Consider the following 132,785-nt stretch of genomic DNA (forward strand, 5'->3'; position numbering starts at 1 on the left):
TGCAACTTTAAATAAATATAGAACTGCATTTGATGCCTCCTTGGAAAAGTCCTAGCTTCACCCCAGGTATTAGAAAATTTCAGGCCAAATAGTAAAATAGTTTCCTGAAAGTGTACGAAATAAAAACAGCATTTAACTTACCCTGACTCCTATACCAGCCCAGAACCTGTTCCAGGGTAGAAGTAGAATCTATCATGAAAACTGCACCAAGAAATACATTCATGGAAATACTTAACACTGAACGCCCTTGAAGGGACAAACCGAGCAAGAAATGCAGTAACAGCCCTCAGCTTGGGGGCTGGGGGGCCAGTATCCTTGTGACCTCTTACTGCTAGCCTACCTAACCATGTGGGTTCCACATGGAGATGGGCAGGTCTGCTGTCTGAAAGTAGCTGTTACAGGTGGGGCTGCTGTCTGTCCCACCATCCACTTAACAGGCAGCATCTGACTCCCCGAGCAGCAGCAGCAGCAGCAGCAGCAGCAGCAGCAGCAGCAGCAAGCACAGGTGCAGAGCTCGGGCCCAGAGGGGCATCTTCTCAGGCATGAGGGGGCCCCCGGGCCATGTCTGTCTCAAGTCCGCTCCCCCAAAGGCAGGCAGGCCCCTGGGCTGCTCCAGTCCGGGCAGGCGATCAGTATTTATGGCCGGAAGGGCTGTTATCTAGGTTTCACCCTGAGCTGAGAAGGGGAATCAAGGCCAGAGGCTCACCCCGGGGCGTCCTCAGCGCCTCCTCGCAGTCGCTGTCACCGCACAGGCCCCGGACGCCAGCGGGGAGCAGAGCGCGGCCCGCAAAGCGGAGCATGCGCCGCGGCCGGCCCCCTCACGGCCCTCCCTGCCCCCAGGCCGCCCCGGCCCTCCAGGCCCCGCCCCATGGCCCCGCCCCTGCCCCGCCCACATCCTGGCCCCGCCCCCGCGCGGGGACCTGCGGCGCCCGGCATCCGAGGCCCTGCGTGATGACGCACATGCGCCGGAGCCGTCGGGACGCAGGCGGGATTTAGAGCGTGAGTTTCCGTGTGTGTCTCGCCCGGTCCCTCGTTTTGCTGCTGCGCGCGGCCGCCGCGATCCCGGGAGGGCGTCTCCCGGGGCCGCTGCCCGGCCGCCCGCCGTCGGCGCCTTCCCCGCGGCGGCCGGCGCTCCCGGAAGGGCGTGCGCGGGGCGCCGGGGCCGGCGGGGAGCCCCGGGGCGAGGCGGCGTCGCGGCGCTTCCAGAGGCCCCGGCGCGCCTCGCCCCGCGTCTCTGAGTCGAGGCCGCCGCCCCCGCGCCCCCGCCCCCCCGCCCCCCCGCGCCCCCCGCCCCCCCGCGCCCCCCGCCCCCGCCGCCCCCCCGCCCCCCCGCGCCCCCCGCCCCCGCCGCCCCCCCGCGCCCCCGCCCCCGACGGGGCTTCTCTTAATGGGGCTCCGGAAATCCGCCGGGAGGTAGCCCCTTTCCAGGGCAGACTTCAGCCTCTCCCTGAACATCACAGGCTTGTGTCCCCAAACCCAGGGTAGACTCTGCCGCAGGCCCCGGGCTGCCAGCAGAGGGATTCCTGCGCAGTCATCGCTGAGCCCTCACCATGCTGTGGTCTCTGCAGTGCACTCGGTGGCAGCTGGACCTGGCCGCTGGTTCAAAAATTTTTGAAATTATCCCTTAATAGTCTGTCTGGTTTCTCACATTTTTATCGCGTTGTTTGCTGGTTCTGACTAAAGTGTCATATTTAAAGTTAAAATCTAAATAAGGTTGAGAGTTCATGGCATAGGGACAAGACCAGCTATTATGAAGTCACAAAATGGACTGTGAGTGCAGGTGAAACCTTTGCTACCTGCAAAGGGGACTGAAAGGTTGCTTCAACGCAACAGTGCGGAAAAACGTCAACACCAAGTCACGCAGACACATCTCCAAGATGAGATGTTATTAAGTAACTTTAGAACTGCATAAAACAAGTACATAGATTGTGCTGGAAGGAGTTTTCTTGGGGTTAGATGTTGTAGGGCACAAATAGTCTGAGCTTTCTGCTGCTTAGGGGCCTGCAGGGTAAATGGATTAATCAGGCTTTTTTTTTTTAAATATATTTATTTATACAAGCACTGGGTACAGTCAGAAGTGTGGGAGGGTGAGAGAATTCACCAGAGCCAGAGCAGAGAACAGAACAGGCAGACTGACGAAGTACACTGCTGAGGGGAGCAGCGGGTGCGGCAGGAGAGATCTGCACGTGTAGTCAGGCTTTTTAAGACACTGGCCTTTGTGCCTATCACCTGTGGCCTTGATCTTGCAGAAGGTGCCTGGGAGGGTGGGCGTGGAGCACGCGTGCCTGATTGTGGACACCTGGAGTATGGATGTGGCATGCGTAAGTGTGCACACCTGAGCCTATAGGCGGGAATAAAAGCAGCAGCAATAGCAGTAATGAGCAGACAAGCGGCGTGACTGCAGCAGAGGTGAGACCACAAGATGATGCGAGAACGCCAGAGGCCAGAGAAAGTGCAAAAGATTTGTGGGGGGCTGGGAGGGCCAGTTGCCTCCAGAGCTTCTGGGCCCTCCAGCTGCCTTGCCTGTGTGCTTGCTCAAGGCAGGCAGGGGTGCTGGGGGTGGGAGGGACGCTGGCAGGCCTCCCAGCCCCTGGAGAATTTTCACTCTGAGCTCTCTGGCATTCTCTCGTGGTCTTGTTCTACTGCTGGCATCCCTGTGACGCTGCCCTTAAGAGCCCAGTCTCTCAGCTCAGGTGTATTCACTTACGTATGTCCACACCCCACTCCAGGTGCCCACCATTAGGCATGCATTCAGGGCCACAGGGATCCATCATCAATCCTAATGGCTGGAGAGCAGAACAGCCTGACAATCATTTACCCTACAGTGGGTAACCCACCACCTTTGAGAAGTTTTATGGAACTGTGACTTGCAAGCAAGTCCTCCCACATGTCAACCAGCTCCATAGAAGCAACGAAGGCCTCACACTTCTTCTCCATGCCTTCATTTTCTGCTTTACCTAGTGCCCTTTTGTGAGGCAACCATTCCAGAGCAGGCAGCTTCATTGTTGATTTGGGCAAATGCAAAGAGAATCTTGGTGCCCTCTATAGATGTGACAGGCCTTTAATACTGAAGCAGTGGACCAGGTCCAGGCAGAGCTGCAAGTGGGGAGAATGGCATGAGGGAGGCAGGCAGTAGCCGAAAGCTGCTCAGCCCCTGGGATCTCCTCACTCTGTCCAGTCTTGTAATGGTCTTCACCAGGCATCCGTACTTCCAGGTACTCACACTCCATTCCCACACTTCTTGGCCTGGGTGTCTACAACCACAAGTGTGCATGCTCTCTCTGTGCCTGTACCCCAACTTTTTTGCTCTATCACGATATCACATGTGGGCAGTGATACCAGGGAGGAAAGCAAAGCCTCAGGTGCTGGCAGCAGGACACTGAAAAAGAACTGAGCTACTCCATTTTCCCTACATCTTCACCTGCTGTTGTCTCAGGTGGATGCTTAGCCGGGTGCACTTACAACTTTCCCCTTCCCTTTTCAGGGGCCCAGTGTGGGGAGAGAAAGGAATATTGAGGATTTGACGTGGCTGCCTGAGGCCTAGACTCATTCCATCAGGTCAGAGCCACCCTGTGGGCCTTGAGAGACCCTTGGCAGCTGCTTGAGCACTGGCTGCTGTAGAGGCCCGGCCACGCCTCTGGATACTGCGGGTGAGTGAGTCTTCATAGTGGATAGCAGTGGTTTTGTTAGTGCTAAGTGAACACTGTCCCATCAAGCAACGTTCATTTTTCAAAGGCCTTGCACTTCTCTAGCAGTTTTAGGCCAGGTGGCCTTGCTGTGACTCCTGCCTCTGCTGCGTGCTGATGGTGTGCAGCGATTAGTTAACATCCTCGCGGCCTTCGTCTCCCCTGTGAAGTACAGACGTCGCGGTGTGTGGCTGCCTGGGAACACTGAGTTAAACCAAGTGCAAACCGTCCACCTGCGGCAGGCCCGGCAGCTGTCTAAACGCGGCCCTTTGGACACAGGAACGGTCGTTATCTCCTCACATCCAACTTTGATTTCCTCATAATATTTTTATAAATGAGGCACTTTTGTTATTACCTAACCCACTGCTTTTCTTTATAAACGATCACAGATGTTGAACTGAAGCGTCAAATCTTTTGTGTTACTCTGGAGGAACAAAGCAAATGCTCAGAGGCGGTTAAACCTCCACCCCCGGTAGAAATACACCAGCTTCAGCTTTACCACCACAACGTTGCACTTCATGCGTGGTGTTGGTTGTTTACTGGAAGGTCAAGTCAGGGGGTGACTAATGTTTATCTTCAGTTGGGGGAGGGGGCAGTCAGCTATGGAAGCGGACACTGTCACAGTGCTTGAGACCCGCTGAGGCTGTGTAGTGAAATGAGGGGGTGCTTCCTCGGAAATGGGAGTTTCCAATGTGGATGCTTAATGGTAACACAACGCAAGGTTTTGTATTCCATTTTTAAAAAAGTGATAAAATTCATTTTTGTATCTGTGGTACATGTAAACATATGAGCATTAAAATACTTGAAAGCCATCTTCCTTAGTCATCATTTTGTTTTCTTGACAACAGAACCTAGAGGTGGGGATAAATAATCTCCACATTCTGAAGTTAGATCTGTGCTGTTACACTATGTCCTCGCTCGGTGTCCTCTAGAATTTTGGAAACTGTGACCTTAAATGACATACAACAAAACCAGTTTCTCCAAAAATATCCTTTCAGGGTGGGCTTATTGAGGTTTCTTTTTACTCATTCACATTAACAACATGATGTTGACTGAAACGACCTTAGTCAAGCCTGCTGTATGTGTGAAAAATTCTCTTAAGCTGTTAACAAGATAAAAATGCTTTTAAGAGAGATTCTTTTATGCTGCTAAGCCTTGGCCCTCAGCTCTTCTAGCAGGCAGCCCTCTTTAGCAGAATCTGACCTCTGAAGTTGAAGGGCAAATGCTACTGCTGTGCTCATCTTGAACCCCTTGCTGAGGCACCCCAAGGTATGTCCCTGGAATCTAGGAACTGGGACCTGGTTGTGACACTCTCTCTGGTCTGGGTGTGAAGCTCCAATTCCTTAGGAGAGAAGCTAAACTAAAAAGTCTTGGGTTAGGCATTCTGGTGAGTGGGATTCTCAAACTTGTTCTGAAGTCAGCGTTCAGGGTTTACAACAATGTCAAACATCAGCGTAGCTTCTCATGCGGGGTATGTGGTGAGTAATTATGAAAATAAATCCAGTCTTTAATTTGACCCATATTTTATTAAAGTAGGGAGGCATCTATGCGCATTTTTTGAGAAACCTAAGTTTTTTGATTTTAATTCCTGTGAACTCTGACAGCTGCGTCACTGTTAAAACTAATATTTTATCTGGCCGTTGTTTAGCATTACAAATGATTCAAGGAAAAAGAAACAAGGCGTTCGTGGAAATAAATTACAGGTGTTTGCCCTCTGTTTTCTGTTGTGTGAAAGCAGCTCGTTTGCATTTATATGGTAAAGGGTTTTTCTTAAAGAGTTAATTTTTAGTTAATAGTGAACTTTCATGAGAAAAATAATTTCACATGCTAAGTATTTGTTAGATGGTTATTAATGGTGGTGCTAGTAATATCACATTGTCTTTTTCACACATCGAAGAGGGTTTCCTGGTGGCAGCTGGGGCGCAGGGGAGGGGGCCACTTTCAATCAGCCAGCTGCTCTGCACACCATCGGGGATGGTGATATTTCAAAGCCCATGGATAATTTGGGTTGTATTCAGAAAAGAAAATGTATCACATTTCTGGGAAGCCCGAGCTAGTGTGCACGGGCCCCTGGGATCTCACACTAGCCAGCTCCAGCGTGTGCATTCAGGTCTGCATGTTGCTGTTATTTACCATCTAGTTTCTTGGACATTGTTACATGCACATCATAATTATAAAGCAATAAAGTCGAGTCCATGGGGGGAAACACTCATTACTTTATGGAGAGGAAGAGAATGGAAAGCAAACTTTGGGGGTGTGCTACGTGCTTTCACATAATGTGCTACTTCATCTATTCTTCACAATGGCTGGAGGAAATAAGTGGAATTTTTTTCATTTGTGGATAAAGAAACAGACGCTCGGCAGGACTGATTATATGGTTTGCCCGAGGCCACCTATGAGGGAGCCACGGCATCCACAGTTGACCCCAGATCTGGCTTCAGCGCCAGGAGTGTTGTCATTATACCAACAGCTGTTTTTCCATGGTGTTAACTTGCTTAATGCATTTTTAATCCAAAGTCACAATATCAGGATAATTAGAAATGAAATTTATATACATATTACAATGACTTGGGCTTGATATAAATAATATATAGGCATGTGTGTATGTATGTTGGCAGCTATTTCTAATTTTGGATTTTTTTTCCTTGAGGAAAGTCTCTTGGGCAGCACTGTGAAAGAAATTTGGCTACATTTTTTTATGTTACAAATATTAGCAATTTGCCACTGTGTGTGTTGTAATGAATCTGTGGTGATTCAGAGTTGGAACAAATGCGGGAATTCATATGTTCAGCTGCAGGTAGTCCCTGCCTTCATACCGGAGTGTTTCCAGAGTTCCTCTTTTCTCAAGCCACCTTAACCTCACGTTAATAAGGGGCCATTTAGTTTTTTAAATTTCCAGCCTGTAGCTGTTACACCCACCAACTGATGACTTAAAGCACAGCCTTTTCGTGAAATGGTTTATAGCTTTTCACTATCTGGTATTTCCTCTTCCTCCGCACTGCCCACAGGATAATTCCTGCCCCAGTATTTTTTTTTGTTGTTGTTGTTCTCTCTCTTCCTACTATACAAGACATCCTACACAAAAGTTTAAAACTTTTATTTATTTTTTAAGGATCTGTTTATACATACAAGAGCTAGGGTGCAGGCTAGAGATGGAGGGGTGAGAGGATTCACCAGAGACAGAGTCGGGAGCAGAACAGGCGGAGCTACTGAAATACACTGCTGAGGGGAGCAGGGAGCAAGACAGGAGAGGTCTGCTGTGCCATGTGGGTCAGCTCCCTGGCCGGGGATCAAACTCGTGCTGCAGTGGTTACAGATTGCACCACAGTGCTGCGTCTTAACCCCTTGTGCCACCAGGGAGGCCCCTAAAACTGTTTTTTTTTAAATTTTTATTTAATGAAGTTTCCATTGTTTTACATCCTTTTTTTTTTAAAGATTTATTTTTTATTTTATTTATTTACTTATTTATTTATACAAGCACTGGGTATAGTCAGAAGCGCGGGAGGGTCAGAGAATTCACCAGAGCCAGAGGGGAGAGCAGAGCAGGCAGACTGATGAAGTACACTGCTGAGGGGAGCAGCGGGCCGCAGGAGAGGTCTGTGCGCCATGTGGTACCCTCCTCCGGTGGTCGAGAGCAGCTGGGGATCGAACCGGCGGTGCAGAGGCTGCAGGCAGCTTCGCAACCCAGCGCTCAACCGCTGTGCCACCGGGGAGGCCCTGTTAGGTGTACTATTTAAAACACCTGCCCTGTATAGCTAGACGACTGATCTTAGACCTTCATCCGTTTGTGGTAATAGTCTTCATCTTGTGTCAGGGTTTATGTGCTAAGTACGACATTTTGCTGATTCTTTGTGGAAGCTGCCCTCACCTGCTCTCCCTGAGCCTGCACACTTCTTCAGGACTAGATTTCTCAGCAGATTTTTGAGAAATGGTTATATACCCTCCATGTTTTGATTTTCCTGTGGGCTAAAGGGTTGTACTCAGTAGACCTTGGTAATACTTGATAGTACTTGTAAACAGGATCTGCTTGCCATCCCTTGGCAAATGATCCAGTGTTCTGGGGAAGGTCCTTTGACTACAAACAACAAAAACAAAGTTAAATTCTCCAGATAAGTTTTTCAAGAACAAGAAACTTATTGGAGGTGTATGTATGAACTCAGAATTGACAGAAAACCAAACTACCAGGGCAGCTGGTAGGCAAAATCTTTTGAGATTTGGATAGGCTTGGTACATCTGGAACATTCTTTAAGTTAATGCTCTGAGTGTCAGCTTCAAAAGTTGTTGGGCTTTAGTGTCTCTGCACAAGTGTTAGGTTCCAGGGTCACAGTCACCCTTGGATCAGTGTAGGAAAAACCCTCTTGATGCTAGACCCCCCCAGGACCACTTCCCTGGGGCTAGGAGGCAGATTCCTGTTCCTGAAAGGAGGAGGTATTGATGCTGGGCAGGCAAAAAACCCTGAGCTGTGACTACCACCTAGTTAGCAGTGGGCATCCTGTGTGCTTTGTGCGGACATAAACAACCTCTCTGAAGTCTGGCTTACCTTTCCCCTCTCAGCTGGTTCTCGTGTCCAGAGATTTTCAGCTATATAAATAATTCACTCATAGTTCTTGCACAGATGAAATGGGATGGCTATTGCTTTTTCACTGACTTTAGGTAGACAAAGAAATCTTACGTTGAGCAAATGTGAGAATAGAGTTCCTTGGATCTCTAAAAGGCAGTGGCCTTGGCTGCCAGGATTTCTGCTCCTGGAACCTCCTGCTTTACGGACCCACGACGTCTGAAGGGCTGTCAGCTGAGGAACTTTAATGAGACCTCATTACCCTAGAACTTGTAGTCTGCGAGAGAAGGAACTGACTGATGACTGATTCTGGAAATAATAAGTGGTGATGGATCAGAATTGGAGGTGGCACTAATTCACCTCGCTGCAGAGCAAAAGTCAGGATTATATACAAAATCCAGTCATTTAATTTTTCATGTGTAAAGATAATATAATCATTTCTGTTATGACTGTACCGTTTTAAAAAGGAGGGAAAAATACACGTTTTGCCATTTGACATGTTGAGATATTTTTTTATCCTAAAGTGGAGGCTCATTAATTTTTCAAATTATCAGATAATTTTGACAGAAACTCTAGTTTGAGATTTTACTGTAAAACTTATTTTCATTAACAATCACTTCTACTTTCACATGCCTTCCACATCCCCCTTTATATTTTAAGAAAATATAATTAAATCACATGGTGCTGTTTTAAAAGGTAGAGTTATAGAAAATCCAGAAAAAGGAGAATTGTTGCTAAGTTATAAAAACACTTTTAAGCAATTTTAAAATTTTGATCTTAGGACCTTATTTTATTTGTTTATATGCATTGAGAGCACTACTGTTTCCCAATTTTATTTCCAAAGCCAAAAACACCTGCTTTATCTCCTTTTATAGGTGGAAACTGGTAGGTTACTGGCTTTCTAAGGTCATATGGCTGGTGGGTGTATCCTGGGTATCTCACCAAGACTGGCCTGTACCCCTTAATATTGCTAATCTTTTGTCTCATTTTGACAAAAAGCCTTGGGACATTTCTTTTCCCAGAGTCTGTTTACCCCCAGCTGCCTGACAACTTCTTTATGTTCGGAAACTGTTGAGATGTGTCTCATCAGCCACCACCTAGTGCTCCCGTAGCGCCGCGCTGAGCCCTGGCAAGCCTTTTGTCCTGTATGTCTCCACGCAGCCTGACAGCCTTTCATGTTGAATGCGGCAAGATTGCTTTTCAATGAACAAAGCTGAGTGTTACTTTCTAGGTGAAAAATAATTAAATGCTTTTAAAGATGTATTTGATGAACAGGAAGCTGGTCTGTGTAAATTAATTCTAACTGTAATGATGTCATAGCCTTGTCTTTTGTTATTAACCAGGTAATTGACCAGAAGTTTGGAAGCTTATTGTAACCGACAGTCAGTGGTTTGACCTTGCGTGCTGTCTGGAAGTGAACCACGCACGGCGCATGTAAATGCCCTTCGTTCAGCGAGCTGCCTGTGTCATCACAGCATCTGATCTTGGGTTCCCATTTTCATCCTTCTCTTCTTTCTGAAATGGGCATTCATTGGCCGCACTGAATGTTCCACTGATCATGCTCTTCACAAAAGCATCTGGCCACACAGGAATGCTGTGTGTCTCCTTCAGGAACCACAGTCAGATGAACTTTTGCACATTTAGAACATCTAGCCAAGTAAATGCCCCAAATTACCTGTGTCTGGTTTCTGAGTTCCATGTGAAGGAAGGGAGTGACTTTTGGTAGAGAGGTAAGTCTGGGGAGGCTCGGGAGGCACAGCTTGAGAGAGAATCTGCCCCAACTTACTCTAATTGGTCCGAGAAAGTTCAGAGCTTGTGGCCTTTTAAACGCCTGGGTGATGAGAGCGTCTGTCTGGTGACTTCAGGAAAAGACTGGGTACGTAGGAGAAAAAGGTCGAGGGGAAGTGGTAGAAGAGTGTCACTGCCCAGCGGTTTTCGGCTACAGGCTCTCGTCTCTCCCACACACTCTCCATCCTGAAAAACACAAAATGGCATGACAAAACCCCCAGAGTTGATGGGGTACATGGTGCTAGCAGCAAAACCCTCAAACTCTGGCAGTCATGCATTTAAAAGAAATGAGGAACCTAATGCAATGGCAGCATGGTTTCCCCCTTGTGAAATGGTTGAGAAATGCACATATAATACGAGAAGTACGGTATTAGCATCCTGAACTTTGTTGGTGGGGGTGCAGCCTGGCAGAAGAGGGGTATTGGAATTGGGTGGCACAGTGGTAGAACATTAGGGTGGATGGGGTGGCAGGCTGTCACTGCAGGAGCGGCTGGGTGTAGCTCACCACATGCTCTGTGAGCTGAGGTAGCTGCAGACATGTGAGGCGGGCAGACGTGTACATTAGTGAGTTTCTGTGCATCTTGCTTCAGTGGGCACCGTTTTTTGCATTCACCTGATGCTTCCTAAGCTGATGAAATTGTGCATAATCAAATTTGAAATTTGGTGTATGCTCAAATTATTCCCTGATAGACTAATCACATTTCAACAAATTTGCTTGTTTCAAAATAAGCGCCATTGCAGATCTGGCCGGGGTGATGCTTTCCTGCAGCCCCTTCTTCCTTTCACCCACAAGCTATCTTTCAAAGCTCAGACAGGTGAGGAACCTCCTGTAAGGTGTTCGCTGACTTGGTTTGACCTAACATTTTCTAGGTGAGCACATATTTGCACCTTATTTGCCCACTTCCAACACATGTTGTTTTAGCTCATGTAAGACTTAAGTCTGTAGTAAGGGGGGCTGGGAGGACAACCAAATAAATGGCTGAGTAACTCCCAGCAGAGGAAGACACGCCCATTTATTAGGAGAAACTAAGCTGTTTTTTAACTTTTGATGGGATTTTGCCAAGGAACAGTACATCTGAATGGTGCTTCATAGCCACCAGAGGATGATTCCTCTGCGGTGTTCCCAAGGGCAGACCCTGGCAAGGCCTTTAGCGTTATCAAGAGGCTTTTTGGCAAAAATCTTATCTTCAAAGGGAAAGTGATATGATGTGACCATGCGGCTCGTGGAGATTTGGGCAAAATATGGGGTTAAAAGTAGGGATAGTGATCTTTCATACCAGTACTTGGTAAGCAGTTGCAAAGGTAAGTTTTTGCCCCTCTGTGGCTTCCATCCCTGATTATATCTGACTTTGCAGGATAGGGCTAGGGAAGACAGGCTGCCAGTTTGGGCACACTTCACAAGTCCACCTCCGGCACACACCCCTCCCCAAGTGCCTGGCCCTCCAGGGATAAATGAGAGAAGGCAATGATGCTTTTGTTTCTTGCCATCTCTATTTGTATAGCATGTATTCCAAACAGAAAATGACATATGGATGATGGTTACTTGTTTGTTTTTCACTTATTTTAAAAACTGATGTTTACTTTTGATTTCTTTTTTTTACCCATGACTGTGACAACAGTTGCCAAAAGAGCTTGGGTATTTGCACATTACTTTGTACTACTCTCCATATAGATCTACAATTGACGTGTACATAAGATAATTACATCTGATAGAGTGTAAGTTTTATGCCTGAGATTTTCTATGTTTGAAATATTTTCAAAATTCATCTATGCTGTGGTATGTTGAGCAAAGTCACCAACTTCCCTCTCAGGAAAACTATATGCTGAAATTATGTCCTTCCTAATTGTTTGGGTGGTTAAAGTGTCATATCTCTTATTAATAGACAGTGTTTCAGCACTGATATGTAAAGAGCTTAGAAGTCGCCACCCCTGTCCTCAACAAGAAAAAACCCAAACAAATGGGAAAATCAGCAGTTTTTCTTAGTATCATCAGAGGATTGAGATTACTGGGCAAATCACCACCCTGAAATATGGAATACTGAGACTCAGGCCCATACTGAGACTCACAACCCAGACCACATAGGGAGACGGCCTTGTAAATTGGATGGGCAGAAGACAAATTAGCAGGAGAAAAACACAGGAGTTGATTGGCACGAGCATGGCATCTACCTGAGGGAGTACCCACAAGCGAGCAGCTCCATGGGTGGGTAGAACTGGGACTTATACTGACTTAATGAACAACAATTTTTTCAGAGAAGTGACGAGCAAAGGAAGAGGGCAGCAATGAGTAGGCAGGCAAATGTAGCCAGGGGCAATGGCTGATGAGAAAGGGCTTTTTATTAACCTTTGTTAAGGGCTTCCTCTGGGGTGGGTGGAAGAGATGGGAGCAGGAACACCTTTGCAACTTATATCTTACTTTTAGGCAATTAGAGGGAGGCAGAGAACTTTTCTTGTATCTGCTGCTTCTCAGATATTTTGCCTTGTCTTCAACTCAAAATAGTCCTTATGCCAGATGGCATATTTTGGGGCTGTATATTCTGCTACTGTCCATTCAGTTTGCCTGGATCTGAAACCACTGAAAACAGTAATTAGTGAGGACACTTAAATGGTAGTTTTTGGTTTTTTTTTTTTTTTATATTCCCCATACAATTACAACTCCCTTATTTTGACCCCAAGCCCTCCTTTCCCTGCCCCCCACCCGCCATAGAGTGTCTCTGGTTCATAATTGTTTGTCGATTTTGATATTTTCTTTCTTATAGTTTTTCTTTTTCCTGGTCCCTTATTTAAGTTTTCTAGATTCCTGCTATGAGTGAGACCATCCGGTATTTTTCTTTTTCTTTCTGGCTTATTTCGCTGAGCATGATCCCTTCCAGCGCCATCCATGTTGCTGCAAATTGCATGTGTTTATCTTTTTTGATTGCTGAGTAATATTCCATGGTGTATATGTGCCACATCTTCTTGCTCCAGTCATCTATTTTTGGGCATTTGGGTTGTTTCCAAAGCTTAGCTATTGTAAACAGTGCTGCTATAAACATAGGGGTGCAGGTGCTCTTTGGAATTGATGTTTCTGTGTCCTTTGGGTAAATACCTAGGAGTGGAATTGCTGGATCCTATGGAAGCTCTATGTTTAGTAGGTCCAGAAATCTCCACACAGCTCTCCATCGTGGTTGGACCAGTTTGCACTCCCACTAACAGTGCAGAAGAGTTCCTTTTTCTCCACAACCTCGCCAACATTTGTTGTTGCTAGTTTTTTTAATATGTGCCGTTCTCCCTGGTGTAAGATGGTACCTCATTGTAGTTTTGATTTGCATTTCCCTGATTACAAGTGATGTTGAACATTTTTTCATATGCCTGTTGGCCATTAAATGGTAGTTTTGATGAATTGCTGAAGTCTGAGTGTAGACTGTCTAAAGAGGTGAAAGATCACTTTTTCTGCAGACAAGTGTGACTCTACTGCATTTTAAGAACAAAGACTCAGGGGGAAGATAATCTTGGTTAAAAAATCCCTCCTCATCTATAAAATGGGGAAGTAATAATACCTGTGTTAGGAATTTCAGAGGATTGAAAAATAGCACATGTAAAGTTTGACAGCAAGGATAAACTAGTGATGTATATGGGTGCATTTTTGTGTGATTTTAGCAAGTGATTTGACTTTTCTTTTTGACCTGTATTTTAGAAAGACTATAAATTCATGGCAAATGGATATTTCTGTTGAAGTCATTCACACATAGCTGAGATTTAAGGATGTTTACTGAATGCCTTTATAGTTCTAAGCACTCTAATGTTTTAAGTCCTTTAACCTTACAAGAATTCTAGTATCAGGTGGCTATATTACTACTAATCCATTTTATAAAGTGCGAAACTAAGGCAGTTTGGTAGAGATGGTAGAAGGCCTCTGGTGACACCCTGTTGGCCGCGGCGGGCTGTCTGTACAGAAAGCACCATGGCAGATGAGTGATGGCTGACGTGGTCAGGGAGCCCATCACTAAGACTTCACAGGAGCTGGGCTGGTTGGTTCAGGAGTTGAATGAGAAAGAGGGGGCAGGAAGGAGTGCCAGCAGCTGTGCCCCCAGGTCCCTTTCTGAAGCCCTGTGCCCCAGTGCATTCTCACAGACTTCCGACCGGTGCTTTCTCTGTGCCCTGATGCCGGCTAAGGCAAGCCACAGGTGACAGGAGTTAAGAAGCCCCAACCCTATGGGGGGCTAACATCCTGGCATGGCTGTACCAGCTCCCAGAGTTCCCAGTGAGGTTGCGTTGCAGTCACCCTTAGTGAGGACTTGTAATGCCCACGTGTGGCTGCCTTGCCCACCCCAGCTTGCTGCCCCACCACCTATCACAGCATCTGCGCCTCCCATGTCAATGACTTGTAGAGACCCTCGTGTCTGTGTCTGCTTCTGGGAGGAGCCCAGACCATAGTCATCATGCATAATAATGTCAGCAACATATAACTGAATCTGTCAAAGAGTGTGCTAGTTGAATCCTATACCATCCCATTTTTCAGTGGGGAAACTGATTGAGTTTGCTCAAGATAACTAATGTGACTGATAAATAGACTGAGGGGTCTGATTCAGGTCAACCGCTTGGTGCTGAGCAGAGACCTGGAGGCAGTCGGGATCATATTGGGAAACTAGGCTGTGAAGATGAAGAGAAACAAGGTTAAGTACTTGTGGTTTTACGATTAATGGCTGGGGCTTCACGGGAGCCTTTTAGCCTCCTATTCTTCTATTACAAAGCTGCATAAAGGGTTTCTTTCTTTTAGCAGCTGCTTGGGTTGGATTGATGAAATCAGAGTGTCCCCACCTAATCTGGACTTTTGCACTTTGGTGTTTTTCCCAGAGTTAGGTTAAGAGGGGAAAGAGGTCTGGCCGCCCTTCTGAGTTGGCACTCTGCTTGGCGTGCATGTTTCTGAGTGGGGGCCATGGTGGGAATCTTTATGCTCCCCCCTTTCCTGATATTCCCACCCTTGGGAAATCAAGGCGAGGTGACATAAGAACCCTGTGCCCAGTATGAATTTCTGAATTCCTGCTCTGATCCCAGTGGGCATTGAAAACCTCCTAGTAAACGGGCAGCCGTAAAGAACAAAAGGATCTGCATGCATGAGGACTCCCATTCACAGACTTTTCTGGTGGCCGTGACAAAAGGAAAGCTGGAGCAGTTGTTTCTCTATATCCACATGCTTAGTGGCCCGCTGCAGGTAAAATCATTGCTGCCTCTGAGCATGTGCAGGGGGTGACCCACGCAGCTTCCCACCTCCCTGGAAGCTAGGAGCAGAGGTGCCCCTGCCCCTGCCTCTCCCTGGGTCTGGTAACTCTGCCTGCCTGTGGTAGAGCCCGTGTTGCTGACTGATCGCATTGGTGACCTTGTTCAAGTGGGCGCTTCTGCCCAGAGAGAAGTTGCACTGCCTTCTTCCGCTAGCCAGAGCAGTAGATTTCTTTCTCTCTGTACGTCTCTATGTCTCTGTCTCCATCCATGTCTCTGTCACTGTGTATGGGGAGAACATCTCAGTCTTAAGCCCACACAAGCTTTCTGACCTCCCTGTGTCGTAAAGCACCTCGAGATCCAACCAAGCACAAAGGAACGGCCCATTCAAGAAGTTGATGAGCTTGGACATTGGGGACCCCACAGCTGGGAGAAGAGCCAGGCCGAGCAGAACCCGTCAGCTGGCGGACACAGAGGAGGAAGCGCTGTCTCACCAGGGAATAGTCTCTCCGGTTTGTTTTAATCCTTTTCGTGCTTTTTATGTCAAGTTTTCAAGTTGCCGGGAACCCCCAGCATATTGCTTACCTTCACCAAGTCCTGCACTTTTTCCTTTTGTGCTGACAAAATCCCTAGTCCCTTGGAGTGAATTAATCATGAATCTTCCTGTCCCATATTCTGTGCAATTAAACTGATGTTATACAAGCACATGCACCCTCTCGTTGCTGAAACTAGTTTGAGTGTTTCCTGAACCTGCAGTTCTTTCCCTGGATCTTTTGCTCTTGCCTGAAACCAGCTCCTTGTTCTTCTGGATTTTTTTTCTTTTCACCCTTAACATCTAGTCATCAGTGTAGTAGAAAATCTGGTTTTTATTATTTTTTTGTGGTTGTGTTTGTTGTCGGCTTTTGTTTGCTTGTTTTGTCTTTTTTTTCTTAGGCTTTCTCACCTCGGTGGCAGGACCAGGGTGGAAGCTGAAGTCTTCTGTTTAACCTGCTTATTCCCTCTGGGTTCACTTGAACCTTTCCATGGCACTCTGAATCGATCTTATCACTGTCTAAATATTGTTAGACTCCCTGGGGTAGAACTAATTGATTATCAAGTCCTGACCTGACAGTTTCCTTTGGTGAGTCCCTGTTGCCTCTGCGGCATTTCTCTGTGGCTCCATTTGAAACCACTTTTCCATGTTGAAAAGTTGAACTTCTCTTTTTGCCTCAGTGAATATTATTTATACAAAATAAATTTTATTAAAATGTCTGCATGCAACAGCTACAGAAATTCTGGTGAATCAAGAATGGACTTAGAAATCTAGACGGAAGTGGGTGCAGGGGCGGATGCTGCCTTGGAAGCTGTTTGCATAGCACACACACTGGTTTTCATTCAATTATATTGATTTGGGATATTTGGGTAGATGCGTCATGAAGTCTCTGTTCCTTCCTCATGGACACTCTATTTCTGGGTCACACGGGTCATCCATTTTCCCCCAGCCTTGCTGACTGAACCTTCTGCTCCCAGCTGCTTTGCTGTTCATCCCAGAATTTCCTCACATTAATTTGTTTTCTAGGAATCTTACCTTAAGATGCCCATTTACTTCTTTGTAAGTCTTCAAAATGTATTTCCCCCATTTCTAAATTAGACGTACTTCAGTGGGTCTCTATTGCCAGGAGAATATATAACTTAAATGCATTGCTCTACCCTAACTCTTTCGGTAAAATCTTACTTTTCATAAAAGGAAGCTCTTTTCCCAAGTGTTAAGTATTGAATTCTTCAAATTTTTACTCACTGTCCCCTTTACTTGTTACTTAAATTTGTTCTAATCTTACATTGTGTAGTAGAGATTGAATTAAAAATGAAAGATTGTTCTAGTCCCTTTTCGTACTCTAAACTATTTTCTCGCACTCCAGTTTACTCTCCAAGAAGCATTTTTGTGAAAGAAAAGCTGCTGGTGCCTTGTTGAGGTGTTGCTAGTCTGTGAGTTAAAGCACATTGACTCAAGCAGAATATTTCCTGGCCTGACTCTAGATCACAGCTTAGAATTCAGAAAGTTTTATTTAGCCACTTGCGGACAGTCGTGGCTTTGTTAGGTGCTGAAGAAGTGCAGCCTTGGCTTTCTTGAGATGCTGGCAGGCAGGACTGCCAGACTCTGCTCCAAGGTGGGAGACACAGAATGTGAAGGGCTATGCGGGTAGGCAGCCCTGTCTGGAGAATTGGGTTTGAGTCCCAATAGTCCATCTTATGAGCGTAGCCATCTTGGTGTCTTTATATGAGAAAACTGGAATTTTTGTCTCTCAGTTTCGTGTCAACTTGTGTTTGGAGTGGTCAGACTTAAACTACAAGCTATGGGATCTGTGTGATGTTCACTTTGCTGACCTCTGGTGGTGAGAGCGCCCTGCGTGCCTACCCGATGGCCATACTTATTAAGCACCTTGGACAGAGAATGGGCTGGCATTTGAGCACCCCCAGGAAGTCGCAAGGGCAATTCTTCTGAGCTACTCCTCATTTGGAAGCTCTATAGGACATACTTCAGAATGCATGCCAGGACACTTAGGTGCCAGGTACACCAGCTTATAGATGCCATGGAACTAGTTATATATTCACAGAGTGATGAGATTTAAATGAAATAAAATGATATATAACTACTATGTAAGCTATGAATAATTACATAAATATTTGGGGGGGAGGTATATAAATAGTTTGAGACCTTGAATTCTAGGCTGAAATTAATGATCAGATGATGATAAAGGTTCCATGTCAGTTAATATTTATGTAATTGTTTATGATCAACACATTATTCTAAGCATTTTACATATACAACTCATTGAGAACTCTGAGGCAGGTCTTATTAAGTGTCATTTTATAAATGTAAGAATAGATTGAGTGCTTGCCAGTAGTAATAAAGTAACAAGCAGTTGAGTCAGGATTTGAACCCAGGCCATTTGACTTCAGAGTCCATCCTATTTGTGATGCTGTTCAGTCTGATGGTGATGGGATATAAGAAGCCATGATGGGCTGGGGACAGGGGTAACATGATAAAATAGGATTTTAGCCAGTATAGTCTTTGCATACGTGAGTTGAAGGAAGAGTACAGGTGACAAGGGCCTGATCTTTGGTAGGGGTCTGTCACCACATAACATCCATCCTCATTAATGGGTGTTTGCTTATCTGGATTTTATTCTCTCACTTGAATTGTGTTAGTGGTTGTAACCCTGTCACCCAGGAGGTCAGGCATTCTGCCATCTACATGGGTAGGGTGACATTGATTCTTAGGTTGTTATGAAAGACAATTGGACATTCTCCCACCAAGCTAGGGAAGTTTGGTATTTGTTTTCATTTGGGGAGATGGTATAGAAGAAAAAAATGCAAGAGGCACTCTGAGGTTTGGTATCTTAAAATCAGGAAGAGTTAGCCAGTTGGCATTGGGGAGGTGGTCTAGTAGGTAGTGTAGTGCCGGGTGAGACAATATTTTAGGTGGCTGTAATGATGAAGTGCATGAGATTGGAACGCCATTGTGTAAATGGGGTCTCAGTAGCCTTCATAAGGGGAAAATACACTCATGTCCCAGGTTCTTCTGGAACAGAGTCCAGGTTGTAGGTATTTCCATAAACAGATACTGGAATGTAATTACTGAGAGTGTCACAATGTTCATAAAGACTAGATTCCCATTACCTCCTTAGTATAATTTGATTCCAGTATTCATTTTTTATTCATGAAGTAGGTTTTCCTTTATTTGATTGTCTTCATTTCTTTGTATCGCTCTGCTTTTAGTGTGAAAAAAACCAGAGAGCCCTACTCTGATTCTTTTATGATTTTAACATTAGTATGGCTCATGAAGCCGTTGAGCAGATTTAGATGGCCGGAAAAATTTGTCATTTATGTGCAAGTTGTCATTAAGCGATCATGGTTTTCTGGTGAAGATGCCACACTGCACCCCCAGGACTCAGGTGGATGATACATCCTGCTAAAGTTGGACAGTGTAATGATGTGGAGCCATCCCATCTGCTGTTACATTGAAATTTACGTCTTAAAGCCCAACTTACATGCTATTCAGACAGTGTGTATTGCACCTCACAGCCATGTATTGCACATTGTGCCCTAAGCTCTTTGTGAAGCATCCAACGATTTGAAAAAAACGAAACAACATACTTTGCAGGCATTCTTTGTGAGTTAATAAATTCTTGTTTGTCACCTAAATGCAAATACATATTGTACTATACCATTTTCTTATTTCCAAAAGTACCTTGAATATCTGCACTTTGTAATTGGATTCTCTTGGGAACCAAGGATGCTAATGCTTTAGGAAAAATAAAATTAGGCTATTTCCATGGCATTTTGGCTTTGTTTGAAACAATAAAGCATACCAGTCTTGTCTCTTTTAAAAGACCATGTACAGTGGACTGTGTTGGTCTAAGCCACGCCTCTGTTGTTTGAAGAAGTGCATTCACACTCACTCTCAAGACATCCCTTCCTGGTGGGTGGGAGTGCTAAGATCCTGGTTGTGTAGCAAGGACGACTTCTTAGAGGCTTCATCTTTCTTTCTGAAACTTTCTTTTTTACCTGAGCTTATTAAACTGTTTCTTGTGGGGCCTGTGTGTGTGCGCGCGCGCGTGTGCGCACGCGCGTGCCTTTGTGTACCTGTATCTGCAAGCATGCAGGTTTTTATTATATTGTAAACAATGAAATTTTAAGCATCTGGTTAACATCTTTCATCCCTGGGGAGAAGCAAGTCAGTACCGCTTCACACCCACTTGGATAGTCATAATATAGAAGATGGATCAAAGTGAGTGTTGTTAAAAATGTGGTGAAATTGGCACCCTTGTACATTGCTGGAGGGATTGCAAAATGGGCAGAAGTTTGGAGAACAGTTTGGCAATTCCTTAGGTTAAAATCAGAGTTACCATATAACCTAGCAGCTCTACTCCTAGGTATGTGGGCCTTGGAGAAATGAAAACGTGTTCCTAAAAATATCCTACAGGAATGTTCACGCAGAGTTATGTGTTACAGCCCCAAAGTGGAAACAGCCCAGATGTCCGTCAACTGACGTGTGGCTCAACACAGTCTAGTACATCTGACAGTGACACATACTTCAGCCATCAAAAGGAACCAAATAGCAATACTGGTTACCACATGGATGGACCTGAAAAGCATGATGCCAAGTGAAAGAAGCCAGACACAAAAGGCCACATATTGTACGATTCCTTTTATGTGACGTGTTCAGTATAAGCAAATCCATGGGGAAAAGCGTATTAGTGGTTGTGAGACACTTGCGGGGGCTGTGGGGGGCATGAGGAGAGGACTGCTCGTGGGTACGGGGCTTCACTTTGGGGTAATGGAAATGTTCAGGAATTACGTGGTGGCAATGATTTCACTGCCTTGTGAATATACTAAAAGACCACTGAATTGTACAACTTTAAGAGGGTGAGTTTTATACTATTTGAATTATATTTCAATATGAAAAATAAAAGTGTAAGCACCTGGAAAGTTGACTATTAGCAAGATGCTGAACCCTAGTGGGCCTTCCACAGATACTTGTTGAATGACTTGAAGAAACCTCCATTTTCATCTAAGATCATTTCAGAGAATGTATCTAAAATGTATGGCATGGTTAAATGAAATTTACTCAAACTGAAAATAGCAGTAAATATCTCAAATATGTTACCATAAACCCTTTCTTGAGTCTCAAAGAAAACCTCACACAATTTGAAAAGATTTCAGTGAATCATTTAAAAACTCGTACTTTTAGTGAAGGCTATTTTCAGAATAACACTTGCTAATTCCCATTAAGATTCCGTAGTTTCTTTTCTTGTGAAATTATTTGGTTACATTCAGCTGCCAAATTGGGACTATATAATTTGCAACTGGTATATGTTCTTACAATTTGATGGTTTGAATTCCGCTTGAACATATCTAAACTGAAAATTGAGATCTGTGTTGCCTTGGTAAATGAAAATAATGAAATATTTTCTGCTTTGTAAGTAGAATCAAAAATCATGATTCTATTCCCTTTTTATAAAACTCTTTTCTCTCCCCCTTGAGACGCATTGGTTTCCCAAGTTATGAATTCAGTTTCTTTTGTTTGTTCTAGCCACTTAGTTTTTCTTATTACATACCTGTTTAATTTTTAATTTCTCATTAAAAGTAAATATGGCTAATTTTCCTATCAATATTTCAAGAAGTCTTCCATTTCTCTCTGTCACAACCTTAATATAGCGCTGGCTAGTGTGTATTACTACATAATTAAAATGCCATTTTTTATCAAATAGTTGTGACAAAGCAATCTATTAATATATTTTTAAATGGATCAGAGGTTTATTTGTGTAAAGTTCAGGTAAACGTTGTAACCACTGTTCCAGAACTAAAAGTGGCACGTAGGGTGGTGTGTATAGTGCTGCGGGGAAGGTCATGACAGCTGCTGGAGAACCGCTTAGAGAACTTACAGGTATTCAGACATCTTCTGTGAGTCTCGTTTATCGTATGATGTGGATACATTAAATATTGTATAATGTAGCTGCATTCAAAAACTGCTAATCTGGAGGCAGTGGGCAAAAACTAAGCCCTGTGTACGTGCTGGTCACCGTGCTGGAATCTGTGATGTTCAAAATGGGTAAATAGATTCTGTCCTCTGTCTTTTGTGCTAAAATCATGACACTCAAGTTATGGGAGTACTGGTGTGGCTGGCATACGGTACCAGGGCAGAGGTCGGTGTGACATGAGATCAGAGAGGGAGGTGCGGGCACTGGTAGTCATAGGTGCGGAGCTGAGGTGAAGAATTTGGACTTTGTTCTAAGTGCGGCGATAAACCTCATTGAAGGCCTCCTGCAGGGGACAAAACTCCATGTTATGAAAGATGACTCTGCGCAAAGGTGGACAATGGTTGGTGAGCAAAAGAGGAGAGGAGAGAGTCCAGATAGGGAGTTTGTTATCATCCACACAAGTTATGGTGGCTTAGGTTAAGGCTCTGTCCTGGAACAAGAAGAAAGTAGACTGATAGGTGCTGCTTAGAAGAATTAACATAATGTGGTGGGTGGGATTTGAGGGCGTCATGACAGTGAAGAACATGTCAAGAGTGTTTTCATGTCTCTGACTTGAATAACTGGGCATTAGCTGGGGAGTCCATGTCCTGAGTTGGGAGATGTAAAAGGAGAAGCAGAATGGAGAGCCCGATCGGGGTCCAGTTAGGGGCAGGTAGGGAATGGGGTTTTGAGGTGAGGGAGTGCAGGGTCTAGCTGCCCTTCTTTGCGCTGTGGTAACTGGGTATAAGGTAATATAAATAAATCGCTCCCAAACCAAGCACGTTATACAGCTTTCCAACTCGTAGATGAGTTGCTGTGACTTCATGCTCTGGGCTTTCTTGCAGCCCGGCGCTCTGTTAGATGGGCAGGACGAAGCACATCATTTTACGATCACCACTTGCTTGCCCTGGTTGGTTCTCTGCAGTGCTCCTAGAACCACACCTCCTTGGTCCACAAGGTCAAGCTACAGGTTTGATCTTCACCTGGGCCAGTTGGACCTTGTTGCCTTGTGACCGGCGCTGTCCCTCTCCGTGGACTGCTGAGGAGGACTCACTAGGAAGGAAACTGGGCCACGGCATTGCATGAAGTAGTGTCCGTGTGTCTTTGCTTCTTGACATTTAAAACCTCTGTTCCTACCTGCGCAGGGGCTCCGGCGGGGCTGTGGAAGGAGCCCAGGGCCCGTGGGGCACTCCCCGCGGAGGCCGTGGCTGTGTCTGCTCCAGGGTAAGTACACATTTGTTGAGGGGGACCCACATTCTTCCTTCATCTCTTGGCTTTCCGTAACCAGTGTTTTTACTTCAACAAGTAGAAATGGGCATTTAGGGTGTGGGATTATGTTTTGTTCTTTGCTGTAACTCTAGTGCCTGGCATCGGACTGGTGTGCATTTGCCATTTAATATTTACTAAGTCAATGTGTGAAAGAAACGATGACTGAATCGTCATTCTGTAAGAAGTAGAGATAATTCAGTTTCACGAAACCAAGAGATCAGGCATATAGTATTCTTGTACAACTAGGTTCCCTGAAACCTGCTGAAAAATCAAGGTTGAAAAAGGTAAATTTGGAAATCGTGTTATAAGAAAAAATATAGAAACTGTGAGAGTGGCGTTCCGGGTGTGCGCTCGCGGAGGTGACGCGCAGACAGGAGCTGGGAGGAGGCTTGGAGCCTCTGGAGCACCCCAGGGCCGCAGGAGTCTTCACGACCACCGGTGGGGACACAGAGCTGAGAGGGGAGAGGGTGTGAGAATAGAAAAGACCGGCGGACTCAAGCAGACTCGGCCCCAGTAACCTAGCCTGGCTGCACCTTGCGAAGGAAGACGGGAAATCCCACTCCATTTGTTTGTGCTCTTCAGAGCTATGATTCCAGTCAAGGGGGAGTTTTTTTTTAAGCAAAGATACAATTAGTTTTGACTTTCTGCTGTGCATGGCCTGACCTCCATCGGACACAATTTGTACTGATACTGAAGGGTGTATTTAGTGATTTCTCCTAAGTGATTACTTACTGATGAAGACCATGTTTCTTCATTGCTCCCATCACAGGTAATGATGTTTGATTACATGTGTGTGTATGTTTGTATGTAATTTTTTAGAGAGAAATCACAGAAGTAGTTGGAGAATTGAAAATTGACTTGAATGCCTGGATGAAAAAATCAACTCTTTCTCCAAAATTATTTGGGAGCTTTTCAGTTGAAATTTCATTCAAGTCTGTATGTAGTTCATGAAATTGTTGGTAATAAGCCCGTGGTGATAAGGAATCCTGGATTGTGCCGGAAATGTGTAGGTGAATGTTTGTGTGTGTACATACATATGTGTATATATGTATAATTTGGGGGGGGGTTCTTTTGGTTAGAATGTTGATGAGAACTCCTGTGCAGACATGGGGAGTAGATTTGAGCCTCATTAGGATGATACCCCTTGCAAAGGAATTTTCAGGTGTGATTACCTTCTGTTTCATTGTTTCAGCATCTACTTTGTTGCAAACTTGTGACAATAATTCTAGAAAGGAGGTGCTATCATTCCTAATTGAAACTGAAGAAATGAAGTTCAGGCAGTTTCATAATCTGGTCTTGATCACACGGTCCTTTTTTACCCCAGAGCCTGTGCACTTTCCAACGTGTTGTCTGGATGCGGTTCTTTAGGGTATTTACCTGTTTGACTGCACCAGACCCCATAGAGCTTTCCATCCTCTAGTTGAAAACTTGTGCAGCCTCCAGGCCCCTGATCTGCCTGTTTGCCCATGTCTGTACCTGCCCTCTTCCTTCCTGTTATGCTGGACAATGTTTTTCCCTCTGTGGACTTACTCTTTTTATTTATCGTTTGCGCCTTTAGTCTGTGTCTCTGTCTTCCTTTCTTTACTAGCTCCTTCCCATACGCGTGACCTAGTCTCTCACTAAAGCACATACTTTCTGTGCTGGTTAGTCATTGCTGCATAGCATACCGCTCCCAAACTTGGAGTCAAGAGCCATTTATTTAGCTCACTGTTCTGTGGTGGAGCCTAGCAAATTAGGCTGAGCTCAGCTGGGCACACTTATGCATCAGTGGTCAGCTGCTGGTCAGCTAGAAGGCTTTGCTTCTGAGGTATCAGCTGTCTAGGGGCCAGCACACTTGTCTCCCATCATTTGACAGGCTAGCTTGGACTTGTCCCCATGGCTGCTTGGCGGGTTTTAAGAGAGAACAGATGCCTGCAAATCCTCTGAAGGCTTAGTTCAGGACTTGCGGTGGACAGAATGAGGAAGGGACACGTTAGGTCACAAGGCCAGTCCAGCTTCACTGGAGAAGTGGACTCTTCTTTGTTAACAACTCCAGCTCATACTTTGAAACCATAGTTCCGTCACTACCTGAGGCAGGATCCCGGTTGTCAGGTCCTGCTCTGTTAGTGCATACAGACTTTGCATGGCAGTTGTTGGTTTACGTCTTACTAGAAAGTGAGCTTCATAAAAACTGGGGTTGCATTTCCATCTAGAATTTGGCATAGCGTAGGTATATGTAAAAACTGAAGGTATGGAAATCAGATGGAGGTTTCTCAAAATATTGATATTAAAAGTAGATCTACCATATGATAAAGAAATTACACTCCCAGGTATCTACCTGAAGAGCACAGAAACTCTCATTCAAAGGGATCTATATACTTTGCTCATTGCAGCCCCTATTTTCAATAGCTAAGTTATGAAAACGGCCTATGTACCCCAAGACAGAGGACTGGATCAGAAAAGTGGAGTACTACTCAGCGATAAAAAGGGAAGAACTCTTGCCATTTGCAGCAACATGGATGGAACTAGAGAGGATAATAATGCTAAGTGAAATAAGTCAAAAGGAAAAAAAATACTGGAATAGTCTCATTTATATGTGGAATATAGAGAAGCATGGTAAAGGGTCATTCAAAACCAACCCAATAATAAATTCTTAACATCTGACTGGAAATCTGAGATGGGATGGGGTTCAGAGAGGAAAGGGGCTTAGTGAATTGTTGGGGGCAGTGGTGGGGGGCAGGGTGTGAAAACAGATATTTGTAGAGGTTTAAACCATGACTCTCAAAGTGGATACAGCTACATCAACCTGCTTTACCTCAATGAACATAATGTGGAAAAAAAATAACTGGAAGAAAAAAAAACAGACAAAAGGTGAAGTTTTTGTGACAAAGTGTTCCCATTATCGGTATCTGGCAGAATAGAAGATAACATATTTGTATTTTAAAACTTGCTTGTTGATATTTAAAAACTTGGGAGCAAACTCTAATATATCAAAGTTGAATATTCCTTTTAAAACAATGTTCTGAGTAGAAATTATTATTAAATTCTTGCACCCTTCCTGTCTCAGTTTTTAGTTGTTTTACACATTTGTTTATACGAGAGAGAAGTCATATTTCCGTGACTTATTTGTCAGAGAAAACATACCTGATTTCTTAACTGGTTCATTGGGATTTGAGAGGAAATTTTTATTTTAGAATATAAATGAAGGGCATCAACTGCTGGCCTGGGTGTCACTCTAGAGGACACTGAAAATGACTCTTTAATGATGTCTGTCTATTGTGTAAGCTCATGTTAAGTAAGTGTCTTATCAGTGTATTCATTTTTAATGGCTAGACTTTTTTTTTAAGATTTATTCATGCATGCAAGAACCGGGGTACAGGCCAGATGTGCAGGAGGGTGAGAGAATTCATCAGAAACAGAGCGGGGAACAAAACAGGCAGACTGATCAAAATACACTGCTGAGGGGAGCAGCGGGCAAGTCAGGAGAGGTCTGCCTCGCCATGTGGGTTTCTCCCTGGCTGGCTAGGGATCGAACTCGTGCTGTAGAGGCTGCGGAGTGCTTCATAGTGTGGTGCTTAACCCTTGTGCCACCAGGGAGGCCCTAATTGATGGACTTTTATTCTGTGTTTTAGGTTCAGAACAGATTCCTGAGAACTGACCACACTTCCCATCACTGGGTTGATTTCTAACCATGCAGCGGAGATCAAGAGGAATCAATACCGGGCTTATTCTACTTCTTTCTCAAATCTTCCATGTTGGGATCAGCAATATCCCACCTGTCACCTTGACAACTCTGGCTCTCAACATCTTGTTCTTTTTGAATCCTCTGAAGCCCCTGTTAAGTTCCTGCCTTAGCGTGGAGAAATGCTACCAGCAAAAAGACTGGCAGCGTTTACTACTTTCCCCCCTTCACCATGCGGACGACTGGCATTTGTATTTCAATATGGTGTCCATGCTATGGAAAGGCATAAAGCTGGAAAGAAGACTAGGAAGTAGAAGGTTCGGCTGCATCATACCTGCCTTCTCTGTACTCACGGGGGTGGTATACCTGCTCTTGGAATTTGCTCTTGCAGAATTTATGAATGATCCTGACTTTAGAAGGAACTGTGCTGTAGGTTTCTCAGGTAAGCCGGACAGAATTTCTAAGGTGGCATTCATGAACACAGTAAGGGACATGTGGCTATTGCTATTTTATGAAACAAAGGAACTGACTTCTGAGAGGTTAAGAGCTACGGGGGCTTGGATTTTACAGAGGAGCCTTTTTAGGGTAGAAGTAGAACATAACTTTGCTATTCCTCATTATCTTGCATTATTCACTCTTGGACAGTTTGGACTAGTAGGATATGTTCGAAGGCAGTTTTATAGGTGAGGGAGTCCTGGAAATAACACTTGCCCATTTGGGTGGGACTTAGGAGCGAGCCCCTGGTGTAGTTAGGATCGGGGTTCTCTAAAATGAGTATTTGTATTACAGTATGGCTTCATTCACGACAACACACCACATCTCACCATGGCCTGCTCACCTTGCGTTAGGAGTTGTGATAGTCACTTTGCATGACTCCTGATTCATGATATTTAATCGAGACAAACAGGTCCAGAGGGAGGTGGCATTGCCTTGGTTTTGTAGATGAGGACACTGAGACCCAGAAGGGCACAGTAGCGTGGTCCTGGTTGCACACGCAACGAGGACAGAGTTGGGTGGAACCCAGCGTCCCTGGCTTTGACGTTGTGTGGTATTGCCTCTCGCTTTCTCTCCTTCCTACCTAGCTGCTGCTGTTGTGTTTTAACACATCTCGTAGGACTGAAATTGCAATAAGACCTGAAATCAGGTGTTCTGAAAATGGGAATGTGAAGCAGAATGGGCAAATCGCCCTCAATAAAATCCAACCCTGCTGTACCTTCCTTGCTGCCCTCCTGCTCCCCTCTGAGATAGATTCTCACACCTCTGGTTATCAGAGAAGAAAGGAAGTTTTTCCACAGAAGTTAGAAAAAAGAACACACCACTGGTAATTTTTTTTTTAATTGATTAAACCACATAGCGTTGATATTAACAACGTCAAACTATGGGGTTCAGTGGTGTCCTACAGCTGGCATGTACCCCATCTTCTGATTCTCTACTCAGTAGTGTGCTGGGAGTTTGCATGAGCACCCATGTTAGAACTGTCTGGGCCTGATCACCTTGACCATTGTCCTCTACCCAATGCTTGGCCGGCTCTGAAGAATCCAGTGTGTTTTCACGCAAGAAGTTGGATGTAGCGGAATACTAATTTTCACTTTGTTAGTTTTCTTTGAAAATGTTGATTCTCACTACATTTGGGATGTTGATTATTTGTATGCTCTTTATTCTCTTTTAGGAGTTTTGTTTGCTTTGAAAGTTCTCAACAACCATTACTGCCCTGGAGGCTTTGTCAACGTTATGGGCTTTCCTGTACCCAACAAATTTGCTTGCTGGGCAGAACTTGTGGCGATTCATTTCATCTCTCCAGGGTGAGTGTTTACTTTTAGAGAATACAAATGAAGAACCTGATGTTCCAAGGAGAAAGAACTGCAATAATGAGGTCACCGATTGTTCGTGCCGTGCTCTTTCTTCTTTAACTAGAAGGACAGGATCGAGCTGAATGGTTAATGACAGACGCCTGAGTTTGGATGCTGTCCAGTAGGGAGCTGTGTGATTTTTGTAAACTTGTCTTAACTGACTTTCACTTCCTTCAATTTTTAAGTAGGAATGAGAGAACCTGATACATAGGTTTGAGAATCATTATTCATCATCCTATCAATCAATTAATCAGTAATCCAGAGGCAAAGAGAAGCCACATAACTCTAAAGATTAAAAAAAATTACCCAATACATTGAGCCGATGCTTTTTAAGTCATTTTAACTGTGAATTATCTGGGTAATAGAAGTTTTTAAGCAAGAGTTTTCACTCAAAATCTCAATATGTGAATGGATCCATTCGGTACCATTTTGGGTTGAGAAGATGCATCGGGCCCTTACTCCTTCATCTGTCCCCTGTCAGATGGCAGCCCCAGGGGCACCTCTCCTGAATGCCAGGGCTCCAAGAAGCATAGTTTGACAACCGCTGATTTAGATGATCCATACTTTTACAGACGGGTGCGAGGAGCTTCAGAGGTAAGGGGCCCTTCAGGCAGCTCCTGGTAGCAAGAGACTAGCAGGATTCAGGCTTCCTGACTCCTAGTCTGGTGCTCCTGCCTGTGGCTCCTTTGCTTCCTGTCTAGAAAAAGGAAGGTGAATTTCTTCATTTAATCTGTGTAATGCAGCTGGAAGCACGTGGTTTGTTTGTTTCTATTTTACTGTGGAGCCCTGGACACTGTTTGGAGAAGGGGCGATTCTGGAAGATTCAGAGAGAAGTAAAGGGTGTGCTTTTGCTGCTCTTCCTTTCAGAATGGGGGTTTTATTTGCTTTTGGTCAATGCAGCTGATTGGGGTCTGGTATTTTATTTGAGAATATTTTCCTTGGGCTATGTGTCAGCCCAGGAAGCTTGAGTCCTTCTTTAATGCTAATTTCCTGTCCTGGGCAGCCTTTGGCAGCTGGTCTGTAAAAGGCCCTGATGTGGCCACTGAACACCACTCATTTGCAACTGTATTGTTATCTTGTGACAGTTCCGAGAAGAAAGCCTAACAAAATCTTCAAAGTTTTCTTTGAAAAAGGGTCCAGTAATGTCTGTCCCTTATCTGAACAGCCCTGTCTATACCTTGTCATTCGCAGCTCTGACTTGCTTGATGTGACTGGGTTCTCTGTGTCAAGGGGCTGCTTGTGTGTGATGCCACACCCAACATTCATATGCAAATCATTCCCTCTGGTACTTGAACTTTTATTCCTTAATGACGCCATTGAATAGCAGGGCCTTTAAATATTCCCATGCAACTGTTTCTCAAGACTCTCATCATGCATTTTATATTTTCAGCCCCCCCCCCCCCCCCCCCCCCGCCAACCCTTTTACAGACAAGGCCTGGCACTATTTCTGTGTAACATGCTTATTCTGCTTGGAGGAACCTGATATTACGAGCCTGGGAATGAATTGACGTTTCCTATCTTTCGAGCTTGAAAGAATAACACTTTTGGTCTTTAGATTTGACTGCTTTGAATGGTAAATTAGTAATATCCAAGTCTCTACTTATATGTGTGTCCAAATAAAGACCGAGCTAAAATAGGGTCCAAGAAACCCAGAAGCAAGTGCTGCTTTGAGAAGAATCTTGGAAGGATGGGAGAAACCAGAGCTCCCTGCTCTGCATTGTTCTTCTCCTGGTGGTTGTCAGTTAGAATTTTCATTGGGCAAACACTATAAACCTTTAGAACAAAGCCTGCTTTATTGTTGGGGTAACGAGTTGCCCTTGGGAGGAAAAAAAAAAATCAGCTGGAGCAAACATTTGGTGGATCTCTGTGTCTTGTGAAAGCCATGGAATTAGTCATTTCCCCCAGTTAGGAGCCGGATGGAGCGAAGCCACCCCAAACAGCCACTGGGTGAGGTCGGGCGCGGCCTCCACCTGCAGGGTGATGCTCTCCACGCCCATTGCTTGGTGTTTGTGCTTTTCAGACTCCGTACACCTAGTTGCAGTTGCTGCTTTGCTCTCAAGGTCTTTTCGTTTTCTTCATGTGGTGGAACCCTGGTAGGTGACCTGGTATGAAGAATGCTCCTGCTCCCCAGAGGCAGGGGAGGGAGGTTCGTAGCCCCTGGGGATGAGGTGCCACTGCCTCCTCACAGACCTGAGTTTTGCCCCTTCCCTCTCCCACCTCTCCCTTTACTTTTCCACACAAATTGCGATCCTCTGCAGTTTCCCACTGTGCCGTCGGCTATCTGCTCTGAAAGGGGCAGCTCAGAGAAATAGACATTTCCCAGAGTGAGAGAGCAGCTTGATGACCCTGCGGGTGGACAGTGGGCCGTGTGAGTGGACTTGGGCTCCCAAGGTTGCCCTGTGACCTCTGGCAACTCCTACTACCTCTGAGCCTCAAGTGTCTTCCCTTGTGAATTGGGAACATTACTCACCTGCTGTGTCCTTCAGTCATTGTAAGGGTTGGGGGAGGTCATCCGTCTGAAAGGGCTTTATAAAGGATAGCATCATGGACTGCTCATGTTTATGCTGAGTTAAATCCCTGGAAGTGTGCTGGGTCCTTGGAAGGAATCACCCTTGATATCTTGCTCTTCCTAAAATGAAGAAGATAAGTCAGCTGGCGTTTAATCTGTTTTCTGTGAGTTCTCCACTCTCTGCAGCCCTTGTCCCTACTTGATTTTTCCACGCCGAGTGACAGGTGGCAGTGTAAGAATCCCATGAGCTCTTCTTCAACACAAACGAAACAGGTCGTGACTCCATTTGGCCTCTAGAGGTTTTTTAATGCAATGGGGCAGTTTTGAAAACAACCGCCTCTGTGGCTTTGGCTCCTGCTTCATTGCTCATGTTTGAGGAGACTCACTACCTTGATCCAACTTAAAACTTTTTGGTTAGATTGGCCAAATAAGAGAAAAGTAGATTTTTTAAAAAATTAGTTTTCTCTTATGTGAATTGACTGTTCAGAACCTTTTGTCTCCTTTTCTTCTCTTGCACATTCATGATCCTAATATAAGATGCTAATCTGCTTTTGATTGTGTTTTGCAGATAGAGAGAAAAGTAGATTTAACATACATTTTAATTGTTCCAATTTTAAAATTATAAAATCCCCAAGTATAAAGTTGCTGGACCATTTGAAAGTAAGTTGCAAACATGATGCATCTTCAAAAAATATTTTCTTTTGCTAGCCACATTACTATTGTCATACTGACGAAAGTCAGTGATTCCCTAGTGTTTTCTAATAATTGGCCGTTGTTAAAAAATTTTCTGGTTTTCAAAACATCTTTTATAAGTCTTTGGGGGGAGAGACATTGGAATGAGGGAACATCCAGTCCAGGTTGACACATTGCATTTGATTATTGTATTTGTGTTCCCTGTTATTCTAAGTTAGCCTTTCCACCTTTTTATTTTCCCATGACATTGTAAAATAAAAGTTGTGGGAAAACTGTGAAGAGACTAGGTCTCTCGTTTGGTAGAATGTCCCATGTTCTAGATTTATCTGATTGTTACTTTGTTAGGGTCATTTTTCGTTAAAGATTTATTTTATTTATTTATGTATACAAGAACTGGGGTGCAGGCCAGAGGTGCAGGGGAGGGGAACAGTGAGAGGATTCACCAGAGACAGAGTGGGAAACAGAACAGGCAGATCCACTGAAATACACTGCCGAGGGGAGCAGCTGGGAGACAGGAGAGGTCTGCTGCGCCATGTGGGTCTGCTCCCTGGCAGGGGATCGAACTCATGCTTCTGTGGCTGAGGATAGCTTCATAGTGTTGAGACTTAACTCCTTGCACCACCAGAGAGGACCCTGTTAGGGTCCTTTAACTTAATCTTCTAGCCTCTGCATTTCTATAAACTGAAAGCTAGGCCTAAAGCTTAATTACATTCAGATTAAACCAATTGGAGGGCAAGAATACTTAAGAGGGGCCACGCCACATTCTCCAGATTACATCACATCAGGAGGGACGCAGTACTGGATTGTCCCCAGTGAGCAAGGCTGAGGTCAGTTATGTGACTGAGCAGGCTCCATCGCCAGGAGACATCCAGCCCTTGGCAGTGGGCAGGCAGTCTATGGGGAGGTATTTGGGCATCCTGTGGATGGCAGATTCTGGTAACCTTTCACCTTAACTGGTCAGTGTGTGTCAGCGGGGAGGTTGGGGGGTGGTTTGTCCTCTTGGTTATACCAGGGCAAGTTGTGAAGGGTGATCTTCCAATTCGATCACTTCCTCTACGTTTATTACAAGGGCTTAATGCAGAGTTGGGGGATTTGGACACACAGGAAGGAATTGAGGAAGATGAGTGTTTTGTCCAGGGCAGACCTCAATTTGTGATTCCTTTTAAAGAAAACAATACAAAATTGGAAACAAAGGTGACAATTGTGCATGGGAAGAGAAAGCGCTGTAATCTGCATATTTTAAAGTGCTGACAAATACTGTAATGTCACCAAATTCGTAAAAACAATGTCATATTTGGTTAACTCCCTTACAGGCCTCTGTAATATGTAATAGCATCCACAGAGTTTGCTGCATGTTTTCAAGCTCTTCTTCCTATGACAATAAATTAGCAATAACATTTCTGTAAAGAGAATAGCATATAGTACATCAACATTCCTTTTTTATTATTCAGCCTAGAAGAGCTGCTTTTGCAGCTCATGAGAGTGTTTTGAGCTAGTGTTTGATATGGGAAATCTCTACATACAAGTTGCAACTTCAAGGCTTTTCAAGTTTTCTTGCGCAGTGGCTGATACCACATGTTTTTTGAATTGATTTCAGCATCATCAATGATCTTTAGCACAAGATTTGTTTTCTTCACTAATATCAAGAGTTTGTACTGAATCCACAAGACATTTAAGTGCTTGACTAATGTCCTCATTCAGTCTTCACTGATTGGATTACCAGAAATCCAAGAGCTTATTTATCACCTTTGTTGACAATATTTGATATGGCTTGAGACATTTCTGTTGAGCATTACAATCACAGGGATCCTGATAAGGTTTTTTTCCAAGAGTCTCAGAAAAGGGACACAGATGATGCACTTTGAGTTGCAAACACTGTCACAGGAGAACTTGTGTATTATTTCTCTTTTAACTGTTATTAATGGGAACTGAATCTTCCACTTACTGTTTTACTTGCTTCTTGATTAGAAGAATTTTCCAGACACTGGGTTCTGACACCAGCACGATCACTCTCTATCACGATGTGGTCTGCCCTAGTGCACTTGGGAGTCTTTAGGACTTCTCCTGTGCCTCCTGGTGCAATTCTAGTTGAGGGCATCCAGTGGGTATTAGGAGTCTTTCTAGAAGCCATTTTTACATTGTAGTGACTAGCAATGAATCAACTATGCTCCAGAATAACTATGAACCACATAAATAATCTCCACTGAACCCAACCTAAATGTATCTTCAACTCTTCTTTACATGAATCTCAAAGTGACTGTGGCCACCTACGTGCTACCTGGCATGGACAGAGCGTGACAGGGGGAAGCTGCAGTGAACAGAGATAGCAGTTTTCACTGATTGTGGTTAGGATAGCTCCTTTTCACAGACTTTAAAAAAACATGTGGCCATGTGAACACATGACTGGGACTCTTCCCACAACTCTGAAGGACCGCTGGCAAGTGAGAGGCCTGACCCTTTATGAGCTTCTGGCAAATTCATCTGTGGGTTCTATTGCAAGAACTGTCCCAGTGATGCCTCTGGGGAAGGGAAGGGAATGAAACTGAAGAGGCCTCTAGACTGGGGGCAGATGAAGGGGACTAAGAGCAAGGCATTTTGGCTAGTTTAAAAACTGAGAGCCGTGTGAATGGGAGCTGGTATCAGAAGACAAGGTGTTGGAGTTTGTCTTACTGGACGTGGCCCAGAGCCTGTCTGTGGTAGTATGGAGTAGGAATGGGGGACAAGAAGGTCGTTGGAGGTGAGGCGGCTAAGGTGTGGATTGTTGCTCTACATGCGCAGGTTGTAGGAGGCAGAGCTGAAGATAGGTTATTCCAGAGTCTTCCGTGCCCTTCGGGAAATGGCAGCCAGCATCTGTACTAGTTTCTCATTGCTGCTGTAACAAATGACCACACAACTTGGTGGCTTAAACCAACAGAAATTTGTTCTCCCATGGTTTTGGTCTCAGGTGGGGATTTACACCTTCGGCTTTCCTGCATCTCCCGCTCGTTAGTGATAGGTCGCGAGACTACTCAGCCTCCATCACGTGAGCCAATTCCTTATACTGTGTGAACATATCAATTAAATATAAAAGATCTAAATAAACTGTGAACATGTATGTGTGTATATATAAATGTGCAATTTGTATATCCATTCTGTGGTCCTGATACAATCAGTGAAAGGACCTAGAGTTTCTACAGTTGCTTTTGACCTGAAATCTCTTGCTTTTTCTTTTTATGGATCCTGTGAGATCCTTTTATATTTTATTTCTTTTTTTCATTCTTCAATTATGAGGGACCAATAACTCATTGATTTAGAGCTTGACATCTCACATGTAAGGAGGGAGTCATCGCAGGTGATTCTGAATTACACCTTGAGTCAAAGAGAAATGTTTGTTCCCTCCTGTGTCTGTGTTTTGGGGGCCATTACTAAGTATTGACTAGAATCAATACGCTCCCCCGTCCCTCAGGGTTTTCACAATTTAGTGAAAGAGAAACATAACAACAACTAACTGAAAGAAAGCAGAAGGAAGAGATTTTAGTTCAGTAAATGCAGAGGAATAAAAAAGGAGGCTAATTGACTCTGATTGGAGAAATTAGGGGACTTCCCAGAGGAAGCGGCTATGAGCATTGAGTGTTGGGAAATAATAGGGCAGATGAGAAGGCAGACTACTCTTCGTTTGTGATGCGAACGAAAGGGGACAAAAACGAGGCATTGTGGCAAGTTTACAGAACAGGGAGAGATCTGTCCACACATGCTCACAGGTGTGGGCTGGCATTGTTCTCCGAAGGTTCCCTGAGCTGTCCCTGCAACACACATGTGATTTGTCTGTTCCAGTCCCAAGGCCCCAGGGCCCAGGCACATGTTCTAAAACGGACTGTAAGAGAGAGATCAGGGTAACCATTTAGTGCCCCAAATTCACTTGACAAAGGCACCTTTTAACATTAGCTTTGAAGCAGTCTCTGCAGAACAAGTGTCCTTCAAGGCACATTCTGTAAATATTGGTCTGGCGGGGCCCAGTGAGGCTGCAGCGTGCAGCGTGGAGGGCCTTGGATGGCTGGTCAGTGAGTTCAGGCCTTGCCATAGTCTGATAGACATGCAGCCCTGACTTCTCAGGAAGTTTAAAAGAGGACACCAGGAATATGTCAAGATATGACATTCGTTGGTAGGAGTCTGGTTAGCTGTTGATTGCGATAGATAGGTGTGTCTCATGTAAATGGCTGCTGCTTGTTAAGCTAGAGTTGAATAATTATATAAGATCAGCATCATTTTTTGCCGTCAGTGGCAGCGACTTGAATTGGCCGGATTTTGCCAGAAAGAGGACGGGCTATGATCACAGATTCCTACTCACTCATCGTGGTGTTTTGTTAGAACAAGTGTTGTGTGCTCACCAGGCTCACTGCTGCTGGGGCTGGCTCCCAGAAGGGCGCATGTCTGCCTACTCAGACACCCAAGCCAAGAATGCTAACAGCAGTTGATCAGTTATAAACAGCATTATTAATAAAGTCCTTAGAAAATTCACAAAGAGAAAGGGATTGTCTAGAGCAAAGGAGAGAAAGGCATAAAAGTTAACATGTTTCCAAATGAAAGTGTCATATTTCCTTCTAAATCTTTTCAGAGTAGAAGTATTTCCAACAGCTTAGCAGAAAATAAAACAAAACCCCGAGCAGATAAGAGGCAACACATGCTTTGGAGGCTTGCACAAGCACGCGGCCAATGTGTCCATCCAGTGATAGCCAGGCAGAATCTGGCTCTGGAAAGAAAGATCTTTTCACAAACAGGCTGGTGGGTGACTGTTCCCGGGGTGAGGGCCTTGTCTCCTCTGGGCTAGGGCAGTATATGACAACTCTTGAGGGGAGAGATGTTGCTGCCTGGGATTTTGTTTATCAAGAAGTTATGCCAATTATGTCAATTTTAGCAAAGATTGGTCAGCATGGGCATCATTTTAAAAAGGGAGACTTGGTGGGTGTGATATGATGCTGCCGAGCTGTTCAGAGAGAGAGAGAGAGAGAGAGAGAGAGAGAGAGAGAGAGAGAGAGAGAGAGAACAGACATTGATTGGTAGATTGTCCTATGTGGATATTTTCTAAAGAGTTGGTTTTCTGTTTAAATGGCATGATCATATCTTTTGTCTTGGTAGTTACGGCTCTGTTGGTTTTTCTAGTAAGCTTGGATGAAAATGTAGGTAGAGTTGGTACTCAACCTCTGTTTTACTTTGTAGAAACATGTTTCTGCATCTTGTTAAGGAGCAATTTGAATTGACACCCCCGGACTGACCAGAGCAGATTTTGGCATGTGGGGAAAATTTTCCTCCAAGGTCCTCAGATGACCATTCATGCATTTCCTCCCTCCCCCTTATAGGCCCCAGAGAGGAAAGTTCTGTGAGTCCTGTAAAAGAGTTAGTTAATTTGTCCGTCTCCCATGAGGGCTTGCAGTTCAACAGAACTCAAGGGGACGGCAGCACTTAACTGAAACAATTCCCTTGAGTTGGATTTTTTGGGATGAGAATGAGAAATTCTAAGCCAGGGAACTTTCCCTCCCACTGTAATTGGAACTCTTTGAGGGACAGAGGTGGTATAAATCATCTCTCTGGCCCTCAAGTACAAGCTGTGGAGAAAGAAGGCCCAGTCCTGGGCTGGGCAGTGACCAGGCCCATCACTGGCCACTGGAGGAAGATCTGAGCCAAACAGGAGGTATTTTGAGAAAAGACAACTTTATCTGCCTCTGAGATTTCCTCAGTTATTCCTTTTAAGAGATTCAGATCAACAGCTTCTTGAAAAAATTGCTTCAATTACATAATCAATTCAGCTGTAGTAAAAAGAAGTAGCTCAGTGAAAGTATAAGCTAACTTCTCAGCTCTTTATTGAAAGAACAACATCCCCATTGTAGAAAAATTGAAGATTTACAAATGTGTGATAAGGAAAACAGATTGGCCACTGTCTCTGACAGAGACAACAGTTAGCGTCTGCCTCACACACACCCCTCCCCTCACACACAATTATATTTTCTACTTTTTCCTTTAACTTGTAAGTACAGTTCTTCAGAAGCCTCAATTTTAATGACTGCATGATGATTCCTGTTGTGGTTCCTTCAATTTATTTTCTCATTCTCTAACTTTACATATTTAATTTTACACACTGATTTTACTGCCAAATCATTCAAGTGACAAGCGAGGCTGTCTGTCAGAGCATTGTTTGCCAGTCTTGGCTCCCAGGCCTGAATATGTCCTTGAAGCAGATTCCCAGAAGCAGAATCATGGGTAAAGATTTGGAACTGTTATCACAGCTCTTTTATGCATATCTCACCAACTTGCGTTCTGTAAGTTCTGACTTGCCAACAGCACATAAAAGTGCCACTTCTTGGCTAGTCTGAATATTAAGTTTTTTTGAAATTTGGTATGTAATAAAAATTATTCTGTGCTGTTATTTGCAGTTCTTGCATTACTGAAATGGGACAACTTTTCAATTCCTTTTTGGCACGTTGTGTTCTCTCATGTGATTTGTCTGTCTGTGTCTTCTGCCTGTTTTTAAGAAGTTGTGTTGTTTCAGTGTTAATGGTGATATGAAACACCAAGGGGTCCTTCTTACTGGGTTATAGTTACTGGGAGACCTGAACTACACAGTGTAAGTTCACGGTCTGTAAACAACAACGTAGACAATGCCTATTGCAAATTTCTTTTTTGCTGATGTTCGTGGGAAACATTTACTCAAAATTGTAGCTAAGAATTTTTACACTGAAAATAAATGAACATGATCAGTTGTTTGGAGTGGCAGGTCAAAGGCATAGGTTTTACTTCTGTATGTATTTCAAATATTTTTTTTAAATTAAATTTGCAGAAAAATTGTGAAGATATATAGTAAAGTTCCCATATGCTAACCCACAGATTGTCGCCTAGTTTTGACATCTTAACATTTACTATAATTGATAATTAATATTGAGATCATTAACTAAAGTCCATTCTGTATTGAGATTTCCTGAGTTTTTATCTAATGTCCTATTTCTGTTCCAGGACCTCATCCAGGATGCCACACAACAGTTTCCATATCTCCCCACACTCATGTCTTATCTCAGGCCGCTGTCACAATACACTGTAGGCTGAGTGGCTCAGACAACAGAAATTTATTTTCTCAGGGTTCTAGGAGCTAGAAGTCCAAGATTAAGATTTCACGATTCCAGCGTGATCACTTTTAGGGAGAACTCTCCTGGCTTGTAGGTCACTGCCTTCTCACATGGCACAGAGACAGAGAATAAGGTCCCTGGTGTCTCTTCTTAAAAGGGCAGTAATCCCATCATCAGGGTCTCACCTCCATGACCTCATCTCAACCTAATTATTCACCAAGGGCCTTTCCCAGCGCCATCCCACGGGGAGTTAAGACTTCAGCACATGAGCCCCATCCAGAGCAGCTCCTCTTGGTGGTGGCTGGTGATATCTTCCTAAGGAGTCACACAGCATTGTTCCCAACTGTCCACGCATATTCACATTTGCTTCCGCTCATTGGCCCTGGTGAGATTCAGAAACCATGTTCAGTTACCCCCATAGTATGATTCCTACTATGGGGGTACTGTCTTCCATTAATTGGGCAGCCTGGCTGTGGTTCCATTTTAAAATGTACACATCATATTCAGAGGTAGATTTAAGAAATTTCTATCCCAACTGGAATGCACCAGCTCGGAAGACTCCTGCTGTCAATAAATTAGACCTTATTTAGCGCCTGCTCTACCCAACTGGCTGGCTCAGAACAGACCAGAGCAGTAGGTAGAAATAAAGAAGCAGCTGTTTTTCCTATTGAACACTAAGTTGCCTGGAATAAGGTTCACTACCCAGGTTGAAACTAATTGGCCACCATGCTGTGATGTAATTGTGGGCGTGTGGGTAATAGCACCTGCCTAATCTGTGTTTAACTAATGGCTGGTTGCTATCAATTCTGGTGACTTAGTGGCAGGTGTAAGACTTGAGTTTACTGTAATGGATGTCTCAGGTGATGGTGACTAGAGGTTATATTAAAATAAGAACCTTTTTTACCATTTTGAGGGAGACTTGTATTCCTGGGTTAAAAGGTGGTATCAGTAAGTGCATCTTGTTTTAAAAAAATTTTAAATAAGCCCATCTTAGTAAATTGATGAGCCCTGTGTATTGTGTCTTCTAGAAAAAAAGTTTCGGTTTTTTAATCTGAAAAGTTAATTACCAAATGTAGCAATTATTTTGACTTGGTTTTTTTCTTGCTAATATTTTTTTCATTAAAAAAATAATGAACCTTATGAAGAATATTTATTTCCCTTTGGAGTATTTAGAATATGCACTTTGGCCTATGGGATTTTTTTTTTTTTTCAGGAGACACTATTGGAGATAAATGTTATACAATTAAATATTCACTCCCAACTAATAAGATGATAAATCACATCTCTGGAGATTTCTAATGTATTTATTTAATTTTTCCCATTTCGGTATAAGAAGCAGTGTTTTTAAATAGAAAGTTCTTTATATTTGCTAATTTCCCTCTCCTCTTCTGCAATATTAAGTGATTTTTAGTTAAAAGTCATGGGAGTTAAATAGGCAAGAGAACTGTTTTCCATTTACATTCAGGTTTGGTTCAAATTATGCAAAATGAAGACAGTCACTGCTATGAATTGAAATCATTAGTACATCAATTATTCTGTGATAACCAGCTGAGAACAGGCTGTAGAATGCATGGCGAAGGTTTCTTCCATTTCAAGTTGGCTTCTCATTAGCCTGTATGAGAGAGAAAATCATTCGATTCTAATTTATCTCTCTTTAAATGGACATTGTTCCCCTCTGAATTTGAGAGGAGAGCATTTTAATTTTGTAGCCATTTATAACACACAGGTCAAATAAATAACAAGTTTTATTGCTAGCAATATATATCTCTGCTATTTAAATTGCCTGGTTTCTTGATTCTGTGACACGTTTCCTAACTGCCCCCCCCATACTTTTTTCCAGATAAAATAGACCATAACTTAAAGATAACATAAAAATGAGGGGGAATAAGGGTTCTTTTCCACAACCAATTTCTTATAGATTGTATTTAGAATATTTGAAAAACATCTGAAAAATGTCGGAATATGTGAGGAAAGATTTTAGTTCTTGAGTTGGGAGAAAATTTCTAAGCATAAAGACAATGACCATAATCTCAAAAGCAAATGCAACAAAAATTTTTTTTCCAGATCCGAATATATTATCAGTCAAAAAGAGAAAAGCACAAAATAAGCAGAAGAATGAGGGTCACTTCTTTGTGATGAACAATGCTAACCCAAAGAAAAATTCCAACAGGCAAATCAGCAAAAGTCATAGACAATTTACAGAAGAAAATTAATCAGTGACTAATAGCTGTAGAATTCTAAAAATTCACTTTTAACCAACTATAAGAAAATTACAATTAACTGTTTTACTTGTTAGATTAAAAAAAATTATCACTGTTACCAAGGGCTCTGAAATGGGAGTTTATACTTTTGATGGAATTGTATATTGGTGCAAACTTTCTGCAAAGCAGTTTGATGATATGTACTCAAGCGCAGTAAAAAGTTTATACCCTTTAATGTAGTAATTACCTTTCTAGGAACCTGTCCCAATTATAAAGAACCAAAAAATGCAGAAAAAGATTGACATAGGAAAATTGGAAACCACTTAAATGTCCAATAGTAGGTAAATGATTTAATAAATCATAATGTAATGAAATATCTAGCCATTAAAATAATATTTCAGAGATTCTTTTAATGGAATTACAAAATTTTTAATATAAGGGTAAAAGTTGAATTAATAGCATTATATTTCCAGTTTTTCCAAGAGTCACAAAAAGGGGTAGAGAGAAACACATAACACTTTTATTAGTAGTTAATTCAAGGTTATGGAATTATTTATCACCTTTTACCTTTCTTTGGTCAAGTTCCCTAGAGTGAACATGCATTACTTACAGTAGAAAAATTTAGTTATTAACATAAATATATAGTAGCTTATTTTCAGAAATCTCAATTAACTTTCCCGAGTTCTGAGAGGGTAGATATGTCATCTATCTGTTGTCTGTTTCTCCTCCGTGCTTGGTATGCCATAGGAACTCAAGGGCAGGAGTCTAGAGTGGACAGTGTGGAAAGAAGTCAGATCCAAAACCTAGGTGCAGAACTAGAAGAAAGGGGAAAACTGAGCATTCAGGAGACCTGAAAAGACATCTCAGCATGAGGGGTGGGCAGCCGAAGTGCTTCCTGATGTCATCTACTTCCAGGCCCCTGTGGGTTCTGCTCACTCCATAGGAAGGCCCAGGTCCCACGAAGAGAACGTGGACTATAGCATTAGGGTACAGGCAGCTGCAGACACCTCCAGAGAGAGCCCATGTTCTTTGATCACAAGTAATAGTAACAACTAAGAATGAGTAAAAGGAAAAAACAACTCCAATAATCATAACCACTTGGAAATTTAAATAACTTCCTGATAAGAGGAAATTTCAAAAGACTTTAGAAATGAACAGTGAGGACATTTCTTATCAAACCTGTGGACTGTGGCAAACTCTTAAGAGTAATGTAGAAAGAAAATTTTAAAAGTCAATAACTTAATCCCTCAATTTAGGAAGCTAGAAAAGAAATAAGTGAAAGATTAGAAGAAAATGGGATTGGCACTGATAAAAGCTAATTTTAGTAAACTGAAAAGGAAAACATGATAGAATTAATCATTGAAGAACTGGACCTTTGGAAAGACAAAGCAAATAGGCAAACTCATGTGGCATGTTTAGTTAAGAAAATGTGAAGGAAAATTTGAAATAGTAGATATGAAAAATGAGATGTAAGTGTACATGTAGGGGAAGATCAGCTTCTAGCAGTCTATGTTTTGAGGGGGAGTAGATTTCCTGTTTTAAGAGATCACAGGTTTTTGTTTCATTAAAGCTTTGGACTAATATTCTAATATTATTAAAATCAAATTCCCTGGGCCTCCCCAGTGGCGCAGCGGTTGAGCACTGGGCTGCGAAGCTGCCCTCAGCCTCTGCAGCACCGGTTCGATCCCCGGCCAGCCAGCAAGGGTCCCACATGGCACGCAGACCTCTCCTGCCACACCCGCTGGTCCCCTTAGCAGTGTACTTCGGTCCTTCTGCCTGTTCTGCTCCTGGCTCTGGCTCTGGTGAATTCTCTCACCCTCCTGCGCTTCTGACTATACCCAGTGCTTGTATAAATAAATAAATAAATCTTTAAAAAACAACAACAACAACAAATTCCCTTTTTAATAGAAATGATAATGAAGATTTCATGATACAAATAACATTTCCTCTATCGTTTTGAAAAGGTCTTTTGTCTCTCTCTGATGAATTCCTACACAGTTGTGTCAGAAGTTGTAGAGTTTGTTGGATCCATCCCTACTCGGAGAACACTCCACTTGTAGGGTCATATTTTAGTGAACCAGTTAATTTACTTTGAGGGTGGTTTACATTCACTGTGTGATGTGTACCAAGCAATCTGGAACTGGGAGCAAAGGGTCGCATTTTCTCCTATTTCTCTCAAGTGCTTTTGTGAAGTGTGATGCCCCAGTGGGTAAAAATACTTCAGGACTTGCTAATGAAAGACAGTGTGTGCAGAATCTGCTTCTCTAGCACATATTTTTAATAGATGTTGAAAATGCTGTTGTCAAACAGTATTTTAAAAACTGTCAGGTGCGTGTGTGTTTCAAATGAGTTTTAAATAATTCAATACTACGAAGGCGGCAGAGAAATGACTTTATAAACTCACAGTGTTCTTTTGTACTGAATATACAAGAAGAGTCTATGAATTAAAAATGAACACTGTGTGATCCATCTTTTTGCTAATAACCAGTGTAGTGTTGATAGAAATTTGCTGTTATAGTGTTTTATTTTTTATTTTTTATTTTGGTGTTTTCCCAGTAGAAATTACCTTAAAGTCAGTTCAGCATAGTTGCTGCTTATAGTGAAGTAGGTTTCCGGTAGCCTTGTCCGGTTTATCCAACTGACAGTGACTCAGGACCGTCTCTTTCCCTCTGCTTCCCTCCCATGTGCTGCTGAATGGACCTAAAGTGAGATTAGTCGTGGGAGATCGTTTACTGAGAGTAGGTGTGAGGGGCCTCAGACCTTGCCCATCCAGCCAGTTCGCTGGTGAGCAGCTTTGTGGACAATTGTGAGTCCCCAGTGCAAGAGTCTTCCTGGGAGTGAGAAAGTAGGCTCAGCAGTTATCATGAGGCTTGGCCACATTCTTTTTGCCTCATAACCCAGTGATCTCATTTTTCTCCTGAGCTTCCTGGTCCAAGGTTTTTTTTTTAAAGGAGTGACACAGGAAAACTTGTTTATATGTGGAGACTAAACGGAATATATAGCACCGTGTACAATTCTTCCTTTTGCCAATGAAGAATGGTGGCTTTTTTGAGGGCAGAAAAGTTTTCTTCTTCATTATCATCACCATCATGACTGCTGTTTATTTTTATTTTCCTTATTCAGGTACTTCACACTGATAATAGTGGTCTTGGCCATATTCTGGAATTTTCAGATCTCTAGTCTGAGAATCTTAGAGTTAGGAATTAAATACTCACATGGCCTACGACTTAAGGTATATTTGCAGGACTTGGAAATGGCTGAATCGCAACCATGATTGGAGGGTTGTAGTTACTTAGATACAGGAAGGATGAAAACACCTGTTTTGGGTTGCTGTTATCACTGCTAAGGCCTGAGTTTGATCCCCAGCCAGGGAGCTAGCCACATGGCACAGCAGACTTCTCCTGTCTCGCCTGCTGCTCCCCTCAGCAGTGTATTTCAGTAGATCAGCCTGTTCGGTTCCTCGCTCTGTCTCTGGTGAATCCTCTCACTCCCCTGCCCTGCACCTCTGGTCTACACCTTAGTTCTACTAACAAAAAAAACCTTTTTGCATGTGATAATAATTTCAGATTTGCCTTAAGAAACAGAAGTTCATTTAAAATTCATAAATTCACTCCATTGTCTCCCTGAGTCCACTGTAGGCAGTTGCCATCAGGTGTCTTGAGCTGCTGATTCCACACTGTCCAATCCACATTGTTATAGAGGCGGTTCAGGTACACCCCCACTGAGTGGCTCTGCAGTTGGGCTAAAAAGACTTGTGAGAGCTGTAGTTCCCCACTTGGGTGGAGGTGGGCTTCCTGTGCTCCTTGTTATGCGAAGATCCTCATCATTTTACATGATGTAGCTCTAGGTCCCCTTTGATCTAGATTTTGTAGATTTTTGTATGTTGGTTTCATTTGAGTTTTCTTAAGGCTCAGCTCAGAATCAACGGTTGGATGGGTAACGCAATAAAAGATCTTAGAAAGTAGTAAAGGAGATTAAAACCACCAAGTAAAGCTCTTCTTTTAGTATATTTGAGGAAGGATTGCATTGGTTTTTGGAAAATTTTGTTGAGAAATGTGAATTAGAAATCAGAGTAGATGATTTCATCTTTTGGAAGTATCTTTTGTGGGTCAGTACCATTACTCTTGTGTTACATGAGCAGTTCTATGGCTGTTAGTCATAGTTTTGGAGTCCTGATATCATATTCTGCTGTGCAGATTACACATCCTAATTTTATTTTCCCACATGCGCGGAGACTGCTCAACGATGGGCAGAAGGTGTGTCCAACAGTCAGGGAGGGGAGACTGGGGATGACAGGTTTGGTGCTGAATCCTCCTTTCATCACACATTTATTGAGTGCTGCTCGAGTTTTCTCCCGGCTCTCCATTCCCTAGTCCTTGATTTTTACTCCTCTAAGTCTCAGTTACTTGTCTATAAAGTGAGGCCAGTAGGAATACCCATCTCATGGACTTATTGGGGATTGATGAAGACAACACAGGGAAAAAGCCTGAAATCAGTGTCTGACTTTTTGGAATTGCTGCCACCTTGTAGGGTAAATGAATTAATCAGGCTTTTTATGCCACTAGCCTCTGGCTGTCACATGCCAGAGTGTCGGTGTGGGGCACACGTGTCTGATGGTCACCTGGAATGCATGTGTAAATGCACAACTGAGCCTAGAGTCCAGGGATATAGGGCGGCATCACACAGAGACAGAGGACGTCTGTGAGAGGATGAGGAGCATGACTACAGAAGAGGTGAGACCACAAGAGAAAGCCAGAGAACCCAGAGAAAGAGCATAGAGATTTGAGGGGGATGGGGGTGGAGACTAGGAGGCTTCATTGCCTGCCTGCCTTCTTGCCTGCCAGCCTCTCCCTGTGTACCTAGCTCAGATGTGGGCAGTTCGGGGCCTTGAGCAGTGTCATCAGGGTTCTTTCTCATCTCCTGACTGTTTTTTCTCCTGTGTTAGTTTCTGTGTAAGTACCAACTGCTGTGAAACAGTTCTCTTCAGTGCAGTGGCTTAAAACAACAAGCATTTATTATCTCACGGTGTTTGTGGGGCAGAAGGTCGGGCACAGCTTGTCTGGCCATGATCTTCACTTGCTGACAAGACTGCAACAGAGGTGTCAGCACTGAGGTCTCATCACAAGACTTTACTGAAGAGGGATCTGCTTCCAAGGGTATGTGGGTTTCGGGAGAACTCTATTCCTTGTGGGTTGTTGGACTCAGCCCACTGAGAACTGTCAGCCACAGGCTGTCACTTATACCACTCCATGCACCTCATCACAGCCAGCAAGGACAGTTGTGCTAGCAAGGTGGAAATTGCAGCCTCAAGTCACACAACCAGGGCAGTGGCATGCTGCATTCTGTCGGCTAGAACCAAGTCACAATTTCCACTCATGCTCAGGGAGCAGGTGAAAAAACGAGCTTGTCCATCCAGCCAGGTATCTGGGATCACAGGACACTGTCGTAGAGTCTTTCCTTCATCCTCAGGAACAGCTGAGAAATGGCTTCATTCTCAGGAAAAGCTCACGCCATGTGGTGACACAGTTGACCAACAGCTTGTCTTAGGGCATCTTAAGCCTAGCAGCCTATTTCTAGAGAAATAGAGCCCCCTATCTCCTTGGCATCCATACATGTACCTGTCCCCTACAGTCAATATTTTGGTTTCATACAGTAGAAATCAACTCTGGTAAATTTAACCACAAAAGGAATTACTGGAAGACCAGGTAACTCTAGAATTGTTGAGAATAGGGTAGCACTGGGCTGAGAAAACCAGTAAGAACCAGATGGACATTTATTGCCCTTGCCTCCTCCTTCACTGGACTCTATCACTAGAATCTCAGGACACATGGTTCAAGTGTGACTGGGCTGTGCCCTCGCTGCCAGGAAGGCTTACTTTGTCCTCAGACACTCAGCCTAGCAGGTTGCATTTTATAAACGGATGCCACCGCTGGTATTTCTGTGCTCTTGTTTAACTTTCACTGTGCTTTAGGGGCATACGGACAGAACTGCTGCAGAAGCAGTGTGGGGTGTCAAAGGCACGCCCAGGTCTCTGAGTCACATGGTGGGTGGGGCATGTATACTAGGAATTTTGATTCAGACCAGATTTAGCCACAAGTAAAATTTTCTTTTTCTGAAATTATAGGCCAGCTTTATGACCCAGTTATTCTTTCCAGTCTTTGTGTTGGATCTAGGGATTTAGAGATTACTTTAACTCTTTACTGTCATCATCTTTGGGCATGTAACATTTTTGGATATGTGGGTACACTAGCTGACTTACTGGGTTTAAGTACAAAGAACTTGGGAATCTTTTGAAATAAGTTCAAGTTTCCTTGCATGAATTTGCTGTTATACTTACTCTTTTGCAGAATTAGAGTAGAATATATTAAGACCAATTTACCATGAAGGAAAACAGATGTAACTTCGATGGGGTGGCTTGTAGAGTGAGTCGTCTTGCCTACTCTCAATTTTTTATCTTACTGGAATAATATAGCAATGGTGATCTCACCACTAGGGATTGGATTTTGGCCTAAGATAAGTGGTCCTCGGTCTCAACACAGTAAAATCACCTGGCAAATCAAAGCAACAAACTCAAACAAACAAACAAAACAATATCAGAGACTCTCTCCAGAGCAGTTTTGCAGAATTCCTGGGAGTGGAGTCCAGGGAGCTATAACTTTTAAAACCTTTTTAAGAGGCTGTAATATATGGCCGGGGTGCGAACCAGTGAGTGAGAGCCACCCCGGAACAGGCTGCCCTGCATTCCTGTTACGGATTGTACACGGCCCGCAGGAAGTCATCTTCATAGCCTAGGGCTGTGACTGTCCCTGCTGTCCCTTCATCCTTGTGTGTCCCGTGGATGAGCAAGGAGGTCGCCTAAGCCAGTCCCATCCTAGCATGGAGAGACCCAGTGACAGAGCACGTGGGATGCCAGTTGCGGCCCCGCTTCTGACAGTACCTCCGAAAGCAGAGCTCACAGCCATGTTGCTTTGCTTGGTAACAGTAGCACATGTTAAATCAGGCTATACACAACCCAACTTCTCTTTCATTTTGTATTTACTTTCTGGAGGTGACATACAAACAGCCATTCATGTGGTACCCAGAAGTATTTGTGTCTAGAGTGGTAGCAGATGGCGGAGCATCGCTCACGTGCCAAGTCGCATTTACTCCACCGCGGTGCAATGTGGAAGTGATCACGACCTCTTTCAAATGTTCCAACTCCCCATGTGCGTTTCGGTTGTGGTGGGAGCCGTCCCGAGTATTGATTCAACACGGTGTCGATTTACTTGGAATCCTTGGAATCCATGCCTGGTGCAGGCTCATGAGAAGCACTTTGAAAAGAAATATTTTTGAGGCCCAATGATTAAAGGTCATCAATTCAGCAAACATTTAATAAGCATCTGCTGTATGCTAAGCCAGGGGGGTCCCATTGGGATCGGTGGCTTGGTCTCCCAGAGGATTTTTTTGGGAACTGCAGGTTGTTTTCATTATCAGAGTGATTAACGGGGGCGCTACTGTCATTGGCTGTGGTTCGTCGGGCTGTCCTGCAGCTTGTAGGACCCTCCCAGCAAGAAAGGCTCTGCCTGTCCCACCCTCCAAAAAAAAACCCATTGGAAGGCTATTTATGTAGGTGAAAAAGATTATCTGAGCCTAAAACCTAATTGTACTTTTCATAGAAACACAAAGTTTTTTTTTTTTTTTTCCGGCATGAATTTAATGCACGATGACTTTTCCAGGAAAATTTTAAATTGAATTGTAAATGTAACCTAAGGGAAAATTTTCCTTTGCTTTATTTAGAGTAAGCATTTGTTTACTCCAACACAGACTGTTGTCACCAGCGGACCCCCTGCATGTGGAGTTGGAGCCACAAGAAGCACATCTGTCTGCATCTGCCTACAGTTATTATCCCGTCCCCCCGGGGGTCGCATGCTTGGTGCCCACAGAGCCCCACCTTCCGTCCTCCGGTGGTGGGTGCTGGTGTGGGTGCCTGTGTGGGGTGTGTTATCTGTAAATTCCATTTTGAGGGAATGGAGGGGCATACAGAAAACTTGGGCATTGAGTGCAACAGGGCAGAGAGCTGCTTAATGAAGCAGCAAGGTGTCGGTGGACAAGTGAACCCACAGGGAGGTCCAGCATGCTTGGAGCAGGCAAAGGGCCCCCTGGAGCAGCCCAGTCTGCCTGTGGGGAAGCCCCGGTAGAGAAGGCTGACGAGCTGGGGCTTTGCTGGCATGGAGGGCGGAGCAAAGCCATGTCCTGCAGAGTGGATGTGCGGCCTGATGAATGGCACAGACTTGGGGTACAGTAGGACTGCAGGCTGGCAGGAAAGTGAGAAAAGGCTAGAGAGGTGGATTGGGATGCTCATATTTTCATCTAGAAACAGCAGGCACTGCCGCAGACTTGAGGCTGGGATTTGGCTCGGTGGGGGAAGATGGAGAGACAGGCTTGGCACAGTGGTGGTGAAAATGGCTGGACTAGGGCAAGACCACGACACCCCGGGAGGCCTGAGCTGCAGTGGGGAGAGCTTGAGAAGGTGCACGAGGAGCCCAAGGCGTCTGCCCCAGGCCACCTTGGCAGTCTCACCCTCGTGCCCTGACTCACCGCTTCCCTCAGTGCCCCCGGGCTGGCGGGGCAGGGGTGGTGCAGATGGTGAGGTTTTGGGCAAATGGAAAGTCCTCGACAGTGAATGCGGGAGATGAGGGGTGGCACCTCTGGGGTGTGCTGCTCATGTGCAGTGTGTGACGAGGAGGAGCGCTTGGGCTCACAGCTTAGATCTCGTGACTAGTGTCTGTGCCCCAGGCGGGGCTGGGTGAGGCGGGTGAGGGTGCCCTTCATTTCCCTTGGCTGTATCCTCACCTTCCTGTCGCTGTCCTTTAATTTGGCACGACCTTTCATTTCCTTTTGGAGGTTTCCATAACAACCTGGGTTCTAAAGACACTTAGTAATTCTGCACAGCTAATGTTTATGATTTCATCTGGAGAATCATTCCTAACTGTTCACCCCAACAACAGAAATGTTTGGACTCATCCACCTGAGAAGAAACACTGTTCTTTGCATGAGAGCCTTGCTCAGTTTCTGTTCCTGTCACTTTTGGTTTTTTTAGAAAGAATAGTTTTGTGGTTTTTTAAAATTTTATTTATTTATTTATTTATACAAGCACTGGGTACAGTCAGAAGCGTGGGAGGGTGAGAGAATTCACCAGAGCCAGAGTGGGAGCAGAACAGGCAAACTGAAGAAGTACACTGCTGAGGGGAGCAGCGGGTGGCAGGAGAGGTCTGGGCGCCATATGGGACCCTCACCGGGAGGCCGGGGATCGAACCGGCGCTGCAGAGGCTGCGGGCAGCTTCGCAGCCCAGTGCTCAACCGCTGCGCCACTGGGGAGGCCCTGTTCCTGTCACTTTTAAAAAAGATCACGAAATGACTAAAATGTTGCCATAAGAAGTTTGTAAGATAGGAAGGAGGATGTTGCCCGCACACGTTATCTGTTACTATGTGTATATATTTTATTTGAATCTTATATACGTATGTATTTGTGTGACTAATGTGTCCTTTGTATAAACATAATGGTAGAGTCATCTACAGACATCATAGGAGTAAATGAAATAAGGGAACAATATTTTGAATCATTCTTCCTTCTAACTTCCGACTTGGCATCCAATGTTTGATTGTCTTGTAGGCGTCTCTGAGCAAACACATCAAAACTGAGCTCAGACTGCCCATCTTCCCCATCTCAGCAAATGGTTTCCTCATCCATCTGTTCGCACAAGTCAGAAGCCCAGATTTCTCCCTCTCCCTCATCGCCAAGCTAAATCCATCAGCGGGTCCTTTTACCTCTGCCGCCAGAAGAGCCCCCCCCCCCCTCCGCTCCTCTCCTCCGGCCCTCATCTTCTTCTAAGCTGACCTGTCTTTCCCGTGGCACATTAGCCTCCTTTCCTGTCCTCTGCTTACACTGACCATCCAGGCCTCTCTCACATTTGTTCTTTAACGGCCGAACAGACCACGCTTAAAAATTCTGCTCTTCAGAATTCTGCAGGGGCCTCCCAGTGTCCCTGTACCACAACTTCGATCCCTTCCCATGACTTTGCCTGTCTTTCCACATTCATGTCCTGCTGCATCCACTGAGCTCCAGACACCTGATAACAGCCCAGTGATTTCCACCCTGCCTCACAGCTCCAACATATACACTTCCCTACCACACGCTCCCAGCCTCACCTTTGTGCATGCTAGTTCCAAATCCTGTGGATATCGCTTTAAAGCCATCTCCTGAAGGAGCCATCCCAGACTCAGTTTGCAGTTACTGCTCTGTGTGTGTGTGTCTCTCTGTGTCTCCCACGAGATTGTAAGCGCCATGAAGCTATGACCACATATGTTTGTCTTATCTACCTAGTAGTCAATAAACAGTTGATGAATGAATGAATGTATGTCACCTCCTTGAACCAGCTCATGGTATTATCCTGCTGCAAGGCTGCCTAGCCTGGCATCATCTGTTACCTCAAAAGCTCTTTGATAACAGAGGCTTTAACTACCTTTACAATCCCCTTGTTTTTGTCTAGATGATGTTTGTCTGGGACTCAAGTGGATGGTAGTGGTCAGCTCCCAGCCCTGTGTCTGAGCCATGCTGACACCCTGTTTAATTAGCCAACATGGATAGTAGTGGCCGCACAGGTGACTAAGTTTCATTTCTGCAACCAAAGGTGGCAAGTGAGTGGCACCAGGGAGATATGGTAAATAGGGAGGACATGAGACCAAGTCTTTCTTAAATTGTCATTGTCAAAAACACATGCATTGTTGAGACAGACATCAAGACAGAAACCAGGCAGCATGAGAACAGCTTCTCTCAGGAAGAAGCAGTCTTACCAAGATCTTTCCCCATGCCATTTATGTTCAAAAACCTGGAAAACTCTCACCATGTCTTTGTACTGTAATGCCAGTTTGGGACTATTTATTAAGATCTCCAATTCCCAGGACTTGTGCTTCACTCAGTCCCTACCTGATATGAGCTGCCTTCACAGGAGGACACTGCGGCGCGCACAGCATCAGAGATCACTTCCAGCTGACTGCTCTCACCTTCCCCATGCCCGTGCCTTGTCCAACACCGAGTTTCCCTCAAATTACATCTTTAATGTGTCATCTGTTCTGCATACACCCTGAGATTCTGTCTTAGAGTAATACATTTTCTGCTTCTGAGCTGTGCCAGAGAGGGCAGCCTCTTCAACTGTGGAAGGAATTTGCCATTTAAAAGAGGGGACCCTTATGGCTTGTCACAGCTCTTAGTCATAGCTTCATTTTGATTTCAGCAGTTGCCCAGGAGAGCTAGAACACAGCGTGACCACTTAGCTCAACCTTGCAGATCATCTTTGAAAGATCAGTTGATGCAGGCTTGATAAGAAAGAACACTGTGTTTGGTGTTTATATCTGCATAGAGTTTACATAACTTTAGTAATTCCTTTTTTTCCCCAGCTTTCTTGAAATATCATTGATATATAACCCCTAGTAATATCTTAATCTTGGTTTTGCTCTGAAATTACCTTTCCATCCTCATAGCCCCTTGTAAGTAATGGGGGTACAGTGTAGATTTGATTTTATTATTTTTTTTAATTTTAGTCTTTCTTTTTCTTTTTTTTTTTTTATAGAGGCATGCTTTATTTATTTGTTTGCTGGTTTGTTTGTTTGTTTTGTTTATACATGCACTGGGTACAGTCAGAAGCGCGGGAGGGTGAGAGAATTCACCAGAGCCAGAGCGGGGAGCAGAGCAGGCAGAAGGACCGAAGGACACTGCTGAGGGGAGCAGCGGGCGGCAGGAGAGGTCTGCGCGCCATGTGGGACCCTCCTCCGGTGGCCGGGGAGCAGCCGGGGATCGAACCGGCGCCGCAGAGGCCGCGGGCAGCTTCGCAACCCAGCGCTCAACCGCTGCGCCACCGGGGAGGCCCATTTTAGTCTTTTTCTATAAACATGTATTGAGCCCCCATCGTGTGCTAGGAAACATGCAAGTGTTCCTTTATAGTAGAGGTCACTGGGACACAAACTAATGACTTTTCAGGTTTTTGAAAGGTGTCAGACCTCAGGTTGAAAAAGCCCAGCAAATCTCAAGGAGGGCAATGCAAACAAACCTACAACCAGAGTGAGGGCAGTAGAGTGACAGTTATCTCAGAATAAAGAGAAAATCTTACAGGCCCAGAGGAAAGGCAGGCTGCCCGCCGAGGGATGAATTTGATCGCCTTGTCTTAGCCTCAGCAGCGTATCCCGCACTTGATATCAAAGTAGGTGCTGAAACACAGACCTGTTTTGAAGTTACAGAGACTCGCAGACTTTGTTACCCTCAGATTTCCACGGAAAGGATTGCTGAAAGTTGGATTATAGCAAGAAGTAGGTTATGTCTTTAGAGGGCAATAGTGCAACAAGCACTATTACATGTTACTAAACGTAAATAATCTAAACAGTGGCTGTGTCTCTGTTGGAATTTGAGTGTGAAATGTTTTTCCCATTGAGTGTGTGAGTATAGCATGTACCACAGGACGACGTTGTGGTCAGCAGTTGCCCCCAGAGATGCCAGTTGTCCCCAGATTCCCGTCTCCTAGTGCCTTTGTAGCCACCGTTCCGTTGTATTAGAGCAGAAGCCTCAGACACCTGTGTCTGCTGTGTGTCTTTCATAGTGGTGATTTCCCGGGTACTTGATTTAATCTCATGTGGTTTGTTCATCGTGGCCTCTAAGTGCAAAATCCGCTGCTCAGGTTGCCTTTGGACAATGATGAAATTACCTCACAACACATTTCTCAGAACCTCTTCTATTGTTGGAGTACCTTTAACTTACTTAGACTAGGAGGTGGTCTGAAATGCTTCTGTTAGTGATGAGTTATTAATTAGAGGTCCATGGGTGGAATTTAAAGCCTCTGTGAGCTTCTTAAAATAATCACAGGTTACATATTTTGTGCACTTGTGGTTTTTCTGCAGACAATATTCATGAACTTCATCAGACACTCAAAAGTGCTGAAAACCTAGGCAAGTTTAAATACTACTGAAGTAAGGTATTGTCTACCATTAACATGGAATTGCAGTGATACTTAACTAGCTCTGAAGTTGAGATATAATGATCTGAACTTGACTGTTGGATCTGTCCATTACCTTGTGGAACTGTTGGGACCCTGATCTCTGACGATATCTCGCCAGCACAGTCAGTATTTGATCGAATTGTTAAGATTTTCTAAAGCGCGTCATGACTGGGCTATCAGAAGAAATAAAGTTCCTAAGTGACCAATTTTAGTGTTTGATAGCTTTGTGCTGTCGTTTTCTTATTGAGCATGTTTTATGTAACACACTGTGTGTGATTGTGTGTGTCTGTGTACGTGGCCGAGGTGGGGGGCTGTGTTCAGTCACTATCTCTCCTAGTGAGATTTGGTACTGAAACAACTCTCATCTGGTGACATGTACACCTGTGCTTTTATGATACAACTGTATTGGGTGTGAGATGCTTGCATTCATGTGTCATTTCCTCATTAGGTAATTATTTATTGAATGGTGGTGTCACGACGCCCCTGCATTAGGTGTGGTCATGGAGAGAGTTGAGTGTGGTAGTCCTGACCCTGAGGAATTACTTTGAGGTAGGATGGAGGGTGTCAGGATGTCCCCAAATCCTCAGGCTAGGGCCTGAAACCTGGTAAGGTCAAAGGGAGTCTGTTCCTAGGAGCTGGACCTGCCTTTCCCTGTGGTTGTCAGCAATTTAATTAAGAACAGAGCAGAACATGCGCTTTCCAGGAAGGCTGCCGGAAGCCACCAGGCCTCCTTGGACACCCCCAAAACCTCAAGGTCTATTTAGTGGGTACAGTTGTGACCACAGTCACATGGCTGTTTCCAGAGCTGGTGCATTTCAAGGTAGATCCCAGCACTCCTCTCTGTGCTCAGGGGGCTCTTCTCCCGAGCCCAGGTCTCCTCATGAACCCATAGTACTCCCAAGAGCAGGTCCAGGGCCCAGTCCAGTCCTGCTGGGGGGAGACAGGCCCCAGTCCCCACCTTCTGCAGCTCCGTCTCTCTCAGGACTTGGCTCTCTCTCAGGGTGAAGGGGGGTGGTTTGTCAAATGGGTACCAAGGGCATGAGTATGTTAATATATGTCTTCAAAAGCAGATGGCTCTTTTTGCATTGATGGGCTCCCCCTCGTTTTTGTGAACCGTTGAGAGACTCTCAGTTTTGATTGAATGAGATGATAATCTCTTTTCATATTTAGTTTAGAAAAGAATACCTTTATAGAGCTGAAATGAAATGATAAGGACAGCTCAATTTTTGTGGAAAATGCAGAATGTTGGATGATGTGCGGTGTAGCCTCTGCTCTGCCAGCCTCCCTTCCTGAGTTATTCCCAATTATATTAGGGCAATTAGATTATAACTCAAACTTCTGAAAACCCATTTAGAGAGATAAGAAATTCATTTAGCGGTATTGTACTCTAAATTGTAAATGAGATTCAAGATTGATCGTTTAATAGGTTGGGGTTTTAAATTGAAATTTTCTCCCATGTTATTTTATATCTATATGATTCACCATAAAGATTGGTTTAAAAAGTTTCAAAAGCATTGATGTTATTTTTTGTAGTTAAATTGCGGCTACTATTTTTAAAAAATTGATTCTGGCCTCTTCTTTGTTTCCCTCAACTGCCACTTTCCTTTCTATTCCTAGAACTGGTTGGAGAGTTTCGATTTAGCCTAAAAATAGAATAAGTACAATTTTTATTCTTTTTTTTTTTTTTTTGAAAAGCCCAGTTCAAGCTTTTCTTCCCTGGAAATCAGAGTCCAGTGTCTGAGCCTGTTGTTATTTTCAGCTTACCTGTGAGGTGGGCATATTTCCTTACTGAAGGGATGACGGTGTTGGAGGACTGTGACCCCCAGCGTGAGACAGAAGCAGGGGCTGTCTGGGCAGTGGTGAGTTAGCTGGCGAGTGGGAACAGGCAGTGGCGCCCCCTGTTTTCCGTCTTGCTCTCCGAGCCTGCCATTGCCTGGGCTTTTTCTGAGATCTGACAAGCCTCGCTCACTCAGAGGCCACGTGGCGGAGCCTGACGGTCGCTGCTGTGGCTGGTGGAGGTGTGTTGGTTTCTATTCGATCTCTGGGAACCCTCTGAGTTGAAGACCCCACAGTGTTAACTTGCTTCCCAGGGCTCTTGCCCACCCCTCTGGGCACATGAAGTCATTCTGTCTACACACATCTCAGGTAGATACTCAGGTAGATGAGCGTCTGCCTGGTGCAGGCTCAGTCCTAGGTGTGGGGAAGACACGTTCCAGAGCCACAGGCATTGTGCCCTTGGAGTGCCCACTGGGCTCTGGTGACTTTGTCACCCCGCCCCTTTGGTGTTCATTTATTTGACTTTCATGTGTTTGTATCAGCCTCTAACTTAACAGTTGACTCAGACACCGTGGCTGCCTTCAGGGAGTGTGTCCGAGAGAGAAAGACATGTGAGGCTGGTTGCATGTTGGAAAAGGCAGAAGCAGTGGTTCTCCACTGCTGTGGCAGGAGAGCTCAGCTCTGTAGTGGCCATAATGGGGGCGTTTGAGCCACGCCTCTTGGGCCCCTGTGAGCTGTGGGGGACCTGGGAGTGGTTGTAGGGGGGTGGTTTCAATGATCCAGGAAAATGCGGGCGAGGAAGGAGTGAGGCCGAGTGTTGGGACCTTGACTGCACCCGTACATGTTCTGTAGGCAGAGGAATCTGTCATTTTCCCAGGGTGACCGAGTCATAAGGCCCCCTGTCTGGGGGACATGCCCTGTGCCGGATGCACTGGTGAGCAGGGAGACCCGCGGGTGATTATCTTTAACTCAGGGTAGAGTCATGTGTCGCTTAAGGTGGGGGAGGGGGGACACCATTAGGTGACTCCATTGTCGTGTGAATGTCATGGTGTGTGATTACACACACCTGGAGGGTGTGGCCTGCACATACCTGGGCTGTACGGGACAGCCTGTTGGGGACCCGCGTGTGTGAGCAGAACTGCAGTGCATGACTGTGCCTAGCCGGGCTGCCCTTGTGTTTCTATTAATAGGAGCTTGCCCATCTTAGACGCCATTTCAAGAAAAGTTGGAGTGATTTAATCCCCTACGTCATCATTCAAGCGTGAAGTTTACATTTTTGCTTCTGTTTTCTGAGCAGCTGAAAGATGTGAATGTGGACACTTTAGGGACAGTGTGTGGACCTCTCGATCCTTTCTCACACGTCTCTCTAGCTCTCTGCTTCAGCAGTCAGTGGTGGATAAGAATGCAGTTATCTGCTCTCCCTGAACCCAGAGAGATGCCCTCCCTCACAGGGATGGGATCAGTCAAGGTTTAGTTCAGAGAGAACGGATTTCCTTTATGTTTTGTGAGAAGAGCTTCAGAGAAAATCTGGAAGAAGCAGAATGGCTGCCTAGATGGGTAACACTGCCCCCAAGGACAGTGTCTTGATCTTGGGGCCGGGGGCCTCTTGAGCATGTGCTGGGGCTCACTCACTATGACCCCAAAGAAATCTTCTTCGGACGAAGTTAAAGGCTGCTGGCATGAAGGACACAGCGGAGCCCAGCCTGTAGGCCATGGCGCCCTACACGTGCTGGGCCCACGGGGGGTTTGTGTCCAGGCAGCAGTGCTCACCTCAGGCTTCTTCTCTCCTAGGACTTCCTTTGCTGGACACCTGGCTGGAATTCTCGTCGGACTAATGTACGTCCACGGGCCTCTGAAGAAAGTCATGGAAACATGTGCAGGTACCGAACAAAACCCCTTTGGCATGACAGGAAGTTAGCAGTTCGTCTTAGTGGGAACAGACCCAGCTCCGGCTTTCCCTGGGGTTCAGGGCTAGAAACTCCCTAATGGCCCCTTTTAAGCCAGGAGGTGTAACAGTGGGTATATTTCCTCACACTGCTTCAAAGAGAGGCCACAAACTAGATTTAAAACCAAGCTTTCTTAGGGAACACACAGCGGTATGTATTTTTATCCTCAGCATTAATGCAACTAACAGAAAACCATGAGTTCCTTGAAAATGTAGAAGACAAAAGCAGGCTTAAAAGAATACATTTCTTCTGTAACAGTCCACAGATTAATATATGTTACAAGCAATGGGAAAAAGGAAGAATAAATCTGTACTGCAGTGCCAGGCTCCAATATCTCAAAGAATTGAGAGTGACCACGAGGTCTGCAGTGGGCGAGATAGATATTCATGCTTGACCGGAGTTTGTCTGTTTTCCCTGAAGCTTGACTCCCGCTTTAAAAAAAAAATACTGCCTTTTTTTTTCCCCTTCAAAGTGATACTCAGTGAAAATGCTTCATTTAGAAATATATGAATATTTTAGACCTCTTAATTTAAAATGCTATACTGGTTTTGACTTATAAGGAAACTGTTTTTGCAAACACTTGTTTTATAAACCATATGAGTTCTAACATTTCATCTTTTATTCATGGGCAGTCTTCTGAGACTGTTTTACCTTTTCTTCAGTCATAAATAATTTGCTTCCACAGACTGTGCCAATGACTGGTGTTTGCGGGGACCGCCAGCGCCCCCCTCGTCACAGAGCTGCCTGCTCTGGACTGCCACCTGCACTGGCAGTTTGTGCTCGATGTCGGGTGGTTTCTGCGGGCTTGTAGCCTCCAAGCAGATCCCTATTTCCTGCACTTGCTTATTACTGCGTCTGCAGAGTGTGTGCTTGGAAGAGGCTTCATTTATTGAAAATGTCCAGCTTTATTATGTTTCTGATGCAACTTAATTAGGGACATCTCGTAATGAGCTTTGTTAGCCAAATGCGCTCAGTGCTGATAAAGAAAGAGAATCGACTCTCAGGAGCTTAATGTTGCGTTTCTTTTTCCTCTGTGTCTGAAGATGAAGTGGTTAGTAAATCTCTCTGCAGTCACATTATGGAATTCATGCAAGTATTCTGAAAGAGGGTTATTCCCCACGATTATAACACTTAAACTCTTTTCCTTCTTAAAACCCTGCCCGCTTTCTCTGGAGACATTTTTATATCATTCTGTTTTCAAAGTAACATGATAGAAAATCAGATATTAAAAGTTGAAGCAAACATTCAGGGCTAGTTACAAATGGGCTGTAACTCTCTGCCTTCTTTCTGGGGAAGCTGGAGAAAGATCTAGATTGACCTGAGACGGGAGATGGCACAGGAGCCTTTGGAAATAACCGTGGGTGAGAAGGCTGCTGTCTGACACCGGACGGGAGAGGAGGGTCACGCTGAGCATGCTGGTCTTGCCCGCTCTCCTGCCTCAAGCAGCGCTGACCTCACTGTCCTGCCTTTCTAGACACAATAAAGAGGAAGGTCTCTTAGCATGGAGCCCGGTCTCCCTTGTCGGGAGCAGCTTCTCTTTATGGCCAGAGCTTGTATGGAGGCCTCAGAGCCCAAGTTTGCTCCCACTTCCGAAAATATCCAAAGGAAATGAAATCAGTATCTCAAGGCGATATCTGTACTCCCATATTTATTGCAGCATTATTTAAATAGCCAAGATAGGGAAACAACACAAGTGCCTGTTAATGAAAGAACACATGGAGAAAGTGTGTGTGTGTGTGTGTGTGTGAGAGAGAGAGAGAGAGAGAGAGAGAGAGAGAGAGAGACAGGGAGAGGGAGATTGATTCTGCCATTTGCAACACAATGAACCTGGCACTTTATACTAAGTGAAATAAGCAAGATAAGAAAGACAAATACTGCATGATCTCATTGTATGTACAATATAGAAATTTTGAACTCCTAGAACCAGAGAGTAGACTGAGAGGGGAGCAAAACAGGGAAATGTAAGTCACAGTATACATATACCTAGGTATAAGGTGAGTAAGTCCTGGGGATATACATCCAGCACAGTGACTATAGTTAATGATACTGAGTTATATGGGGGTCTTTGCGGTGGCCTAGGTGTTAAGTCTCAGCGCTATTACCGCTATGGTATGAGTTCGATCCCCGGTCAGGGAGCTGACCCATGTGGCACAGCAGACCTCTCCTGTCTGGCCCGCTGCTCCCCTCAACTGTGTATGTCAGTAGATCTGCCACTTCTGCTCCCTACTCTGTCTCTGGTGAGTCCTCTCACCCTCCCACCTCTGGCCTACACCCCAGTTCTTCTATGCATAAATAGATAAATAAATCTTTTTAATAATCACCAAATTATATACTTGAAATTTACTGAGCGTAGATCTCAAGTATTGCACACACACAGTAGTAACTGTGAGGCAGTGGATGCGTACCTGATGCTGGTAATCCCTTCACAGTGTGTATATATGTGTATGTATAAAATCAGACCTTTATATGCCTTTAAAAAATCGCATTATGCAGCTATATACAATCCTATCAATCATGCTTTAGTGAAGCTGGGGGGAACAGGAGCCTCATGGCCACAATTGAAATGTTTGTTTCCCTTCATATTTAGGCATTTTCTCCAATGTTGGTTACCCAGGACAGAACTACTACTTTAATAGTTCAGGTAAGTACTTTATTTCATTTAATAGATTTTTAACTTATTAAAATTCAAGTGTTCATCACTATAGAGCTACTTTAAGGCAATGCTAGTTTATACCACTGTGGTGTCACTCACACCCCGTATATACTTGTGCCTCTCACATGTCTCAAAGCTCAAGGAGGCATAGCCCAGGGTGCTACTGGGTGGGTTGGGTGGGAAGACCAGGGAAGGAGGTGGCAAGCATGAAAATATTGTGTGATTGGGTGAGTTCTCTCAGACATAAGAGTCACCCGGGCCCCAGATCCCTTGACTCGCAGAGACCACACTGCTAGCCGAGTGTTAGAATTAAGTTCCAGACATGCAGTTCTCCACAGCCCACCCTAACTCCCCATCCAGAAGGAATCACATTTGCTCCAGAGACAAATAAGGTAGATATTCCTCCAATAGTTAGTACCATGGGACTTGAAGAAGGAAATGTACTTTTTCTAGATATCTGTGTAAGTAGGTGGACATGGGGTCAAGCATATGGCCTGTTTTAGGTGAAGGCCTTGCATTCCAGTCTTGGCGGTGTATATAGGATCCCATTACCAGCCCACAGGTGCTAAAGAACCCACAGGCTGGGTGTCGCTTGTGCTTGTAGCAACTGAAAGCTTCTGTAGCTCACATCTGGCCTCAGCATTTCTGGTAAAGGGTCAGGTAGCTAATGCTTTATATCTTACGGGCGTTACAGACCATATGGTCCCAAGTGCAGTTAGTCAACTTCTCGCCACAGTACAAACAGTTGATGACCACAGACATTTGATGACCAAATGGGTGTAGCTGTGTTCTACGAAAACTTTATTTAAAAAATAAGTGTGGGTCAGATTTAGACCACAAATAGCTTATTGATCCCTGGTTTAAATAGTATAGGTTCAAAGAATTCTTGCAATAGGTACATAAGTATGTTGGTAAGTAGGTAGCTACCATAGATGGAGGGAGGGAGGGAAAGAGACAGACCAGACAGTGCTTTGCCTAGTTGCACTTGGCAAGTGAGACAAAGCAGTCTCTTAGTGCAAAAGAACTTTAATGGAGTAGTGTGCATAGAAAGAGAATAGTTTTCCAATAAAAAATCCAAAGTTACTCATCCCCTTCTGGGCAAATGCCCAGCCAAACAGGGTTGGCCCAAAGCAGGGCCATGGATACCTGAAGTCTTGCCATAAATCTATGGCACCTTCTGGCAGGGAACCATAGGAAAAGAGCAGAAGGGGTCAGACACTTCTGGGACGAAAAGAGCAAAATCAAAGTACAAATCAAGGTCACGGGCTGCCATTGGCAGCCTCCCCATGGGTCTCACCCATGTCGCTTCCAGTGTCTCTCTGCACTTCTTGACCCCAAGTCCCCCAGCTCCCTGGTGCAAGCCCCAAACCAGGCAGCAAGTGTGCCCTCCTTCACATGTCTCTGCTCCACGTGTCTCCTCCTAGTCTTCTTCCAAGTCTTCCCTCAAGTCCCCTCTCACCGCTCAGCTTCACCCTTTATTAGGTGGGACAGGGAACATGGAACATCCCCTTTTAATTTAGACTCCCCTGTAACAAGACCAGAAATTCTCTCTCCTTCCGTGGGCGCCAATGACATTTCAGTTTCCAGAGCCTTTACTGTGCTATTGGGTCCACTCATGGGTAATCTCGTATTTGGGAGTTGGACTGTGTTGTAGTTCAGCTTTCAAAGCCTTTGCACTGCCTCCCCCTCTCCCCCTCCATCCATGCATTCATTGCCTGCAGAGTTCGGGGAAGAACCTAGAGTTCCTGTCAGTTGATCCTTAGAAAGAGGATATTCCTTTTGTGTCAATCCAAATTTCCATGTGGTATCATTTTCCTTCTGCCTCAAGAATGTTCTTAAACTTTTTTTTTCTGGTGCAGTTCTCTTGGTAATCAGTTCTTTCAGGTTTTGTTTTACTGACGAACTGAGGAATACCCCTTCCCTCTGATTCTCAGTCACACCGTGTTGAACCTTACCCGTCAGTCCCGAGGCTTTGCTGACATGACTTCCTGCGGGTGGGCTTCAGCGTCCATAGTTTCTAATGCTGTCTGTTCACTGCCTTCTTCCACTTTCTTTGTATCTGATGTCAATCCCATCTAGTAACCTTTCCCTTTCAAATACTGTATTTTTCAGCTCTAGAAGTTCCATTTAGTTTTCTTTTAAATCCTCCATTCTCTCCATTATAGTCATGTTTTTCTTTAAATCATGATCTGATCATAGTTATATTAGCTGTCTCAAAGTCCCTGACTACTAATTTTTACATTATCTCTCTCTATTTTTTCATTAGAATGATTTTTTTCTCCTGGTTGTGGGTCACAAGTTTTCTTCTCTAGTAAGTGTTGATTGAATGATAGACATTATATAATTTCAAGTTGAAGCTGGAGTTTTTCTTTAAAAAAAAAAAAAAGGACTAAGTTCTGATGCAGTTAAATTTCTTGAGGTTAGTTGATCCTCTGCACTTGTTTTTTTTTTTTTTAATTCTTTAAATTCTTTAGGGTGGGGCTAAAGTGATATTTACTCAAGGGTTAATTCTGTGCCACTACTGAGATGTTACTTTTTTGGGATCTCTCCTGAATGGCCTTTATACAGCAAGCAGTTTCTGCCCCCGACTGTTGGAACAAAAAGTTTTCCCAACCCTGCCTGGGCTCTGGGAATTTCTTGTTTATAGTTCTTGGTCATCTTGCCTGGTCTCATGGCATTTCACCTGCATACACATGACTTAACATTCAGCCAAATCTCCAGGACGCCCCATGTAGACTTCTGGAGCTTTCTCTGTACACATAGTCCCTAGCTGTACTCTGCCCTGCAAATTCTAACTTAGTTCTGGGAACTGCTGCACCTATGACCCCCCCCCCCACCTCCACCCCCTTCCCTGTACCACAGTCTGGAATGTACTGCCAGGCTCATTTCTTTTATTACTTGCCTACTACACAGTGTCTGAAAACATTTGTTCCGTATATTTTCTCCACCCTCCTACTTGATTATGGTAAAAAGACTTATCCAGTCCTAGTTACTCAATCCTGGCAGAATAGGAGTCCAGTCCAGCAGTATTAGCTTAGTGCATGCATGCTAGCCTGGGAGGGAGGACTAGGGCTGCAGTTGCTGGAGGTCATCCAGAGGAAGTGGAGGGCTAGATCCCGAGGAACTGAGTAGAAGTTGAGGAAAGCAGTTGGAGGAATAAGCCTTTCATTATTAAAAAGTCTCTTTGGAATTACCCAGAATGTGCTGGAATGACCTTGGAGGATACAATCAATAGAATGATACTACTGGAGTTACACTGAAGAGATGTTTTTGATGTCGTTCTAAAGGGTTGGATCATGAGCATCCAACCTTTTTGTACATATGAGTCTCCTGGAGGAGGTTTACAACATATCCCCGCCTGAGGTCACTGCAGATAGAGGAAATCAGAATGAGGGTAGAGACCAGAACTTGGACTTTTTTCTTTTAATTTTCCCACGTAATCATCATGGAATCAGGAACTAAATCATAGGCTTAGAAGTTTGGGGTTACCAGACTCAGAAGTCTCAGACGTGAATCCTGTAATTCTCTCATGAAGCGACTCCCCTCCCCAGGCTCTAACCTCTGCTGATTTGGATGCTGAACAGCCTGGAACATAGTTTTGGTACAGCCAAAGAGCAGTTTGTGGACAGCTCCGGTGGGCCCGCCCCTGTCGTGGCTCCCCAGGAAAGGAGGTGCGAGACTAGTTACCCAGAAAGCGTATGCATTTGGAAGAGCTTGGGATCCTTGGAGTTGCAGGTGATGGAGACAGGTTCACACTGACTTGAGAGTAAGAGAAGCTTTATTCTGTCTCCCACCACAACTACTCTTCCTGATGATTTTATTCTCTCCTCGAGGCAGAAGACATTGTCTCTAACACCTTGAATATGCCAGGGGTGAAAGAGACCTTGTCTCCTGCTTCATTTTTTAAATCTCCCAAGGAAGCAGTAATGTTCCTCTTGTCAAGGAGAATACGGAGAACCCTCGTGCACAGGCATGGCTTAAACTATTGTAGATTCCCTAGTACCAGACCGTGTGACCGTCAGGAAACTGAGGCTTAGAATGGTAGTAATTTGATAACTACAGGTAGTTAGTGAAGCCACCAGGACTAGAAATGCCAGTCGCCGATCCCGAACCCCTACTTTTGTTATTGTGTAAGCACAGGAGGCAGAGCTCGAGCTGACTTAACCTCACAGAATAGGCCGTGCTGACTTAACCTCATGGAATAGATCCCCAGATTGTCTGGTCTTTTTTTGCTTTTGTTTTATTGCGCTTACCAAATGATGAAGGGGAAAAGGGAATCTGTTCCTTTCCTCCTCCTTTTGGAAGAGGCATAAGCACAGCTGACACACAGACCAGAGTATTAAAGGCAAAAATAAAAGCCACTTTTACCTTTCTTTCTAAAACGAACGGATTTTATGTTCCTTCCTCTGAAATGATTGGATTTCTTCAAAGGCAGAACTCCATAAGGCCAGGTGGCCATGCTAATGGTCATCTAGGGAACTTTTATGAAAGCATGTGTGTCTCCTGCAAGTTATGATTTATGGTTAATGCAGCCATCCTGCTGCAAGAGTCTTTATAGGTCAAAGACCCTCATGAATGTTTGAAAAGCTGTTACCAATTTTTCTAATCTTGGTGGTGTTTCTTGATCTCTTTTGCCATGAAATCCTGGTTTGTGTATAAGGAACAGATGGGGTAGTTAATAGAATAATGATAACCAGAATTTCTTTTATTGTGGAGCCAAAGCATATAACTGCAAAAGAATATTAAACTAACCTTCATTGCAGGATATAATTTAAACTTACTTGTGTTTGATCATTAGGGTTTTCCACCCATGTTTATTTTTAAATATGAAGATTTAATATCTGATTGGGCCAGTAGAACAGCTACAGACCATGTTTGGTCCTAGGAGACCTGTTGTCATTATAATAGATATTGATGGAACTTTTTTCCTTGTTGACGATTTACAAGTGATGATATGAGTCTTTAGCCACACTCGTCTTTTTAACATGAGGCACTAAAACTTTCCCTTTCTTTCTCCCTGCATTATGTCTGACAAGTCCCAAATTAGGTTTTACAATATTCAGATGTTTAGAGATATAGGCTTCATTTTACTAAGTCACTACTGGGCTGCTTTTGTGAAATAAGAAATAACATGAAGAAAAATGATTTTCTATATGAAGCACATGTTGCCTCAAATGATAACAGATTTATCTGCTGAATAAAGCTCTGTACCTGTCTGTAGTATTTCTAGTATCTGTGAAGATGGGTATTCAGAACTGGGGGTTATTTTGGATTTTGAATTAGTTGAACATTTTGAGGGTAGATGGGTAGAAGTGTCGCTTAGACCTTCTACAACTGAGTGCCTTTCTGCAATGGGAAGGTGCCAGTGTGTTTCTTGTGTTGCAGTAAAATAACTGGCATCCTCAGGGAAGGGGCCGCCTCTCTTCAGGGATTGCTGGAGCAGCCGATGGCATTGAGTGACGTGCCACAAACTCGCCATTATCTTTGGACCGACCGCCCCCTTCCTTTTGTTAGTTGTAAAGTAGATATAGTCTCTGTATTTTGACCATTTACCCGCCAGGAACGTTTTTTGATTTTGTCTTTTTGGTGAGAAGTATAGAAAGCAAGATTTGGAGCTGTGCCACAGTCTCCTTTCCTACTGGAATGTGAAACTTGCTGGTAGGCGTCCCCCACCGAGGGGTGGAAGCTGAGTCCTTCTGACTGTTCTAGAGAGTAGACACCAATTTGAGGAAGGGCGTCCATACTTAAAAGTACATCCAGATTCTACTTCAGTCCCAAATTATTATGAGGATTTGAGAAGTGTACTTAAATCCTCCCATGTTGAGTATCCTAATATTAATATTCTGACATGGGAAATGTGAGAGAATGTGGGAGCTAAGGTTTTGGAGGTACTTAATAAATCCCCTGTTATTTTTACTGCTTATCAGAATTAGCCCCATAATGCTCAACAATATTAGTAAATGTTTATTTTAATCATTTATTTTTGTGACCTTCAAGCACAGTCAGTAAAATCACATCAAGATGGAGGAGTTGTAATAATCAATAAGAATGAATACAGGCTCTGAATGGGCGGTTTTCTGAAGAAGAGACACAAATGGTCAAAAACATAAGAAGATGCCCAGCATCACTGGTCATCACAACTAAATGAGGCCCCATCTCACAGACAGTAGGATGCCTAATGATAATACAAGAGATGATGAGAAGACATGTTGGTGAGGACGTGGAGAAAGCTGGACCCGTATGCATTACTGTATGACTATAAAATGGTGCAGTCTTTGGAAAGCATTCTAGCAGTTCCTCAAATGGTGAATCCTGGAATTACGGCAGGAGCCAGCAGATCCACTCCTTGCTGTGACCAAGACAACTGACAACATCTGTCCACATAAACATTGTCATGTGAATATTTATTGCAGCATTATTCACAATGATCAAAAGGTAGAAATAGCTCGATTGTCTATGGACTGATGAATGAAGAAAGCAAAGGTATATCGCTAGAATGGAATATTATTTGCCCATTTTTTGAAAACGAACTACTGATTCATGCCACAACATGGTTAATAAACTTTGACAACATTATGCTAAATGAAATAAGACAGACACAAAACACACATATGATTCCATTTACAGAACTGTCCTTCATAGACACCACTGCAGAGAGAGAGAGAGAGTAGATGAGTATCTGCTTAAGCCTGGGAGGGAGGGTGGGTGATAGGTAAAGGGCAAATGTTGCTTTCTCAGGCAATGGAAGTGGATTGTGGTGATGATGGCACCACTTTATGAATACCATCAAGTCATAAAAATTAGTATATTGTATAGTTTATCAGTTACATCTCAGTGGAACTGCTATAAAAACATAATCAATAGACACAAGTACTTTACATGACAGCTATATAAAAACCTAGAATCATATCAGATTATCAGTTGGAATGAGACTCATGTGTTTTGTTATTTCATTGTTAACATGAAAATATTTTTATAGCACCTGGACATTTTAGTGGGAAATAGTTAAGCTATTTCCCTTTTAATCTTGTATGTTAGGAAAATATTTTATTTATCACCAACTGAAATTTTAAGATGGCCTCAGGATCAATTAGCAAAAATTCTGAATATGAAATCTCAGAAAACCAGGATTACCCTACAGTGTTCTTTTTTTTTGGCTTGTGTTTTAATTTCTATAGTTTTTTAAAACAATGAGAAGTGTAAACTCGGGCCTGTCCTATGTTGGGTGATACGGAGACATATGACGTGAGACCTGTGGAAAAGGGTAGGCATTTCATTACCAGCAAAAATCACATTAATTAAACATTTGAAACATCACCTTATAAAGGGCATGAAAATGAAAGGAAAGAAGGAGATGAAGAAACAACTATTACTTCTTTTATGAACCAGAATAAGATTGGTAGTTAATAGGGAAAGAATACCTTCTTCCAAAACAAATTGCACAGCAGTGGGTGATTAAGGAAAATGTGAGAAGTAAACGCTAACTGATTGAATAGCCTGATGGGAAGGCCTGGCACAGTGACCTTTATTAATAGGATGTTTGCATTATTTAATGGCGACCCTGTCTCTCCCTCATTTTATCTGGCAACCAGTTCCTTGAAAATGCTGTTAATAGAAACTGTGATCTCTGAGATGGAATCATAGTCACAGGACAGGGGTTGATACAGGTCACTGTGGTCATCGCAGCCCCAGGGCGTGCCCAGCCCAGAAACCCCTTGGGCTTTGCCTCCACTGTGTGGAGCTGGGGACAAGAAGGCCCTGTCAGCCATTCCCCCGACTGTAGTCTGACTTTTAGGGTAAATAAAAAGTATCAGGCTTTTCTGCCCTCCCACCATTAGGATTGATGATGGATCTGTGGTCTGAGTGCATGCCTGATGGCAGGCACCTGGAATAGGGTGTGGGCATATGTAGATGGGATTCACCTGGGCTAAGACTGGGCTTATAAGGGTGGCATCACGGGGCCGCCAGCAGAAGCAGGAGAGCAGAGAAGCAGAGAGAACGCGAGAGAAGGCTGGACAGCCCAGAAAGAGTGAAGACCTGCTGGGGGCTGGGAGGCCTGCCAGCCTCCCAGCCTCCTGGCACCCCTGCCTGCTGTGTACCTGGTAAATCCCAATAAAAGCCTGCAAAAGACATTGAGAAACCCACCAAGGGCTCCAGGACTCTTCTTTACCCTGTCTGCTCGGATCATAGAAAACCTGCACTGTCCCTTCCTGCCATTACAGACTTACTGAACATCCCCACATGTTAAGAAGCTTCAAACTGAAAGAATCTGCTCCCTCTGCCCATCGCCCCTTCGGGCCCTGTCTCCGGTGCCAGCCATGTTCTAGATCAACTAGATGGGCTCTGTGGATTCCGGGCAGGATGATCATGGCCTGTCCTCACAGAGAGTTCGCTATTTGCCATCTTATTTTGAGGAGTATTACTTGCCTCAGAAAATGACATAAATTGCTTTATCGTCTTTGCTTCCAGAACAAGAGGTGTGACAAGAACAGTCTGTGGCTGTGTTCTGTAACCTTTCCATGTGCCCGTAGGCTCTTCAGGATATCAGGGCTACTACCCCAACGGCTGGCGGGGTTACCCTGAGGAGGCGCCCAGGAACTATGAGGCCTACACTGCGGGGCTGAGCGAGGAGGAGCAGCTGGAGAGAGCACTCAGGGCCAGCCTCTGGGACCGAGGTAGGATGTGGCCTTTGTTTATTTTGAACTCATCTCACAAGATGAAGTGGTCTGAAAAGAGTATTTGGAGCAAACGAAAATCTAAGTAGTTTATAAAAAGGACATGTAGATGGAAAATGTGTGCAGATTGTGATCCAAAGAATGGGGTGTGGTACCGTTCTCCCACAACCTGGCTGGAAGGTGCCAGACTATGTGTTGTGAAGCGCTGCTTTTTATAGGCCTGCTGCACGCTATGCTCTGGCATTAAAGTCAAGAAACTGCCAAAAGAAAATTTAGGTGCATGAAAAATGTAGATTCCTGTGGTCCTGATTTGTCGAGCTGGCTCTGGGTCACTGTATGTCAGTGTTGCCCGGAAAACTTTCTTAAAAATCACACAGACAACTTGGTGAGACTGAACTCAGTCTCTCTAGGCACAGAGCTGAGGATTTGCATTTCTGACCAGCTCTTCCAAACTGGTCTTTTCAAAACTGGTATATAAAAACCTCTGTATTTATTTTGCCATCTTTGTTCTGGGTTTGGCTTATGACTTTTGGCATTACCGTTGTTTTAACAGTAACGAAGCATCATCTGTGCAAAGTAAAACATCATCTTTGCCTTCAGTCAGCATTCATGAAGGTCTTAGTATATTTCACATACCATGTTAGGTCCAATATGGACTCAGAGGTAACCCTGCCTGATGCCCTGATGCAGCAACAGTGACACCTGGGGCCTGAGTGACTCAGGCTAAGTGCTTCCAACAGTGGGAGGGGTGGCTTTTTCTTAAGGAGAGCTGTCAGAATTTCACAGAGGAGGTGGCCTTTGGATTGGACCTTGGAGAATGTGCTGTGATGTGGAAGGGTCTTGCAGATCGCATCCACCACCTCTAGATCAAATTTTTAACAGAGCATTAAAAGAAGCCTGGGAAGTTAGGCCAGGGCTGTTCCAGAGGACCCAGAATTAAGGAGGACAAGTGGAGAAGGAATCTGGTCTGTGGGGTAAATGCAGCCACTTCTAAGGAATAGTCTCAGCAGCAATGTGTGTGAGGTGGGGGATGATGGCAAGAGGAAGCAAATGGGAAAACTTGCTTGCCTAGTCTGGACAGAGAAATGAAAGCCTGAATTAGGAAGGTGGCTGGGGAGGCAAAGAGGTGTTTCTCAGGTGGAGAGTGTCAGACTGTTGCATCAGCTATGGTCACAGTGTAACAAGTCACCCTGACACATGTGGGTGGAAACCGTAACATTTCAGGATGGACTGATCTTTTAGCAATGACTCCACAAGCATATACACAGCTTGATTCTCAGTGATGCAGAACTGCAACTTATATAATGTTATAATACAGTGTTACCTCGATAAAAATAAAGTAAAACAAAAAGACAGTAACATCCCTTGTCCTCCCCATTGTACAAGCCCAGCTAGCTGGGTGGCCGATCTAGAGTGCACTGTATCCATCCCTGGTTGACTGTGGCCTGAGGTGACAGTGGACGCTGGACCCTCATCCAAGACCCCAGTATGGCAGTTCCCAGGGAGGACATGGAGACAGGGGCTTTGCTGGTACCTTGTCAGTTCTGCGGAAATTTGTTGCAGGAGCAAGTCACTTGGCCAACCTGACTTCGTGGGATAGGGATATAGACTCCGCCTTGTGATGGGAGGAGCTTCAGAGTGACGTGGCATGATGTGGCTGGGAGGAGCTGGAGCATGGGAACCACGCCTGCAGTGGCTCTGTCACAGGTGGTCAGGGGTGGACGGTATCACAGCGTGGCAAGCGTGCCTTAGCCATGTGAGACTGAAACTGGGGGGTAGGGCCCCCGAGCCTGTGTCTTAACTAATTCTCATGGTTACGCCTATGCACACCAGAGTTTCATCATTACTCAGTAAGAAATGAGATATTTGGGGGAAAACAAAGCCGCTCAGCTCGGACTTGGTCCAACCCATCTCCGTCCCCACCTAGGCTGACTTCAGATAATATCCCAGGAGCCACAGCCCCAGTATGATAGATGAGATTTAGACCTCCATGTCTCCTTATTACCTACTGTCAAGAAAATGTGTAGTCTCTGGAGTAGCAAGACTTCAAATACAATTAAAAGATGGTCAAAAATCAGGAAAGTTCTGGGTCACCTGAGACAGTATTTGAATTAGGTTGTAGGAATTCTCCATAGACAGAGAAACGAAATGCAAGAAGAGCATACTTTGTGTAAAAGTTTATTATATGCCCCGTCGGTGGTGACACAATTAGCGGGCAATACAGGTATCTCGCTCAGAAAGAGAAAGAAAATAAGACTTCCAAAAATAATTTGGTTGTTGTATCTCTCAGAGAATGAGTGTGAAAGGCCTGCATGTGAAAACATCATCTGATGTGCCTGGAGATTTTGCACTAATTTCAGAGAATTTTAAATATAGCTACAGAGAAAGGGTCTGGCATTTTTGCTCATCAGGAGGAAATTAGAGTAGATTTTTGAGACTATAGAGAAATACACAAGGAAATATATATTACTAGGTTAATGTAAATACTATTTTTTTTTTGCTGAAAAACACATGGTATTTCGTAACAGAAAAAACCAGACTCATCCCACTTTTAGAAATTTCAAAAGTAATCTGATAGTACAGTGTTGGTTTTTCATTAATTTTAAATCATATTCCTTAATAAAAACTTCTCATGAAGATAGCACAGAAAAAAATCAGCATACTAAATAGTAGAAAATTCTGTTATCTGTATTTCAAGTTATTTTTCTTTTTTGTCATCTCCTCAGAACACTTCAATAAAGTCAAGAATTTGTACTTTAGGGCCTCCCTGGTGGCACAGGGGTTAAGTCTCAGCGCTATCATGCTATTGTAACAGGGTGGTCCCCAGGAAAGGGGGAGGTTCCCTGCCCCACCCAAGGGAGGGTGGAGCTGAGCAGGAAGAGGAGAAGCTGCAGAAGAGACTGAGGAAGGAAGCAGGATGGAGCCAGGAGACCTGGAGGAGGCACATGGAGCCTAGAGACACGTGAAGAAGCTGCGCTTGTCTTTTGGTCGTGGACTGGGTGACACAGATGTGGGTGAGACCCGTGGGGAGGTGACAATGGCAGCTTTTATCTTGATGTGGATTTTGCTCTTTTCCTTCCGGGCTTGTCTGGTTATTTCTGACCCTGTGCTGTGGGTCCCCACTGGAAGATGCTTTAGACTTGTGGCAGGGTTTGGGGCTTTGCTCTGGGCCAATCCCATTTGGATGGACTTTTACCCACAAGGGGACGGGTAACTTTGGGTGCTTCATTTAGAAACTAGACTCTTTGCCTTACCTGTATTGTTTCCTAGTTGTATTAAAGTTCCTTCCCATTAAAGTCTCCTATGTTTTGTGTTGATGCGGCGGATGGCAGAACCCACTTAGAATAGGCAGGTTTGTGGGGTTTGGGCTGCCCCTCTCCCTGTCCTATAACGCTACCACCTCAGTAGCCTGAGTTCCATCCCCCCGGCCAGGTTGCTGACCCACATGGCACAGCAGACCTCTCCTGTCTTGCTCCCTGCTCCCCTCAGCAGAGTATTTCAGTAGCTCCGCCTGTTCTGTTCCCCACTCTGTCTCTGGTGAATCCTCTCACCCCCCCCAACCACACCTCTGGCCTACACCCCAGCTTTTGTATGTGTAAATAAATAAAATCTTTAAAAAAAGGAATTTCTACTTTCAAGAAAGCTTTCAAATATCAGGGACTTTAAGACTGACTTGGTAAGAAAAATGTTCTTGCAATTGTTTTGAAGCCAAGGGTTTAGTTTCTACAGCTGATTTTTTGGTCTGGAAAAACCCAGCTTCCTCTTTGTGAGGATGGAGTTAATTCTTGTGTTCATTACAGTCTTAAACTGCTGTCACCAGGAGGTCCAGAGTCTGCTGAATTATGTTTCCTATCTCACCTTTCATTTTAACGAAGTCATTGATTTCTTTTCTTTTTCCCTTTCTTTCACAAATGTATTTCAGAATAGAAAAGCCTTCTCTTTTTTCCATTCATAGAAAAGTCACAGAAGCACCCAGTACTTGACATTTGTCATTCTGAGGGCCACACAGCACAGCTGAATCATCGTGGTCTTAGTTAACTTTATGATCGGAGTGACTGTTCCACTGCTAGCATTGCGGGTCTTCTTAATTTTATAGACTAGAAAACTTACGCCCCTAAAAGAGTGCTTATTGAATGTGTTGTGTTGAGAAAATTAAGTAGGCTGGGGAGAAGTCGGGATAGATGCTGACACTATAGAAATGTGAAACTATAATGGAATTTTAAACTAATTGAATTACATGTAAACATAATAAAGACTTAAAACTATCATTAAAAAAAAACATGAAGTAGTTACTTGACTCATTGTTGGATTTAGGACTTTCTGAAACAGAAAAACAATGAAAAATAGAGAAGAATTAGCCTTTTTAAGTAAAAAAAAATTGATGAAGAATCAATATGCACATATAAAGTACCATATAGTGCAATAGCTGATGGAAAAGTGGAAGAAAAATTGAACAAATAATTCAAAAAATGACTGAGAAGCAGCCAGTGTACATCTGAAAGTATTTCACTCTAGATTAGCAGAGAGTTGCCTTTTCCCCCATGTCACTCCATTGATAAGCATTTCATGCTGCTGATGAGAGTGCAGATTGGTATAACCTTTCTGAAAAAGACACTGGAAATAGTAAGACACTTACCTTCGGTGATTCCTTGACTAGGAATCTAGCCTAAGAGATGAATGACCCCATGGTCTAAAATGTCCTTACAAGTTATTCATTCCACAGCTAGACATAATCCTGGAAAACATTGTCGATTAAAATCTGCATAATGGTGTGAGCAAGGGTTCAATCAGGTACCATTTAGTTGTAAAACAGGCGTGCCACACATTAATTAAAGGTAATATTTTTGGAAAATTAAATGGTGTGAAAATATGATTACAATATAGTGGTGAACAGAACAAAATAAGGTCCAAATCGGCCTGTGCCACATGTGGTCAGAATTGCATAAAAACTCAAAGCAAGTATTTTCCCATATCAAAGATGACTAAAAAATAGGAAAGCCCTTAAAAAAGTCTCCTTTTTCATGCTTAATAGGTGAAGTTTTTAAAGATACTTCATGAAGTGTTTTAAGAAAAATAAAATTTAAAGGAATATAAGCAATTTATAAGCTATTTCCTTTGCTACTCCCATTGCTGTATAATGTACCTCAAGAAGTCTCTGTAGATCACTGTCCTCAGAACTAGTTCCATATGCTCTTGAAATCATTCATTGAAAATAAACTTCTGTGGTCAAACACGTTTGGAAAACATTAATTTAATAAATTGGATTCTTAATTGCAGAACTAATTAGAAGCATCAGTATACCATATCATTCTGGACCTTCAAAGGGGTATAATTTGCAGTGTTTCCCAGATTTATTTGGATGTAAAACTTGTGGTGGCAGGGGAGTGGGGGAGTGAGAGGGAGAAAAAAGAGGGATGAGGAGGGAGGAGCTGTTTTGTCTGACCCTTTGAAAATAATTCACCCTGGATTAGCAGAGAATTGCATTTTAGATGCAGAGATCACATTATTTTGCATCTAAATACTCCAGTATGGTTCTCCTATGAACAAGGGGGTTCTGCTTGTCACCCACATCATCATTGTCGCATCAAAGAAAGTTATTCGTTCCCTGGTAGCATCCATATCCAGCCTTCCAGATACAAAATACCTGTTTTCTTAAAAAATGTCATCTATAGCTAGTTTTTCAAGGTTCTTATAAAGTATAATTATTTCTCTTGAATATAAAGCCACATCCTGCCCTTTTTAACTCCAGGTATGTTCTTAAGTCTCATACAATTGTAGAAATTAGATGTTTTACCTGACTTTCTGTATGATGTAATTCAGCTTACTTCTCTCTTCTGTGGGGTTCCTTTAGCAAGTACATGTCTGAGCTGCTTCTGTGTTCATGTCTCATTGCATCCGCAGGCCTGCGGGTCAGGTGGGCCCACTGACCACATGCTAAGCTTGGTCTCGGGGCTCAGCAGTTGCCTGCCAGGTCTCTGTTGTAAAGGCACATTTCCCCTTGCTGCTGGGTGATACTTATCACTGTGTGAATGTCCTATTTCTCAATGACTCTCTAACTAATGGTTTTTGTAGTCTTTGACGGTCTTTGTAAGAGTATCACTTATCTTCTTGGGTTTATTAATTTTTATTTACCTCTTTTAAAATTTCTTAATAGTAAATTAACTTTACTTTTGAGAAATGCAAAAAAGTCATGTATCAACCACCATAGTCAAGATCCAGAACAGTTCCATCATTCCAAGAAATTCCCTCTCCTTGTTCCTTTGTAGTTACGTCCCCCACCCTTAATTCTCGAGAGCCATCAATCTGTTCTCCATCTTCAGAATTTCACTTTTTCTGGAATGTCATATACATGGAGTCATATGTTATTTAGCTTTGTGGATCTGACTTCTTTCCCTCAGAGAAGTGCATTTGTGACTTAGCCCTGTTTGTTAAAGGTATTGATAATTTGTCCCCTTTTACAGTTGGGTAGTGCCCTCCCCAATTGCTGTCGACCATCTGCTTGTACACCACAGACACTTATTTCTCACAGCTCCCGAGGCTGGAAGTCTGTGGTCAGGGAGTCCACATGGTTGGGTTCTGGCTAAACCCTTTTCTAGACGGCTGATGACCCTCTGCGTGTTGTGTCCTCACAAAGCAAAGAGTGTGGGAAGAGGGGAGCTCTCTGGGTTTCCTTTATAAGGGCACCAATCCTATTCATGATGGTTCCTCCCTCATGTCCTAATCACCCTCCACCCCCAAAACCCTGCCATCTAATACCACCGCAATGGGGATTGGAATTTCAACCTATGAATTTTGGAGGGACAAGTTCAGTCCATACCAGCTGATGTTCTACTGTCTGACTGGGCCAGAGTGTGTGTTGTTTTGTGCTCCTTTCACCAGGTGAAGGACAGTTGGGTTGTTTCTAGGTATAGGTGTTTATGAGTAAAGTGGCTATCAAAGTTCACATACATGTATTTGTTTTCACTTCACTTGGGGGACTGCTATCTCAGAAGTGGGCTTTCTGGGTGCTGTGGTAAGTGTATGTTGAGCTTTATAAGAAATTGCCAAACTCTTCCCTGCAGCGGTTGTGCCAGTTTTCATGCCGACAGCAGTGAGAGGCTGCAGGTCCCGAGCCGTGAGTCAGCTGCTCTGCCAGCCTCCTGCGGCGTCCCATGTTGGCCTGGCCTCCCTGTGCCTTCCTCCAGGGACCCAAGGTCCCTCCTGTGCTGTGGTCACGCCACCTGCGCACGCCCTTCCTGATGTGTCTGTCTGGTACTTTGTCAATTTGTTGTTGTTGCCTGACCCAAGACTGTGAAGACTTTCTTTAATGTTTTCTTCTAGGAGTTTCATAGCTTTACGATCGACATTTAGATCTGTATGCCTATTTTGAGTTACTTTTTGTATGAAATGCAAGAAATAAGTCAAACTTCATTTTTTGCCTGTGGACTTGCAAAGATCCCAGCACCATTTGCTGCAAAGACTCATTTCTCCATTGAATTGACTTTGTATTTTAGTGAGGATCAGTTGACTATATTTATGAGCATCTAGTTCTGGGTTCTGTTCTTTTTCCATTGATCTCTGTGTCCGTTGTTTCCTTATCAGTACTGCAATCTTCGATCTTGTTAGCTTTAAAATGGGTCCTGAGGGCCTGCCCTGGTGGCGCAGCGGTTGAGCACTGGGTTGTGAGGCTGCCCGCGGCCTCTGTAGTGCCGGTTTGATCCCCAGCCACCAGCGAGGGTCCCACCAAAAAAAAAAGGGGGGTCCTGAAATGACATAGTGTGAGTGCTTTAGCTTTTTATTTTTCAAAATTAATTTTGATACTGTTCCCTTTACCTTTCTGTATCAAGAAAGATAAAGTCATTTGGGGTGACAAAGATAAAGACATTTGGAAGACATTTAAGTGATATCTATTAAAAGCCCTGCTTGGATTTTTATTCTATAGATCAGTTTGGGGAGAATTGATATTTTAACAGTAGTGAGTTTTCCAACTCACGATGTAATGTATATTTTGTTTGTTTTTAAAGATTTATTTATGCATAGAAAAACTGGGGTTTATGTAAGTCAGAGGTGCGGGGGTTGAGAGGATTCACCAGAGACAGAGTGGGGAGCAGAACAGGCAGACTGACTGAAATACACTGCTGAGGGGAGCAGTGGGCGAGACAGGAGAGGTCTGCTGTGCCATGTGGGTCAGCTCCCTGGCCAGGGATCCAGCTCTGCCACGGCAAGGATAGCACTGAGACTTAACCCCTACACCACCAGGGAAGCCCCACAAATGTAATATATTTGTCTTTGATTTGGAGCAATGTTATATACTTTTGAACATACAGACCTTTCATTTATTTTCTTTGATTTCTCTCTCTCTGGAGTGGGGCATGTGTACTTACAATTAGTACTTTTAAAATAAACTCTGTATCTGTTGATATGATTATATACTTTTTCTTCTTAGTCTTTTGACATACTAAATTATTTTGATTCTTTTTTTTTTAAATATTTTTTATTTTATTTTATTTTTAAAGATTTATTTATTTATTTATTTATACAAGCACTGGGTACAGTCAGAAGCACGGGAGGGTGAGAGAATTCACCAGAGCCAGAGCAGGGAGCAGAACAGGCAGAAGGACCGAGGTACACTGCTGAGGGGAGCAGCGGGCGGCAGGAGAGGACTGCGCGCCATGTGGGACCCTCCTCCGGTGGCCTGGGAGCAGCCGGGGATCGAACCGGCGCTGCTGAGGCTGCAGGCAGCTTCGTAACCCAGCGCTCAACCGCTACGCCACCCGGGAGGCCCTATTTTGATTCTTGAAATTTGAAGCAGATTTGCATTCTCAGGATAACTCTCACCTGGTTGTGACATTTTATGGTCCATCTGGTGGAAATGCCACTTGGACCTGAAGAGGACGCCAGCATTGGGTAGCGTGTGCACCAGATGCTGGTGAGGCTCACTGAGTTGACGGCGTGCGCAGGTCCTCTGTGGCCCTACTGCACGCTGGCTGTCCTGCTGCCCTCTGATGATGGCCTGCTCGTCCCCTGAATGCTGTGCTTTGAATCACCGTACTGTCAGTGCTGCTGAGTACATGTTGTTGCAGTCATTACCATCCAAATGCAAAGGCATCAGATTTCTCTAGTGGCACCTATTTTTAGGGTGGGGGCTGATTTGCTGGACAGTTTTTCTCATGTCTCTTGAACTACAACTTTGGGTCTTTCTGTACCTGTCACTCAGATGGGGGCCAGTCCCCTCCCAGCCTCTCCCAGTGGTGTGCCGCCTCTGCTTGGTGCTGGGCTGTGCATATTCTGGTGGAGGGAGGCAAGCGGGTGTGTGTTGAGAAGAAGCCTTGGGGTAACAACCAGCCAGGGCTGCAGTGATTTTCACAGGCTTCCTAAGGAGGGGGTGGTTCTTGCCTCTCGCCCAGGTGGGTATGGCCTTTGTTCTATAGGGACCAACCGGGAGAGGATCTAGGCAGGCTCTGCTACAGACCATTCCCGCTCTGGCCTGTCCCCCAGTACTGCCCCAGGCATGACAAAGGATGCTACCTCTGGACTCTACCATACCAGAAATCTTGTCTGGTTCTCTTTCAGTCTCAGCTTTTATACACGAGTCCAAGAGGCAGCTGATACCACAGTCCTAGAAAAATTTTGGAAAAGAGCCATCTCTTTCTGCGAGTCGAAATGCAGATGCCAACCCAAACATTAGCTCAGTTCATTTTCCTCTCCCCTCCCCCACATCCTTCCATGTGCAATTTGTGCCTTTTTTCTTTTTTTTTAAATAGCCTGCCACCAAGTTCAGCTGGAGGCTGGGTACAAAGCTTCGTCCTTTTCAGCTTCCCTCTGCCAGCCTGGAGCCTGTGTACTGGTTAAAGCTGGAGGTCCTTGCTGACATGTGGGGTAGCGTGGGCTGCTTTTCAGAGACGCTCCTGAAAGGCAAATGGCCCCTCTGCACACAGCTGTGGGGTGCTGGGTAGCCGTGTGCTGGACCATGTGGGAGATGCCACCCAGGTCCTGGCTTCCAGAAGAAGCTGGACGCCACTTTGTCCCTCAGACTTTGCATGTAAACTTACCAGGGAACTTAATATTGGAGAAAAAACAGGTTCCAAATTAACATCCAGTGCTTTTGTTGTTTTTAATGATTTTATTTTTTATTTATTTTCTGTGTAGGAGGACTGGGGTGTAGGCCAGAGGTGTTTGGGAGGGGAGAGGATTCACCAGAGACAGAGTGGGGAGCAAAACAGGTGGACTGACTGAAATACACTGCTGAGGGGAGCAGCGGGTGAGGCAGCAGAGGTCTGCTGCGCCATGTGGGTCAGCTCCCTGGCCGGGATCAAACTCAGGCCGCAGTGGTAATAGTGCTGAGACTTAACCCCGAGGCTACCAGAAAGGCCGTAGTACTTTCGTTGTTAGCAGATCACTTCACATTTAAATCCTATTTATAAACATCAAGTGTTTACAGGCACCGACTGAGATACATTTTAAGTAAGAAACCATTTAAAGGGCATACAAACAACATTTGCTGCTTTCTTTAGTATTGTGTGGCAACCTTTGAGAAAAACGGAATAAATGGCATTCACAGTTTTGACTCTTTATGATGCGGTACGACACATCTTGGGAGGCTCTGTGATCCCAGCTCCAGGCCTGGCGGAGCAGTGAGTGCCTTTACCTGAGGTGTGAGCCCCCTCCTCCGACTAGATCTTTAGTTACTCCTTTTTCTAATAGAGGAGTTGTAGCAGGTGCTCCTCAGAATTGCTTATCCATTTTTCTGTGGGAGCGGACTGAGCAGGAGATCTGTAGGGAGGGGTGGTGGGGAGGCTGGGAATACCAGTGAGGGTTTGACAGGAGGTCTTGGAGCTTTCGGCAGAAATATCATTTCTGGAAGATAAATTCTCACAGCCCCCTAGGGCGGATCTAAATTGGTGAACCCATGTATTTGTACATACCTTCTTCAGTGGGCTGTCAGCCGTCGCTGCCGGCCCAGGCGGAGTGCACGTGGCGGTTTCTAACATGCAGATGTTTGCGGCTGGTCTCCGTGCCTTCCAGGAGCCGCACAGCGACAGAGATGAACAGCTAATTCTGTGTGACCGCTTAGCGTTCTTTTCTTTTTAAAGGTAATTTGGTGTGTTTCCCCCCAGGAAAACTTTCAGTGTAATAAAAGGTGCCATATGCCAGATTGTTTAAAAGCCATTTCTTTGCAGGATATTTCCCTTGGATTACTGATTCTTGCTGGCAATATTGGGGATGTTCATTTCCGGAGTAAGATTTGGTATTTGAGGCTGTATTTACACTCAGAGTTGTGCATGTGAGGAAACATAAGTACATACCTTTTCAAACTTGTGAAGCAACGCATGCCTACCCCAGCCAGGAAGACAAATCATAAAATGCAGGACCAGCGTTCTGGTTCCATCATATTGGGAAGGAGTGGGCTTCTGTTTACACTCCATATTTTAAGATATTAATTGTAACCCAGCGCTTGCTAAAAAGTAAAAATATGTGTGAATACACACTTTCCTCTGCCATCCACCCCCAACATCACCATTTATGGGAAGGTATCATTCAGATGTTAATGAGTACAAAAGTGAATTGATTCCACCCACACATGGCACCTCTCTTCACCTCCCACCCCCAGCCCAGTGTGCTGTCAGATCTACAAGCTCCAGAAATACCACCCTGCGCACTCACCAGGGTCGTGGCCCCTTCTGTTACTCAGCAGATCCTTGCCTGAGCCTCTCATGTGTGGCAGAGACAGCCTGGAAAAATGAATAAATGTTGCTCTTTACCTTCAAAGCAAAAATGTGATTCTTTTTGCTGAATGACCAAAGATTTCAGTGACCTCCGTTCAGCTAAGCATTATATTAGATCTAGGGGAGAGAGGAACTGCAGGAGCGCTGGTCACTTTACCTCTGCTGCAGCATTCAGGAGCCTCTGAGTTGTCTACGAATTTACAGAATATGAAGTTTACAAATGTGACACTCTGGGTTATCTCTAATTTTCTATCAGAAGCTAAAAGGTGTGTATTCAGTGTTTTATAAGATTTATTGCAAAAAGCTGTTAACAAGATGTTGTATTAGAACTTGTCATTCCTATAAAGTGCATGAATTTTGAGAGATACCAGCGAGTGCGTGGAAATGACCATGGATCTTCCAGCCTCACTGCTGTGCCCTGTGAGGTGGCTGCACTCACGGTGCACTGTGGCTTTCCTTTGCCTCGGGAGTGGACAAGCTTCCCTCCTTTTCCTCAAGTCCTGCCTGAATGACAGATGTCCCCAGGTGGATGGTGTTAGGGCCCCAGAGGTCCTGAAGGGAACCTAAGCTCTTCTGCTGTGGTCTTTCAGGACTGGGGTAGCTTTGGTGGTTCTGGCTGTAAGAGCAATGCAGACTCACTGTGGAAGTGCAAATCAGCAAAAAGGAGACACAAAATAACCTACAAGCCCACCACCCGGAGCAAAGCAACTTAATATTTGAGGTGTGTGTTTGCGCTCCCCATCACACAGGCACCCAGGAGATACCACTTGCCAACATTTTTGGTGAAATTCTCTCCAGCACTAGGTGCCTCTCCCCTGGTGGCGCCTTTGTCAGGACTGTCATGCACCTGCATAGAGCCCCGAGAACTAAGTGTTTGTGATTATCCTCGTTATCTTAGATTGTGAAGCAGAGTCATGGGGAAGTATAATGAATTACCCAGGGTTTCGTTCTAAGTGGTGTCACCCGAGAAAGCCAGACTTCTCTTCTCTAGTCAGGACGCTCCTTACGTTCTGATGGAGCCCCTTGAGGAAAGGCGTGTCCAGGCAGCCGCTGAATTGTCAGTTAAGGTAGAGAAGAGCTTGGCTCTAAGTTTGTAGCCCCCCCTGCAGGCAGCTGCATCACTCCGCCCTAGGAAGATCCTATCTGTGGAGGTGGACTCACTGGTCCTCCAGACTTCAGAAAACCCTACACTGCGGTGGGCGTGGACACCATTGAAAAGTCTTTGTTGAATTTAGAGGCTGACCATGGACGCCATAGTTACTCAGATATGACTTGCTAAGTGGACAGTGAAATAACTTGTGAATTAACAATGACATTTTGCTTGCTGTTGTCCTCACTTACCTATATCTGCTTGACTGAGTGCTTCTGCTAGTTTGTCTTTAAGTCAAAATTCCTGACAGGAATAAAAATTGTCAGTGTTTGTATGCGGAAAGGATGCTTTCTTATGGAAGAAGCCTGCATCTCAGGTACATCATAGTATTCTATGACGTACAAACCCCCCAAAAACCTCACTGTATGTTGACGGTCACAAAGGGGCCATCCTTTGCTTCTGCCAAAAATGAATGTGGATTTGAAAATGATTGGTTTCAGTATGGACACATCAGGGACATTTGAATGAAGGACATTTGCATTGTTAATTTAAACAGTACTCAATTTTTCTTCCATAGTTTCTTTTCTGGAAAGAAATGATTGGTATCAAAAAGGAATAAATGTGCTCACCGTATGGTCAGGATTTTATTTGGGGCCGCACATCACTCTGGCTCCTTGTCCCTGGCAGGTCTTCATGTGAGAAGTTTCCCTGTCGTCTTACAGCAACCTCGCTCGTAGTTACACACACTCCCAGCCACTTTGTTGTGTTGTGTTGCTAGTGAGAAAAATCCAGAGTCATGTGTTGGTTTCCATTTATTGTAGGTTCACAAATAGCTTTCCAAGTGGTCTCGTTTCATCACATGGCAGTTCTCCAAGGAGTCAAAACTATTTATAATTCTGTTATACTTGGCCGTGGAGAGCCAGATGTGTGAGTCATGCATAATATGTATTTATATATCTTCATGAATCTCAATTAGGACCCGAGATCTTCCTGTGTCACATCTGTGTTATGTAAATGCACTTTTGTTATAACATATGATCGAAATTGTGCAATGTTATTAAGCTTACTATCAATGGTAACTTAATTAAAATTACACTATAATTGTCTGTTTGGGGAACATCACAAATGACCTAATCATGTCACCATTGGAGAGAGCTTAAATAAATCTTGATATAGAATAATACTCAGCCTTTAAAAAGACAGAGGAGCAGGTTCACAGCATGTCGAATGAGAAGTAGGCTGCAAGCCGTATTCTTAGAAGCTCATTTTTGTAAGGCACAGTAACTGCCAGCTGGTGCTGGAGGGGCTGGACTGGCAGACCTTGGCACCTCTCCAAGTGGAAAACTTTCCCTCCTGCCACCTTGAGGCTGCCGAGGGCCACTTGAGCATCATCTTTCTACCTCTCCTCCATCCCAGTAATGGTGATCTCAGAGATCTGCTCCAGTTTATGCAGGGGAAAGGAAGTAAGTTCTAGAGCCAGACTTTCTGGCCATAGCTGGGTATGTATTGTCCTGGGGGATGGTGAAGAGCAGCCGGTCCTCACAGGCCAGGTTCACAAGGGCCTGTGGGGGCGGGACAGGTGCAGGCGCGATCAGGGTCAGCACCTGGCCCCACCTGCCACCGGGGAGCACCCCCTCGATACTAGGGGTTCAACCTGGCCGTGCTCTTCAGCAATTTCTTTCTTAAAGGTTCTAGAACTTGCTGAATCCTGTGTATGTGTGAGGCTGTGTTAGCATACTGATTAGGATCCAGCATCGGGAAATTCCATTGGACCTGACAGTGTGTAGCGTCCAAAGCTTTGTACCTGTTATTGAACATGGTCTTCTCCTCTCTGTCCTGCTGCACCCAGTGACAGGTGGCATATGGGGGTGGGAGCTCAGAGGTTTGGGTCACCCAGAAAAGAGGACTCTGGGTCATTCTGCATGGAGGAGCATCACATGATGAAGTAGTCTGCACTGCTAGCAGCCAGTGTGGACTGGTTCTCGAATCATTGTGTTCAGGATTCCCTACAAACCCGCTCAAACAACCCAAAGACCAGTAGTTTTTAATTTTCAGCTCAGTGAGACTAAAAAGAAACCGTTTGGTTTGGCTCGGGTGATGCTGATATAAAATCAAATGTAGCTAGCCCGTCGACATTAAGGGAGACTGAGTGTCTAATAAGTGTCTTTTAGACCAACTGACATCTGTCCGGAACACCTGCTGTCCTCATTATAACTTTAAATAAGCCGCGTCCCTGGGGGTTGGCAGAGCTCTCTTTTGGCACGCTGTGCTGTGACAAAGATAAATTGTAAACCCCAAGCGATTTGCTATTGTGTAGAGGATGCTTTTTGGTGAGACGCGTGGACTGGGGTGGGGCAAGGACTCATATAACTCAGGCAGTGAAACATATTTGGAGCACAGTGCTGTGTCTGTACCACTTGTCAGGTTATGTCCACATTCCCTGCCCCTGAGTTGTCTGGTCACTTTCTAACTATGACTCCAAGGCTTGCTAAGTCACAAAAGCATGTAGGTAGTGCGTGCGATGTGGGGACTTAGCTGGTGGGTGAAATTCTGGATTTCTTCTTATGCTTTGGGGAAGGGACCCCAAGTAGCCACTGACCATGGTCCTGTGTGGAGGGCCGGGGTGGGAGATGAAAGAGCACCCTAGAACTCTCAGGCTGCCTTTAAATCAGTTGCCATTTTGGTAGATTATGGTCTAACCAAGAGTGATTTCCATAAACAATGGCTGTGAAGACCCTGTGTCCCCAGAAAATATTTAATCAGCTGTGTGGTTCATCTTAGCCTGAGGAAAAAACACCACTCAGCACCAAATTCTACTATATGACAGACAGGAGTTTTCGAAGCCCAGATCAAAGCATCTACTGTTTTTCAGCCATGTGGCCCTGAAGCTTTGTCCACCGGAAGCAGCCACGGTCATGGGGCCGAGCCCCCTGCCTCTCCCAGACCTTGACACCAGACCAGGGGACATCCTCAGAGCTAATAAGCAATTAGAATGTTCTTTGCTGTCAATTAACCAGCAGAATAATGATATCAGATGAGCACTGTCCTTAAAAACACCCAGACTGTATTTCCTACAAATCCTGTCTTCCTCAGCTGTCTGCAGTTACATGAACAAACCACTACCTAACATGAGAATAAATGAGAAATTGCTCCTTCAACAGGCAGAGGGGTGTACAGAGGGCACAGCACTTACTCTGAACTCGGAACTCATGTGTTTTCCTCCTGACCGACTGTGATGACGCCACAATATCCGATACCACCTTGTCTTAGACCGTAGCAGACAATATTGAGGCAGCAAACTTGCTTCCTCGTGTGAACGAGTTCTGTGCAGTTTAACTTTAGGGCCATCTGAGTCTTGGCCCTAAATTTGAATGAGGATTTCCAGACCTCAGCCTGTCTGTGGGTCTGGTGTCCCCTGACATGCTGAGGAGCTGTGGAGGATTTGAACAGGGGTGAGGGGATCAAAGAAAATGGATGAAGACCTTGAGATGAGTGTTTGGCCTCGTGGAGCGACTAAATTGGCTGTAGCTACAATATGGTTTCCTGTGTGGGGCCAAGGTCGCGAGAGGTGGGAACCCGGCTGGAAAGTCATGCTCCGGGGCCTGTACTTATCCTGAGAGCAGTGGAAGCCGGGGAGAGCTTTAGCAAGGGAGCAGTAAGCTCAAATCTGGATTTGGAGGTCACTCTGTGTGGGATCGGAAGGTAAGATTCAGGTGAGTCAGAGAATACCAGCAAGTGACATGTGCGTGCACGCGCACTTGGGTGTGTGTTCACTTAATTCAACAACACCCTCTGGAATGCATTTTACTGTCTGCCCATTCCAGAGACGAGCGGGCTAACCGAACTCCATGGCTGACAGTGGGAGGGCTGAGCTTTGAGCCCAAGCAGTCTTGGGTGTCTCTGACCTTGATCATTACATTATTTGTCTTTCATATTGTCTTTCATATTTCATATTGTAGCATCAGCATCATCAGCCCTTATTTATTTAATCAATAATATTAGTAATCTACCAAATGCTACTAGCACTCTACTAGTTTAATGAGCTTATTTTTTTTTCCACACATAATTTTTAAAATTCCTTCTCAAATGAAATTAGAGATTTTGGTGAATTCAAATTTTCTATAAAATATCAAAAAAAAAAAAGCTTCAAGTTAAGTTTTTCAAGTAGAGGTTATTTTCTCATTGGTGAGCTTTAAGCTTTGCCGGGAATTTCTGTTGTGGATTTCATGGTTGTGTGTCTTCAGCATCTTGGGTAGATACTGTGAGAGTCCAGGGAATATGAATCACAAAGTGTTTTCCAACCTACAGGTAACACTCAGCCAACTATGGTAGAATCTTCTAATTCAATGGAAGGACAGAAAAGATGATTAAGAATAAATAACAGGGTCATTTATGATAACTTTTTTGAAAGATACAATTCACTGACATCTAAAACTTCATATATTCATAACTGCACTGAAATCTCTCAGTTTCTGCAAAGAAAAAAAGGAATAACTGTGGTCCAATGTGTTTCAGTTAATAGAGACAGGAGGTGCATTTAAGAATCATAATTCAAGAAAGACCAAGCATACAGTTAGCTAATATTTCTTAAGTAAATAGATGTTTTGGAGATGTTGGTTATTTTCCTGCTGCTGTTCGAATTAACAGTGAAGCTCTTCAAACTCACCAGTGCCCTGGCCCCCCCGGGACTCAGAAGTGACAGGTGGCGTGGCCCAGGTGAGGAACAGCAGAGTGGCAGCATGGCCTGGCACTGGGGTCGCTTTTGAACTTCTCGGGAGGGTTCCAGCTGGTATTTCTTTAGGCAGAGACCGCTCATTTCAGTAGTTAGATTTCCTAAATTATTTATATATAATTTTAAAAACATGTAAAAATCCATCTTGTGGGAGATATGAGCACGAGCCCATAGGAAGATGAAGACCCAAATTCTCTGGCTTCTGGGAACTCAGTGAAGTAGGAGAGAGGGAGGATGGGTGAAGGGAAGGAACTCCTAAGACATCAACAAAAATAACTATCATCTGGGTAAAATCAGATGCTAATTAAAGAGAAAGGTGGCTGGTGATTGAGAACATTTAGGAATGAGAGAATGGGTGGGTGAGTGGATGGAAGCGGGGGAGGCCGTTTCCTCTGCGTCGCTATGATAAAAGGAGAGAAGCCATTAAGACCAACTTACATCATCACAGACCAATTCTTCCTGGAAATCCTGCAATTAAGAAAATGTAGAATAGCATGTTTTTGTTTATTCTCTAGGCTTAAGTATTTACTGGTGAGGAATGTTAACATAATGGAATGAATTTTAATGGTTATTGCTTGTAGTGCTTTTTAAAATGTTTTACTTTTTAGCATGCTTCTTATTAGAGAGGAAAAACATTTTTTCCAGGCCATTTAGAGGTTAGGAAAATTGCATTTCATGAGAGCACCAATTAGAGAGGATTATAACCTGACAGCCCATTTGAGGCGAGTCCAGCTGAACTTGAAGACACTGCACGAGCCTTCGTCTAAGAGGCCCGTGCAGCCGCGTGGCCTTATAAGGGCTGCAGCATTCTCGTGAACGTGGGTATTCCAAGGGCTGTAAATCTGCTATAGCCTTAGAAATGGCCTGACCCTAACCACCTGGTCACTTAGCACCCTAGAAAAAGGAGTCCTCATTGGCTACGTCACACCCCCTGGAGCTGGCATCCACGTCATTCTGCCCCCACCCAGTGCTGTTTCTACCCCCCAAGTTCATCTTCAAGCATAGTAGGCAACCAGACTGCATTCTTCAAAGGGTGTGATGCCAGCTGCTGCAGGTACCCCCCTGCCTTAGGGGGTCATCCGTAGGATCCTGTAGCACCTGCACTTGCTTTGAGAAGTGTCTGGTGGGCAGCTCGAGGAGATGTGGGGAGATAAATGCTGTAAATTCTTAAGAAGTTTGAATGATCAACTGGATGATGGATGCGGGCTTCGGTGCACCGTTGTGAAAGCTGACAACCTGAGATGTTCAGGGAGATTGAAGGAACACCCTGCCGTTGAATGTTGGGTGTTGAGGTCACTGGGTTCTTTGGCTGCTGGGGCAGGAAGGCAGGGTGGACATCCATCCCTCTCCCGCCTCGGCCTCTGGAGCAGAGCCAGCTTGAACAGTGGTTGCCCATCCTGCCAGCTGCTCTCAGCTCTGCTCAGGTACCAGCCCCCAGGAATACCTGCCATGTGCCAGTGCTGTGTGGGGGGTGCAGAGATGGACATAAATTGGACAACACCCCTGTCCTGAGGGAGCTCCGAGAATGGAGACATCAGGCAGTAAGAAGACAGAGATGGATAGATGCATGGACAGATGGATGGCTGAACAGACAAAGATTTACGACTTGTGAAGGAAATAATTAGGGTGTGCTTAGAGAAAATAGTGAGGTCCAGGAAGGAACAGGGTGAGGATGATATTTAAGTTGAGGCCTACGAGAGGAGCAGAAAGATGAGTGTGCGTTGGCACAAGCTCTGGGTGTGTGGTAGGCTGTGTTGGGGTGCAGACACAGTGGGGTGTGTCCACGCAGGGGGACCTGCTCTAAACCAGCCTCAGTGGAGAGTTTGGTGTGTTGGAGGGAATAGGCATCTGGGAGGAATTACCTGGAGACAATGGGACAGGCCTCTCAGCTAAGGAGGGGCCAGGTGGCCTGAGGGGACTGAGCTGCTGTGGGTCCCCAGCACAAACTGCCTTAGGCTCGGGGACATCTTCCAAGGGATGTCATTGGGAGTGTTGGGAGGTGGGGGACAGGGACCTTACTTGCACACCCCTTTCAGAACACAGTCATGGGAGTCTGCGTGCTTGGAATGCCAGCTCCCACGTCGGAGGTAGCAAGGCAGTGGTGAGACAAGCCAGGAGATAGTTTGGGGTGTTCCTGTGAAGTGTGTTGAAGGTGTTTGGAGCAGGTTGAGCCCAGGGCCCATGTGATGCTTCTGCCTGTTGGCTGAGGTGGCTCTGACTAGTGGCCTGGTGTGTGCTGATGTCTGAGACTGGGCCCCATGTCCCCTCAGCTGGCATTTTGGTAACCATCGCCTGTCTAATCAAGGTACCATACAAATCACCACACACTGAGTGGCTTCGATAGCAGAAACTTCTTGTGGTTCTGGAGACTGGAAGGCCAAACTCGGGGTGTTAGCTTCTCTCCCGTAGTATATAGATGCTGCCTCTCGCTGTGTCCTCACTTGGCCTGTCCTGTGTCCATCCCTGGTGTCTCCTCCTCCTCTTACAAGGACATGCACCACCCTATTGGCTTAGGGCTCACCCTCGAACTCTCATCTAACCTCATCAGCTCTCCCAGAGCCCACCCCACCATGTGAGTCACACTGAGGCCCAGGGCTTCCACCGAGGAATTTGGGAGTCGGGGAGAAGGACACGATTCAGCCCCTAAAGGCAGGAGCATCTACTGAGAGGGTCAGTGCCTTCCCCGGATCCTTCATTGTCGTCCTAAAGACCCGGTGAAGTCCTGTTTCCAAGATCTGGAAACCAGCGCGCAGAGATGCAGTGATTCACACGGCTCCTGTGCTGGTGAGTGGAAAGCAGGTTCCGTGCTGCCAGAATCCCGCGTCCGTCCCACCTGCTTCTCATTTCCTCTGGGAATCCCATGTGAACTACGCCCCTGCCCCACTGCACTGCCCCGGTCTGCCTTTGAGACGCAGATCCTGCCTTCTGGCACCCCAGCCCACCACCCCTCACTCCAGGAATCACACTTTGGGCATCACAGCGATTGCCTCTTCCTGCTAGTCATCACCCTTGGGGCCTCACCAGACAGCCCCATCTCCCGGCACCCTTAGAAATAGCCTCTATTTGCTGCTTTTACAGGAGACACAAGGGTTTGGCCGTTCAAGGCAGTGTCTGTCACCACCAGTCCCGAGGCCTCCCTTCCGTGACTTCAGGAGGTAGCCACAAATTCTGCCGGGACAGGAAACAGCTGTTTCTCTTAATATCTAATGTCAGTCTATGAGCTACAACTTCTGTCCCCTCACTTCTGTTAAAATTCAAAGACAGCAAGACGATTTGAGTTAGAATCTTCTCATTACTAGGTTTTCTGTTCCCTGGAACTGCTGGCAGGAAAGCTCTCGCTTCCCCAGTGCTCAGAAATGTTAGGAGAAATGACAGGCGCTGCCGCAGGAGGTGAGATGGACACATCCGAGGCAGTGACCAGCACAGCCACGGTGGCGCCCCCTGCTGGCGAGCCCCCAGCCTCCCGACCAGCTCTCCCACTGTGCTCTAACCTGAGCCTCTCATCCTGGCTTGTGTGTCTCTGCCAAACTAGCTCTGGGATCTCTCCACCCTGCTTCTGTGCTGCTGTCTACTACCTACATCAGTGCTGAGAAAGATAAGAACAGTTCTTGATTGACCGTCTCAATGAGGTGTCTTAGAAGTTCATGGCACTTCCCATCTGTAAGGGATCCAAGGATCATTTATTCCATATTCATTTTATTGTTGCAGCTCCGGGGGGCTGGGAGAAGGCAGGTGCAGCTCATCCATGATTCCAGTTAATGTTTGCACAAATACCAAGGGACCTGGTCGGAAGGAGCAGCAAGCTTTGGGCATGGTTTGGTTCTGCGGGCCGTGGGTATTGCCGGGGTCCAGACAGATCAATTTTGTGGTCTCCTGAGCTCGAGTTTCTCATGTAAAATGTAGGCAATGGTACAAAATTTGTTTTAGAAGTAATACTACCTTCTTGTTCAGATCAAATGAAATCATATTTATTAAAGCCCATGCAAAGCTGTGCAGATGGCGATGTTGATGGTAAATGAAGACTGTTCTTAAGGAATTTTTAAGAGTTTTATTAAAGTACAATTGGCATATGATAACTGCATGTATTTTGAAGGTACAATTTGGTATTACATACCCATGAAACCATTGCTACCAATTAATGTATCCGCAGCCCCAACAGGTTCCTCTGCCCCTTTGTCATTTATCGCTGCTCCTTCCCAGCCAACCATTGATCTTCTTTCTGTCACTGTGGGTTGGCTTGCACTTTGTAAATATTTTTCATATGTGGAAACATATATGTACTTTTGTCGTCTGATTTATTTTGGCATTTATCCGTGCCCTCTGTATTAATCGATAATTCCTTTTTCTCGCTAAGTAGTATTCCATTGTGTGAATATACCATAATTTGTTTATTCAGTCACCTGTGAACACCCACCTGTAATTGTGTACACACGTGCTTTCACGTCTGCTGAGTACACACGTGGAAATGGAATGGGAGGATGATGTGGAACGGGTGTGCTTACATATTAATAAAATACCAAGCTGTTTTCCAAAGTGGTGGTACCATTTGACAGTGTCTGAGAGTTCTGGTGCTCCCACCCTCCCCAGCTTGTAGGCTGACCAGTCTTCACTTCCACTAGTTATGAGGGTGTCTGATAGCATCTCTTGGTGATTTTAATTTGCATTTCCCTAATGAGTAATAACATTGACTATCTTTTCTTCTGCTTATTAGTTTATTACTTTGGCATCATTTCATTTGTCACCTAGTCTTTAAAGGAGTCTCCTTTTAACTGATTCTGTGGCCTGATCACGCAAGGCCTTCCTTAATGTCCATAGGTTCTTTGAAACAGACACCAAGTGAAATGATGTGTAAGGAAAGAAGACACTTAAATAACAACCTTTTGTTCAGGAGGCCAGGGTTTTCCCTTATCAGTGTTAACCACGAAACAGCATCCTGCCCGGCCTTATGCATCACCAGGAGCTCCAGTGGGGCTTCTGCTACCTGTGTCTACTGAATATTTATGTGGAAGGACCCAGAACATCTACCAACTAGGTTTTCATGTCTTGATTACTGTGCTACTATAAAATTTTAGCCAGATTGATATTTAAGTTATTGCATGATTTTCAAGACAAAATTAGAAGAATCAACTTACATTTAACAAGCTGTCTCATTTTCCATCCAGAAGTGGAGTTTCAGTGGACAGCAACTCTCATCCTGGCATCTGGCTAGATTCAGACGCATAAGATCTTTGAATGAGGGATGGGGGTGGGGACTTGATCAATTCCTAAGTGCCCTTTGCAGCACCCCTGTCCCCTGCTGGGCCACTTCATACTGTTAGAAATGAGCCTCTAGAAGAACCTTGTACAATAAAACAGAGCAAGAATAATTCTATCTTTTGTGGACTCTTGCCAAGTTGGTACTTAAGGGAATTAAAATAAAATGACTTGATTAACTGACCTTAATTTAAAGTTGTTCTGTGGGAGTTAGTGTATAGTAGTTATCAGGTGGAATTCAGTCAGCCAGCCAGAACAGTCTCTGCTGAGTAAGAATTTGTACATATTTAAAAAACAGTAACGGGGGGACATTCAGCAGAAAGAGCTTAGCACTCGTGACCCCAGCCAGGGGTGGAGTCCCCACAGCTTTACTTCATGCCTCCCCCGGGCCCTGTGCAATGGGCGGCCCCACTTGGGGTCCAGCTGTCCTCCTTTGCCAAAGTAATGAGGGGATTCCCGGGACCTTGGGGGTGAGGACTTGTCCCCCGCCACAGGCCGGGGCACTTGGCACCATGAAGGCCCTTCCCGTGGTTCCTTTCTTGCCTCGTCACACCCCTTTCTCCTTGTAGTGGCAGGCGGCACAGAGCAGGATCTCTGTGATCCGAGCAGGCGGGGGAAGGAGAGTCCTGGAGTCCTCAGTGGCTTTCTCAGGCTTTTATTGGGATTTTATCAGGTACACAGCAGGCAGGGGTGCCAGGAGGCTGCCGGGCCTCCCAGTCCCCGGCGAATCTTCACTTTTCCTGGGCTCGCCGGCGTTCTCTCGTGGTCTCTGCTGGTTCTGCTCTCGCTTGCTCTCCTTCTGGTAGTTCCGTTCCCTTCCTGCTCTCCTGGCGTCCCCATGATGCCGCCCTTATAGGCCCAGTCTCAGCCCAGGTGTACCCACCTATGTATGCCCACACCCCACTGCAGATGTGTGCCATCAGGCATGCATTCAGGACCGCGGGGATCCATCATCTATCCTAATGGTGGGAGGGCAGAAAAGCCTGACAATCATTTGCCCTACACTCCTCTCCCAGATGTTTTCTCTCTCCACATATTTTAGGTCACATAACTGAAAATTCTTTTTGCATCCATATCAGTCAATTTCAGTGATTTCTCCAGAAAGAGAATCGTGGTAATGAATACTTAGGCGCTGGCATTGGCAGACCTCTTTTATGGACCAGGCATTGCAAGTATATTATGTGCATTTTTTTTTTTTTTTTTTTTTCTGTTTGCTTTTCACAAGAACCCATGAGGCCGGGCGCCCCTGAGGCTTAGTAGTGAAATGTGATGAATCAGAGTTACGGATCCAGGCCTGACTGAAGCTCTGAGTCACTCTGTTGCTCCAACAATTTCATTCTAGGAGACTCAGCTCTCTGCTTCTATGCAAATCCCAGATGGTGATGATGATGGTGATGAGGAAGAAGATAAAGAAAAGGAAAACAGTAATAGTACCTAACTGTCAGGGATAGAAAAGGGCTGTCCCATCCTCCCGCAGAGGAACACAGCTGCATTCCTGCCGTCCCACAGTCCAGCTGGGGTTACTGCTTTGTTTCAAGGACCAGATTAGGCCCAGAGAGAGTCTTAACTACCCTCTTGCTGGCTTGAAAAGAGGGAGGAAGGGGTAGCTCCAGGGAGTCCTGGAATTGGGAGGAGCGATGGGAGAAAGGTGTGTGTAGTGAAGAGGGACTCCTCCCCACCCAGAAAGGGAAGAACCTCAAACCCCACTGCCTGGGCAGCCCCATTTCTGAGACTCTCCCCCCCACACCCCTACCCTGCCCCCACTGCCTCATGCTTTGTTCTGGCCTGTGGCTTCCTGCTGCCTTCATTCTGGAGCATCTTGAAATTCTTTTCTCCAGAGACACTGTAAGGGCAGGACTTGGACACGGTGCAGGTTTTCTGATCCCATGCAGACCGGGTAAAGGAGGAGTCAGAGTCCTCAGTAGTTTTGCAGGTTTTTTATTTGGGGTTCACCAGGCATATGGCAGGCAAGGGTGCTGGCTGGGGGGCTGGGAGGCTGGCAGGCCTCCCAGCCCCCAGCAAGTCTTCACTCTATCTGGGCTCTCTGGCATTCTCTGCTTCTGCTTCAGCTTCTCTTTCAGATTCTGCTGCTGCTGCTACTGCTGCTGCTGGCTGGGGCTGCTGGCGTCCCCCCGTGACGCCGCCCTTAAAAAGCACAGTCTTAACTCAGCTGAATCCCATCTACCTATGCCCACACCCTATTCCAGGTGCCCGCCATCAGGCATGCATTCAGGACAAGGATCCATCATCTATCCTGATGGCGGAAGGGCAGAAAAGCCTGACATTTTCTTTACCCTACAGACACTAAGGGGTGTTGGGTTCCTCAATATAAACAGCCCTGGTCTGAGCCCTTTGCCAGTAGTAACTCACTTCAGGCTCCTCCACAGTCCTTCACAAGTTCTATTACTGTCCCCATTTTTGCTATTCCCGTTTTTCAGAAGGGGGAACAAGGCTCAGAAAATAATTTGTCCACTTATCCACAGTTACACAGTCACAGGTGGTGGTCGAACTCTGGTTCACAGTCTCCCGGCAGCCTTTTCCCTATCACTGGAGCAGTTCTGAAAACTCATTTCATCCTAGGCCTCAGACTAATCAAAGGTGACACAGGGACTCCCTCCTGCCCACCTTCACCATCCCAGCTCCTCCTCCCAGTTTTCCAGTAACTTGAATTTTTTTTTTAAGATTTATTTATGCATACAAGAACTGGGGTACAGGCCAGAGGTGTGGGAGGGGTGACAGGACTCACCAGACACAGTGGGGAACAGAATAGGCAGACTGACTGAAATACACTGCTGAGGGGAGCAGTGGGTGAGTCAGGAGCTGTCTGCTACGCCATGTGGGTTGCTCCCTGGCCGGGGATCGAACTCATGCTGCAGTGGCTGTGGCCAGCTTCATAGGTTGCGTCTTAACCCCTTGCACCACCAGGGAGGCCCAACTTGAAGAATTCTTACCCTTGCTGCAGTTCTCCAAAATAGTGGTAATATTGAGAGTTTGGTCCAAAGGCTAAACCGAGACTAATGCTTAAGTCAGAAAGAGCAAATAGAAAATTCATTAAGTAGGAATCTATTTGCAGTCAATTCCCAAGGTTCCTCATGCAGTCGGTGCTTCTGTGTCATTTAGAGTTGCTAATAAATTAAAGTCTTTGCATCTCTCCAAGTGTCTTGATATTTACAAGTCTCATAGTTTACCATAGGAGGCAGTTTTAACAAGCATATTCATGTGTTGACAGTTCTAATTAATACAAGTAATTAGTCCTGATGGTAGAACTGTGAAAGGAAGGCCCATTCATAAATTTGCTCATTATGTGACTCCGCTCAGAATGTGATCGCAGTCTGGTCTTGCATCATTTCTGTGTATGGGCAAGAGGCCATTTTACTAAAGTTTATTTCAGCCTTTCATGTTTCTTTTGAGTAAAGGAATTTTGTCAAAATTCATCTATTATTGCAACTTAATTTTCCAGTATGCAGAGACTGGTGAAGGGCAGACATCTTTCTCTACAGAATAAACAAAAGAATGGGAAGCAGCAGGCAGGGAGGGGGGAGAAAGCCCCGCAGTGCACCCCTACACTCTCTTGTGTATCTAAATCTTGCACCGATTTGGATGCTTTTTTGAAGACCAGGCCAGTTCGATTTAGATGGCGTGTTTATGGCATACAGGGTTTGAGCATGGCTGGGTACTTTGAGCCAGAGTTGAGCCCTCAAGGTTCAGGGCTTCCCCAACCTTAACTCTATAGACATTTCGGATTGACTAATTCCTGGCTGGGGTGGGGCCACCCCATCATTTGTAGGGTGTGGAGTGGCATCTGGCCTCTGTTTGCTAGTTGCTGGCACGCGTTACCCCTGTCATCACAGCCAGAATTTTAGATTGAAAAAAGAATCAGGTGAAACTTTTGTATGTGGAATCAGCCCTATTATTAAATAGCCCTATTAATAAAGCACACCAGTTACAAGTATTTGAGTACTTGGTATAAGATCCAGATTGGGAATGATTCTGAATCTCAGCACCTCCTCCTTACCTGTTCAATGCCAAGGTCCCTCTAGACCTTTGGATTGAAAGTCGAGTAGTGCTCAGTGGTAGAGTAGCTGGTTCTTAGGCAGACACCCTGGGCACTTAGTGGTCCTGCCTATTGCAGGTTTCACCACTGAGGCGCTGGGTACTCAGCTGCTGCTGTTCTGGATCCCCCCTTCCGATTCATCGAGTCCCTCGTCTTCCTGTCCTGACCAGGTCAGCCTAGCTCAAGGCTTCTCATACTCTGTGTCTGGCAGCTGAGCGTGGTTGGGGAATGCGACCCTCCAGAGGCCATGTAAATGCACGCCGGCTTCTCACCTGCCCTGACTGCCTGAAGGAGACAGAACCCACCTGTGGGTAATGCCCTTCCCCTCCCATCAGGGAAGGACAAACCAGGAGATGCCCGCCCTGCACTTAGCTCGGCCCTTCTGGCAGCTGGGCAGGGGGCGCGCCTTCCTCTGCTGGGAAGCTCACCATTCGGCTGGCCCAGCTTCCACGAAGCCTGTTGTTTTTGCTTGTCCCTTCCTCCCTGTCTTCAGCCTTTCTGTCTCTCCTGGATCCCTACGTTTAATCTAGTCTCTCTTCCCTCATGCCAAAAGAGGCCTGGGAGGAAGGCTGAGAATTTGCTTTTCTGACAAGTTTCCAGATGACGCCGTGATGGCTTTCTGAGCATTGCTTCAGAGCCACCTCTTTTATGACTCCCAGATGCCATATAACAAATATTTTAAGGCAGGTAACCCAAAGGTACCCTGTGTTTTTCCTGAAAATCTTTCACAGTCCAATAACAAGCAGTGCCACGCTCACAGAGGGGCTGTGGAGTGTTTGTTGAATGAATAATGAGATTAGGACCAATCAGCCTTGATAAAGCACCTCAAGTTCAGAACTCTGGCCTGCCCTGAAGCTTTCCGCATGTGATGGCGCGTTGGCATTCCTGATGGCCTGTCAGTAGATTTCCACTTTCCTGATCCATAAATTCTGTAACTTGTTTTACAAGAAGTCCTGGAGTCATTTTTTAGTCTGCACCATGATAAATGCCCGCTGTTATCATGCTGAGGAGGTAATTCTTGATCAGAGCTGGGTGTAACATGCTCCCCAGGGGCCTTCAGAAATGTGTATGTAGGAGTGTGTCTGGTTGTCTCAGTGACAGGTGGGGTAGAGGGGATACAGGCATCTGGAGAGGGTACAGGCATCTCTCAGGGCCCCCGGCCTGCAGTGTTCCTGTGCCCTGGTGCACAGGACTGCCCTGGGCAGCGAGGGCAGCTGTAACCCGTTGGTAGGTGATGGTGAGAACTCAAAGTTGAATAACCCCCTCCTTTGCTCATCCTGCTTCCACAGGAGTGTTTTCTATCAGGTCTGTTATCTTACAGGAGGCTACAGTTCCCTCTGTCCTGCTCTGCATACCAATTTAAATTCATAGGCATGACTTAGTGCTGTATGGAATGCAGAGATGCCCAGGACTCAAACCCACCTACTCAGGAGGCCGCTACCAGCCACAAGGTAGAAATGCTTAAGGACTTTGTGAAAACAGGAGCCCAGCAGGTTATCACCTGGTGACTCTGTGCAGGTCCACTCAGGGAAATAGAGCCTATAGGTAGGAGTAGGTGTACATCGGCTAGTCATTGTCTGTTGCAGTCATGGGGATTGAACAAGTCCAGAATCTGTCAACTAGGCCTTCAGGAAGGGCAGCGGAAACGTGAGGCGGGCACCCAGCTGCAGTTTGCAGGTGGAATTTTGTCTTTTTGAAGGAAACTTCATTTGCTATTTAGGGCCTTCCTGACTGAGCCAGGCCTTCCCACATTATCTAGGATGATCTGTTAAATCACCCGGGTTCTCACTTTAGGCCCATCTAGCACAGCTTCACGGTAGCACCCAATGTGTGGTTGGATACCTGGTGGCCGCGACCTACTCTGGTTGACTCCTAGAAAAGCCCATCACACCAGATGGGGTGATCAAGGACCACAGCAAGGACCAAGTAGCTTTTGTTGCAGTCCTTGGAGAATGGGAAATGCTAGTGGGGACAAAGGGAGAACATGCCGATTAAAAAAGAATCAGAATAAATACAGAAGATGGCAAGACAGGAAAGGACAGCTGGTGTTTGCAGAAGGGCTGGTTGCTGCTGTAGCTCCAGTCTCGGGATCTGAGGTCTCGGTTTCCTCAGCGAAAACCCTGGGTTGAATACTGACTCTGAGTCCCCCAGAAAGGCCTGGGAGGGTGTGGAGAGTGCATTTTGGAGACAGTAAGCACTGAGTGCCAAGTGTGTTACACTAAGGGCGATGGCAAAGCAGAGAGACCGGATTGGTGAAACTGCCTGATTGCTGTGGGCTTTGTCTAAAATTTGCATCCTTAATTTGAAAATAAAAAATGTGGCATTCTCTTGAGGTTAACTCCAAATAGATTAAGAGGAAATGAACACGTCCCTGTGCTGCAGTCACACTTGATTGTTTACAAACTGATGGAATGCCCTGCCTCAACAGGGACAGAGGCCCAACCAAGCCTCTTCTGGGGGACTCAGCCCGAGGGTGCCCCACGAAAGGGCCACCAGAGTGAGTCTTGTGACAAACTTCTTTTTTCCAGGATTCCGTTTTACAAACCAAGCTAATTTTGGCCAGTGAGTTTGCCCCTCGTTTTTAAAGCCATATGCATGTTGAAGGAAATTTAATCCATATGATCCTGAGTCACTTCTGCCTAAGTCATTACAATGTTATTTGGTAAATGTGATTTCGTGTTTGAAGTCGTCGTAAAGTATTTTTAGTAGATTTTCATTCTTTCACGAGGCTAAATCTTTCTTGGTTTGTTTTCTTGTGTTACTCAGACACGCAGCAGCTCATCTTAACACACATTCTCTGGTGAGACACAAAGGGAATCTCCAAGCCAGGAGGAGGTTGGGTCTCACATGCTGGAAGCAGCCAGTTTCTGCTCATGGAAGCTTGTTGGTTACCCCTCTGCCTTCTGGGCACCTTTTAAGCTGGTCCTACTCCACCTCCTCTCACCCACCCCACAGGGGTGCCAACTGTTTTGCCCCTAGGCTCTGTCTCCGTCTGTGCCCGGTGACCCTTTCTTTCCAAACCTGAGCTCATTTCCCCCTCTGCCCACTCATCTTGCCAGCTGGGAGGATTAAGGTGTTTCATGAAGTGTCTACAAAAGAGAGAAGTGAAATTGAATCCAGGAAGTTTACAGCTTCTCATTCTTCCAGCAGACAGGTGGTGGGGTCTGCTTAGGGTTGAAGCTAAGTGAAAAATGGTTTCATTAGTTTTAGACCTCTGTCTCTTTGGAGTCACAGGCTGTGGGGCCGGATTTTATGTGTACAGGAGGCGTCCAGTGGGTGTGTCTGTCCACTCAGCATCTGTGGGCTGCCAGGGGGGCGGGGGGCTGCAGCGCGCCTGGCTTCTGGCGTGTCCTGGAGACTTCCTTCTGTTCTGAAGGCCAGTTCCCGTGAGGGCAACAGGTATGGGGCCAGACCTGATAGGAGACCCCAGAGGACTGATGACGTCGGGAGTGAGCACATTTCCCTCTCATCTCTTTAAGCTTATGAAATATAAGCTTAAGGACATTTTTTAAAAAATGTCCTCAAAGGACCTCCCCTGGTGGCGCAGTGGTTGAGTGCTGGGTTTCGAAGCTGCCCGCAGCCTCTGCAGCGCTGGTTCAATCCCCGGCCACCGGCGAGGGTCCCACATGGTGTGCAGACCTCTCCTGCCACGCCGCTGCCCCCTCAGCAGTGTACTTCATCAGTCTGCCTGCTCTGTTCCCCACTCTGGCTCTGGTGAATTCTCTCACCCTCCAGCGCTTCTGACTGTACCCAGTGCTTGTATAAATAAATAAATAAATAAATAAATAAATAAATCTTTAAAAAAAAAAAAAGTCCTCAAAGCTATCCTGAAGACTATCTTTTTTTGTTTGTTTGTTTGTTTTTTTCCATAAGGAAATTGAGGTGCAGGAGGTCACTGTCTTAGATATCACCCAGGGGGTTGTGGCCATATGTGCATCCGTCCCCACAGGACTGGACTTTTCATGAGAGCAGGGGACATCATGTGGGGACATTTGGGGACCTTGGTGGCTTTTACTTTTGGAAGCCCCATCCTATATCATTTCACATGTAAAACATGCAGCCCCACCCACCATACATTGAAGTAAGGAAATAAATGTGTATATGCCATATATACAGTGTATAATATATATGTTGAGTTCCAAGTGGTTGTTGAAATACAGTATATTTCTAGTTAGTTTCGCACTCAGAAGTCATTTTGATGCCTCAAACATTTTCATGGACTTTTAAGAAACTCCCATCCTGAGCAGAGTGGATAAAGCCACCTACCCCCGCCCCCCTCTTATGCTCTCTGTCCCCCACACCTATCACAGCATCCAGGAAATCCTTCATAAGTGTTTGTTGAATCAATGATGGAGTAAAAAAGTAAGGAAAGTACAAACATAAGAGTGGACAGCTAGAAAGTTGGAAAGTCAGGCGTTAAAGCACACATAAGCCCCTGTTTGACTTGTTTCTTTAACACGGCCATCGTGGTGGGCCTGGATGTACTTCCTGCCCCACCACCGCAAAAAAAAAAAAAAAAAAAAACCCTGTGTACTCAAAATCTGTTCCTTGTCAGTTTTCTCATTCTTTTTCAAGCCGGTGCTAAAGCCCAAGAACAGGTAGACTCACTTATTTTGGTAACTCTTGTGAAGTGGTGGCCGCTTTAGGGTCTTCCTTCTTTTCTCTCTGTGTAATTCTGATGGTTCACTTTATTTGCTTTGCTTGCCAAGTGTGGGGTAAAGTGATGATTATTAACAGTCAAGTAAGTTTCTTGATAAGCTAAAGAGGTGCTTTTTGCCTGTTTGGTTTGTTTGGATTCAAATTCTAAGTACTTGCTGTTAGGTGTTTCTCTTGTATTAGCTGTGTTTTCACGAGATGTGACTTCTTTTAACCCATAGATACATCTTCCTGGTTTTTCTTCTTCTAAGCCCCGGGATTTGGGAGCATGTGACATAATAGCACATGATGGACAGAGTGAGGGCCTCCTCTTATGAATGAATGAAATGCAAAGGGACTAAATGAGAGGAGGGAGGCAGGCAAGACTTCAAGGGACAAGCCTTTTATTCCTCAGTCCTGATTTCACCCCTAGAAAAGTATTTCCACACTTTTCTTATGTAAGTGGACAATGGGAGCAGTTACTAATGGCTCATCTGGATGCCCAGGGCCTGCGAGACCAGGATAGACTTCCCTGGATGATTTCAGGGCAGACTTGGGCTAAACTCCAAAATGTGCAATGCTGCTTGATGGGTTGGGTTTCGGGTCAAAACCAGAGTAGAAACTGTGGCTCTTGTCCTCCATTCATGAAAATTCTTTGGGATTTCTTCACTCAACAAGTACTCACTGGTGTCTGCAGTAGGAAGACCATGGTGACCAGGACAGACTTGTCCCTAGGTCCAGAGGTCTTTCTGTTCACACTTTGATCAAACTCTCATGCTTTCAGGCATCTTTCTAGAAGCATGTTTGAAATGACTTTGGTGTTGTCCTTTTGTTTTTTATTTTGGTTGGCTGATAAGCTTTGGTGCAAGTGACAAGTGTGTTCAAACGATGGGGCCTTTCTGTTTATGAACTCAAGGAAGGAAGCCTACAGCACAAAAACTAGACACAGAGCTTCTTGCTCAGACTTCCAACCTAGGGACTCTTGTCCACACTCAGTATCTCCTTCTCGCCTTACATATTTTTGATTGTTCTTAACGATTGTTTTGTAACCATCCCAGGCCGGGTAAGTTCACCGTCAGTTCTAATGACTTGGAGAATTTTGGAGCCTTGGGCATCATTCTCACAGGTTTTAATGGTAAGCAGGGGAAACAAGCCAGCAGGGAGATGGCAACTTGAGCCTCTGAGAATCTCTAGACACTCTTTCCTCTGGGCTGCCTCTGGCTTCTCTCGCAGTCTCTTCCCCTTGTAGCCGATGCTTATTCTCATAGCTGTTCCAGTGTCTGGCCTCTAGGCTCAGGTTTGCACACTTGGCGAATGTGTGCACACCCATGCTCCAGGTCTCCACACTCAGGCATGCGTGCCCCTCGGACGCTCTGGAGCGCCTCCTGCATTATTAGCAGGATCAAGGCCGCAGGTGATGGCCACAGAGGCTAGAGGCACAAAAAGCCTGATTAATTCACTTAACCCTACAGTGATCTTCTGACTCATCCAGGCCATTTAACTTGTGGCAGGAATTCCAAAGTCTGTTCTCCCCAGAGAAAGAACAGGGTTGACCTGGCCTCAATTTAAGGAAAGTAATCACTCAAGAAAATTGTGTGCGATGTTTTGTGCTGGAGATGTGGGGGACCCCCAGGTGGGCCAAGGAGGGACGTCAGGCCTTGGGTGTGAGGAAGCTGGGGAGGTGGTTATGGGCAAAATGCAGTTAAATCAGGCTTTTTTTCACCTTCCCACCTGGTAGCCTCTGTGGCTGGCACCTGCAGTCTTGTTTTTCCTCCCAGGTTTCATTGCCCACGCGTGATAACATGTTGGTGCAAAAAGCGCTTGGGAGTGTGAGCACGAAGCCCATGCGCCTGTGACTGCAGACACCCTGGCTAAGAAGCCGGAGACCACGGGGCACGTACCTCTAAGTGCGGGAGGGTGGGAAGGAGACCGCGCAGGCGCGCTGAGATTCACCGGGGCTAGGGGCTCAGTTGCTGCCTACCCTCCTCATCCCTGCCCCGCCTGCTGGTCTGCCTGTGTGTGGTCCCCTATGTAGGGTAGGGTAAAAAGTATCAGGCTTTTCTGCCCTCCTGTCATTAGTATAGATGACGGAACCCTGTGGTCCTGAATGCATGCCTGATGGCGGGCACCTGGAGTAATAGGGCGTGGGCAAATGTAGATAGGATTCACCTGGCTTAAGACTGGGATTTTAAGGGCAGTGTCATGGGGACACCAGCAGAAGCAGAACAGAACTACCAGAGAGAGAACCACGAGAGAGCAGAGAAGCAAGGCCAGAAGAGATCACTGGAGAGCCCAGATAAAGTGAAGACTTGCTGGGGGCTGGGAGGCCTGCCAGCCTCCTGACCCCCCAGCCCGCTGTGTACCTGATAAATCCCCATAAAACCCTGAAAAGCCACTGAGGGCTCCAGGACTCTCTCCTCCTTTACCCTGTCTGCTAGGATCGTAGAGATCCTGCTCTGTGCCATTCCTGCCCACCTTCAGCACTAGCAGCCTCTGAGATCTGCTGAGGGCCCCAAGGTTCTCTTTACCCATCAGCCTGAATCCACCGCGACACTGAGCGCCCTGCTCCTGTGTGCCCTACAGTGATGTTCTCACACCCCCCTTTCCACTCTCCTTCCTCATGCTTTGCCATTTACCCAAACGTAGCCCTACTTGAAGACAGTGCTTTCTAGGCCCAGGCTGCTTGGTCCTAGGAGAGTCTTCAAAAACTGTCCCCCTCGGGCACTCCACCTGTCCTTCAGCAAGAACTTTCCTGATATTTTCTACTTGAGTTGCTACCTTCTCTGAAGCTAGGTTAGATCAGGAGTCAGTTATCTAAAAGCACTAGAAATGCTCCTTTTCTTATTGTTGTGTCTTGTTATATGGAATGATAACCAAATGAAAAAAACCTGGGCCTGCTTCATTAGCTGACGAACTGTGGTTGACTGTGTTCCTCCAGCATTTCTGTGGGCCTTAAAGCAACTATGGGGTCACCAAATAAAAGGACTGTATGTTGCTTTTCCTCCTAGCCCCCATTCCTGAGCGTGCCATTAAGGTCACACAGGTCAGTTGGCAGCTGGTGGCTACTCCTGTGCTGGGCCTGAGGGCGGGGAGAGGAGGCCCAAGTGCCTCAGAGCCGTACCCCACTCGCGATGTACCTAGTCTCAGGCCTTGACAGACAGCCAGTGTATTCCTCACCCAGGACCCCTTTTATGCAGCCTTAGGCGTAGCGATTTAAGTAAACAGCTAGGATTGCCACCCTTCCCTGCCAAACACTCAAAGTCCTAAGCGTCAGATAAAGGTCTTCCATCTGGTTTGAAAGTAGCTGGGCCATTTGCTCAAGTTGAACCAGGTGGCAGGAGAAGTCAGTTGAGGGACGCAATTTTTTGATGGAAGGTTAACTGCCTGCCAAGTGCATGTTTGAGTGTTTGCTACCTGACTTCACAGAGATGCCGCTGCTGCAATGGAGGGCCATGCCTTATACGGGCAGGACTGACCGGCCCTTCGGTGGGCTGAGCCCCTGGGCTGAACCCCTGTGCTTGACTCCTTGTTACTGGAGCATACATGTTCCGTGCATGGAGTCAGTGGCCCATCACAGTCCTATGAGAATGAGAAAAACCCAGGAGGGTTTTCCTCACTAACTGGAGGACCTTGGGTAAATTGCTTAGCCTTTCTGATCTGTTTCAGCATCTATAAGACAAGGGGGTGTCTAGGTAACCTCGAAGGCCTAACTGGCTTTAAAAAACCATATGTGTTTAATACAGATTTTATTGTCCAGGTCTCATGGACATGAATATATGCACTGATTTAAAGCATGTACTTATATTCACTGTAGGCTTAATTGGACTATTCAAGAGAAGAAACCACCTCACATCCTTACATCTCCTCAGCCTAAAATTGCGTCTGACGTGCAATATGTTTTCAATCTGTGGGTTATATTAAGCAAAGGGGGAGAAGCAAGTTGCTAAAATTAAAGACAGTCTCAGAAATTTTTGTAGAATTGGGAATTTCAAATTCTAAACCAAAATGGAGAGGTTAGCAAGATGAAAATGAGAAAATTAGCTACGTCTCCCCTGGGCTGTTACTGATAAGGCAGCTTCCTTTGGTCCGTAATTGGGAGGGAATTGCATCAGCTGATGAGTCCGGTGTGGACACACACCCACTGCTGGCTGCTGTGAGTCGGAGAAAGAAGAGATTTCTCATTAACTGAAGATTGCCAAGAGCTGGGTTTGAAACCATGTCCACCTGCCCCCCACATACCAGACCTAACGCTGGCCTCCGTCAGCGGCAGTTCTGCGGGCAGGGTGGGAGAGCGTAAGCTGAAGGAGGCCTTGACCGCACGCTGGTGTGGGTGCTGTGACTTGGAGTCCCACCTCCCAAGTCAGCAAGGTGGTGGCGTCTGCAGGGGCTCTTGTCCTTTCAATGAAGATGTCCAGAAGACAGCTGGTATTTCATTCTCCAGCTTGGCCGGAAAGGGAAAGTGATTACCCCTGGAAGTGACTTGCGTAAGGATCTCCGGGCACTGGATACTCTGAAGCACCCGGCCCTTCCTGGGGGCCGGTGGACATTTGCTGCCCCGGGAGCTGAGGCCCTTGCTGGAGCTCGGGGTATCGTGGCACTGGAGCACCATCTTTGCTCCTTCAAGGCGCTGGCTGCACCACTTAAGGCTCAGCCTCCCCCACACGCCCTCCTCTCCCTTTACTGAGGTTGCTGTTGTTTCTTTTCCAGCCCGTGCGTCTCTTCCAGGCTGTGCTCCGGGGCCCAGAGGAGGCCCAGATCCACTGCACCGGTGCCACGCGTGGGTCTACACCTGCAGTCGGGCCTTTGCCCCACCGCATTGTGCACAAGTACAGTGGAGGGCGAGCAGAGTGTAGTCTCTGGGTGGTGGAAGGAAGTCGTGTATTTAAGCCACCAGCTATTGGTTCCCTTTTGTCAACAGCTCCATTTCCCACATACAGTCTCCGGCTCTCGCTCTTGTCAAGTCTCCCAAGGGTTGATGTGGCAGGATGATAAAAGAGAATCAAGAGAAACCCTTTCGACAGAACCTTGTGGAAAACTTGTGGAATCGATGCCCTTGAGGTCCTAACTCAGGAACAGCTTGTCTACTTCAGAAGAGATATCCCTGCGGAAGGCCCCCCATTTTTCTGGCCGTTTTTCATTTCCCACGCAGTAGCCAGGCCTGCCCTGTGTAGATTCCAGGAAGCGCTGTGTAGATTGGGGCGGCCTGGGCGGGCGCTTGGGTGCCTGGGCCTGTGTGGGGCAGTCCAGTGTGCAGGGGCGCAGCTGTGCTTTCCTCCTACAGAGAGAAGACGCCCTTGTGCATCTGTTAGGCTCAAGTTTCCCACATTGTGAAAATGGAGTTATTTCAGGCTTTTTTCACCTTCCTGCCACTAGCCTCTGCTCTCCTCTTGGGTCACGTCACCCACACGACGCCCGGGGTTGAGGGGCCTGGGCATGGGGCATGTGTGAATACGGACACCTGGGCCCAGGGCGGAGGAATGAAAGGGCCTCCTCAGCGCTGGTGTTAGAGGGCAGCACATCACTCTGAGGCTGGGGGCTCAGTTGCTGCCTCCTGCCGGCCGGCCTGTCCCCTGACTCGGCAGTAAAGGCCTGTGAAGTGATACCGAGGGTTCTAAAATCCTCTTTCCCTCTGTAAGAATCGACAATGAACCCACCTGGCCTGGGGTGGCTGCACAACCATCTACGCATCAGCCCCTAACATTGCCCTGTATACTGGCCTGTGAAAACTGTGGTTATGCTTCTAGAAACTACATTATCAGTTAGAAAATAGAAGAGACATTGTCCACAAGGGCAAGATCTGTCATGGCTGCTGGAAAGCGGGGGCTGACCTGTCCTTCCCCAGGGGTGCTCTCTTGGGCCACAGCAGGCAGCTGAGCCCAGCTGAGTCTGATTCTAGGTCTGAGCAACAGTGAGAACACAAGAGGGCTCATGGCAGTAGCCCCAGTGCAGGACCAGCAAGGCATGGAGCAGGTTTTCTTATCAAATCAGGCAAACGGGTAGAGGAGACGCCCTGCAGCCCTAGGTGGCTTTTTCAGGCTTTTAATGATCTTTCTACACTATTTGTAGTGCAGCAACCAGGTTCAGGGCAGGTAGGAAGGGCTGAGGGGTCAGGAGGCTGGCGGGCAGGGGGTTGGGGGGCCAGGAGGCTGGCAGGCCTTCTAGCCCCCGGCAAATCTTCACTCCTGGGCTTTCTGGCATTCTCTCCTGCTCTCTTTGCTGGTCTCTACTGCATTCCCCCGCTCAGGCCTCTGCTGCTCTTATGTGCTCAGTCTCTAGGCTCAGGTGTGCCTGCTCACGCACGCCCACACCGTGCTCCAGGTGTCCACCATCATCATGCCTGTAAGACCACAGGTGTCCATCATAGATACTAATTGCAGGGGCAAGAAAACACCTGATAGCTTCCATTTACCCTCCACCCAATGCGAGCATCCGTCTCCCACCCCCACCAGCAGAGCAGTGGCGTCAGATCGCAGGTCCCTGTGTTCTACTTGGAGTCAGCGTGGGCTGGAACAGGGATGACCTGGCCCCCCCTAGACCCCAGGCACAGCTGCAGGGACAGTGCTGCCCAGCCCCGCCTGGGACCCAGGCTGTCCCCTTCTCTGCACCATCTGGCACTTGGATCTTGGAGCTACATACCCCCTGCCCCCAAACTGAAACCCCAAAACCGAAACAACAGTAGACAGAAACCAAGACGCCCAGGGAGAGACCAGCCAAGCCCAAAGCAGGCTTTTGCTTCAGCCACTTTGACCAGCAGCCGCCACCTCTGGGGACAATGTCTCACACATAGGGTTGCTGCGAACTTCCAAGGTGTGTGAGCCTTCACCCCAACCTTGCCCCTGATTCCCCCTGTGCAGGGGGCTCACACAGGGATGCAGAATGTGTGGCTGGGGGATACTGTACTCACCTCAACCTCCTCTGGAACATTCTTCGTGGAGGGTAGGGAGAGAAATCAATTTGCTGTCTCCTGATCTGGGGGTTGAGGGGAAGTTGCTTTGGTCTCACTCCTAAGTACTGCAGGCACAGAGGCCAGCCTGGGTCAGGAGGAGCTGGCCTGGGGCCCTTGGGCAAGGAAAGCTCACCTTGGGGTTGTCTCCCCACCTGGGGGTGCCTCCCCACCTAGTGGCATCAAATACATAAAGCATGTGGCTTCATTTTCTCATCCCTGCCCCTAAAGAGGTGACACCTTTTCCTAGAGGCCCAGTCAAGCCGGGCAGTGGGCAGTGGGGAGAGGCCCTTGTTTGGTGGCAATACAACTTCCTGGCATGCTGATAAGTCCGGAAAGGGGTGAAGGCGCCCGTCTTCCCGGAAGAGCCACCTTTGCAGCATTTGCGTCTGTGCCTTGGTTTTCAGAGTGGCGAGGTGAGGCCCAGAGAGGCCGGGCACTGTCCACAGAACCTGCCTTTCTGGTGTCCCAGTTGGACGGCGGTGCCCGCAGCTGGCTCGCCCCACTGTGCTCTGCCTCTGCTCCTCCCTGTAAACACGAATATGAAATATATCTGCTCGGCCTGTCAGCCCCCCCCACCCCCCCACCGCGGGTCCAGAATAGCCACTGGAATTCATGAGAATGCTCTGTCTTCAGATGTTTATAATCTGAAAGAATCCCTTATGGCTTTCTATAATAAAACGACTTGGATGTTGGTATTTTATGCTGGAAAGCGATCCAGCTCCACCAGTCAACAATGACAATGCAGTGCATTATGTGTAATTTGTTGTGTGCCCGGGGAGCGAGGGGGGACCGTGAAATGCGTCCCGGCCCCTCAGCGTAATTAGCAGGATCAAACGCGCAGCGCCAGCAGCACAATGGTTGTCGTCCCAGGTCAGTGAAAGTAAGGAAAAGTTCTGATAAAAGCAGTACACCCCAAATTATATAAAGAGCAGCCCCGATATCAGGCTGCAAATATGTCAAGAGCCTTCACTGCTAATTGAGGAAAGCTTTTGAGGTTTAACAGCTCATAAATTCGCGCTGGGAAGGCCCTATTGTTCTGAGGTTATAAGTCTCAAGTCTTTGAAATTTAACAGTCGTGTTTTTATATCGCCTTCCTCCAAAAGTACCATTGTAAACATGAAGGGTTTGCATTTTAACATAAATTTGAACAATGTGGTTTTAAAGGAGTTCACCACATCAAAGAGGGCATGTTTTATAAATTCCTTTTTCTCTAGCATGTGAAGCTACACGTGACTCTCAGAAGTGCGTCCCCCTTGGATGGGTCAGGCTGGTGTGGTGCCCTCCCTGCGCTCACTGCCCTGATCTCTTCCACCTGAGAGGGGGGTCTGAGCACAACGCAGGCCCCAGCCCAGCGGTCGCCCTCAGCCGCCCTCTTCAGGCCACAGAAGCAGGTCTGGAAACGGGGTCGCACTTGGTCACACTCACGTGTGCCTTTAAACTCAACATAGCCACTGTATCTTGCAGTTTCTTGCTGTACCAATCACAGCCCCTGCTGTACCCTCATAGTTTCCTATTAAAAACATAAAACAAAAACAAAAAACAAAGCCCTGAGTTGTGCTGAGCCACTGGGTGAAGTGAAGGAAGCGTCCTGCTAAGGGTTGTCTGGTGGCGAATGGAGAGACGTGGGTGCAAAGCAGCAGGGGTCATGAAGAGCAGGGCTAGAGCCCCGCCAGCGCCCCGCCACAGGTTGTGTCCCCGCCAGCTGTAGACCCGGGAAACCTCACCTTCCTCAGGCCTCCGTCTGGCTGTCTGTGCAGGGACAGCCTTTCCCGCAAGCCCGTCCTCCTCTCGTTCATGGCCCCCCACTCCATTTAGTGTTCACCCTGGGGGCGAGAAATTGAACACCAGTCTTGCTCCCCTCTTCCCCGCCCCCCAAGTGAGGATGCTCATTTCTGAAACCGTGTAGAATCAGTCGTGTAGAATCGCTGCTGGGACACCTGTGCCATGAGGAAGGGGGCGGGAGGGGTGAGCGCTCTGACCGGGAGGGTGCAGTTGCTCCCCGAGGCCATGTCTGAGCTGAGGGCCCAGGACAGAGAACCAGGAGGACACAGGGAGGGGAGTTGAAGGCAGGCAGGCTGGCCAGGCTGGGCGCAAACTTGCTTTGTTGTTAAATGAAAGGAAGCCCCAGGAGGGCATAAGGCAGAGGCTGAAGTTGATGCGATGTGTTGTTTCTGGAAAACTCTCCTGCTGCTGTGTGGTGCTGGTTGGGGAGCATGAGAATGAATTCTGGGAGATGGTGTGGGGTCCAGGCCCACGGAGCAGGTGGTCTATGCAGGGGTTGGCAGCGGAGGTGAACAGGGCTGGGTGGGTTAGGGATTGTTCAGGTTGAAATGACCGTTTGGCGATGGGCTGGGGGAAGAGCAAGGTGTCTAGGACAACTCCTGGTCAGCGTGTTTGACATCTGGATGTTTGGAGGGGACGCTCTCCTGGAGGGCAGTTATTAGCGTAACCATAGGTGCCAGTTGGCCTTGACTGCTTTGGGCACAGGCACTGGCCCATTCATTCGTTCATTCATCTCAAAGCACATCCATGAAGAAGGTTTGTGCATCTCAGAGACAAGAAAATTAAGGTTCAGGGAATGAGTAGAGGAGGTTGTCTTAGACACAGAATAGGGGGCAGAGCAGGATTCCAACCCAGGTCTGTCTGGCTCCAGTACTGACCCTTCCACTGCCCACCAGAGCCACACCGCAGAAGGCACTTTGTGAAACCCCAACGTCCGTCCGCGCCAGGTTTGACGAGGGAGGTCTGGACTGTGTAGGATGAAGTGACTAAATGAGGAAAAGGAGGCCAGGGCCTGGCTCTGCCCCCTCCGCTGTGCAGCGCAGGGGAGACATCTACCCTCTCTGGGCTCGTCTCCGCCACCCCTCAGGCTCCCTCGCCTCTGGGCCGAGACCCACCCGGCATCTCCTTTCTGACCAGGGCCAGGTCTGTGGAGCTGCCCTCCCCAAACTACGCCAGGCCTCAGTCCCCGCCTCTTGTCTGCACCGCACACTCAGGTATTTCCTCCCCTCCACTAAATCAGGTTCCTGACTTCAAGTTCACAAAATTTACCTCTGAGATCTTTTTGTTCTGTTTTATTAGAAATTATGAACAGATGTGGAAAAAGAACGCATTTTTGTTGTTAACAAATTTTCTCTATAGCACAGGCCTTTTTAGAATCATTTCTAAGCAGTTCTAGGTCAGTCTGAAGCAGTGAGAGGCACTTTCAAGGGTGTGAAACAGTCTGAGGCGAGTCTCCGTGAGCTGGGAGGGCTGATTTATCAGACATGATTCAGCCTCAGGCCTCTGTGTGTACGTGTGTCTACCTTCACACACGTCCATGTGCGCATGCCCAAGCACATGCACACGCACGCACAAACCCTCTCTAATGCAGCACAAGACCAGGATTTGGGGATTAGTTACCCAGGCCTAACCACACACATGAAGAGCAGCACCGAGGCCTAGGGTGAGGTTCAGTCCCACTGCCCAGAAGCCATCCCAGGTGAGGGCCCGCGCTGGGGGAGAGCACTCAGACCCCCACAGCTTCACCGGGGGCCCAAGCTTTGACCCCCTGGGAGGCTCAGCTCCTGGGTGCTAGGAGCAACGGCACTGCTGTCCACCATCTCCACCTGGCTGCGCCCCACTCCTCCCCTTGGGTGGGTGCCAGGCCGTACTGTCTTCACCGTCTCAGCTACCCAGCCTCTGTGGAGGAAGGAGCCCCCCCTCCGACCCCCACCCCGGTCAGAGCCACCAGCAGTTGCCCTTCAGAGGCACAGCTGTCCCTCAGGGCTGCTGGTGACACTCAGTCTCACCGCTTTCTCTCCTGACCTGTGAGCAGGTACCTCGCTTCCTGCTCCCGCTGCCTGATTATCTGGGGTGGGGTCAGGCTGGGGGTTCCCTGCACCCCCGCTGCTCTGTGCACCTGTCTCCCTGGCCATGACCGTGCCTCTGTGTGAGGAGGAGGCCCAGTGGCTTCTGGTGTCTTGAAGGCTCTGAGCCGCCCTGTCCCTCTCAGCTCTGAGGACTAGGAACTGGTTCCCAGGTCAGGGACAGCCCTTAGTTATGCACGGAGGGCGTGTCTTGGACTTGGAGTCATGCGCTCATCAGGCTTCTGGGGTTTGAAAAGTAGAAATAACTTGCATTTTAACAGTCCTTAAGATAGCGTCCAGCTTGGCTGTACCTAAGACGTCTCATATCCCGGCCTCTCCCTAGCTCTGCAAAGTTCTTGCTGCCTGCAGGAACCTAGAGCCCAGGCAGGCTTCCTGAATGTGGCAGAGGAAACAGACGAAACAAACTTGAGTTATATCCTAAAGCCTCCCTGACCCGATCTTACCCTCATAGGCATAGGATTTGATTAGTAGGTGGGTCCTGGGCTTGGAGAATGCCTACCTGTCAGCAGCGCTCTGCATTTGCCCCTGTGCCCTCCAGCCCCATTGTCCTGGCTGGCCGCCTGCCACCTCGCGGCCCATGCAGAGATGCGGAGGCTAGTCACTTCGTTCCCAGCATGGGTTGAGCAGCCTGGGCCTGCCTCCTCCTCTCTAATGCGGCAGCCTGCACACTGCCCTGCGCGGTTCCGGCACTGTACCCGGTATACTCCGCAGGGGCCCTGGGTTGCATCGGTGTCTTAAGATCCCTGACTCCAGGCGGAGCGTAGCACAAGCTGGGAAACTACTGGAGCTTCCAGCTGCTGGGAAAGGTGATAAAAGACCTGCTTGTACAGAACCCAGGGCTGTGCTGTGCTGACGGGCAGGACCCGGTATTTCTCCAAGTGCCCCAGCCTCCCAGCCAGGGGGCAGCCGCCCCTGGCCTTGCCCGCAGGCCCACAGCCTCATTTCTCCTGGCTGGTGGTGCCCACACAGCTGGCCATTTGCGACTGGACTTGATCAGCATTCCCTCGCAGCTAGCTGTCCGTCTTTCTTCAGTCCTCGGAAGTTGCTCGGAGTGATGTTTTCCATGCCCAAAGCTTAATAGGTATTTTCAAAAGATTGAGTTTCATAAGGGAGATACTGGCTAATTTCAGATGGCATGTGATTTCAGGAGTCAGTGAAAACATCTCAGCTCTTTGCTTACAGGTTTGGATGAGCTGTCTCTCGGTTGAAACTTAAATCAAAAAGAGTAAAACGCCACTGCTCTAAATGTTGTCAAATATGCTTCTCTGTACCTCTGTCTGCATGGGGGATGTGAGCCCAGGCAGACGCCGTCATGCTGGGAACTTTGCAGTGTCTGAGCAGGGTCCTACCCAGCTTGTGACAAAGGGAGGCTGTGCATTGGCCTCTCACCCCTGGGAGGGCGGGAGCTGTGCTCTCAGGCAGCTGTGAACCCACCAGCAGGCATGTGGGTGTCCCTCGGCTGCAGCAGAGACCCCCCCAGAACAACCACCAAGCTGTCAACTTTAGAGATGCCTTCTTGGCCTCTGAGGCTGGCTGACCAGGATGGCAGCAGCTAAGCGCCCGGGATCATGGGCTCAGGAATTAAAGACATTCTCCAGGAGGGACCACTGGTGCTGGCGGCCTGTGTGGAGCTCTGGAACTCAGGGATACAACACTTACACGTCCTGGTCCCCCTGCCAGGACAGGGATATCCCTGAGTCAAACCACGTTCTCAGTGTCCTTAACTGTCCACCTCCCTTAGTTCCCCTCTCCTGCTGGGCTAGTGCAAGATGGGGCAGAAGGAAGGAGTGAGGGCAAGTGAGCAGGGCTTTGAGTGGAATGTGAACCAGTAAACAGAGTCCTTTGATGAAGTTTGAAAGAAATCCTTTTTGCTGTTATGGCATCTAGGAATGTCTTATTGCCACAGCTTGTTTCTTCTCATCTCTTCTAATCCGGAGCCAGAGTGATACAGATCATTCCTGTAAAAGCACTCTTCGTGCAAGCGGCGTGCACAATAGCAAGAGCAGTGTAGAGCTAGATAAAATATCCGTGTCCACATCCCGATCTATCACTAAATCTACAGCTCTCCCAGGGCCTGTGGGTCTCCTTTGCGCTGGGAGAAATGTGATATGACATAGAAACTGCTAGATGCTAGCAAATGAGCCCCAGGTTTCAGGCCATCCCCAGACAATAAACAACTCCGTAATATTCAATGCAGCAGCTTCTGTAGAGCCCATCTGTTTCAAAATAACCCTAATTCTGCTTACGATGCGGATTGCTTTGTTGACTGGAATTTGTCCTAGTTTTTCTGCAGCAGATTCCGAGTCGCGGGCCTCTGCTTCCACCTGCTGGCAAATGTGAAAGCTGGAGTAAAGCCGAAGGGTAGATATTTTCGTTTGAAAGAAAAACCTGAGCTGTGGCTCAGCATTGTGCAAAGCAGTGTAGGATGGAGCAGGTTGAAAACACCAGAAACTCTCCCACAGCTGTCCTGGGGATTCCCGCGTGCATGCCAGTGCAGCGAGCGCTTCACATGGAATTCAGGGGCCTGGGGTCCAGCGAAGGACAGAATGAACTACCGTATCTCACTTGTCCCCAAGCAGAGAACGTGACAAAGCTGGCTTGGGGTGCTCCAGTTCACCCTGGGAACTCTTGGGGGTAAGAGTCAAAGTGTTGTTCCCCCCCATGGGAACTCATCAAAAAGGTTGGAAGGGGGGGGGGGAGCCTGGCAAGCAGTACTTAGCCAAGCACTCCAGGCCAGCAGCGCCCGTGACAAGTCCCGTTGTGGTAGGGACACCTGATAGGACGAGGCGGAGGGCGCCTCCCTTTGGCTTCCTCCCCTAGCGTTCTGCCCCAGTCTGATCACAAGGAAAGACATCAACATCAGACCAACCAAATCCAGGGACGTTCTTCGGACTGCTGCCCGGCGCGCCTCCAGGTTCCCACAGTTGGAAGAAGCATGGAAAGCCTGAGAGACTTCCCCAGGCCAGAAGGGGCTGAGATAAAACAGCTCAGTCTTTGTTGGCTCCTGCGTTGGCTCTTGAAGCATTATAAAGGGGTGAAGCCCAGAGGGGCTCTGGAACTCGGTTCATAGTAAGGCAGCCCATCCTTACAGATGGTTTCTTCGTGTTGACAAACACGCCTTGTTAATGCAGAGTTTTAACTTAGGGGAATCAGATTATCTGTATTGTCTTTGTAGCTTCTCTGTAAATCTCAAATGATTCCCAGATAAAAAGCTGATTGAAAACTAACATGTCAGAAGAAAGGGGCAGTGAGTTCAACTCCGTGAGTTAGAGGAATGTGCCAGGGAGCCCAGCCCGGCCAGCAACCAGCCAGCTGTCGGAAGCCAGGCCGGGCGGGCTGACTCAGCCTCACCTCGGCACAGCTGCCAGGTCCAGGCGGTCCAGGAGGCAGGGTGCCGGTGTGGCCTGTCCGCACTGGCCCGTCCAGTGGCGCTGGGACCGAGCACCTCGGTGCAGGCTGTGAAACGTGCAGTCCCAGAGGAGCCTGGGCCCAGGGAGGAGCCGGGACTTGTCCAGATGCCAGTGGCCGCCGGAGGCAGGCCCATGGCTGGTGAAGCAGCCGCTTCTCCTCCAGCGGTTCTCAGCGATTTGCTGCAGAAGTTCTAGGTGCTCGTTGAAGTGGCGCCGCTTCCCGAGCTCAGCCGTCATGTCCTGCCCAGGGGCCCCTGCTGGTGGGGTCTGGTGACCTGAGTTTTTAAGGGGTCCTCAGCTAGGAGGTGTATCTACACCTGAGGACCACTGCTGTGCTGGGCAGCTCTCTGGTCACTGTACCCCAAAGACTGTCTTCGCCCATACCACTCCCATGGAGCTGTTGAGGGGTGGGGATCCCGCGCTGACACCTGCCTTCATGGCCCCTTAGCTGCTGCCACGGCGACTGTTGCCCATGAGGTCTGGGCCGCTGAAGGCCTCTTGGGCTCGAAGAGCACAGCAAGCCTTCAGCAGTGGGGCCCGCACCGGCGTGTTTTAGGAGGAGGAGATTTTTATTTTGTTGAGCTCAGTGTATTGTAACTGAAATGCTCTCTCAGCCATTTCTCTCTCTCCCCACCTCCTTTTAATAATAAAAGTAAAACCTACTAAAAGACATCCCCAAGATCAAGAGTCAGTAGGAGTTTGGCAGTGGGACTTGGCTGAGGGGCCATCAGGCCCCACCTGAACTTGTCAGGAAATCTAAGGCAGAGAGGCCGTGGGGACTCCTCTGTCTGTCTGGACAGAGGAAGGTCAGGGCCGAGAGCTGTCAGGGTCTAGGGCTGGAGGAGTGGGAGAGGAGCAGGGAGCACGTGTGGGGCCCACGCGGCCTGCTTCCACGGAGTCGAGCCCCACGAGCAGCGGCACAGAGCTGCCTCGCGGTGCCCCGCGACGGCCCTGTCTGTGGCAGGTGTGACGTCCCCGCCAGAAGCATCAGTGGGGCCGGGCAGCAGCTGCCCCCTGGAGCTTCTGATAACACGGCGGGATTTTTGTATTCTGAGGGGTTTTCCTGCTTTTCCTAGCATTGTCTGGTCTCATGTATACAGCCTCAATTCCTCTGTAGAATGAACAAGGAAATTCCACTTGGAGAGATCAATAGAATAAAATTTGCTCATGATAGTGTGTGAGTCTCACACATATAGTGTAAAATGAAACCAGCCACTAAGGGTACATCCTGCTTGAACCCATTTGGGGGCAAAAACTGATAGAACGAATCTCACTGTTAGAGGTCAGGGTAGCTAGTGGTGGGTATGAGAGGTGGCGAGTGGAAGAGGCAGGTGGGGTTGCAGGAAGCAGGCTGTGTTTTCATCTGGGTGGTCCTATATGTTAAGTTCATGAAAATTAAACACACCGTGTACTTTTTTTTACAAGGGGAGCATGAGTGGCGTGGGCTGCAGCCCTTGCTCACAACCTACCTTGCCGGCCCTGGGTTTTCTCTCTGCTCTGGAGGTCAGACCAGAACTCATTTCTACTATAAGAAGCAGTAGACCTGGCATGGTGGATCCTGTATTTTAGGTGACATGAATCACTAACTGGATTTGAACCTGTGGATTTAAAGTCACAGGTGGTGATGAAAGGTCCCGCGGTGGGGACGGGAGCACAGCTGGCAGCGACGCGGTGCATCTCCATCCTGAAGCCCCCCATCTTGAGATTCCAGATACTGTTTCAGACCCACGACATGCCCAGGGTCGCTGACTGGATGGGTCGAGAAGAAACATGACATTTTCTCACTCATGAGAAAATGTTATCTTTCCTGTAAACCACAATGAAACGCCCATTTGTGGGAATGTAGTGAAGTTTTAGGTGAGTTTCCAGCTATTTTTAAAGCGATGGCTAGCCAGACCGTCAGACAGAGGCATTATTAGTTCTCATAAACAAAAGGGGTCTTGGGGGCCTCCCTGGTGGTGCAAGGGGTTAAGACGCAACCTATGAAGCTATCTGCAGCCACTGTAGCACGGGTTCCATCCCCAGCCAGGGAGCTGACCTGCATGGCGCAGCAGACCTCCCCTGCCTTGCCCACTGCTCCCCTCAGCAGTGTATTTCAGTGGATCTGCCTGTTCTGTTCCCCACTCTGTCTCTGGTGAATCCTCTCACCCCCCTCACCTCTGGCCTATACCCCAGTTCTTATGTGCATAAATACATAAATCTTTTAAAAAAGAAAGAAAAGGGGTTTTACTGCCCTTCCCCTTTCCAGAAAAGGTCTTGCTGAGAAAATCGAGGGTTTTTTGTAGGTCCTTTTGGTCTTTGTCTGCAACTGACTTAGCAGCCATCCTTTCCAGAAGGCATTTTGGAAGCCTGTGACTCGTGGCTTATAATAAAGTGACATTCTTGGCAGAGAGAATGTGGGTCCCCTTGCTGCAGCCCTCACTTGACAGCAGAAATCCCAGGGAACCCTGGTGATTTATTTAGAGGTTTCCTGGTCTTTTTAAAGAAGAATTTCACTTAAAGTGATTGCCCTTTAACTTCCTAATGCAAGAGAAAGGTGCCCCACCCCGAGACTTCACTTTGTGTGATTTCTCTGACTGGCCTAGCGCGCTCCTCAGACCACGGGCTTATGAATACCAGCAAATTAAACCGCACTCATTACAGAGAAGCTGAACAGGAGGGAAAATGGCCATCCCCTCCTGGTGTTCTTTTTAGCAATTCTTATCAAGATGAAATTGCTTCTCCTCCCTTAGATGTAAAATGCAGAGGTTCCTGCATTATACATAAGGATGGAGAACTGAACATTCTTTCATCAAAAACCATGAATCGATAAATCTTATGATCTCACTACTTGTACTATCATTGAGCTAAGTTGTCTTAAACGGGGCGCTGTTCCTGGGGTTTTCTGAAGCACGTGCACTGGTTCTTTGAGTAAAATTGAGGGCTGACCTCTATTTCCAGGAACACAGAGACAGGGCTCATAAATACTCATATTCTGCCCCACGTTCATCCGAGCAGGGCCTTTTCCTCGGGCCTGGAAGTGTTCATTGCCTCATTTAAGTCACGGAGAAAAGGTGTCAGCTGTGCACTCCACTGTCTTTGCAGTGATGGGGAGAAGTACCAGGTCACATGACACAGATGCACCGTATAGAGAAGGTCTAGAAAATGAGGGAGAAGGTGAGGCATTGGAAGACAGAGCCGAGGCGACCTGGGTGCAACGGCAGGGAGCCCGTCCCAGCGAGGCCTGACCCGCAGACTCACACCCGCCCCTGGCACGTGTTCTTGCCTCTGAAGTATCAGAGATTAATTTACAGAGATTTTCTTTACAAAAATGAACTTCTACGATTAAGACCAGCGTCATGTTCAGAACCGGAAATGAAGCACCAGAGTTGTTCGTCAGCCAGCGTGGAGGCTTTGACATTCTCAGAAACACAGCGTTGGAAGGCTTCGAAAGGCCCTGTGGTTGCTGTGGTGGCTGTCGTGTTGTTACACCCAAGGACTTCTGTGGAGAAAGCCAGGCCACTCCAACAGCCATAGGGCTTAAGGGGCCCCTGTGGGAACTGTGTCGTCAGGTCTGTGGCAACAGCAGGATCCGTAAGGTCGGGGATGCAGGCTGGGTCTTCTTTTTCTGTTTTAACATAGCAGTGAGCTCCCCACCTCGCCACCCAGAAAAGGGCGCTGTGGGTTTTGGCAAGGTGGTAGGGGCTGGTGAGAGGGGAGTAGCGTGTTTGCTGTGGAAGAAGTGACGGTGGTGGGTGACAGGACAGGAACCAGGGCTGCCTCTCCTTGTAGATCTGTGGCCTGAGGTGCGTCCCTAACACTCTCTGAACCTCTTTAATTGCCAAATTGGAAGTAAAGTTAATTGAAGTAGGGCACCTGCCAAAGACCGGCTAAGCGATTGATTGTTGTTCTTTTGTTTTTGTTGTTTCCTTTGTCTTTTTTTATCATCCTTTTATTTGAATTTAAGACAGATAAATGCCCACTCGTGCCAATATCGTAAAGAAAGGTCCAAGTCTGTGCTTGGGGTGTGGGTTCATGGAGGGGGTTCTCCAGGCCGCTGTGTGTTCTCCTTCAGCGCGTGGTTGTGGCTCCTTCTGTTGGCTCTGCTGCCTCCTCAGGGCCCTGTGACTGGCTCCAGGGAGCATCTGCGCTGGCTGCTCTTCCGGAGAGCCTCTCCTAATCCTATCCTGAATTCCCCTTGTCAAACAGTCATTCTCGGCTTTTTCTTTTGTACGTGGTGATTCCCTTTGGAAACTGAGCTCTTTTCGTGTCCCATGGCCTGGCGTCAACCTGCCACGTCTAACTTGCTTCAGACTCTGCCCACAGCTAGTCCTAGCCTCACCCCGCCCAGCTGGCCTGCGCTCAGAAGTGCAGTGAAGACAGCCTTGTTCGCAACAACTATAAAAGACAAGCAGGATCTGAATCTCATCATCTGAAGCAATTTTAAGCCATAAATTCACAAGTTTCCCTGTAACTTCAAAGCATTCACCACTTTGAACAATGAGCATTCCTTCCTAGCGCATGTGGCAAAAACCACAGCCAGCAACACTTTCAGATCTCCCAAGTATTCATAAAATCTTTATGGTCAAAGTCTTACAAGCCTATAGTGTGTCTGAACATCATTTTTAATGAAAGTTGATAAATGGACACATTTCACTGTATCAAACAAAAACACTGCGTAAGAGTTCACCCTGCAGGAGTGAGGACAGGGCTTCCTGGCCAGCTCACTTTGGGGTGTCCTAGTCAGGAAGGGCTCCTTGGGGTTCTCCTGGGTCTCAGGAAAGGACACCAGACACAGGTGAGCACTAGCCATAAAAAAGAAGTCACCTTCTGACTGCCTTTCCTTCTCCCTGTCGGACAACTGCAGAGCCAGTGGTGAGCTTGCGTCACGCTGCTTCTCGGACATCTGCCCACCAAAGTCTGTCATGTGGATGCAGCTGTAAAGGTGCCACCTGGAACAAGCAGGAGTAGCCCTTCCCTTGACTTTCCTCCTGGCTCCACCCCTCGGCCTACCCACCCTTCCCTGCGAGGCCAGTGCTGCCAGAGTGCTCGGACCCCGGTGTTCATGCCAGAGTCCCCGTGGGCTAGTGGGCTGTATTGCACACCCGAGGATCCCCGGCAGGTGCGGGTCAGTCGTGAAGCCCCTGCCTTGCAGAACAGCTCCTGCGTGTCCAGAGCTGTCCCAGGTGCTGGGGAGAGAGCAGGGCCAGAGCTGCTCCCTGCTGTTGTAGTGCTGGGGGTGCCAGGGGGAGGGAGAAGAGAAGACAAACGCAGCCCTTCTGGCAGGATGCGGTGGCTGGTGCGTGCAGAGCACCAAGAGGAGGGACTGCGGGCTGCAGGGTGACAGCAGGGGAGTCCCCTCCATGGGGTGCTCAGAGGCCGGGCTATTTGGGGCCCTGGAAGCTGAGTAAGCCCTTTGGGGATGCAGATGATGGAAGAGGGCCTTCAGCGCGAGCCCACTGGTTAGCAGAGGCACAGGAATGGAAAGGTCCACAGCCTTAAAATCAGATTTGTGGCTTAAAAACTTACCCTGGCTGCCGGTGATACCCCACGTGGCTGCCTGGTGGAGAACGTGGGTGCTGTCAGTAGACGTAGGTTGCTCGTTCCTTGAGGTCAAGTTCTGTCTTTTCCTTCCTTCATTACTGCTCACTATGCCTGGGAGAGTGTGTTTATAGAGCAGCTGAAAGGCTTGTATCATCACAAATTCTATTTTTGGTCTGTTTGCAGCCCCCAGAGACCCCGGCCAGTGATGATTCAAGCAGGACTCCAGTCAGAGGAGGGTCAGGAGGCAGAGGGCTGGGGTGGGAGGGAGGCCAAGAAGGTGATGGAGAGAAATCAGCTTACAAGTGAGTCCTGTGCATAAAAACAAAAACAAACAAAAACAAACTACGCTCTCGTGGAGTTAAATGATGCAAATTATGGAGCAGTGGAAAAAGAAAGAGGGGACATTATTCAGAAGCTTCGAGGTGCATCCAGTTGGCTCACGGACAGGATGGTGCTAAAAATATTTGCTTGATGTTGACACTCCTTGTTGACAGCTGAAGTCGAATTGCACTTGTTAGATTTCTGTTTCATGCTAAAATAAAGGTGACACTCAAGCCACTGTCCCCCCAGGTTTCTAGGACACAGTACACTGCAAATGCCAGAGTGATGGACAAGCTTTGATTCTCCTTGTGTTCTCACTACAGGAAACACCAGGAGCAGCCCCCCGCCCTATGGGTTCCGGCTCTCCCCGGAGGAAGAGATGAGGAGACAGCGACTGCACAGATTCGACAGCCAGTGAGGAGCCGGGGCCCTGGCGAGCATGGCCTGGTGGTGAGGTGGCTGCCCATGTGGTTGACCCCCAAATTCCCATTTCATTGAAACAAAAGCAGGGCACCCCACCTGCCAGGCCTGTGCTCTGTGGCCCCGGGAAGCTGAATACATGGCAGCTTGTCTTGTTTGCAAAGCAGGCTGCCGACTGCGGGGCACAGCCTTCTGGCCTTGTTTGCTCCCACAGACAGAAACCAGATCCCCCAGACAGGGACCAGCTCCCCCAAACAGGGACCAGCTCCCCCCCCCTTTCTCTCCCTGCCGACCCAGCGGAGCCCCTCCTGGTTTTGGCTCTAAAAACTGTGACCTGCACCAGACTCCTGTCCACCCTCTGCCAGACCAGGCCCACACTTGTCTGCACCTCACCCTCTACTGGTAGGAAGTGAGGCCCAAGGCTGCAGTCTTGGCTCGAGGCCTCGGTGACACTCCAGGAGTGGCTGTGTCTGTCCTGGTCACCTTTGCCTGAGCCCTGCGCCCCATGTCCAGGTGCTGTTGCCAGCACACTTGCTCAGTCCTTTGGTCGCTCTGCCATTCTAGAATGTTTGACCGGCAGAGCTTGAATAACACCTCAGGTGGGAAGCCTCAGGTGGAAAGCCCCCGGCTCACTCCCATCGGCCCAGCAGCCTGGCTACTCCGCCCCTCCAGTGAGGCGCCGCCCCAAGTCGTGGTTGTATTTAAGCAGCACCAAATGCCACGTGCAGAGCCGAGGGAGGGCGGTCCGTGGGCTGGTCACTGAGAAGTCCCTCGTGAGAGAGCATCTTTTTTCCCTATAAAAGTGCCTTTTAATCAGCCACTGTAACTGCCATGCGTCCGCGATGCTGCCCTGGCCCCCAGGGAATCAGAACCCACACCGTGCGTGGGTCCAGATCACAGAGGGGGTTTCCTGGTGCTCGGGTTCCACGAAGTCAAATATCACTGATGTTTTACTGTCACTGAGATATTTATTTTTTAAAGAGAGTTGGGCACAGAAAAGGCTCTTTCTATTTTATCTAGCATTTATGTCATTTCTGTCTATAAAAGTAATATATATGTGCCTTGTGTATGCATGAAGCGAACATCGAGAAGGAAATACATCCACGTGTTAACAGGTTTCTTTGCGGGATGAGTACATGGGTTTTTATAATAATTTTGCACTGTTGTAAAAAGTATGTATATGTATTTTTTTGCAGTCAGCAAAATGAACTATATAAGAAGAAAAAGTTAAGAAATAAATAATTGGAAATGTAAACCAGAAAACAGACTTAATAAGAAAACTGTCTATTGGGAAAGTTCACAATATAAGCAGAAACATAAATAAATACATATACAGCTTAAAATCACCTGCTTCCTTACCACACGGTGCACTCTACATTGACGTTGGGGGGGTGGGGGTGTTGCTTTCTCAGCTTTTCTTTATATACAGTTGACAACTTTGGGGCAGACCATTTACTTCTGTATGACTTGGCCTGGGAGAGTCTTCGTCCCTTGCCAATAAATGAGTCAAGAAAACCCCTGGCATCTGACCTCCCCCTGACAACTCAGCTCCTTGGCTTCATTCCTAACTGATACAAAGCTGCAGCCTTTTATAATACAAATTGTAGTTGTGAGTCTGGTCGCTTTAAACCCTTTAAATTTAAATGTTCCAGGGAAATGTCACTCCTCTCTCTGCCAAACTCTGGGAACTTGACTCCCATGACCCAGGAAGAGCAACCCCCAGCCCCACATGCTGGTTCCCACAGCTGGCGAAGAGCTCAGTCTGTCAAGGCACCTCCCGGCTCTCTGATCTGTGCTCAGCTCCACCGAGACCCGCCTTCTGCGCAGGAGGTGGATGTCAACAAATGTTAGTTTACCACCAAAGTGTCTGTTCAGTTGCATAAAGTCTGCTTATGGCAGTTTATTCCGAGTCTATGGAAGGTTTTTTGTTTTTTTTTTTTTTTTTTTTTATTGTTGTTGACTGCAGTAATAGTAGCTCCTGGCCCTGTTTGACTTGTCAGATTGAAAACACCAGAATTGGATTTCGAGGTGGTAGAATATGCACGCCTTCTTTATTTATGGAGTGAAACATCACCAAGCTTTCAGAGATGTGCGAAAGGTCGTTTTAGTTATAAATATAAACCAATTATCTTAGCACTACCGTAAAGATGTTCTGGAAATTATTATAATTACTTTGTTCAGTTATTAGCTTGCCTGTAACCCGTGTGTATTATTTTCAGTGTCCCATCTCATCTTTTTTTCCTACAATAAGGATTCTCCCAAAATGATGCCACAAACTGGAATTGGGTTAAAAAAGACAACAGCAAGTGTATTAGACTAATTATCTCTAATGGGGAGTAAACATGTAGAGCTGTTTTTTCAATTTGTTTTCTTTGGGCTTCAGAGTGATTGCCTGACGTTCTGTTCAGCAGTTCCCACAGTTTGTGGTCAGTCAGCTATGAGGGCTCTTGATTCAGAATCTTCCCTTGGCTTTCAAGAGGAGGGAGTGGTTCAGGCTGCTTCCTCTTGACCACCTGGGCCATGTGACCTGTGATTCCAAAGTCCTGTTCAAGCTTCCGCCCTCCTTTTCAGTTGTCTGCTGCTGAGGCTCAGACCCAGCAGCCCAGGGCTGGTTCGAGTAGAATTGGGGCCTACCTGCATATTTGACACATGTCCCGCCGCCTGAGGAGGAGGAAGCCGAGGGGTCCGCCACCCCAAGGGTGAGGATCGTGAGACCAAGACAGTGTGGCCCAGCTGCCTCTTCATTTCTGGGCTTTCTCTTTCTTGAGAGAGACAGTTTTCTATAAAGAATCCTATCAATTAGCTATTTTAAAAACCCACCATCCTTTCTTCCCCTTGCCATGGATTATTGCAACCATTTCCTGATTTCGCCCCTCGTCTTTCATTTTAGAATCACAGACTTTGTTTAGAAAGACTTTAAAATCTCTCAGTCCATCACTCAGCCCAATACTTAAAATACTTCCTCGCTCAGTGCTTCAAAGTTCTGTCAGTTAATCTTCCACAAAATCTACACTCAGTACCTCAATACCTTTTATTGTCTCTCCACCACCAAAAGGTCAAGCGCAGGTCATTAGCCCCAACCAGGGGGCTCCAACCAGCCCTGAACCCTCCCTCCACTTCACTGCGAGTCTGCGCTTCCGCTGACTGGCCTTCCCCCAAACTTCTGACATAATTGTCCTGTCCTTTCACGCGGAACAGCCTCTCCCTCTGTCTTGGCGCATTCAGATCCTCCCTGTCCTGTTCCTGGCACCTCCTGCAGAGACACTGTCCCTGTCCCATCTGCTACTCTTGTCGGGTCGTCCTCCCAGGGCTCCCACAGGCCGCTTGGACTTGCTGGTTCCCCTCATGTTGTAAGCTGTCTACTCTCTCTAGACTGTCAGCTTCGTGAGGGCAGGGCCCGGGAATGTCTCTGCGCGTCTCCATGCGGTGCCTGGAACAGAGCCGTCATGTGTCCAGGGACTGAAACAGAAGAAGCTCATTTACGCTGTCACCAGCGGCACCCTAAAAAAGACAAGCCCGTTGCTTACTGATATGGTAGGTGTTCTGATTTTGTTGTTGAGTCACGTCAAAGAAAGGATCATTTGAAGGAAGGAAAGCATTTGCCCACGGAAACGGAATTCCCCAAGTCTTCATAAGGTTCTGAGGCTTCCTGGGGCCTCAGAATCCATCCTTTTCCCAGAAAATGGGGTCACCCTCCACTCTGCCCACACACTGGCATCTGCAGTTCAGACTCTTTCCCTGTACCCATCCCCGTTTTCCCCACGATGCCAGCTTTAAGGTAGTGATACCTCTGTGGGAACAAACACATCCCCGAAATTGAGACTGAGTTCAACATCATAAGGTTCCCTTCTGAGTGGCTGGGGGGAAGGTCCCCGACTGTGTGTGTCCATCTAAAGGCGCCCCCACTCCCCCGAGTGCTGCAGCCTGCTCCAGGAACTCGAGATTGCAGGGAGGCTCGCCGGGGTGTCCTGGGAACACCATCGCCGGGGTGTCCTGGGAACACCATCGATCTGCCTGGCGTCCTTTTGCAGGTGCGTGTGTGCTGCGTCTGTGGGTATAGCACCGGGAAGGACGTGACCTTGACCTCTTGGGCAGGTGGCAGATGGGAACCCATGATTCAGTTTATAAGGGAAAACTGAAACGCTGCTCATGGAAACATCCAGTGTGATACGGATCCATATTGCTGCTTGGGAGGAGAATGGGAGGATAAAAGCAGAAGTGGGGTGTGGCCTGCAAAGGCTGCACTACTCTGGGGGCACCCACATGGCCTGAGGACCCCACTTCTGCCACCTGCTCTATGCAGAGCCTGATGGGGGTCCTTCCTCTGCATTGAAACCAGCGCATGTCTGCAGGCTGGGGTCTCCTAGGAAGTGGGAGTTCTTTCTTTCCCTCACTTTGTTTCTCCTTGAATATTTCCTGTATGCCTGCAGGGAAATGCTGAAAATAAAAATAAATCAAACAAGAAGTCTGTGACTTAAGAGTTGCTGGTATTTCTTGGAGGCCCTTGGAAGTCAGTATCCTGCTTTAACCTTGAGATGCTGGCCACGAGAGCCTCTCCCCCAGCGACTTAAATTACCTGTACACCCGCAGTAGCAGGTGACGGTTGAAACACTCAGAGTCCCAGAATCTCATTAAAGATCAGCGCCAGGGCCAAGCTCCCTGCGCCTCAGCGTGCGGGCCCCAGGCCTGCAGGGCCAGTGGCTCTTGTGTCCCCCAGACGAAATGAACCTTAATCTGCATTTTAATAGGCCCCACAAAAGAAAACTGTATGACCTCACTTTATGTGTGGGGTCTGGAAGCAAAAATCAGCCCCATTAGAATGGTGGTTGCTGGGGGTGGGGGGCCGCGGGAGGGAGATGGACATAGGAAGGTGTCAACGGGTAATTTCAGTTATAAAATGAGTCCACAGATCCTGAGGCGCTAAGGTTTGTGATGACTATAGTGGATAGTTCTGTGTTACAGACTTGGAATTTTCCAGGAGAGTAAATCGTGTGTCCCTACCGAAGGGAGTGGATTGGCGGGTGGGTGGGAGGAAGGAAGGAAGGAAGGGCTAGATCTGTAAGACAGGTAGACAGGTGAGTAGGACGCCAGATCCATCGAAAGATAAGAGAGAACATGACACAGAAGAAGAAACCTGGTCTCAGGTAGTTGACAGGCTCGAGTCTCACTGTTCACTGCGCACAGAAGCGCTAGAAGACGATCCTTCTTATCCCGGGACTGTAACGATCGCCCTGCTCAGTCGAGGACGGTCGTCTCATTTCAATTCAGATCCCGAGGCTGGGCGAGGTGAAGAGGTGGGCGCAGGCATGCAGCTGCCCAGCGGCTCTGCCCTCTCTGTCTCCCTGGCCCTGAGTGGAAGAGTAGGCCTGGCCCGAAGAGCCACAAGAGGAAGCTGCTATAGTTACTTCGTGTCACCAGCGTCGAGGAAATGGGTCCAAATTGCACCCCACCTGGCAGGCTGGTTACACCCTTTATTGTGTGTATTGCGGCTTTGGGGCCAGACATTTTCTTCTTCCTTGGGTCTCCCCGGTGGCGCAAGGGGTTAAATCTCAGCACTATGAAGCTACCCACAGCCACTCAGGGTGAATTCAGTCCCCAGCCAGGGAGCTGACCCACATGGCGCAGCAGACCTCTCCTGTCTCCCCGCTGCTCCCCTCAGCAGTGTATTTCAGTAGATCCACCTGTTCTGTTCCCCACTCTGTCTCTGGTGAATCCTCTCACCACCCCCCCATCCCTCTGGCCTACACCCCAGTTCTTGTATGCATAAATTAAAAAAAAAATGAATCTTTAAAAAATAAACACTTAACCTACTTTTCCCAAACAAAATGAATGCCGGTAGAGAAATAAATCTTTAGCTGATAAAATTGTAAGTGGAATCTCAGCACTGAGGATGCAAGTTGACCCCTAGAATAACCTGTGGCAGGAGGTGCCTTTCTGGCAAATGGGAGAATAAAAATGGTGACCGTGGCTGCCTCCACGGTGACTGGGTCTCCAGGTCAGGGCCTCCTGATACTTCCTTCTCCAGCTCAAAGCAGTTTCCCCTGAATGGCTGGCCTTAGGCCTCAAGGGGCTTCAGAGTCCCAGTAGGCGTTCAGTAGACACACTTTCTGGGCTCCCTCCAAAATGATTCCAACCTGATGGCCTCCCCATGGTCACCCCTGCCAGGACAGTTGAAAGCAGTGCAGGGTGAACTGAGTGGGCCGCCTGGGCACGCTTGACCTGGTACGTGATGACAGCAGTGATGACAGCGGTTCAGGGCCTCAGAGACATATACCTCAGCCCTCTAGTTCCTAACCAGGCCACCTGCGGGGAAGCCGGGATGCCATGCTGTGGAGGGTAAGAGAACAAACTTTCTCCACAGAAAACCAGAGTCCCAGGCTCCCAGGGAGCTGTTTGACCAGTATGGCCTCGAGCCAGTTGCTGCTCTCCCTAAACCTCAGTTTCCTGGTCTGTAAAATACTGTAGTTAAGAGGTTAAAGGGAGCAGATGTAACGGGATTAACGCAGTTCCTATCACATAGTAGGTGCTCAAGAAATGTTAAATATTTCTGTCAGGTTAAGTTTGGACCAGATGCCACGGAAGTTGCCTCCTACTGAAAAGGAGCAACTCCGGGGAACAGTTACCCCCCCGTCTGCCCCGCGTCTGTCCCCACTCGGGATCCAGCACAGGCTGCAAGTGAATACTCAACACCTGACCCCCCTCACCTCCAGTCACTAAGTGTACAAGCAGCAGCACCCTACATGCTCTGTCTCCGAAGCTATAGCTCTTCCTTTGAGTCCTCAAATCAACGCCGTGAGCAGGTGGTCTCATTCTTCAGCTCACGAGACAGCTGAGGCCCCGGGTCCGGCCCACCGCACAGGAATCTCACCGGCGGCTGTGCAGACCCTCTGGCTGAGGCGTGGTTTCCTTCTCCCCCACCCCCAGCACTGTGTGCAGGGCAGTGCTTCTGGGGGGCTCAGCATCCCATTCTTGCCCCAGAAAAGGGTCACTCTCTACACTCTGCCCACACCACGCCCATCTGCCCTTTCCTGCCTTCCCACCATGCCAGCCTGAAGGTAGGTGTGCAGCTGTGGACACGAGCATGTCCCCGAAATGGAGGTTATTTGAGTCCAAAGAATAAAGCAGACAGGGCCTCCCCTGGTGGCACAGCGGTTGAGCGCTGGGCTGTGAGGCTGCCTGCAGCCTCTGCAGCGCGGGTTGGTTCCCCGGCCGCTGGCGAGCGTCCCACAAAAAAAAAAAAAAAAGAAAAGAAAAGAAAGAAAAAGAATAAAGCAGGCATGTGTAAAGCGTCTTCGGGTACATGACTGTGGGGTAAGTGAAAAAGTATCAGGCTTTTCCGCCCTCCCACCATTAGCATTCATGATGGATCCCTGCGTCCTACATGCGTGCCTGATGGCGGGCACCTGGGGTGGGGTGTGGGCCTGCCTAGGTGCGCACTCCTGGGCTGAGGCTGGGCTTATAAAGGTGGCGTCAGGGAAACCAGGAGACAAAAAGTAGAAGAACGGGAATGAGAGGAGAACCAGCAGACTAGAGAGCACAGAGAATGCCAGAGAGCCCAGAAAGAGTGAAGACTCCCTGGAGGCTGGGAGGCCTGTGACCCTCCCGACACCCCTGCCTTGTAAAAAGCTCAATAAAAGCCTGAAAAAGCCACCAAGGGCTCCAGGGCTCTCCTTTACCCGTCTGCAAAGGATCATAGAGACCCTGCTCTGTGCCATTCCTGCCGCTGCAATTACCTACAGAGGCCCAGGGCGCTGGAGCCACCCTGGCGGGGTCTTCGCTCACCCTGCTTGTATGTGTGACCGCGCTTGTGTAAGATGAATGACCCCAGATGCATCTTTGTTCTACTGAGATGAACAGGGTGGTTCATACACATGAAGAAACTCGGGAAATTGGCCATCTTCCCAGGGGGAGGGAGTTACCTGTCACGGGCCTAAGATGGCGTCCGTCCACACGGGATGGGGTCAGCTTGGTTGTCTTATATTAGGCCACATTCTCCAAGGCAGGTGAAAAAGTAAACTCACTTGGGTGTGAAAGAAAATCAATGCACAGAGGAAAGGGTTGTTTTCAGGGGTCACAGAATTTTATATGTAATAGTACAAAGCATAATACAACAAAGATGTAAGTGTCACTAACAGACCAGGCATCTTGCAAATGTTACATGTTGAAAGTCTTTAACTCTCTAACCATAGGTTAGAGAAAGGGATGCCATTTATTTGACACATTTCACTTTTTTTCTTATGAATCATTAAAAATTTAAGCACCATAAAATTCAAGCAGCTCACATGGATGTGGCAGCCAGCCTTGGTGGTTTCTGCATTATGCAGAATCGCTGGCAGATAATAACAGTGACGATTGCAGAGTTCTGGTTTTTAATGTCAATTGTTTTGTTCCCTGCAGAACTTCCTGATCATGTCCCTGCAGGAAACTGTGATTTTTTTTTTTTTTTTTGGTGGCACAGTAACTTTGAGAATTGAAATAAAATAGCATTCCCAAAGACATTACGAATTGGCCAGGTATAAATAATTCTAATCAGTAATTTATATGCCCTGTGAGAATCACAATATAATTCTATTCTAAAAAAAATATTTTGCAAGTGATTATTTTAAATAGATGGTGTAGCTGTATGTGCTGGGCATATAATCTAATTTTCAATGCAAGAGAAGCTGTTCTGTCCTGTTGTATAAAGGAAGGACATGGAGTCCAGAGAGTTGGTGTAAGTCTCCCGGGATCACCTTGCTGGAAAGTGACAGAACTGGGTTCAGCCAACTGGGAAGCCCACATCTTCCCACTCTTGCAGCTATTCCAAATGAAAGTAAACAATTATCAACTTAGTCTGTGTGCTGACACAAACCTGATGGAATCTCCCAGAACACGCAGAATGATTTGCTTTGTTTTAACCTATAGGAGGCACAAAGCAAAATCTTTGGTCAACTCCAGTTTTAGGGGACCATTCAGTTGACTATTTTTCTAAGCACCAGTGAGATGTAGACACACTTTGCAGGGGCGGCTTTGTGCTAGAAAACGCTTGCACGGCTGTGGGGGAGCACAGGTAGAGCACCACAGCTCCCCATATTTCAGGGGAGTCCTCCCTCAGCCAATTCTCTCAAATCTTACCGTTTCTGAGATTTCCGTTTATGGAAAAGGGGCTTTTCAGGAGGGGTTCGTGGTTAAGGCCTTCAGTTGGCTTTCAGTCAATAAAGAATGGTGGGGGCTACAGATACATTGACAGCTACAGTATTGAAATCAGAAGTTGGTGCCGCTATGTGGGGAAGCACCTCATATGTGGACGGGAGCAGCTCACACACAGGCACGAACACCTGCTACCTGCTGGTGCCTGCGGACTTGTCACTTGTCCCTGAAAGAACTGGGTGTCAGCATGTGCTCAGCTCCTTGCAGGCTCCGGGCACACGGCGGTGAGTAGGCACAGCCCTGCCTGCGAGGGGCTGATGTCTCAACAGGAGAGCGAAAGAAGTGAGGAGCCTGCAGGGGCGAGGGTGGACAGCAGAGGCGGGCAGGTCCAGTAACGTCCAGGAGCCGCGGGAGGAAGCCCGTCTCCCCGGTGATGGAAATCACACACACTTTTCGCACTCCCATGAATTCAGTGAATTCAATCCTTAAAAATAAGTAGTTGTCTGCCAGGTAACCAGCCCCGAGGGGCATCACAGAGAGAAAGAGCAGGAGCAAAATCTGAGGGGAAGCCGCCTCTGTGGTGGCAGCTCCTGTGGGCCCTGCTACTATGGGAGTCGCTGCAGGGTCTGAAGCCAAGGAGAACAAGCAAGTTGGAGTCTTAGAGAAATGACAACTGGAATTTGAAACTGGGGACCTCCATCGGCTGGGAGATGTCTGCCAGAGGCTACCGGCGAGAGGCAAAGGTATGAGGAGACAGGCCCACTGAAGGGGCGGTCAGCCCGCAGCAGAGGGCGAGCAGCGCTGGCGGAGGAAAGCGTGACCCCAAGCTGAGGACCTGGCTGGGCCCCAGAAGGAAGCCCCCCACTCTCCTGCCCATCACCCAGAGCAAATCCCACGGGCAGTGCAGGCGCACCCCAACCAACAGGTGGGGGGACAAGGTTTGGGGAAAGAAATTCCAAAAAGGTTAACCAGTAGGAACGGATTCGAGGAACCACCCAAAGCTCTGCTCCTCCTTCACAGGGAGGATAGTTGCAGGTGTTGCTAGCGGGCCAGGTGAAGGAAATAATGGGTAGCCCACGTGGCCTTCTCTTCCACTGTTTTCCCCTTCAGACCTTTTAAAATACTTCCCCACAAACGGCAGCATTCGTGCTGCATGTGGAGTGAGGGCTGTGATCAGGCATTTGGGAGAGGCTCACGGACCAGCTGGCCTAGGAGGGGCAATTTGCTCCAGCCCCTAATTCAAACTTTTTCTAGCCGTGCATTTGGCCAGCCTATGAGACAGCATGCTCACACCAGAGCCAGAGACCACGCAAGAGCGGCGCCTTATGTTCTAGTCTCCACTTTACCTCTTCCAAGAAAATGTTCTCAAACCAAGTCCATGAATGCGCAGAAGGCTCCAGTTTGGGTCACGTGATAAAGCTTTTGCAAACAGAAAAGTGTCATTATAAAGGAAGTTGACTTACAGTGAAGGTGCTCAAAATATTTAACAGGCCACAGCACAGGTAAAAACTTTCAGGGTCAAATGAACTAGGAAGTGCAGCTGCACACCGAGAAGAGATGTCGCTGTAGCATGTGCGTTTTTGTCTTTCCCATCGTCTTAAACTGAATTGCCATCCTGGGGGCAGCCTGGGAGCATCGGCCGGACATGCGCTCTGCATAGAACACGTTTCCCTTCGCGTAGGCAAGGAAAACATTTCTCATATATGAAATTTTCACTGAGTTTTTCTTCTGTTATCTTTAAATGCATCAAGATGAAGCACCTAAACGAGCATCATTTTCTCATGAGAAATTATTCATTGGCCCTAAAATGACTTTTTTTTTCCCCACATGAGGAAGGCAAGTTTCCTAAAAGTCTTTACCAATAAGTCTTGATTCTTCGACCCCTGACCCAAGCAACGTAGAAAAACCAACACTTTGCTGTTCAGAAAACCACTCATTATAAAGGCACGTCTCTCTCGACTTTTATAGAAAATGTGAAGGCGGCTGCCTGGGATGGTGGTGAAGGGAACTACAAGAATGTTTTTAAAATCAAAAACCCAGGGCACTCCCATACAGGCCAATAATAGGGACATTAAAAAAAAAATTCTAGGTTGTCTCTGTTTCCTTTAAAAATAGGGCCAAGTCTTCCTGGTGGGGTGACCGTGACTTAAATGAATCTTCTTACCTAAGTTTCATTAAGTTGCCCTTAATTTTCTCCCAAGTGCGTAATGACGGCCCTGTCACGTCCCCTGTGAGATGCCATTATGTGTGTGGAGGGAGAGAGTCCATTCTGGGCTGGAAGGGGCTCTTCAGGCACGCCTGGGGAGGGAGGGAGAGGCTTTGTATGAGCAGAGTGCCCCCCTGAATAAGCCCCATGTGGCTTCAGCCCCATTAACACACACACACCAAAGACTAGCTGGACCCCCACTGGGGCAAAGTGGTCTGTTTGGAAGTTCACTGCAAGGGGGAGTCAATTTTTGTGAATCACCGCCTCAATATTCATTAATAGCTTTTAGGCTCTTAATCCCTTATTGAATATATTTTCCCCCCTAATTGCTACTCTTCAAAAGGGTTGCCAAAGTCTGCATTTCTAGTCTCTGGAAAATGCAGAAGAGAACACACTATAGTGTGCT

At 46.6% G+C, this 132,785-nt stretch overlaps 1 protein-coding gene across 1 annotated transcript; it reads left to right on the top strand.

Annotated features, from left to right (window-relative positions):
* Window positions 1-26,673: 26,673 nt before the first annotated feature.
* RHBDD1 (rhomboid domain containing 1) lies at window positions 26,674-121,123 on the top strand (the record flags this gene model as incomplete). Its single annotated transcript, XM_084229188.1, has 6 exons — window positions 26,674-27,106; window positions 28,334-28,466; window positions 57,604-57,692; window positions 60,346-60,399; window positions 68,943-69,086; window positions 120,948-121,123. 6 exons carry the CDS (start codon window positions 26,674-26,676, stop codon window positions 121,040-121,042), a joined length of 948 nt encoding a protein of 315 aa, XP_084085314.1. The 3' UTR covers window positions 121,043-121,123.
* Window positions 121,124-132,785: the final 11,662 nt, after the last annotated feature.

Source organism: Talpa europaea (genome assembly GCF_964194135.1).
Source record: "Talpa europaea genome assembly, chromosome: 1".
Taxonomy (NCBI): domain Eukaryota; kingdom Metazoa; phylum Chordata; class Mammalia; order Eulipotyphla; family Talpidae; genus Talpa; species Talpa europaea.